This window comes from Bicyclus anynana, chromosome 19 (genome assembly GCF_947172395.1).
Source record: "Bicyclus anynana chromosome 19, ilBicAnyn1.1, whole genome shotgun sequence".
Lineage (NCBI taxonomy): Eukaryota > Metazoa > Arthropoda > Insecta > Lepidoptera > Nymphalidae > Bicyclus > Bicyclus anynana.
The window spans coordinates 3,636-147,814 of NC_069101.1; the positions used below are offsets into that span (position 1 = coordinate 3,636).

Here is a 144,179-nt window from a genome sequence, read left to right on the forward strand (position 1 = left end):
TCGCTGACGATGACCAGGAGAGATCTGTCAGGGTAGTTAGACGGACAAAGGGCCGCACCAACGAAACCTGCAATGTCGTTATTGAAGTACCACCAGGGCTCCACAGATCGCTCAGAGATAATAAATTAAGGATAGGATACCAGGTAATCCCAGCTGCGGACCACTCACCAGTGGTACAATGTTTACAGTGCATGGGCTTTGGGCATTTTGCTAAAGAGTGCCACGGCACACAGACATGTGGCCATTGTGCTGGAACCCACGACTCTCGAGAATGCACAAAAAAGTCAGAGCCACCACAGTGTGTCAACTGCACAGACAAAGAGGCTAAGAAACACCCAGCATATAGCTCAGCATGCCCGGAGTGGCAGAAATGGGACCGAATAGCCAGAAGCTCGGTGCTATATTGCTAAAATGGACGAAAGAGATGACGTTGGAGTTCTCACAATTAGCACTGGGGAGATTAAGCAGCAAAATCTGAAATTAGTTCAGGTAAATCTGGGTAAGGGCTATGCAGCAATGCAAGAGTGCGTGACTGAGGCCATAAAACAAAAGGTCTCAATTCTTCTTTTGCAAGAGCCTTATGTGGGGAATAAGGCTCATGTATCGAGCCCACATAGGGTGATCCAAAAGATGACCAGAAATAAGGATTCTCCTGTTAAATCGGCAGTACTTGTCCTTGATCGTGACCTAGTCGTAATTGAAGATTTAGATTTAATTGATGAAAATATTGTGGCGGTAATAATTAAGACTAATAATAATATGAACTTAGGTATAATCAATGTATATTTAGAGGAAGAGAAGGATATGTCTGAGGATTTATTAAAAGTGGCGGAAAGGCTGAGGAAAATGGAGACAGATACTGTTATTGTAGCTGGCGATTTCAACGCCAAGAGCCCTTGGTGGGGCTGCAAGGCCGAGGAGGAACGGGGATCGAAAGTAGTGGAATCCATCGGTGGAATGGGCCTTAACGTCTGCAACGAAGGTTCAACACCAACCTTCTATACCATTAGGAATGGAAAACCGTACACTAGCATACCAGATATCACCTTTTGCACCGACAATCTTCTCCACAAAATTAAAAAGTGGCGGGTTGACTTGAACTTTGTTACTCTGTCGGACCATAGAGCTATTAGATTCGATCTCTCTAATCAAACCAAAGCAACTGAAGCCACAACGAGATGCGGAACAAGGAAGTACAACACCACTAAAGCAAAGTGGTCAGAGTTTGATCAATGCTTAGCTGAGAACTTAAGGCTAAAGAATATAGAAGTTTCTCACATCCGAAACTTGAGTACTACAGAGGAGCTAGAGAATTTGGTGACGGACTACATTAACAGCATTGGTAGCGCTTGCGATGATAGCATTCCTAAGATATCTCCTAATGTATACCCAAGGAAAACAGAGTGGTGGACGCAAGAACTGCGCTTGAAGAAAAAAGAAGTGATCCGAAGGCGCAACCGTATCAGGAACGCAAATCCCATTAGAAAGCCATTTGTTATTGAACAATACATTGAAGAACTAAAAAATTACAAGGAGCTGCTTACCCAAACAATAACCACAAGCTGGAAGTCTTTTTGCCAAAAGCAAGAGAAGGAATCAGTCTGGGATGGCATTTATAGAGTTCTCAGGAAAACTTCACGCAGCATTGGCGACAGGCTCTTACGATCCCCAGAGAGCCAAGTTATCCTAACGGCATCAGAGTCAACCTCACTTCTGGCAAGTACTTTTTACCCTCTGGATGACGACTCCTCCGACACACAAAAACAGAAAGAGATCAGAGAAACAGTGAATACAACTGTACAAACTCTATCTGTGGATGGGGTCCGACAATTCACTATTGAAGAGGTAAAGGTGGTGCTGGAAGGTATGAGTCCAAAGAAGGCACCAGGAGAAGATGGATTAACCGCGGATATTTGTATTCGAGCTTTCCAAGCAAACGCAGCAGTTCTATTAGAAATATTTAACAAATGCCTAGAGTTATCCTACTTCCCAAATATATGGAAGTCTGCGGTAATAAAGATCATCCCAAAGCCGCAAAAGGAGGACTACTCTCTGCCTAAATCTTACAGACCAATTGGGCTCCTACCTATCCTAGGAAAAGCGTTAGAAAAAGTCATAACGAACAGGTTGTTATTCCAATTGGGCAAAGAAGGAAAACTCAGCAACAGGCAGTATGGGTTCATGCCGCAGCGGGGTACCGAGGATGCATTGTACGATGCTGTACAAATAATAGAAAAAGCTCGTACCACTAAGAAAATTGCTGCAGCTATCTCGCTCGACATCGAAGGCGCATTCGATAATGCCTGGTGGCCGGCTATTTTAAACCAACTCTTGAGGAAGGAAGTAGAGCCCGCACTGATAAAATTGGTCGCCAGTTATTTATCGTCACGCGTAGTAAAAGTGAGATACTTAGGCGAGGAAGCTTTGAGGGACACGAATAAAGGATGCATCCAGGGATCCACATGCGGCCCCCTCCTATGGAATATACTGTTAGACAGTCTATTGGAAAAGGAAAAGGAGATCGGGATCTATACACAAGCTTTTGCTGACGACATTCTGCTAATAGGAGTTCACTCTGATGGCCATATACTGGAAAGAAAACTTACTACCGCGCTAGAGGTAGTGACCCAGTGGGGTAAAGAAGTGAAACTTAGGTTCGCTCCCCAAAAGACTCAGATGGTTCTCTACACGAAAAAGTTAATATACCATGTACCGGTTGTTAGAATGATGGATCAAACTCTTGTGCCAGGGGAACAGCTAAAAGTTCTAGGCTTAAACCTGGATTGCAACCTCAACTATGTCCAACACCTAAAGGAGACCACGAGCAAGGCTATCCGTATCTACAAAGGCCTCACAAGAGCGGCTAGAGCCCAATGGGGCCTGAACACAGAAATCCTGAGAATTATATATATATATCTGTTATAGAGCCAATTATGCTCTACGCTGCCAATGTTTGGGCCTCTAAAGCTCAAACTGTCCAGATCCGCAACAAATTAGACAGAGTCACCAGGATGTTTGGATTAGTGATCTCAAAGTCTCACCGAACGGTATCCCTAGTATCCTGCTCTATTCTGGCCGGAATTATACCCCTAGATCTCCGAGCCCTTGAGGCTAGAGAATTATACGAGGTGAAGAAAGGTCGTGAATTAAAGTACCTACCAGGAAGAGAAATAGAGACGCCCATGAGTTGGACTAGCCTCCCTCATCCAGCCGACAGAGTAACAAGGGATTTTGGTATAGTTGAAAGTGAGGAAGATCTAGATCAGATAAAACATGGAAGGACGACTATCTACACCGACGGGAGCAAACTAGAAGGGAAAGTTGGTGCAGCATTATCTGTCTGGAAAGAAGACGTTGAGGTTAGACACCGCCTACTTCCCTTGGCAAGCTACTGCTCAGTTTACCAAGCTGAGCTCCTAGCGATTAGAGGTGCCGTTTTATTCATGATAGCGGACAAAAATCACAAACAAGCTCTAATCCTTAGCGACTCTATGGCAGCTCTAGAAAGTCTGCGAAACCCTAACAACCTCCACCCTATTGTAGCAGAAGGGCGAACCCACATAAAGACGTTGGAAGACTCTGGGGGAACGATAGATTTTTACTGGGTGAAAGCACACATAGGAATAGCTGGAAATGAGAGGGCAGATGAACTGGCTAAACGAGCAGCCCTAAGAGTTAAAACTGCCCCTGCCTACGATCGATTCCCCTCATCCCTGGCCAAGCACCTTATCAGGCTCTCTACCATAGACAAGTGGCAAAGAAGATACACCGCGGCGGAGACTGGTGCTACGACCAAGATGTTTTTCCCAAAAGTAGACGAAGCTTATAAAACCCTCAGGAAAATAGGAAAGATAGACAATATTAGGTCACAGATTCTCACAGGGCATGGAGGTTTCAGGAAATACCTGTTTAGATTTAAGCTGGCTCCTAACCCCTACTGTGCTTGCGATAATGTCTCGGAAGAAAGCATTGAACATATTCTAACTGAGTGTCCAAGGTTCGCAACACTCCGATACAACTGTGAGCACAGTATGGGTCGGGACATAAATGTAACAAATCTGGCCGAACTGATCAAGGACAAGAACTGTCGAGATTACTTTCTCAATTTTGCTATCAATGTAACAAGGCTGGCATCCAAAGCAAATGGCTCCAAATTGTAAATATTTATGTAAAGCTGATAAATAATTAGATTAAGATTAAAGGTAAATGTAATGCAAGTAGCTATTAATTTGTACAGTTAAGAGTTAGTGTAAATATTTATGTAAAGCTGATATATAATTAGATTAAGATTTAATGTAAATGTACCTATTAAATTATAATTGTTGTGCAAGTAGCTATTAATTTGTACAGTTAAGAGTTAGTGTAAATATTTGTGTGAAGCTGCAAAATAATTAGATTAAGATTAAATGTAAGTAGATTTTAATGAATACAGTTGTACAGTTAAGAGTCAAGGAAACGGCTCGGAAGTGTAAATATTTATGTAAAGATGACAAATAATTTGATTAAGATTAGAAATCGCAGTAGTTATAATTACCACAGTTAAGATGATAAGAAAAAAAAAAAAGAAAAAAAAAAAAAAAAAAAACACAAAAAAGCACATAAAAATATATGGGTCATACACCAATGATCACGACCGGAAAAAAAAAAAAAAAAAAAAAAAAAAAAAACATCTTAACTTAAGGGGTAACTTAAGTGGGTAGTCCGGAATCCCAACGGTGAGTCCCACATACCCTTGCGGAAACATTCCAGTATCCCTGGAAGGTTTCCGCAAGGGATGCGTAAATGCATTTCCAACCTGCGAGTTCTAAATTAAAAAAAAAAAAAAAACCTAACCTAACCTAACCTAACCTAACCTAACCTAGCCTAGCCTAGCCTAGCCTAGCCTAGCCTAGCCTAGCCTAGCCTAGCCTAGCCTAGCCTAGCCTAGCCTAGCCTAGCCTAGCCTAGCCTAGCCTAGCCTAGCCTAGCCTAGCCTAGCCTAGCCTAGCCTAGCCTAGCCTAGCCTAGCCTAGCCTAGCCTAGCCTAGCCTAGCCTAGCCTAGCCTAGCCTAGCCTAGCCTAGCCTAGCCTAGCCTAGCCTAGCCTAGCCTAGCCTAGCCTAGCCTAGCCTAGCCTAGCCTAGCCTAACCTAACCTAACCTAACCTAACCTAACCTAACCTAACCCAACCTAACCCGAATGAATCTAACCCCTGAATCGTTCCAAGATATAGACGCTCTGCAAGAAATCCACATGAGTGCCATCTGATAGCTCAGGTCTCACCGAAGGTGTGGCAAAGATTAACGAGTCTGGGTAAATTGCACATTGATCTACAACGTTGCTTGGTGTTCGACCAGTCTCCCTTGGTACAATGCACGCGGTGTTTGGGATTTGGCCACGGGCGGAAAATATGCACGGAGACTGAGGATAGATGTAGCCACTGCTCCGGAACACACCTTCGTGCAGTATGCCCTTCGTTATCTTCGAGAGATGCACCATGCTGCAGGAACTGTTCTTCATCAAAACAAGAGAAGACAGACCACAACGCTTTTGATGTCGAGTGCCCCATTCGTAAGAAATGGGATAAGATAGCCCGTTCTAGCGTTTCATATTGCTAAGCCAAGGTCCTCAGCCAGATAACTGTTATACAGGCGAACCTCCAAAAAATGAAACTAGCAACAGTTGAGCTAATCAAGGAAGCTACAGACAAAAAAGTGGATGTTTCTCTGATACAGGAACCGTATGTGGGTGCAAAAGAAACTGTCGGTCAATACACTGGAATCAAGACTATACAAAAAGAAAAAAATCACTGCAAAAGGGTTAAGTCGGCAATTCTAGTACATAACAAGAAACTAGAGATACTTGAAGATCCTACACTAAACACGGAAAATATAGTATACCTAGGAATCAAGACCAAGGACCGAATTCTCAACTTTATTTCAGTTTACTTTGAGGAGAACGAACCTTTGGAACCTTGCTTAAACCAAGTAAAGCGAATAATCAGTAAAATTGGTACGCGTAATATAATATTTGGTGGAGACGTTAACTCCTGGAGTACATGGTGGGGCAGTTCCGAAGAAGACCACAGAGGTGCAGAACTGGCTTCTTTCTTGGAGGAACAAGAATTACAAATATTAAACGTGGGAACCGTACCAACTTTTCAAGTAATCAGAAATAACAAAGTATGCAGTAGTAGAGTCGATATAACGACATGCAGCCTTGACCTTTTGGGAAAAGTGGATGACTGGCAGGTCGATCAGACAATGACAAGTGCCGACCATAATGCTATAAAGTTCACGGTACGACTCGAACCAAATAATGCGGAGAATGTACTACATACAACACGAAAGTACTTCGTCAAAAAAGCTAACTGGACTAAATTTAAAACCGAACTGGAAAGACAATTAAGTGATACTAACATAAACGAGAAAACTGTAACAGAAATAAAAACGGAAAGTGAATTAGAGGAAATGATAGTACAGTACTCAGAAAAAATCACAAACTCCTGCGACATAGCAATACCAAAAATAAAGACACAACACAAGTTCAAGCTGCCCTGGTGGACTAAGGAACTAGACTTAGTAAAAAGGGATATGACCACAAAAAAGCGCAGAATCAGGAACGCAGCAAATTGCCGCCGAGAATACGTTGTGCAGAACTACTTACGAGCGAAAACGGCATATGAAGATGAAGTAAAAAAGGCACAAACGTCAAGCTGGAAGAAATTCTGTACACAGCAAGACAGAGAAAGCGTGTGGGACGGAGTCTACCGAGTCATAAGATCAACGCAAAAAAGAATCGAGGATAAACCGATGGTCAAGGATGGAAATACACTCAGTCCCACACAATCAGTTGAATATATAACATCTACCTTTTTTCCCGATGACCATCCATCGGAAGACATGCCCATACACGCAGCAGTAAGAAGATCAGTCTCATCAATCAGCGATCATGGAGAAGATGACCCTAGTTTCACTGTAACGGAACTGGATTCAGTAGCAAACAGCTTCAATCCACGAAGAGCTCCGGGAGAGGATGGTTTTACGGCGGACATTTGCATAGCCGCCATAGGCGTCAATCCACAACTCTTTTTAAGTATAGCAAACAAATGCCTGGAATTATCATTATTTCCATGTCTATGGAAGATAGCAATAATAGTTGTACTGAGGAAACCAGGGAAGGAGGACTATAACCACCCTAAGTCTTACAGGCCAATTGGATTGCTATCGGTGTTAGGTAAAATCTTGGAGAAGTTACTCGTGACCCGATTGAAATGGCATATCATGCCTAAATTAAATCCTCGTCAGTACGGGTTCGTCCCTCAGCGCAGTACCGAGGACGCCCTCTATGACCTGACGAACCACATAAAAGCTCAAATAAAAAATAAAAATATAGTGGTTTTAGTTTCGTTAGACATAGAGGGTGCTTTCGATAGCGCTTGGTGGCCAGCAATTAAACTTCAGCTGATTAAACTGCAGTGTCCCAAAAATCTCAGATGCTTAGTGAACAGTTACCTGGAAAATAGAAAGGTTAAAGTGGTGTATGCAGGGAAAACTTGCACTAAATATACAACAAAAGGCTGCGTCCAGGGCTCAATCGGAGGACCTATTTTTTGGAATTTGTTGCTGGACCCTCTCTTGAACGCTATGGATGAGAGAGGAGTGTACTGTCAGGCCTTTGCGGACGACGTTGTACTAGTGTTTTCTGGGAAGGCCTCACAGTGCATTCAAGACAAAGCCAACGAGACGCTCGAATACATAAGCAATTGGGGAAAAGCCAATAAACTAAAATTCGCCCCTCACAAGACGAATGCAATGGTCATGACTAAGAAATTAAAATATGATACACCAAAATTAATAATAAACGGTATGAACATAATACTAACAGAAGATATCTAAATATTAGGCCTGACCATTGACTCGAAAATGACCTACAATAAACACGTGGCGAATACTGCAATAAAAATTTTAAATATCTATAAACAGCTTGCTAAAACTGCCAAAATAACGTGGGGGCTCAACCCAGAAATAATTAGAACAATTTATGTAGCAGTGATAGAACCGATTGCTATGTACGCCGCGAGCGTCTGGGCTGAAGCATCAAATAAAATCTCCGTCCAAAAACAGTTAAATGCGGTCCAGAGAGAGTTCGCACAAAAAATATCTAAATCATACAGGACGGTGTCGCTTCATGCTGCCATGGTGTTGGCCGGCTTGTTGCCTTTGGATCTTCGAATAAAAGAACAAGCACAACTTTACGAAATAAAACGAGGAAGACCGGTAAACAACTTACCTGCAGACAGGAAAATAGAATCGAGGATCAGCTTCATGGAGTTTATACACCCTTCACTCAGTGCCGGGATTAGCTACTCCTGCCTTGATGATCTTTCTCCGGAAAATATAGAAAAAAATAAAATTGAAGGTAACGTGATCTACACTGACGGAAGTAAGATCGAAGGCAAGGTTGGAGCAGCGGTGTCCGTGTGGAAAAGTGGCGCAGAGATAAAATTCATGAAGCTGAAACTGGAACCGTATTGCTCTGTGTTCCAGGCAGAGATGTGTGCCCTAGAAAAAGCTACTGGGTGGATATTAAAACAAAAAGACGATAGGTATTGCATCCTAAGTGACTCTAGATCTTCTTTGGACCTGATCAAAAGTGGGAATGTATCCCACCCTCTAGCTTACAACATAAGAAGGAACATAAGGGCGGTACGGGACCAGGGCCGTAGTGTAGAGCTCTTTTGGATAAAAGCCCATGTAGGAATCGAAGGCAACGAGCGCGCTGACGCACTGGCAAAAGAAGCGGCTTTATTCAGTAAAAAAGCTCCTGATTATAGTGCATTCCCAACATCTTATGCCAAGAGAATTATAAGAAACGATACGCTGCAAAACTGGCAAAAAAGATATACCGATGGCTCTACAGCGAGCACCACAAAAATCTTTCTACCAGACGTTCACTCAGCCTATAAAACAATAAGAGACATCAAAATAAATCCCATAATGACGCAGGTAATAACGGGACACGGTGGTTTCTCCAAATACTTGCATGACTTCAAACTAAAAGACTGTGGATTGTGTAAATGTGACGCTGACAAAGAAGAAGAACCCATCCATCTTCTCACGGAATGCCCGCGTTTCATGAAATGCAGATATGAGCTGGAAATGCAAATAGATAAAAATTTAACAAGAGATGAAATACATAGTATATTAAAAGATAAGTTGACTAGAGAAAAATTTATAAACTACGCAACAAAAATAGCGAAAATCATAATAAAAGAAAATAAAACGAAGGACTGAATAAAATACCGTGTTGGTACTGACTCCAGTTCCGCAAAAAGTATGTAATGTAAAAAATAAAAAAAAAAAAATAAAAAAAAATAAAAAAAAAAAAAAAAAAGCCCAACCTAATCCAACCTAACCCACTTGCAAGTTCTTCGACCAAAAATACAAACAGATTAGCGTAACTGCACATTAACTCGAGTAACAATTGACGTTTGGGAGGCAATTTATACCTCCCAAATACTTATTTATCTGACTCTATTTAGAAAATTAAGAATTTGACCTTTGGGAGGCAATTTACACCTCCCAAAGTAAATTTACTATTTACGAAAAATTTTATTGACCCAGGAGGCATTTTACACCTCTAGAATAATTAGTTAAGAAATATTTTAAGATAACTTATTTATTGGGGTAATTTTATAATATAATTGACGTTGGGAGTTTTTACACCTCCTGACAAATTAGATTTAAGTTATCAATTTACTAAACCGACAATTTTAACTTGTCTAGAACTACATTGACTTTATTTCGACTTAGGAGGCATTATACACCTCCAAAGTATTAATATTTAGCTAGGTTAGTTTTTATTAAATTGTTATTACACTTGACAAGGGAAGCACTCTACACTTCCAACATGTTTGGTTGCGGCTACAGGACTCCAATAAAACAACACGAAACCGATGGAGTCACGCCACCATCCTCTGAGGGACGAGCGACAAGTGAGCCGACTCTCACGCAAACTCAGACAGAAGAGGAACAGCCTGACCTGAATTTAGAGCACGCACCCCCTCTACAAAAAGACCCACGGACTATCCTCAAGACTAAGACTAAGACCGCGTCTTCTCAAGGAGGTACTGTTCGTAGGAAAGGAGTACAATCTGAGACACCTATTTCCCCGCTTCAAGATATAGTCAAGCCCATGAGCAGGATGGCAGAAGCCAAATCGTGCTTAATTAAGGCAAAACTTCAGATTAACAATTCACGGAATTTGAAAACAGAAATTAAAGTGGAAGTCATTCAAGCTGTTGAAAGGCTGTACCAACTGGTGAAGGAGGCTGAGTCCGTAAAAATTCAAACCCCTTCTTCAGTGAGTACTGAGGAAGAAATAAAGAAAGGAAAGGTACTAGAGAAAAAAGAAAACAGTGTATTGCTTGACTTAACGAAAGAATTAGAAGATCACAGAAGACTTATTTTGGAGAATACGGAAGAAATGACAAAAGTTAGAGAGCACCTTAAAACAGCTTTTGCTGCGACGCCAGCCGCATCAACACTTAGAGAGGAGTTTATACGAGAACTTCATCAACAAAGACACCAGATAGAAAAAATAGTAGACAAATGTAAAGCATCTGAGGGTACAACATATGCGGCGGTCGCCGCGACATCTAAAGCAAAAGTAACTCATACATCTCAACCTGTTCACTCTATAGTTGTCTCGTCGATAGAAAACGATGATACTAGTGAAGACGTCATTGTTAAAATCCGCAATGCAGTGAATGCAAAGGCGTCTGGAATTAGGGTAGACAGGTTGCGAAAAGCAAAAGAGGGAAAAGTTGTGCTGGGTTGCCAGTCGAAGGATGAGTTGGCCAAATTAGCAGAAAAACTGAGGTCTGAGCAACCCACACTAAAACTAGAAAAGAAAACAAACAAAGACCCACTTATCATCATGAGAAACGTGTTGAATATCAATACAGATGAAGACATTACAGGTGCCCTTCGCAGACAAAACGCGCATATTCTGGGGGAAATACCAGAGGGGGATTACAGGGCAGAAGTGCGATACCGAAGGAAAGCAAGGAATCCGCACGAATGTCATGTGGTCCTCCAAGTGTCGCCACAGGTGTGGCAAAAACTAACGCATTCAGGTAAAGTCCATATAGACCTACAAAGAGTACAAGTTAGTGACCAGTCACCCCTAATCCAATGCTCAAGATGCCTTGTATACGGACATGGACGAAAATCGTGCAATGAAGCGGAAGACCTGTGCAGTCACTGCACGGGGCCGCACTTGCGCAAAAACTGTCCAGAATGGAAAGGGGGGAACAAACCTGTCTGTCGCAACTGTGTAGCTTCCAAACTAGAAAATGTAGATCATAATAGCTTCGACAGTGAATGCCCAGTAAGGAGAAAATGGGATAGGCTTGTTCGACAAAATGTAGCCTATCGCTAAAGTTGTTCCGGAAGTCCCTCAAGTATACAAATGTAAGGTAGTCCAAGCAAACCTGCGAAAAAGCAAGCTGGCCAGCCAAGAACTCCACATTGAAGCTGTTAAAAATGGATTTGGGTTTGCCCTTATTCAGGAACCGTATGTTGGAGCGAGAGGAGAAATAATGCAAAAAGAAGGATATAGAATTGTTCAACGCACGCAAAACCGAAAAAAACCAGTGAAGGCGGCAATTGTTGTATTTAATAATGATATACAGATTATTGAACAACCTACGGCCACTACAGAAAATATAGTCGTTGCAGTACTCAAAACTAGTGCATGGGAAATGGGAGTGATCTCCGCATACTTTGAGGATAGCCTCCCCGTGGACCCATATTTAACACAATTGAAAATTTTAGTTGAAAAGTTGCAAACAAAATATATTCTAATTGGGGAGGATTTTAATTCATGGAGTCCATGGTGGGGCAGTAATGAGGAAGATCACAGAGGGAAAGAAGTTCACGGGTTACTTACAGAACTAAACATGCACGTCTTAAACGAGGGTACTACTCCCACATTCTTTACAATAAGAAACGGCCGGGAATATAAAAGCAGGGTGGATGTTACAGCATGCAACCAAGAGCTACTGGGACTTATAGAGGATTGGAAAGTTGACGAAGAGATGACAAGTTCGGATCATAATTCGATAACTCTCACCATAAACCTCAAAAAGTCCTCAGTGAAAAGATTAAGGAAAACTACAAGAATATTTAACACAAGAAAAGCAGACTGGGAAAAATTTAAGCTAGAATTGATCAAAGAACTAAACATGCAAAACATAACAGAACAAGCAGTAATAAATATAAATGGAAAAGAAAGTCTGGATGGGTTAGTAAATAAATATATAGAAAGCGTTACAGTAGCATGCAATCAAGCAATACCAGAAATAAAAAATAAAAAAAAGGAATACTTACCTTGGTGGAACGGCGAACTGCAGAAGCTGAAAAGAGACATGATGACCAAGAAGTGTAGAATCCGCTGCGCTGCTCCCCGACGTAGACCACGGGTCGTAGAAGAATATCTAAAATCAAAAGAAACATATGAAAAAGAATCGATTAAAGCACAAATAAATAGTTGGAAAAAATTTTGTAGTACTCAAGATCGTGAAAGTCTATGGGATGGAATATACCGGGTGATCAGGACAACGTCGAATAGGTACGAAGATCAACCGCTGGTGAGAAATGGTGTCCCGTTAAGTCCTGAGAACTCGGTTAAACTCCTAGCAACTACATTCTTCCCGAAGGACCTGGAAACAGAAGATAACCCGGAACACACACAAATCAGGAACAAAGCTAAAATTACAGATTCACTTATGGAAAATGACAAACAAGATCCACCGTTTACCACAACAGAGCTCCTGAGTGTAACGAGCAGCTTTAATCCCAGGAAAGCACCAGGACCGGATAACCTTACTGCGGACATCTGCACCGAGGCCATACTGTCAAATACGGAGGTGTTTCTTGCAATAGTAAATAAGTGCCTAGAAATACATCATTTCCCAGCATTATGGAAGGAAGCAGTGATAGTAGTACTAAGGAAACCGGGAAAAGCCGATTATAACCAGGCCAAATCTTACCGCCCGATAGGTCTACTATCGATATTCGGAAAGATTCTGGAGAAACTGATGGTACGCAGAATTCGATGGCACTTATTACCTAAAGCGAACCCCAGACAGTATGGCTTCGTGCCCCAGCGTAGTACAGAGGACTCCCTCTATGATCTGGCGTCACACATACGCGGCAATTTGCTTAGCAAACTGATAAGCGTAGTTGTTTCGCTAGATATTGAGGGGGCCTTTGATAACGCGTGGTGGCCTGCCATAAAATGCAGACTGGCAGAGAAAAGATGCCCACAAAACATCCGGAAACTGGTTACTAGCTATCTAGAGGATAGACTGGTGAAAGTTCGTTATGCCGACCAGGAATATGTGACAGAAACATCGAAAGGTTGCGTACAAGGTTCCATAAGTGGACCCACGTTTTGGAATGTACTGTTGGATCCTCTGCTGGACGGAATAACAAAAAGGGGTATATATTGTCAGGCGTTCGCCGATGACGTTGTTTTGGTTTTTTCTGGACACTCGTCCACCATGATAGAAGACCAGGCTAATCGTGTTCTCAGCTATGTGTACGAGTGGGGTGTGCAAAATAAATTGAACTTCGCACCCCACAAGACAAATGCGATGGTGGTGACAAACAAAATTAAATACGACACCCAACGCGTACGCATGGCGGGGTCCACGATTGAGATGGTAGACGAAATAAAAATATTAGGACTAATTCTGGACAAGAAATTAACATTCAACAGTCATGCAAAACATGTGTGCACGAAAGTTCTAAATATTTACAAACCATTAGCCAGATCGGCCAAAATAAATTGGGGACTGAGGCCGGAAATAATTAAGACAATCTACGTCTCAGTAATCGAACCAATAGTTCTATATGGGGCAAGCATTTGGGCTCCCGCGGCTCAAAAGTTGACCATACAAAAACACCTCAACGCAATACAAAGAGGCTTTGCTTTAAAAATATTAAAAGCGTACAGAACTGTGTCACTCACTGCGGCTCTCGCACTAGCGGGACTTGTTCCTCTTGACTTGAGAGTTCAAGAAGCTGCAAGTTTATTTATAGCGAAACGCGGGAAGCCGCAGGGAGAGATAGCTGAACTTGCAGTCGAAAAGAAGAAACGCTTCTTTGATTTGCCTCATCCAGCGTGTGAGATAGAAATCAATTTTGACAAAGTCAACGACATGGACGACCTCGTGGCCAGAAGAAACACAACAGGAGAAATAGAAATGTATACAGATGGAAGCAAAATCGGTGGTAAGGTCGGCGCAGCCCTGACATACTGGAAAAACGACAAAGAAATAGGAAAGAAAAAGTTTCTCCTAGCCACGCAATGTACAGTATACCAGGCTGAACTCTATGCGCTGTACCAAGCCACTGAAATTGCTGCAAAACTAAAGGATACAGTAATAAATATATACAGTGATTCAAGATCCTCACTAGAAACAATAAGTAACATTCACACTTACCATCCACTAGCATTCGAAATTAGGAAAACCCTGACTAAATTAAAACTGAATAATAAAATTGTTAAACTCTTCTGGATCAAGGCACACGTTGGAGTTGAGGGCAATGAGCGAGCAGACCAACTAGCAAAAGAAGCTGCACTCACAAAAAAGACAGCCCCCGATTACGACGCGTGCCCTGTATCTTTTATCAAAAGAAGCATAAGAAAAAATTCTATTAGACTCTGGAAAGATAGATATACAAAAAGTGATAAAGCTGCAGTCACGAAGTTGTTCTTCCCATGCTTAGAAAGCGCACATGCTATTTTGCGAAAAATAACGTTAACCCCAACATTAGTCCAGATATTTACCGGCCATGGAGGATTCAGCCAATATTTACACCGCTTTAAGCTACGAGAAAGCCCTGCTTGTGAATGCGATCCGCAGAACATACAAACCGTGGTCCATATCTTGACAGAATGCCCGATATTCTGTAAACAAAGATTTGAATTAACACAAAACATAGATCAGACGCTAGAAATAAACACATTGCACACAATTATGGTAAATAATAAATCAAGAAACATATTTTTGGGATATTGTGAAAAAATAGTTAAGGTAATCATAAATAGAAACAAAGACTAACATTAGAAATACGAAAATATATAAATTGTTACTATGTCATACTTTGGTAATAGAGATTCACTGTATTTCATATATTATTAGAATATATAAATTTACATGGATATACATTACACGGGGTATCACAGAGTAGGAATAATATAAAATGCAAATGTAAAAGAACCATAAAAGTAATACCAAGGTCTCCAACATACGTCGGAGGAGTGCAGCTATCCCCACCCAAAACGGGGATATTAAAAAAAAAAAAAAAAAAAAAAAACCCAACCCAACCCAACCCAACCCAACCCAACCCAGCCAGGAGAGTGGAAACCGTCCACGACACTGTACGATACCCCCGAATAGCACGCACTGTGATGACTCTTTGATGTCTACGCAAAAGGGCCAAATTCTGCGCAGACAGCGCTTGCACCCATATGGGGGCACCATACAGTGCCATACTTCTGACGATACCCATAAATAGGCGCCTACAGGCCGAGGCAGGCCCTCCGACATTTGGCAAAAGCCTCCCTAGAGTGGCGGCTGCCCCGACGAGCCTAGGACCCAGCAGCTCGAAGTGCCTATGGAACGTCCATCTGCCGTCCAGGATGAGGCCCAGATATTTCATGTGGGCCTTCAACTCCACCCTTTCATCCTGAACTCTGATATAGGCACCTTGAGGAGGACCCCTACGTGGACCGTGAAATAGGAGAGCCTCGGTTTTGGATGCCGAGACTCTCAGCCCCAGCATTTGGATTCTCCTCACAACCAAAGAAGTTGCAACCGTAGCCAGCAGAGACGCCTCCCCGTAGTTGCTTCCACGAGCCGTAACAAGGGTGTCATCCGCATAGCAAAACACCCTCATCCTAGGAAGTATTTCAAATAGCTTCCCGACTTCGTTGAGTAAGACTATCGGTCGGTAGGCCGCCGGAGTTTCCAACGGTCGACCTTCCTTACGAATAAGGCAAAGCAGGCCTTCCTTCCAAGACTCAGGAAACTGTCCAGTTCGCAAGCATTGATTAAACAGCTCTCTGAGACGACCTTCGAGGAATTCTCGTGTTATGAAAATTACCCGACCCGGAATACCGTCCGGTCCAGGTGCCGTCTTTTTAGACTGAAGACGCTCCAGAGCAACGTCTATCTCTTCTTCGGTTACCAGCGGGACATAACCGTTGTCTTCGATAGTCACCGAGGAGGACATCGTCGGAGGTATGTGGCCCCGGGAATCCGGAAAAAGTTCATCGACCACCCGGCGCAGGAACTCCGGCTGGAGAGTCTGGGTAACGGGAGGTCCCTGATTTCGAAGCTTTCCTCTCGCGACGCGATAAGGGCGCCCCCAGGGATCTCTATTCAAACCCTCCAGCAGCTCCTCCCGGGCCTGTTCCTTACTGCTCCGAATCGCTATTTGTAAGGCTTTCTTAGCCTGACGGTAAACCTCCCGCAGCTGTTCTTCTAGGACCATATCCAGACCATTTCTCCTGCGGCACCGAACATATGCCCTTCGGGCTCGGTGACTGGCGGTACGGAGGTCCGCGATTTCTTCCGACCACCAATACACACACCTGCGGCGATGCCATCTGCGGGCCCTCGGCATGGAGGAATCGCATACCACGGTCAGGTCTTCGTGTAGACGATTCACAAGCGTATCCACGCTGGTATCCCCGTCGAAGGTGAGAGACGACCAACGCTGAACTATGGCGGCCTCTCTCGCCAGTTCATGATCCACCTGACTCAAACACCACCGTGGGAAGCAATTCGAACCCCGGGAGGGAACTATAGGAGTAACACCAGGAGCGGAGACCTTGAATCTGATGTAGTTATGGTCTGACAAGGTCTCCACCCAGTCCTAGACCTTCCAACCAGTGACTCTGTCAGCGACCAAAGGCGTGGCAAACGACAAGTCCACTATGGATCCCCCCTCTTCGCGAACACAGGTGTAGGTTGTCCCTCTGTTAAGTAGGTTGAGTCCTTGGTGCACAGCCCACACCTGTACAGCCCTGCCCCTGGCGTCAGTGGCCGGACTTCCCCAAGCTTGGCTTTTAGCATTGAAATCGCCAAGTACCAACGTGCGCCCTACGTTGTGTCTGCGAACAGCCTCACTGACGGAGTCGAGGAAAGCCTCAAATTCAGCCAGTGGACGATTAGGCGAAAAGTACACCCCGACGATAATGTACTCCCCCCATCTAGCTACCGCGTACCCGGGGCCCCTTTCGACAGCTGAAAGAGAGGGGCCAGCGCTGTTTGCAGACACTACTACCACCAAGTCATCGGTGTCACCAACCCAATTTGCCTGCGAGGGGACGAAGTATGGCTCGCATGCCACGGCCAAATCAATCTGCCACTGCGCGATAGACTGCAGTAGGAGGTCCTGAGCCCCTGCACAGTGGTTTATATTCGTCTGGAGGACGCTACTATTTTGTGTCTGATTCATGACGACTTATTAGCATCCTCCCGCGCTGGACTCTGTCTTTCACTAGCCTGTGACTGGATGCCGTTCACTCCTTTAACAGAAGGGGGGCAACAATTGTTGCTCCCCATTATGTGTCCTGAAGACAAGCCTGCATCAGCGCAGACGGCGCAACGCATGGTGCCCACGCACCCCGCTGCCTTGTGACCATCTCCACCGCACCGGAAGCAAAGTCTGCTCCGGTCCTTCTTTGAAGGGCATACGGGACCCGTGTGCCCCATGCTCATACACCTAAAGCAGCGCAAGGGGCGTTGCTCTAGTGCACGAACACCAGCAGAGCTCCAACCAACCAAAAGCCGCCCAGAATCACACACCTTTTTAGCAGCGTCCACCGGGCAGTAAACTATAGCCGAGCCCACTCCTCTAAGGCCCGGTTGCACTTCGCTCACTTTCACTGCTGTCTGAAGGCAGCCTCCAGCCTGAGCTACCGCCGTTGCAATCTTCTCAGACGTAGCGGAGTCATCTAAGCCTGTAACCTTAAGTGTCACAGTTTTTGTCGGACGATTGACTTCTGCAACCCCTTCTAACGCCGTTTGAAGTCGTACGGCTAGTGCTTCTGCCTGTTCCTGTGTCTGCCCCTGTGGTAGCTCAAGAAGCCTAGCCCCCGTGGCGGCTCGTCGGATTTTAAACCCCGCGCCAATGCCCAGGTCTTGCAGATTATTTTTTTGTTCAGCCAATTCTAGGACCTGAGCATAGGTCACCCCCTTTTTTAAAGCATCCGACGTCACCGTAATAATGACTGCAGCGTTTTTATGTGGAGCCAGACTCCGCTCGTCTTTTTTTGTGGCAGCCGCCGGGGAGGTTTTTGGTGCGGCCGCTGGAGTGGCAGCGGTGGATGTCGCCTGTCGGGAGGCCTTCTTTGCTTTTCTTCCTACGACAGTGGCCCAGCTATCAGCGACCGGTGTTGCCCCACTTGGGCCAGCAGTCGCCGGTGGAGCCCCAGGGGACGCCACCGACGCTTCAGCACCATGAGTTGATGCCGGCGTCTGTGAGGTGCCTGATCTCCGGCTATCCGAACTCAGAGGGGGGCGAATGACCTTCTGGGGAAGAAGACGCTCCTCAATGCCCGCAAAACGGGCATCCAGCATCACCCCAACCGACGCTACAATGGAAGCCTTCAACTCTTCAATTAAATCAGCACCAAGTGGTGGTGCCTCCATGTTTTTTGCCGCCGCACCTTTAGCAGCAGTTCGCATCTCTGAAAATTCGCGCCGGTGAGCCTTCAACTCGGCTTTGACACTTTCTAATTCGGTTCGTAACCGGGCATTGTCGGCACGTAACCCACGCGTCTCGTCGGCCTCAGTCCGAGACGCGAGTGCCTCCACAATCTCCTGCAGCTCACTTGCAGCCTCCTTAAAACGGCGAACAAAAGTACCCTTCAGGTTGTGGGATCGCGAAGCCATTTGCATAATAGCAGCAACGCTCCGGCCAGCCGAGGCTCGCAACTCCTCGGACGTGAGTCCCGCTGGGTCTTCACGGCATGAGGCCCCACTAGCCATCCCTTCATCAGGGTCTAAAACAGGCTCCGTAACCTCTTTGCGGACGATTCGATCTTTAAGGAGCTGATTAAACGCCTCCTCCCGGGCTTCCTTCCGAGCAGCCATTAATTCCGCTCTCGCGGTGGCTATCCCCGTGCCACGGGGCACAGGCGTCATGGAACGCGAAGAGTCCCGCGAACTGGGAGAGACAGACTCCTCACGCCGTGAAAACCGCGTAGCCGGGCCTAGGTTTCGGAAACCTGGGACCACGCGGCGAGATCTGCGCACAGGCGCAATCTCCATTTCCGACGACTAGCCGTCGGCCATAGTCGTGTTTATACCCGCCTGGCTAGCCAGACGGGTTGGCGCCTAGCAACCACCAGCACAAACAACAAGACACAACAAGGCCCTGTAAGGGGCTTTTTACCCTAATTACAGCAACAACACCTAATAAATAACTAACAATGACTTCCAACAACAACCACCCAATGGCCCTGAAAAGGGCCTTTGTAAAATATAATACTTCAATAAAGACAAATCGTAGCAATAATAAGAAACCTACTTACTAAGAAACTGATACAAACAATCAAAACTTAACTAAACCCAACTATTAAGTGAAGAAAATATAATACAATCGAGCTTGTATCGAGCTCAAGTATTTCTAAAAATAGAATCACCGCGCCTGTGGCGCGTCGAACTCGATACAAACACACAATTATTATTACCATAAAACTTTACAAAAGTTTTACAGTATTTACAATGACCCTAAGCACCCTAAGCACCTAAGCGACTTAGGGCTATTAGAACAACCTAAAACCGACAAACAAATAATAATATTAACTGCTGTTGTATACTTCGACACGAATTAAATCAAGTGCGGAGCAACACAGCACACGACCGCTCGCCACCGCGCTCCGGCGCAACTCCCAACCCAACCCAACCCAACCCAACCCAACCCAACCCAACGTCGGTACCAAGGCAAAAAATATATACAAACAGTTGTCAAGAGCCGCCCGAGTCAGCTGGGGTCTCCACCCACATGTGATAAAGACCATATGCCTAAGGCTGTTTATTGGGCTTTGCCCAAAAGATGACGAAATCATATAAAACCGTATCTCTTAACTCTGCCCTAATACTCGCTGGAATTCTCCCCTTGGACCTTAGAATTCAGGAGGCAGCTGCCCTACATGAAACCAAGAGAGGCGAGTTCCAGCGGGTGCTCGGAGACAGAGAAATAGAGATGAGAGCGCAATACACAACACTACCACATTTACTCCGACTCGAGGTCCTCTCTCGAATCGGTGGTGGCTGGCCAGAATTCCCTCCATCCACTAGAAGACCCTAAAGAAAAGACCAGATTATGACCTATGTCCGGTTTCATTCGTTAAGCGACAACTTCGTGAAGTGTCGCTTGACGAATGGAACCGGAGGTATACCTCAGAAAAAACGGCAGGGATCACCAAAGCTTTTCTGCCCGATGTGAGATTCGCAAAGAAAATAATAAACAAAATAGGTAACAACAAAGTGTTGTCTCGAATATTGACTGGTCACGGTGGATTTGGTCATTACCTGCATAGATTCCATCGCAAGGATAATCCCGGATGCATATGCGATGAAGCAGTCGATGAAACGATAATCCATCTACTGATAGACTGCCCACAACATGAAGTTCTGCGGGAAGACTTGCAACAACAATTGCAAGAAAATCTATGCAGGGAATCAATCCCAATCATTATGGCAAAGACCTCTAGCAGAGATTTGTTTATTAAATTCGCAATTATAGTAGCACAGGTGGCAATCGAAAGGAACAAAGCAGACAATGTAGATTCGTAGTATTTTTTATATTATTGAATATAATAACTTACTCGAATAAAAATTGTACTGCTTTGTTTGTTTTGGAAAGCGTAAATATGACGTAACACCGAGTTATCCTAAGTTATATACTTTATAACTTAGGTATAATCTCATCAAATAAATAAATATGTCACAATCAGAGCTGCTATAAAAATTTTAAAACTGAAAATAACGACTCCGACAACCATATCGGGGGTAGAACGCATTTCAAAAAAAAAAAAAAATCCAACCCAACCCAACCCAACCTGTAACATTAAAAACAAAAATTATTAATATTCATTTTTTTCTAAATTTTCTTAGTTTTCGTAAATTTCACAAAAGTTTTCCAAATTTCCAGCAATTTTGAGACGGCCTTGCTCCCTGTGCGACCGCGAGTGCGCGCGGGAACGGGATCCGTGCTCGAATTTGCATTCCTGGCCAAGACTCCAGCAATACCATAGGGAGAGCAAAAAAAAATTTATTGTCGTTTCGGGTTCTCCATCTTGTGAGGATCCGAAACGTACACTTTAAGGGGTGGGTGACACGAAAACTAGGCCATAAATCGAAGAGAAAGTTTTTAACTAATTAGAGCTTTTTACACTCTAGTCTAAAAGAAAATTGACTTGGGAGACATTATACACCTCCTTATTACTTATTATATTGACACTTAGTTTAAACTAAAACTGGACGATTAGGAGGCAATTTACACCTCCTTATATTACTAGGTAAGGTTAAGCATTCCTATTTCTAATTATTATTGTATTGTTGACTGTGGGGGCTTTTTACACCTCCCACATAGTTTAGTTATTAGTTATTATAGGTTTATTGTTATTTAATTATTACACTGATTTTTACCTGACTGGGAGAGATTATACACCTCCCATTCATTTTAGAATAGGTTAGGTTAATTTGACCTGTCGTCTTCCTGACATATTTAATTGGGAGAAGAAGTAAGATGTTGGGATAAATTGGCCTCACAAAAAGTGAAGCCAGCCTCAGTTGCGAATACTTCATGCACTACCGAAGTACTTAAAAAGTCGAAAATTATGAAATTCAAACTAGCGTATTCTGAGAGCGCGGTTATACGTATCTTTCAATGCCAAACCATATTCAAAGACTCTTTTTGCTCTAGGTGAGTTCGAAATTTTTTCGGTACAAAGTCAAAGTACTGGAAAAGTCGGAAATTATGAAATTCAAACTAGCTTATTCTGAGAGCGTGGTTATACGTATCTTTAAATGCCAAACCACATTCTAAGACTCTTTTTGCTCTAGGTGAGTTCGAAATTTTTTCGGTACAAAGTCAAAGTACTGGAAAAGTCGGAAATTATGAAATTCAAACTAGCTTATTCTGAGAGCGTGGTTATACGTATCTTTAAATGCCAAACCACATTCTAAGACTCTTTTTGCTCTAGGTGAGTTCGAAATTTTTTCGGTACAAAGTCAAAGTACTGGAAAAGTCGGAAATTATGAAATTCAAACTAGCTTATTCTGAGAGCGTGGTTATACGTATCTTTAAATGCCAAACCACATTTTAAGACTCTTTTTGCTCTAGGTGAGTTCGAAATTTTTTCGGTACAAAGTCAAAGTACTGGAAAAGTCGGAAATTATGAAATTCAAACTAGCTTATTCTGAGAGCGTGGTTATACGTATCTTTAAATGCCAAACCACATTCTAAGACTCTTTTTGCTCTAGGTGAGTTCGAAATTTTTTCGGTACAAAGTCAAAGTACTGGAAAAGTCGGAAATTATGAAATTCAAACTAGCTTATTCTGAGAGCGTGGTTATACGTATCTTTAAATGCCAAACCACATTCTAAGACTCTTTTTGCTCTAGGTGAGTTCGAAATTTTTTCGGTACAAAGTCAAAGTACTGGAAAAGTCGGAAATTATGAAATTCAAACTAGCTTATTCTGAGAGCGTGGTTATACGTATCTTTAAATGCCAAACCACATTCTAAGACTCTTTTTGCTCTAGGTGAGTTCGAAATTTTTTCGGTACAAAGTCAAAGTACTGGAAAAGTCGGAAATTATGAAATTCAAACTAGCTTATTCTGAGAGCGTGGTTATACGTATCTTTAAATGCCAAACCACATTCTAAGACTCTTTTTGCTCTAGGTGAGTTCGAAATTTTTTCGGTACAAAGTCAAAGTACTGGAAAAGTCGGAAATTATGAAATTCAAACTAGCTTATTCTGAGAGCGTGGTTATACGTATCTTTAAATGCCAAACCACATTCTAAGACTCTTTTTGCTCTAGGTGAGTTCGAAATTTTTTCGGTACAAAGTCAAAGTACTGGAAAAGTCGGAAATTATGAAATTCAAACTAGCTTATTCTGAGAGCGTGGTTATACGTATCTTTAAATGCCAAACCACATTCTAAGACTCTTTTTGCTCTAGGTGAGTTCGAAATTTTTTCGGTACAAAGTCAAAGTACTGGAAAAGTCGGAAATTATGAAATTCAAACTAGCTTATTCTGAGAGCGTGGTTATACGTATCTTTAAATGCCAAACCACATTCTAAGACTCTTTTTGCTCTAGGTGAGTTCGAAATTTTTTCGGTACAAAGTCAAAGTACTGGAAAAGTCGGAAATTATGAAATTCAAACTAGCTTATTCTGAGAGCGTGGTTATACGTATCTTTAAATGCCAAACCACATTCTAAGACTCTTTTTGCTCTAGGTGAGTTCGAAATTTTTTCGGTATAAAGTTGAAGTACTTGAAAAGTCGAAAATTTATGAAATTCAAACCAGCGTATTCTGAGCTGCTATTCTCGAGTCTTAGTGAGACTAACGAACAGCAATTCATTTTTATATTTAGACTAGCGGACGTCTGTAACTTCGTCCGCGTTTCCCGTCCATCCCGACCGCGGGAACCAAAGATTTTTCGGAATGAAAGTAAGCCCGGTTTACGGGTCCGCAATCCACGAATCCGCGGAACCACGGAACCACGGACTGGCGGCGCGGCATGTCATCTTGCAAAACTAACTGGGCCACCGCCGCCTCTTACTCAATCATCATTTTGCTGCGATATTATTTTAAAACTGCGACATCTCCTAAGATATACATTTTTATCAAATGATGTATAGAGCAATTTTATTTAATTTAAATACTTGATGTATAAAGCATTTATTGGGATAAGGATTAATATCATGTTTATAAAAACACCTTCGCAAATAATGCATTATTTTAGATTTTTAGTTAGCATCAAAAAAAGGTTATATGAGCTAAGCTAAAAGATAGACATATATACTGTCGCGGAGTTTTTTCAGAACTTTTAGATTTTTGCGAAACTTTAAAGGTTCACGCAGCGCACGCAGCGTCCGCTCTCAATTTAGGTAAACATCCCCCGATTTGAAACATTCTTCATTGGTTCTGCAGCTCCACTCCTATTAGTCTTAGAGTGATAATATACAGCCTATAGCCTTCATCGATAAATGGGCCATATAGCACTGAAAGAATTTTTAAATCGGACCTGTAGTTCCTGAGAGTAGCGCGTTCAATCAAAACAAAAAAACTCTTCATTTTTATAATATTAGTATAGATAAAGATGGTTTGAGGTCCGACGAAAAGGTCATCGAGCTGGAAGAAGTTATGAGCAAGTTGCACTGGGATATCATAGGATTGTCTGAAGTCCGAAGAGAGGGGGAGGGCTCGATAATCCTTGAATCCGGCAACATGCTCTACTACCGGGAGGGCGACCAACAGTCCCAGGGTGGTGTCGGATTTATCGTTCACAAGTCCCTCGTGAACAATGTTGTAAAAGTCGAGAGTGTGTCGAGCAGGGTAGCGTTCCTGGTCCTCCGAATTACCAAACGGTATTCGTTGAAGGTTATACAGGTTTACGCACCGACCTCGACACATCCCGACGAGGAGGTAGAGGTATTGTATGAGGATATTTCTAAAGCCATACATGCCTCCAAACTCTTATTACAATGTTGTGATGGGGGATTTTAACGCAAAGCTGGGCGAACGTAGCGGTTCAGAGTTGAAAGTAGGACGATTTGGATATGGGCAACGGAACGATAGGGGCCAAATGTTGGCTGACTTCATGGAGAAGGAGGGCCTCTTTATGATGAACTCCTTCTTCAAGAAGCCACCACACAGGAAATGGACCTGGATGAGCCCCGATGGTTCCACAAAAAACGAGATCGACTTCATCTTGTCTACCAGACGGCAAATATTCAACGATGTTTCTGTGATCCATAGGGTGAAAACCGGTAGCGATCACCGAATGGTTAGAGGCACGTTGAATATCAACATTCAGCTGGAACGGTATCGACTGGTGAAGTCTACGCTCCGACCTACTCGTGCCCATATTCAAAACCCCGAGTCCTTTCAACTAGAACTGCAGAACCGCTTTGATTGCCTAGCAAATTGCGAAACTGTGGACGATCTGAACAACAGGTTTATGGAAACTGTCCATTCCGTTGGGTCTAAGTTCTATAAGACCCACCGTGCGAAAAGAACCAAAAAGTTCTCGGACCAAACACTTAAACTCATGGAAGAGAGGCAAGAAATGAGATTACAGTTGAACGGGTTACGGCGCACTACCCGGGTCCAATGAAACACTAACTTTTAACTGAACTGAATATTTATTATTTATTAATTGCACACACATAAACTGAACAGAAAAAATCTATCTAACATGGTTTGTACTATATAAAGTCAAATAAACAAACGTTAGCGCGAGTTACATTATTTATACCGCCATCTGTCGAGAACTGCTGAAACTACGCGAACATTCCGCCCGCCAAGAACTCTGTTCTTCTCCGCCCGCCATAGCATATTAATTGTTTTCTTTTGGCAGCATTACAAGTTTGTTCAAAGGGCGCTTCAAAATAGTCGACTTACACTTTAACTCAGCCACTCTTACTTGGTTATCTGGCCCAACATGCAGTCCTGTAACTCGGCCCATTGACCATTTTGTAGGTGGTAAGTCGTTGTCTTTAATCAACACCACTTGTCCTACCTCTGGATAAGGAGAAGATTTGTGCCATTTTTGTCTTTGTTGCAGCAGATGAAGATATTCATTCGACCAACGTTGCCAAAAGTGTTGTGTCATTTTTTGGATTAATGTCCACCGATCAAGTGCATTTAGTTTAACATTTTCATAACTAGGTTCAGGTATTAACATGGTTGATTCTCCAATCAAAAAATGTGCTGGAGTTAAAGGCATCAAGTCATCTGGGTGATCATTGAGTTCACCAATAGGTCTGGAGTTTAAACAAGCTTCAATTTGTGCTAAAAGTGTTGACATTTCCTCGAATGTAAGAGTTGAGTTTCCCAAGACCTTGACTAAATGATTTTTTACTGACTTCACTGCTGACTCCCACAAACCGCCAAAATTAGGTGCTCTAGGCGGGATAAAATTCCAAGTTGTTCCATCATTAGCTAGCAACTCTGCAATTTCTTTTGGTAAGTTGGACTTGGCTTGATCAAACATTTCTTTCAGTTCTCTGGCTGCACCCACAAAATTGGTAGCATTGTCACTCCACAATTGACTACAGTGCCCTCTTCTGGCCACAAATTTTTTGAAACATGCGAGGAAACCTTGTGAGGTAAGATCACTTACAACTTCTAAGTGTACAGCCTTTGTTTTCATGCATACAAATAAACATATATATCCTTTAACAGATTTATATCCTCTACCCTTGTAAGGTCGCATTTGCACAGGTCCGGCAAAATCCAAACCGCTTACTTCGAACGGTCTACCAGGAGTTATTCGTATAGCTGGAAGTTCTCCCATTCTCGGTTGTACAGTTATACCCTTGTGTCTTAAACAAATAACACATTTTCCTAAAATTCCCTTTATCATAGGTTTTAATCCAATAACCCAATATTGATTTTGTATATAATTAGCTACCAAACGATTTCCTCCATGTAAGAGCTTTATGTGAGCATCTCTAATGATCAGCATAGTCAAGTGTGAACCTTTAGGTAAGATTATAGGATGCCTTACTTCAGTTGAGATTTTTGCTCCTTGCAAGCGACCACCAACTCTTAATATGTGCTGTTCATCTAGATACGGTGAAAGTGTTAACAACTTACTTCTTTTCTTTACACTTCCTTTCTCCTTTAAATCCTTTATTTCTTCCATAAATTCTTTTCTTTGTGCTATTGTAATACATATTTGTAATGTTTCTTTCATTTCTTTAGTGTTAAGATAAGTAGTTTTATTCATACTAATTTCCTTTTTATGTTTCAGATGCAGAAATCGTCGGCAGTAGGAAAGTACTCTTATCATTTTGTTTAACGATGAAAATCTTTCATAAATTGGTTTTTCTTCCATTTCACTGTGAAATGATTTAATATTTTGTTTTCTTTCCTCTAGATTTGTAGTGTAAGCTTTATTTATATTTCTTTTATTAACTCTTTCTTTCAGAAAATTTGGCCCTTGCCACCACAGTGAACAATTAGTAAGATCAGAAGGCTGGATCCCACGGGAGGCCAAATCAGCAGGGTTTTCCTTTGAAGTCACATGATTCCAAACATGGTTGTCCAATAAGGTTTGTATTTCCGAAACTCTGTTTGCTACAAAAGTTTGCCACTTATTCGGCTGTCCTTCTATCCATGCCAATACAACAGTTGAATCAGTGTAAGCATATATTTAAGATTTCGGTATTTTTAAGTTGTTGGCTGTTTGTGATAACAATTTAGCTAATAAATGTGCTGCGCACAACTCAAGTCGTGCAACCGAAATTTGTTTTAGAGGTGCAACCTTTGTTTTACTTTCCAACAATGTGACTATGACCTTTTCATCATCAGTGATAACCTTAGTATAGACAACTGCAGCATATGCTACCATGGAGGCATCAGCAAATCCATGAATTTCAACAGATTTTTGATTTGGGCAAATACTTAGCCAACGGTCTAACTCTATGTTTTGTAAATATTTCAATTGATTTCTGTATGTTTTCCATTCATCAAGTAACTGTGGAGGAAGCTGATCATCCCATCCAGAGTTAGAAAGCCACAATTTTTGTAAAAATACTTTTGCAAGTATGATAATAGGTGCCAGCCATCCAAATGGATCAAACAATCGTGCTACATCAGACAAAACCTTACGTTTGGTTACAATTTCTGCAATTTCAGGTAGGTTGACAGAGAATTTAAATTTGTCTTGATTTCTGTCCCAGCATAATCCTAATATTTTCACAATATTATCAAATTTAATTTCATATGTTTCTTCCAGATGCTGTTTGTCTTTACTTATCCTTGCCAACAATTCATTTGAGTTGCTGCACCATTTTCTCAATTCAAATCCACCGTGAGCCATTAATTCATTCATCTGATTGTAGATTTCTATTCCTTGGTCTACGCAATGACAACCGGTAAGTAAATCATCCATATAAAATGATGTTTTGGTTATTTCAGCAGCCAACGGATAATTTTTCTTATTGTCTTCAGCTGTTTGTAGAAGTGTTCGTACTGCTAGATAAGGTGCGGAGGCTGTTCCAAAGGTAACAGTAAGCAGTTTATATGATTTGTATTGTTCATCGGGATCGTCTCTCCAGATTATTCTTTGGTAATCTATATGTTCATCAGCTATTAGCACTTGACGATACATTTTTACTAAATCACTGACCAAGACAATTTTGTACTGTCTCCAATTCATAATTAAAGTGCGTAGATCTTTTTGTAATGTTGGTCCAACCAGTAAAGTATCATTTAATGATTTGAAGTTTGAGCCCTTTGCCGAAGCATCAAAAACGACTCTTGTTTTCGAAGTGATTTTATCATTTCTTATAACGGCATGATGCGGTAAGTAAACTGTATTTTTAATATCATTGTCGGCTATCTCCATATGCCCAAGGTCTAAGTAATCATGAATAACCTTGGTGTACTCTTCTTTAAACTCTGGATCACGTTTGAACCTCCTCTCTAGTTGAACAAATCGTGATATGGCTACTTCCCTTGTATTTCCACATATTTCTGCAGGTTTCTCACATCCGTCTTTAAAGGGTAAGCAAACTTTGTATCTATTGTCTTTAGTTTTAATTGTTGTATTTTTGTAAATCTCTTCACATCTCATCTCATCTTTGGTTTGTTTTCTTTCTGAGGTAAGTACATCATTTTCTATTTCCCAAAATTTTTTTAATAATGTACTTTCACACTCACAAATGTGCATATTAACTACAACATTTTGTTTTGTTTCAGTTGTTCCACCTGACAGAATCCAGCCCAGATGTGTTTTTTGGGCAACAACACCGCCTGGACTCTTCAACAATCCATCGTTGATTATTTGTGCATACACTTCGGCCCCTAGCAACAGATCCACTTTATTCGGCATATTAAAAGTAGGATCGGCTAGTGTAATTTGTTCTAAGTCTGGCCAGTTGGTGACGATACATTGCTGTGATGGTAAGTGGTTTGTAATTTTCTTCAGTACATAAGCATTTACAGACAGAGTGAAGTGTGGTTCAATCCTTGAGCGTATTCTAAATTCAACCATATACTTAACATGTACTGAGCTCCCTTCACTAAGTCCTGAGACCAATCCGTTGATTTTAATTCTTTTCAATCCTGCAGATTGAACAAGGTCTTCTGTCACGAATGTGGCCTGTGATCCTGGGTCAATAAGGGCACGGTAGGTGTGTGTTTTATTATTTTTCCAAGCCACATCAACCAGTGCTGTAGCAAGCAAAACTTGACCAGGTTGTTTTATAAAATGTGCAACTATGTTTTTATCTTCTTGATTGGTTGACTCCTGTGTTTCTTGGTTTGTGTATTTTTTCTCAGGATGTAACAACGAGTGGTGTTTTTTATTGCATCCACTGACTCTACAAAAGGTATTTCTCATACACCGCCGCGCGCACCGTCGCCACGCGCGCCTGCGCATAGCGCATCTCTATCGCCACTCCACCCGTCAGCCGACGTATCCATGCGTACCACGGGAGGCCAAAACGCCTCGCCCGGACGATCGCGACCCGACATCGGCTCGTCAACTCAATCGACGAGTTATGCCGGGTTTGCTTCGCCTGGACGCACGGCCGCCTCTCCCATGGAGACGTCACGGCCCATAACACCGCAGCCGTCGACCTCCTACGCTGCAGCCGCCGCATCTCCCGCTGCGCCACGAGCTGCGCGTGCCACACCACCTCCGAGCCAGCAGCCCCAGCCTGCCGCTCCTACCCAACCACGCTCAGCCTACCCGCCCTTGGTGGTCGAGTGCCTACCCAATTGGCCTAGGCACTTCGAGGAACTAAGGCGCAAGATCGGCCATGCACCGAACGCTAGGCCGCTCGGGAGAGGAGTCCGCTTCTTACCAAAATCCGAAGAGGAATATAGGGCAATCCAGCGCCACCTCGTACAGGCCTCCGCGCAGGACCAGAGCATTTCCTGGTTCTGCTACACCCCAGACGCGGAACGGCCTATGAAGGTGGCCGTGCGAGGACTGCCCTACGAGACCCCGAACGAAGACGTCGTCAGGGGCCTCCAATCTTTGGGCTTTCCCGCAGACGCCGCCCGTGCTTTACCACCACCAAGAGGAAAGCACGGGTGTACATACTTCGTCACCTTGGCACACATGCCGAACGAAGAGATGCAGCGGCTCTATCGGGTGACGGAGCTGCTCAACATGCCACAAATAACCATTGAGGGATGGAGGGGGGGAAAGAAACCCCCCCAATGCCACAGATGCCAAATTTTTGGACATTCATCGGCTAACTGCCACCGCCCCATTAAGTGTGTGCGGTGTGCAGGCCCTCACGCCGCCAGCGAATGTCCCCGGCCAAGGGACGAACTGCCCACCTGCGCGAACTGCGGGAAGGCTCATCGGGCAAGCGACATGGCTTGCAAGGTGTTGAAAAAGGAGGCAAGAAAGAGGGGTATTACTCTCCCCCCTCCTCGCCCAGGAGCACAGCAACACCAGCAGGCCAGACGCGACCCGCAGCCGGCACGAGTACCCCAACAAGCACCACCTACGACCCAGCGCGCTACCGACAGAAGACAGCAGCAGACAACTTCCAACCAGGCTGCAGCCAGTACTCTGATCCCGCCAGCAAACCCGCCTACGGAAAGGGGAAAGGCGCCGCGCAGCAGACGCGGACGCAGAGGCGGCCGTCGTCACCAAACAGAGCCTGCAGCGGCATCGACCCCCCACCCGCAAGCGGAAGCGGCGGAAGTACCTACAGTACCGGCCGAACCACCTTTTCGGCCAGTCCCAGAACAAACCGAGGGACCTGCTCAACCGGATCGTGAAGTGCCCACGACGGAAGCAGAAACCACACCACCAGCTCCATCAACCTCCAGACCACAGGGTGTTGGCGAAGCACAGGCGGCGCCGCCCCCAGCCCCCAAACCACAACGCCCTACTCACAGGAGAACAAGAATGGGGCCACAGCCAACAACCTCAACCGAGACTCCACCTCAAGCCCCACCATCAGCCCCCCCCACGAACCAGGGGGAAGCCACGCCCACCCTGGACCTATCAGCCATAATCCGGGTGGTAGTGGAAGCGCTGATGGCCGGGCTGACCGTATACCTCCAGGGCCAGGGACCGGTGGCGGCCATTCAGACAGGAATGGCAGCCTTACTCCGTCACATCACCAACTAAGAGTAATCTATTGGAACCCAGGCGGCATTAAGGGCCGTATCAGAGAGCTCATCACAATTACCCAGTTGCAGGACGCTCATGTCGTCCTCCTGGGAGAAACGAAGCTCCACAACAACTTCGAGCTTCGTGTCCCCAACTTCTTCGTGTACCGTCGCGACGAAGTCTCCCCCAGAGGAAATGCCTATAGAGGCACGGCGGCTCTGGTGAGGAGAGACTTAGTACACGAGGAACTGGACCACACTCCGTACCGATCCCTACGTACACAAGGAGTACGGATCCAGATTGGAGAAAAAGAGCTCCACCTGTATGCCGCCTACAAACCACCAAATGAAGAATACCACGGCATGGACGTCCAGGCACTGCTGGAACCACAACGCCCTACACTGGTCGTGGGTGACCTTAACGCGAAACACCCGGCTTGGGGATCGCGCGTCATCAATACGGCTGGAAGGGCGCTCCTGGAAGACAGCGAGAATCGCCAGTTTGGGGTGTTGGCTCCATCATCGCCGACCAACATCCCAACAGATCCCAACAGGCAGCCCGACATACTGGACATCGTGCTGCACCACAGGATTGACCACCCACTCAGTGTCGACGTCATATATAACGCCGACACGGAACACCAACCAATTATGGTCACGCTCAACCTCCAGCGCGACTGCACGATAAAGAGACCTCCCAGGACCTCAACTGACTGGGAGAGATATGCAGACGCGCTGTCGAAGCTAGAGCTCACAGGCCCTTTCACGACCCCGCTAGAGGTCGACCGAGCTACGGAAACCCTGACGGAGGCCATCAAAACCGCCAAGGACGAAGCCACGTCAACCCTCCGCCACCCCGGCCGTCGAGACCTGCTGCCGAGCTCGCTTCGGCGCATGTTCGAAGACAAACGCGCCCTACGAAAACTGTGGGCGCGAACTCGCTGCCCGAGAGTGAAGCGCAACCTCAACCACCTTGCGGAGAAGATAGTGATAGCTTTGGAGAACCACGCCGCCGATGACTGGGACAAACAAATCGACGCGGCGTCGGAGTCCGAAACTTCACTGCATCATCTCTGCAAGACGCTTACTAAAACGACCTCACCCGTCTACCCGCTGCTCGACAGCGAGGGAAGACGAAGATACTCCGCCAAAGATAGATCGGAAATTCTGGCGGAGTATATGGAACACCAGTTCAATCCGAACCCACCGGCCACAGATCCTACAACAACCGAGCACATTGCAGCGATCGAACACCAAATTGAAGAGTTCCTCACAACCCAACCTCTACCGCTCCGGGGCGACTATTTCATCTCCCCGTCTGAACTGAGGAAAGCCGTCTCCCAACTACCCAAAAGGAAGGCGGCGGGTTATGATGGAATTCCGATCGCCGCAATCCAACAGCTGCCAAGAAGAGGCCTTGTAGCTCTCACGAGACTCTTCAACGGAGTACTTCGCACCGGGCACTTTCCCGAAATATGGAAACGAGGAAAGGTTGTCACCATCCCGAAACCAGGAAAGGACCGTCGTCTCCCAGGAAGCTACCGTCCGATCACACTTCTGCCACACATCGCCAAGCTGTTCGAGCGTCTGCTGCTGCGAAGGCTGTCTCCCCACATTCAACTGCGAAATGAGCAGTTCGGCTTTCGCAGCAACCATTCTACGACGCTCCAGCTGGCTCGAGGACTTCACTTCATCGCCAGTGAGAAGAATAAAGGGCACTGCACCGTCGGAGTCTTCCTCGACATAGAGAAAGCCTTCGACCGTGTGTGGCATGCCGGCCTCCTGGCGAAGCTGTTGAAGAACACCACCGTGCCTCCAGCACTAGTGCGGCTAGTGGCTTCCTTCCTGGAGGGCAGAACATTCCACATTGCCGTAGAGGGCGCAGAGTCCCAGCCACGTCCGATACGCGCCGGAGTACCACAAGGCAGTTGTCTATCGCCGAGCCTGTACGCCCTATATACGGATGACATCCCTACCCTCGCCGGTCACCTGCGTGAGGGGGAGGAAGACGTACTGTTATCACTATTTGCTGATGACAGTGCGTACTTCGCGTCGTCCTACCACCAAATCATCGCCACCAACCGCATGCAGCGTCTGCTGGATTTGCTCCCGGAATGGCTGGACAAATGGAGAATGGCCGTCAACGTGGGGAAGACGGCCGCCATAGCGTTCGGCATCCGGATCCCGCTGCGGACACTCCAATTACGAGGGCAGGACATAGGTTGGCAGACCTCAGTCCGCTACCTGGGATGCACCATCGACGCCAGCCTGACCATGATACACATGGTGGACCACGCCGTGTGTCAGGCGGCGGCGGCCAAGTCGATGCTGTACCAGGTGCTAACCTCCCGACTACCACTGAGGGCCAAGTTGAAGATCCTCAACACCTATGTCCGCTCGCGTCTTACGTACGCGGCTCCGGCCTGGTACGCGCTGTGCTCCGCGCACCAGAAAAACCGGATGCAAATCCAGCAGAACAAGTGTCTGCGCCTTGCCACGGGAGCTCCGAGATACGTCAGAAATGATGTCATCCACCGTGACACGAAGACGCCCACCGTGGAGGAATTCGTCCGTGACCTAGCATGCCGCATGTTCGCGCGTGCAGACCACGGACCGAATATACACCTCCGCGACATCGCACCACACTGCGACAGGCCACAGAACGGGCGTCCCCTACCTCGGGAGCTCCTCCAAGCGGCCGACCCTGCAGGCGCAGGTACTTACGGTGACGACGAGGACGACGCAACCACCGGACACGACACCGTCCTTGCGCAGGATAGCGACGACATCGCAGTCCGCGCAGGGACCTCCATTGAACCCGGCGCTGCCCCGACGCAGGATAGCGAGGAATCGCAGTCCGCGCGGGGCCAACGGGTCCAAAGCCCAATCCCTTAGGCTGAAAAGCCTCAACCCCGGGAGGGGTTGGAAGAAATTACCGGGGGAGAAAGTTCCCCCGCGACATGCCCGGGTAAGGAGGCATTGCCTCGAGGCCCGTACCCCCGCCCCGTGTACCACGGGTCGGAGAAGACCCGACATGATCAGCAGATGCGTCAAAATACCGACAAATCAGTAGACAGATCTCTAAGTCGCAAACCAGCGACTTGCGAAATTTCAATACCGAGCGTATTAAAAATGCGATTGAAAATAATCGAGGCTCGAAAGTTTTCGCCAGAGATCTGTCTATTGGACAGAGGCAGCTGACGCGTTTGAAGACCGAACACGGTAATCTAATTTCTTCCAAGCCCGAGTTATTAAGTGAGGTCGAGAAGTTCTATGGACAGCTATACACGACTACTCAGCAGCCTGTTGCCAATTTGGCTAAAGACCCCAGAGCCAAGTTGACCCGACACTATACCGAAGATATCCCGGACGTCAGCCTATACGAGATTAGTGTGGCTCTCAAACACCTGAAGAACAATAAGGCGCCAGGTGAGGACGGAATCACAGCAGAACTCCTGAAAGCGGGTGGAAAACCGATACTTAAAGTCCTTCAGCGATTGTTCAATTCCGTCATTCACGAGGGCACGACGCCTGAGGCGTGGCATAGGAGCGTGGTGGTTCTTTTCTTCAAAAAAGGTGACAACACCTTGCTGAAGAATTACAGACCCATCTCGCTGCTAAGCCATGTTTACAAATTGTTCTCGAGAGTCATCACGAATCGTCTCGCTAATAGGTTTGACGACTTCCAGCCTCCCGAACAAGCCGGTTTCCGAAAAGGCTTTAGTACCATAGACCACATCCATACGCTGCGGCAGGTTATACAGAAGACTCACGAGTATAACCAGCCACTTTGCTTAGCGTTTGTGGACTATGAGAAAGCCTTCGATTCGGTGGAAACTTGGGCTGTGCTAAGGTCATTGCAGAGATGCCGAATTGATTACAGGTATATCCTAGCGTTGAAGTGCTTGTACGAAAACGCCACTATGTCAGTCCGTATTCAGGATCAGACTACGAGGCCAATCCAGTTACAGCGAGGAGTGCGTCAGGGAGATGTGATCTCTCCGAAGCTATTTACCGCCGCACTGGAAGACGTCTTTAAGCTTCTGGACTGGAGCGGACTTGGCATCAACATCAATGGCGAGTACATCACTCAACTGCGGTTCGCGGATGATGTAGTCATCATGGCACAGACTCTGGATGACCTTAGTACCATGCTCAATGACCTCAGCAGCGTTTCTCAACAGGTGGGCCTGAAAATGAACATGGGCAAAACAAAAATAATGTGTAATGCTCATGTATCGCTCCACCCAGTTATAGTTGAGAACGCTGCACTCGAAATTGTAGACGAATACATATACCTAGGACATATGATCCAGTTAGGTAGGTCCAATTTCGAGAAAGAGGTGAACCGTCGAATCCAACTCGGCTGGGCTGCATTCGGGAAGCTTCGCGACATCTTTTCGTCCGAAATTCCTCAGTGCCTGAAGACAAAAGTCTTCGAACAGTGCGTGTTGCCAGTGATGACCTATGGTTCCGAGACTTGGTCGCTAACTCTGGGCCTCATAAGAAGGCTTAGAGTCACACAGCGGGCGATGGAACGAGCTATGTTAGGAGTATCTCTGCGTGATCGAATCAGAAATGAGGAGATCCGCAGAAGAACCAAAGTCACCGACATAGCTCAACGAGTTGCGAAGCTGAAGTGGCAATGGGCGGGGCACATAGTTCGAAGAGCCGATGGACGTTGGGGTCCCAAAGTGCTGGAATGGCGACCCCGCACTAGTAAGCGCAGTGTTGGCCGACTCCCCACCAGGTGGACTGTCGACATCAAGCGAGTCGCAGGGATTCGCTGGATGCAGGCGGCTCAGTATCGTGATGTTTGGAAATCCCTACAAAAGGCCTATGTCCTGCAGTGGACGTCCATCGGCTGATATGATGATGATGATGATGAAAGATGGTTTGCCAAAAAATGGAAAAATGAATAAAAATAATAATAAAAATTCAACCGACTTCAAAAACATAAAACATACTGACTAAACTAAAAACTGCAAAATAACATCATACTAAGTTCTATATATCATAGTTTTAATGGATGATCAGGGACAACCCACCACCTCCCATGGCCCTTTCAACCTCTCGGTCAATTTGGGCCGAATCGAGGGAGGGCGAACCCGGTACTTGCTCTTTGCGTGTTCCCGGGACGCCTTCTTGGCCTTCTTCTTTTAATGGATGATCAGTTTGAAGGCGGTGCTCCACCGGTTTTGTGTTTAAACAAATTCGGGATCCGCACCAGAGAGAAAATAAAACAACCAAGGCACTCGGCGGCTCCAATGCGAATCTCATTTATAGTAAAAAACTTCACAATATATACCTTTTGTACGAACCACTCGATATCGCGATACAAAGTTACTTACACTGCCATCTATCGGCACATCGCGTCAAATGGTCGATTAGACAGTGTTCATATAGGACGTTTCTAAGAGAACTACTTGAACGAACACTGTCTGAAAAACCTAACTCTTTACGATATTTTTATATGACTTAATTTATATGTCATCGGGCTATACATAATATGATGTATAGTTCAGTTCATCCTTAGTTTATATAGATTAATTATAAATTAAATTATATATAGATTAATATTTTAGCCATAGCTTCATCTTTAGTACAGTACCGTATACACTGGTTCAATGTACTAACTCTCTCCTGACGCTGGGTGCGCTCCGCTACGACCAAAATGTGAGTGCTGTGCAGTTCGGCGAGCTGAGATTGTAACTGCGAGTTTTTAGCAATAACAGTAAATGTTACAGACTAAAAGAAAATGGATAACACATAAAAGAAAGGAACACACGCGCACAACGCAAAACACGTTACTTCTCTTCTTATAAAGTCGGGTAAAATCCGGCTGAACTTTCGTAAAATATAGATTATAATGATAGAAAAAGTGATAAGGAAGTAATAAACCAAAGGTGTACAGATACGGGCGCCGCGGCTCTGCGTGCCGATAACGCTCGTGCAGAAATAGCGCCGCCCGGCGCGCCGCCGCGCTCTCCGCTCCGCGCCTCCGCCATGCTCGCCAGCGTGCTGACCGCGGCGCTGCTGGGCGCGCTCGGCGCCGCCGCCGCCCGCACCGACGCGCATCACCCGCCGCTGCCGCCCGCCGGCGCGCGCGCCGCGCCGCCCGAGGAGCTGCTGGCCAGCCACTGGTACCGCGACGCGCGCGACGCCATCGAGGCGCGACGAGCCAAGCTGCGCTTCGGTGCGACGGCCGGCGCGCGCAACGTCGTCATGTTCCTCGGCGACGGCATGTCGCTGCCCACGCTGGCGGCGGCTCGTACGCTGCTGGGCCAGCGCGAGCGCCGCCCCGGCGAGGAGGCGCAGCTCTCCTTCGAGGCCTTCCCCACCCTCGGCCTCGCGAAGGTGAGCGCGGGCCTCGTGCGGCGCGGCTGTAGCTCAAATTGAAATGACTACTTCGAGTTACACTTCACGTCGAGTTGGTTTGGTTTAGCTTGTACATAATATTATGAGCTGACTGAGCAAAGACCAGCAAGAAACTTAGTTACTGTCCTTTTGAACTATTATTTCCCAACTGCGGCGAAGCCAAAAGGATGGGTAATGATTTTGGCAGTCTATGTATGTATGTTCCACCGTCTAAACTATTGAACAGATTTTAATGAATAAGGTGTCAAAAGATTCGCAATAATACAAATTGTCCTCAAAAAAATTACAATCCTCGAAAAAAATTAAACCGAAATAATCATCAAATCAAAAGAAAGGTCTTGTATTAAAATTATTAAAATTATTTGTAAATTAAAAATATCGCGCGATCCAGTCGTTTAAAATCAGAACGCGACGATGTAGGTGTCTGTACTCGTAAATATTGCAGCGCTAGAGTGTAGTGTAGGGTCAATCGGGAAACGGAAAAGTATTAAATAAAAAATAAAGTTTACAAACTATAACCCGACTACGTAAAAATTGTCTAGAAAAAGAAAACAAAAAAATATTTCAGATTGAAATAGAGAAATGCGTAGGAACCAAAATGGTCACGGTGGAGCCGTGGTCGCGCCGACTGTATCCGGTCTAATGTGATTATGTTACCAAGGCCATATTTTTTCCTATGCATTTCTCTATTTCAATCTGAAATATTTTCTTGTTTCGTTTTTTTCTTTATTGATGAATTATTGAATAAAGTTTGCATAATATTATGTATTCTTTATTATTATATAAAATGATTTATATTATAACTTTTCTTTCTTAGCGAAGATGAAAGCCAGATTTATCTATCACAACGAATACATTACGTTGTGATAGATAAATTGGTCAATTCTTTGGACTTCATAAATGTTTTACCAAATTTTTTAAACTTATCGAATCGGAGGTCGTCTTTCGTTCATCATGTTAAACAATAGGTATATTAAGCCCTACAAAAGTCTTAGGTCTCGGTCAGATCCTCTCGTGTGCCCGCAGACGTACTGCGTGGACGCGCAGACGGCGGACTCGGCGTGCTCGGCCACCGCGTACCTGTGCGGCGCGAAGGCCAACGGCGGCACGCTGGGGCTGTCGGCCGCCGTGCCGCGGCGCGACTGCGGCGCGTCGCAGGCGCCGGCCGCGCGGCTGCAGTCGGTGGCGGCGTGGGCGCTGGCCGCGGGGCGCGACGCGGGCGTTGTGACCACGACGCGCATCACGCACGCGTCGCCCGCGGGCACCTACGCGCACGCCGCCGAGCGCAACTGGGAGAGCGACGCCGACGTGCGCGCCTCCGGGGTCGACGTGGGCGCCTGCCCTGACATCGCGCACCAGCTCGTGCACCTCGCGCCCGGGAACCAGTTCAAGGTGATCATAACAAGATTCTGTGTCAGTAAATAAAAACATACCTCGATACACGAGGCGCAACGAGTGCTTTGTGAGTGTCTCTTCTTCTTCTTCTCTTCTCTTCACTAGACGACAGACATATTCTTTAAAGTTTTGAATGAATACCTCTTTTCTGATCTCGCCTTCAGATCGGTACGGTGACAGACTAACGAAATATTACCACTCGCAGGTGATCCTGGGCGGAGGACGCCGCATGTTCCTCAACGACACGCTCGTGGACGAGGAGGGCACGCCCGGCGAGCGCGCCGACGGCAGGAACCTCATCGAGGAGTGGCAGGCCGACAAGGCGCGCCGCAACGTGTCGTACCAGTACGCGTGGAACCGCGAGCAGCTGCTGCACGCCAACGCCACGCTGCCCGAGTATCTGCTGGGGCTGTTCGAGGGCAACCACCTGCGCTACAACCTGGAGACCGACCCCGCCACCGAGCCCACGCTGGCCGAGCTGACGGAGGTGGCCATCCGCATGCTGAGCCGCAACGAGAAGGGCTTCTTCCTGTTCGTGGAGGGCGGGCGCATCGACCACGCGCACCACGACAACCGCGCGCGCCTGGCGCTGGACGAGACCATCGAGCTGAGCGCCGCCGTGGCGCGCGCCGTGCGGCTGCTGGACGAGGCCGACTCGCTCGTGGTGGTGACGGCCGACCACACGCACGTCATGGCCTTCAACGGGTACAGCGCGCGCGGCGCCGACGTGCTGGGCCCGTCGCGCTCGCGCGACGCCGACGGCGTGCCCTACATGACGCTGTCGTACACCAACGGGCCCGGGCGCCGGCCGGACGTCGACGGGCGCCGGCCGGACGTCACCCGCGAACCCGACGTCGGCTCGCCGCGCTGGCGGACGCACGTGGACGTGCCGCTCGCGTCCGAGACGCACGGCTCGGACGACGTGCCGGTGTTCGCGTGGGGCGCGCACCACGAGATGTTCTCGGGCCTGTACGAGCAGAGCCACGTGCCGCACCGCATGGCGTACGCGGGCTGCTTCGGCGGCGGCCCGCAGGCGTGCGACGCCGCCGCCGCGCCGAGCGCGCTCGCGCTGCCGCTCGTGGCGACGCTGCTGGCGCTGCTTCGAGCGCTCGCTTGACGCGTCGCCCGTCCGCTCCCCGAAACGTGTAGTTTATGCAGTACTAGTGATATATATTGTAAGCGACTCATGAAGTAAGACTTCGTTCGCAACTCTAGACTAGAGTCAGCGCGTATTGTGAGGAGGCTCCTCACTCTAGAGGGCGGGGCGCAAGGAATCACGCTCGAGGTGGGAGCGAGCCGGGAACCAGCACTGCTGGACTACGACACGCCACGAGTGAGCCAGCTCCGAATCCGTTTAGTCTATTGACGGCGTAATTGTAAACTATTTATCTTGTGAAGTAAAACATGTCCGACACGAGAGATGGTTGACGATGGCGCTGCTAATTTTCAAGTTTCTCTTTCATGTATTATTTTATTTCTGAAGTAAAACTTCTTGACTTGGGAAGTAAGTTGGTGAATGCGTTACGAAAAATGTAATCGGGTGGCAAACGCATGCGACTTCGCGTGGTTTAAAACACACTCACTTTTTTGTACAATTTTGATAGTTTTTAACATTATATTTTATGTCTTAGAAGCGTTGTTAATAATTTAAAAATATCTAGTCTAAGGAAACATATTACAAAAATGAAAATTGTATATTATCTAGTAATACCCGTTTAATTATAAAGAGGCTGTATATAACATAAATAAACAAGTAAGATTTTAAAAATTAAGGAACCAATAAATTAAATCCTTTCTTTATAATCTGTCTTTATTCTTCTCACTTGAAAAAACCGGCCTTGTGCGTGTTGGGTTGGGTGCGTGCGCAGGGTAGGTTTCCGTAGATTATAGGAACACTTTAAACCCTTACAATGCAGAAATACCGATAGCGATCCACATTATCACTACCACGCACTATGGAATTGACGACAAAAATCTTTCTCTACATGCAAAGTAAGGTTGCATGTGGGGAAGGAACCCCAAAAATGTTCTTCTTTTTTAAATTTGTGTAGTCTTACTCGATATAGATCTAGGCAAGAAATATTTCGCCAAAGATACTTCGCTATGAGTCCTTTAAATATTGTAAAAACCTTTAATCTAATAGGGTTGTTTGACTTAGATTCAAAAAAAATATTGAGTAGGTCACACGAAGAAAGAGCATTGCTAGAGATAACGCGAATTGAATTTCCTCTTAAGTTGATCCATCAATGTCACTCGTACGAGTACGTAGTGGTCGTCTTATGTAAAACTATAATCTTAATTAGTCCAATCACAAGGTAGCTACTGTAAACCATTGAGGAGTTCTACTAACGAACCTTTATTTTCAATACCAGAACCCTAACGACAATCACATTTAGCTAGGTGAGTTCTCATCAATACAAATCAGTGAAATCCAACCACAAGGTTGCTACTATAAACCATTGAGGGATTCCATTAACTCCTTAACCTTTGTCTCCATTCATTAAACCTCTAGTGATAGTCAAAACCTATCTAGGTGGAAAGTTCTCAATAATCAAATTAATGAAGTCCAATAACAAGGTAGCTATTGTAAGCCGTTGAGGAGTTCCATTACCTGTCATTGTGAAATTCACAACACATCTAGGTGGAAAGTGAATATACCATTAGTGAAATCCAATCATAAGATAGCTAAACCGTTGAGGAAATCCATTTCCTAAGTGCTGTAACTAATTTATAATTATGTTTAAAAAATGTGATCCTTACGTTTGCAATGTGCTCGACTTACTCGTAGTTCTAAACAAGTTATACTATTCAATTCAACTTTTAAATGTTAGTGGACTTTAGGCATCATGTGACCTTTGTAGTAGTTTCGATGCTCTAGCTTTTACCAGACTGCACGAAGCGTTATGTTTTTCGCGAGTATCTTGTATGTCTGTATGTATGTATGTATGTAAATATGTAATATTTTTTATTACCTCGTATATTCCAAATCGCTAAACGGTTCTACTTAACAAACATATCGTTAGATTCGTCTTAATAACCCAATGTTTTTAGATAGGTGAAATAAAAATAAAAATGACACGACTGTGAGACGCCATAGACTGGAGGTGAAAATTTTTTTTTTCAGTCAATCATCATTATCAATCCAAATGCGGCTCACTGCTGGGCTCGAGTCTCCTTTCATAATGTGAGGGGTTAGGCGTTAGAACAATAGTCCGCTTCGCTGGCCCAATGCGGATTGGCAGACTTCACACACGTAGAAAAATAAGAATATTCTTCTCACGATGTTTTTCCTTCACCATATGAGACACGTAATATTTAATTTCTTAAAATGCACACAACTGAAAAATTGGAGATGCATGCCCCGCACCGGATTCAAATTTACGGATTACGGCCTCCGGAATTGGAGGCAGAAATCATATCCACTGGGCTATCACGGCTTATTTATACTATAGGTATCTAATTCAAGGACTTATCATGAGGATTTTAAAATGGTATATTATGGTCATGTTAAAAAACTACTATTAGAAAAACGTTATGTTAAGATACAAATTACACTGCGCTGTCGGTGCGGGCTCGCAGATCCACATGCCCTGTGACGGCCTGCGCCGCCTGTCTGTCTGATGGGCCCTGAGGGCGACCGACACTGCGCTGTCGGTGCGGGCTCGCAGATCCACATGCCCTGTGACGGCCTGCGCCGCCTGTCTGTCTGATGGGCCCTGAGGGCGACCGACACTGCGCTGTCGGTGCGGGCTCGCAGATCCACATGCTCTGTGACTCCGTGCGTCACACGGACGCATGTGCACTATGAAATTTTAAAGATTACGGGCGAGAGCGTCACCGCAGTCTCCGCACACTGCGTCACTCGCTGACGCCGCACGCGATTAGATTACGTCTCATATGGCGACATCTCGATATCGCACGAGAGCTGTCGAGATTACATGATCCAATGAACGAATCGCGGTGAGGCTCCAGCGCCAGTGCATCTCCAGCGGCCGGCAGCTTCAGTGTGCTGAAGCTCGTGCTGCTCGACCGCTCGTGCTGCCTGCGCCATGACGCGACTGCCCACAACGCTGCTGCTGTTTTGCGTGCTCGTCTTGCGCGCGACCGGTAAACTGCACACGTTTGTTAAAATATAATATAGCCCTCTTCGAACATCTATACCAATAATAAAACTGTACGTTTATCGCTTCGTTCCAGCGCACGACGAGTACCACCCCCCGACTCGCGCGCGCACGCTCGCAGTGCCCCCCGCGGACCCCCGCGAGGCCACGGCGCAGTACTGGGCGCGAGAGGCGCGGGCGGGCATCGCGTCGCGCGCGGCCCGGCTGGGCCCGGCGCCCGGCGCGCGCAACGTCGTCATGTTCCTGGGCGACGGCATGTCGCTGCCCACGCTGGCGGCGGCGCGCACGCTGTTGGGCCAGCGCGCCGGCCGCCCCGGCGAGGAGTCGCAGCTCTCCTTCGAGGCCTTCCCGACAGTAGGCCTCGCGAAGGTGAGCTTGTAAGAATTTATTGAAACCAGTAGTTTTATATAGTATAGCAGCATCAGAGTGCAGTATAATAACGGATACCGCATTCTGATGAAACTACCTAAATACTGTAGTGCATCGGGTATGTTTGCCGATGCCAAAGTACCTACAAGATTATTTCGCGATCATCAGATCGCGAATTGCGGCTTTTTTGTTCGGTCTCCGGAATTCTCGTAACGAAATCCTCAGTGTATGCTCCGAGTACTGAAAACCCTATTCTAAAGTATGGGCTTGCCGTGCATCGCGACAGTAATAGGAAATAAGAAATGTTTGCTCTTCTAGAGAAATGTTGTAACGTACCAAATTATTTAAATTAGGTACTTTACTGTAGATTTACTATATGACTAATTATTTACTTACTATTATTTATCTGTATATTTTAAATGGGTTTATAGCCTGAAATAAAGACTTATTTCAGGCTATAAACCCATATTATATATTTCCTTATACAATATCAGAATTATATACATCCTAGGAAACCCGAGGAGTTGGAAGCAATCTTAAATAGTCTTATTGAATGACTAGAAAATTTTCATTTTAGAAAAATAAATATAGATTTGAGATCCTTCTAACAAGCTCGTTTGAACGTGCGCGAGTGATATTATAAGGGTTCCGTTTCTGTGCGTAGGTACGTTTGGAACCCTAAAAATGTAACGGAAGTCAGCAATACGTTGTCTAAATATTCCAATCAACAATAGTTCTCTCGCGCAGACGTACTGCGTGGACTCCCAGATACCAGACTCGGCGTGCACGGCCACGGCGTACCTGTGCGGCGCCAAGGCCAACCTCGGCACCATCGGGCTGACGGCCGCCGCGCCGCGCGGGGACTGCGCCGCGTCGCAGCGCCGCGCCAACCGCGTGCACTCCGTCGCCGCCTGGGCGCTGGACGACGGCCGCGACGCCGGTCGGTACTGCACGCTCGCGTCGGCGCTCGCTCGGCGCGCTGACTCAGTGTTCGCTCCGTGTCCGCAGGCATCGTGACGACGACGCGCGTGACGCACGCGTCGCCGGCGGGCGCGTACGCGCACGTGGCCGACCGCGACTGGGAGAGCGACGCCGCCGTGCGCGCCGCCGGCGCCGACCCGCGCCAGTGCCCCGACATCGCGCACCAGCTCGTGCACTCGCACCCGGGGAACCGGTTCAAGGTACGCGAGCGGCGACGCGGCGGCCGCCCCGCGCCGGAATACAGTGAGACGATTGCGTGCAGGTGATCCTGGGCGGCGGGCGGCGCGAGTTCCTGCCGGAGCACGTCGAGGACGAGGAAGGCGCGCCCGGCTTGCGCGCGGACGGGCGGAACCTCATCGAGGAGTGGCAGGCCGACAAGGCGCGCCGCAACGCGACGTACCATTACGCGTGGAACCGCGAGCAGCTGTTGCAGGCCAACGCCACGCTGCCCGACTACCTACTGGGGCTGTTCGAGAGCAGCCACCTGCGCTACAACCTGGAGACCGACCCCGCCACCGAGCCCACGCTGGCCGAGCTGACGGAGGTGGCCATCCGCTCGCTGGCGCGCAACGAGCGCGGCTTCTTCCTGTTCGTGGAGGGCGGGCGCATCGACCACGCGCACCACGACAACCACGTGGAGCTGGCGCTTGACGAGACGCTGGAGCTGAGCGCGGCCGTGGCGCGCGCCGCCGAGCTGCTGGACGAGCGCGACTCGCTGCTCGTGGTCACGGCCGACCACGCGCACGTCATGGCGTTCAACGGGTACACGCACCGCGGCGGCGACATCCTCGGACCCTCGGACGACGCCGACTCGGACGGCGTGCCCTACATGACGCTGTCGTACGCGAACGGGCCCGGGCACCGGCGCGCCGAGGGCTCCAAACGTCCTGACGTCACACAGGATGCAGATTATCGTGAGTGCCCGCAGTTTGTTTGGTCCGAGTTCGACTGAGGTCCGCGCTCACCGGCGTGTCTCGGTCACTTCCGTGATCGCCTTTTTGAATTCCTGCTCCTGCGACGGGAGCCCGGGCGGGTGAGTGAGTGAGTCGTGGGCTCGTGTCGCAGGCGAACTGCGCTGGCGCTCACACGCGGACGCGCCGCTCGCCTCCGAGACGCACGGCGGCAAGGACGTGGCGGTGTTCGCGCGCGGGCCGGCGGCGGAGCTGTTCGCGGGCGTGCTGCAGCAGAGCCAGCTGCCGCACATCATGGCGTACGCGGCGTGCGTGGGCGACGGCGCGCGCCTGTGCGACGCGCACTCCGCGGCGCCCGAGCGCGACTGACGCAGCGGTGTCGTGCTGCAGCAGAGCCAGCTGCCGCACATCATGGCGTGCGCGGCGTGCGTGGGCGACGGCGCGCACCTGTGCGACGCGCACTCCGCGGCGCCCGAGCGCGACTGACGCAGCGGTGTCGTGCTGCAGCAGAGCCAGCTGCCGCACATCATAGCGTGCGCGGCGTGCGTGGGCGGCGGCGTGCGCCTGACGCAGCGGTATACAAATTCCACTTTTTGTGCCTATTCAACTACTGCGTTTGAAAATATAGATATGGATCTATCACACAATTACATTATGAACAGAATTAAACTAAAAAAAACATAAAAAAAAAAATCTAAAGTATAATCTAAAAATAAAAATAACATTTAAGAGGTATCTCTTTTGTACTGAGTTAAAAAATAGTTTTTTTTTTTAATACTTTTCTAGTTTATTTTTGAAAATAGACAAAGTGTCACCAGCTATATCAATATTTACTTCCTTAGAAATAGTGTTATATGTGGAAATCATTCTATTTAATGGAGCTGAAGTTTTGGAGTAACTAGTCCAAACGTGAAATTTTTGACCCGAAAATATGGTCTTGGTATTCTGACAGAAATTCTAGAAAGTAAAGTGGATGCATCTACCGGTCCATTAAGTAATTTATATAAGAAACATAAATCTAACATCTTTCTACGGTCCGAGTGAGCTAACAATTTGTAATGGTGTAGTCTAGAGTTATATCTCATCTAGGTACAACAAGAGTAAACAATTACTTCAACGCTGTCGAGTAAGCACAAATAGTCAAATACACACTTTATGCACGTCTGAATGTGGAGTCAAAATCATTATAAAGAGATCATATCATGTTATATTTTACATATTTTATTCTCTGTGTGGTATGGATGTGGAGGACCTTCCTTTGACAAATAAATAAACAATATGACATACTGTGGTTGTATTTTTGTTACTACTGTCACTGTACACACACTACGTATATCTAATGTCACTTGCGACAAGTCTGTCGCGCTGTCGTGCTGCACGTGGTACTGTCGCGACTGTCGCCGCTGATGGACATCGGGAAGGTGCACGTCAGCTTCAGTAGTGCGGACAACCGTCAAAAGGTTTTAAGGTTTTAAGAGCTTATTTTCATTAAGTCAATGAGGATGGTTTGAATTTATTGATTTTTTTTTGTGATACATTCGAGTAAATAAGGTTAACTAATCTATACTAATATTATAAAGCTGAAGAGTTTGTTTGTTTGTTAGTTTGATTGATTGAAAGCGCTAATCTCAGGAACTTATTTAGGAAATTATGTGTTCTGCAAAGTTGTAGTACTTTTTTTTTATTCTACCATCAATAGTTTTGCAGCGCACGCCATGTGAACAAAACTTTTGTACACCTTGGGTTGCATTATTGGAGTTTCAAAAAGGATCCTTTTTTGAAAATATAATATAGCCTATAGCCTTCCTCGATAAATGGGCTATCTATCACTGAAAGTATTTTTCAAATCGGTTCAGTAGATCCAAAGATTACCCCCTACACCCACACAAACTTTACCTCTTTATAATATTAGCATAGAAGTCGCTTGGGAAATATTCCTTTGGTCATCGCACCACGCCCAAAGGGCTAGACCGATTTTGCTGAGGGTAGGGGTAGGGTAGGGTAGGGTAGAGTAGGGGTAAGGAAGGGGTAGGGTAGGGTTAGGGTAGGGGTAGGGTAAGGGTAGGATAGGGGTAGGGTAGGATGGGGTAGCGAAAGGGTACGGGTAGGGTTAGGGTAGGGGTAAGGTGGAGGTAGGGCAGGGTTAGCGTTAGCGGTAGGGTAGGAGTAAGGTAAGGGTAGGTTAGGGTTGGGTAGGTTTACGAGCAGGGTAAGGTAGAGGTAGGGAAATTTACATCAATTTTTACGCGGACCAAGTCGCGGGCGTCGGCTAGTTTATACATTAAAACAAAGATTGTCATTGATTGAAATTTCATACAGTTTTAGCTTCCTTAAATTAAATATATAATATCAATTATCATTGAAGCTACATAGATTATTATGACGGAGTGGTTTATGCAACAACAGAGTATTGTAGAAGTTCCCCGAAGACAGCCTGACGCGGCGGGTCGCGCGGCGCGCTCGGGCCCGCCGGAGCCGCGCGCGCTCATTAAAAGCGCAATTAGCGGAGTGCACACTGCACACTCGCTGCACTCTGCACGCCGCTCGGCGCTACTCCTCACAACTTCCCCGAAAGGCCCGCTCCCGGTGCCCTCCTCCCCGCACCCCGCCCCGCGCGCGCTCGCCCGCCGGCCGCCAGTATCCGCCCGCCCGCCCGCAGCACCGCCCGCCCGTCGCTCCGTCGGCGGTAACTCGCGCGGAAAACTTTGCCGACTACGTGCGAGTTTTCGTTTAAGTATACTTGTCGCGTTGTTGGTCTGGTGGAAGCCTGCAGTGACGCAGGCAATCGGTGCAGTGTGTTGTGTGTGTGCGTGTGTGTGTGTGTGTGTGTGTGTGCGTGCGAGCCGGAGACCAGCTCTCGTGCTCACCGGAGGCTGATTGTGATACTAAAGTTTTAGTGACATCGTAAGTATTCGTGCTTTCTAGTTAAACTGTTTAATACCCCAATGTATGAGTTTCAAAAGTAAGTATTTGTCTACCTATACTATAACCTGCCCAGGAGTATGAAGAATAATTGTACCAAGTTTTATTAAATTCAGTCGAGTAGTTTATGGTTCTATAACGATCATACAGACAGACAGACAAAATTTTTTATTATATAATAATTTATTTATTTTGCTATCATCCGCGAAAAGCCGACGAACCCATGCAACCCAGGTCCGACAAAATACTCTCTACGTACGTTTCACCCCGAAACCGGAGCATCCTTAGGAGATGTCGACTACAACGTGCAATTGCAAAGTCCTGACCTCCTTTGACCTCTCTACAGATTTATTATAAATATAGATATAAATTTTTATAAGTACTTTAGTAAATTAAAAAAAAAGCTCTTTATCTTCATTTTAAATGGCTGAAAGTTTTTATAGAGCAAATAGGAGCTATACTAATATTATAAAATAAAGTAAACGATAAATGGGCTGTCTAACACTGAAAGAATTTTTCAAATCGGAGCAGTTGTTCCTGGGATTAGTGCGCTTAACCAAACAAACAATCAAACTAGTCTGCAACAATATTATAAATAATATTAGTATAGATTAATATTTTTCTAGCGTATGTATGTATTACCTGCAAAAAGTCAATATCCTTATGAAAAATGTTAGGCCAATAGTCCACCACGCTGGCTCAATGCGGATTGGCAGCTTTCACACACGCAGAGAATTAAGAAAATTCTCCTTTGTAAAGTAATTGCCTTTGCAATTGCACGTTGTAGTCAACATCTCCTGAGGATGCTCCAGTTTCGGGCTGAAACGTACGTAGAGAGTATTTTGTCGGACCTGGGTAACGTCGTCGCATGGGTTCGTCGACTTTTCGCGGATGATAGCAAAATAAATAAATAATTATATAAACAAGCTTTTTACTACGTCTCATAGATGATGGTAGGTGTCTAATATACATCATATTGTTTGAGTCAAAATACAATTGTAAATTGCGGTATTAGGTACAGATCGTACTCTCCAGTCGTTTCATTTCACTATATCAGAATGCGACGATGTAGATATTGCACGGCTAGTGTGACTCATCGGGAAACGGAAAAGTATTAAATAAAAATAAAGTTTAAAAACTATAACCCGACTACGTAAAAAGTGGTCTCAAAAGGACGAAATAAGAAAATATTTCTGATACAAATGAGAAATGCATAGGTACTAAAATGATCAAGGTAAAGCCGTGGTCACACCTGCTATATATCTAACTACTGCGATTATGCAGGGAACACCTCTAACGAACATAGGTATACGGTAGGTATATGATAGGGTGAAGCGAGATTTGGTTTTGTAAGTTAGCATTTTCGAAGACCTCCTGAAAGTTACATCTTTTTGCGGTTACGAGAAAAATGATAAAAAAATATTGCAACCCTTTCTTAGCCCTCTACTGATTTTTAAATCTATACTAATATTATAAAGAGGTAAAGTTTGTAAGTTTGTAAGTTTGTAAGTTTGTAAATTGTAAGTTTGTAACATTCTTTAAATGGGGTAATCTTCGGAACTCCTGGTTCGATTTCAAAAATTCTTTCACCAGTAGAATGCTACATTATCTGGGAGTGCTAGAGGCTATATTTTATATTGGTATCATATATATTAGTCGAGTTAACACAGTTTTTGTCATACAGGTCGGACCGAAAATCTTCTTAAGCAGACTTATTCGCATGCGCTGCCTTAACCATTGTGTAAAATTGAAATTAATATATGGAAGCTTTATGTATCTTTAAAAGTTCTACAAAAAAGTCCGCGACGCCATATATCTATCTTCTATATATTACCAGATATAGTACCTTTTGTGTTTTAAAAATTGTTAATTTTATATACTTAAGTTTGCGTCATTATTTATGCTACTTAACTTAAATCCTTATCAAAATAAATTATTTAATAATCACAAGAATATTATGGAGATAAGATTTGCCGTTTATAGTATGTTAATTAGTTTAATAGTTTCGGAGATAATACAAAATTTCTAAAAGACGCAGAAATTCCGCTACATGACGCCCCGCGCTTTCAATTACGTAGTTCCCGTTCCCGAGTGAATATGGGGATTAAACATAGCCTATGACACTCGCAAATAACGTAGCTTTCTACTGGTAAAAGAATTTTCTAAATCGGTCCAGTAGATCTAGAGATTACCCCTCTTTAGTTTCTTGGGAAATAGTCCTTTGGTCATCGCACCACGCTCAAAGGGCAGGACCGATTTTGCTAAAGGTAGGGAAGGGTAGGGGTAAGGTAGGGAAGGTGTAGGGTACGAGTAGGTTACGGTAGGGTAGGGGTAGTGTAGGGGTAGGGTAGAGGTAGGGGTTCGATAGGGAAGGGTAGGATAGAGGTAGGGTAGGGAAGGGGTAGGGTACGAGTAGGGTAGGGTAGAGGTAAGGCAGGGGTAGGGTAGGGTTAGGGTTAGCGGTAGGGTAAGGGAAAAGTAGGGGCACAGTAGGGTTGGGTAGGTTTAGGTAGGGAGTAGGGTAAGGTAGGGGTAGGGAAGATGTGTACATAAGTAAAAGCGAAAGTGAAAGCATGACCGCTATCATACTAATATTTTAAAGACGAAAGTTTGTGTGTGTACGTATGTTTGTTCCTCCTTTACGCTGCGGCTGCTAAAGCGATTTGGATGAAATTTGGAATGGAAATATTCTGGATTAACACATAGGCTACTTATCATCCCGGAAAAATCCATGGTTTCCGAGGGATTTCTAAAAAAACTAATTTTCCGCGGACTAAGTCGCGGGCGTCCGCTAGTATTTCATAAAAGTGAACAAATGCAACTAATATACAAAAATCATAAACAGTTTTTATATATAAAACAACATACTTTAGTTACTCTAATTGTCCTGAACTTAAACATTACATTATCAAAATTGTCGATAACAAATAAAACGCTTTGAGAGTAAAACTAAACGCAACTGTTTGCACCAGAATAAGTCGAGCTACCGATACTTTGTCATGCTCTCGTGTAGTTGACTACTTGACTGATATTACTCAAGATGATAAGCTCGTAGTTGCGTGATCTAGTTAGTGTTAGTAAAAAATTAAAATAATGTAAGTAAATAGGGACTCGAAGTGTAATAGATTGTGCTATATTTGGATCTCCTTGTTTATTTAGTAATTCAGAGTTACCAACATAGCCTGATGTATTGAAACATGCGTTGTTTATCAGAAACAAATTGAAAATTGAGGAAAATGGTAAACGACCCTCAATTTCTTTATAATACAGAAAAAACATAAAAGTTCATTTTCTAATATTTTCGAATTTTTGTATTTATTCCAAACAGCGATATTTCATATAAAACATTGTATTTATGAAATTATTATTTATGTACACCGTTTTTTACACTTACACACACTTTAGGGGTTGAAATTTTTATCTCTATTGCATTTCACATTCTATCGATAGTCAATGTAATCTATTGCCGTGAACAAAATTTGAGAAATGACGGACTTTTATAAAAAAAGTTCAACCCTATTTTAACCCTTTAGGGGTGAAATTTTTAAGGTTCCTTTTTAATGTTAGACAAAGCGTATGAGGACCATTTTTACAAATATAACTTGTTAAATGCCTGATTATTATTTTTTTTACAAATTTTAACCCCTTTTAGCCTTCAAGGGTTGAATTTAAAAATTTCTTGTATTACATTACATTTTACATATTTTTCATGATTTATGGACAAAGGACATTGAGCAAGTGACTGAAGATTTGTATCGGTATCAACTTTATTGTGTCACAATCAAATAAAGCTTAATTGAATGTTTAATTTGAAGACTTTTAAACATAATTTACCATTTATTTACTAATGATAATTCATCGCATTTCGCGGTAATCAGCAAGTGTCGAGTTACGCATCTTACCTACACAAAACGTAATGTTTAACAGGAGAATGTTTAAACTAAAACCCTGGTTAAAAAGTAAAAGATATTTTGGAATATAATTGCGACGTCCTGTTTCATTTAAGTTTAGTTCCGAATGAATAGGTCATGCAATGTGTGGGAATTAGGAAAAAGGAAAAACATTTTAATAAGTTGACTTTACTTTATTTATTTATTTATTAAGGAAAATCAACCGCTAATACATTAAATTCATGCTTACATTTAATTACATTGATAAATTAGGTTAATGCTTAGCTATTAAAAAATTTTCACAACTTTTACAATTTTTAGATATTATGTACACTTCTTAGTTATAGATATCCATTAATTTATAGGTACAACAAACTCTAAGATATCAAGTATATACTATACATAGAGAAAACAATTATAATCTAAGTAATAAGTAATTTAATTAATAGGTACAATATATTACAAGTTTGGCACGAGAAGTCCAAATACTATTTTAAGTAAAATTATCATTAAAATTAAGAATAATTAAATTTAAAAATGTCAGTTATATAATATGATAAAAATGTCAAATGGTACAATTAAGGTTGCAAATAAAACAAAAAAATACAATTGGTACGAATGAAAGAAATTAAGAATTAAATAATAAAAATGTTAAAAAAATACGATCAATAGTTAAAAATTAAAAATATATCAATTTATACATTATATAATGGAAGAGATTATTACAATTAAAAAAAAGGTAAAGAGTAAAAATGTCAGAGATTAAAAGTGTCAATTATTTTTCGTCTAAAGTCAGAATATCTATTGAAGAATAAGTCAATTTCATTTTGAATTTCTACGAAACTATTATAAATGTCAGACATTCTTGGTATGGGAGAGTGTTTACCTAACTTTGTCCTACATGGCTTGTGAAATAATAAACTTACCTTACTTACTGAAATAAACAACTTACTTACCGATGCCCATGATGTATTTAAAACTTAAACAATAATCCATAATGTTCTTATGGAGTCTTATATTATTATGGAGTCTTATTTCTCTCACGATAAGAATAAACGTGGACTTTATATAAATAACTAGCGGACGCCCGCGACTTCGTCCGCGTAAATTTCGATGTCAACTTTACTAGTACCCCTACCCTACCCTACCCTACCCCTACCCCCACCCTACCCCTACCCTACCCCTACCCTACCCCTACCCTACCCCTACCTTACCTACACCCTACCCTACCTTACCTACACCCTACCCCCATCCTACCCATACCCTCCCCGTACCCTATCCCTTTCCTACACCTATCCCACCCGTACCCCTATCTCACGCCTATCCTCCCCTACCCTACCACTTCCCTATCCTACCCGTACCTCTACCCTACCACTACCCTAAACCCGGCCATAAACCTACCCTACCCCTACACTACCCCTACGCTTCCCTACCTGTACCCTACCCTACCCTGTAACTTCTCTATCTTACTCCTACCCTTAGCAAAATCGGTCCAGTCCTTCGAGAGTGGTGGTATGAACAAGAGAAATAGAGACTTCTATGCTAATAATATAAAGAGGTAAAGTTCGTGTGGTTGTAGGAGGTAATCTCTGGATCTACTGGACCGATTTGGAAATTTGTTTTACCAATAGAAAGCTACGTTATTTTCGAGTGTCATAGGCTATGTTTGATCCCCATATTCACACGGGAACGGGAACCACGTATATGAAAGCGCCGGGCGTCATATAGCAGAATTTCTGCGTCTTTTAGAAATTTTGTATTATCTCCGAAACTATTTAAGTAATTAACATACTGTAAAGGGCAAATCTTATCTCCATAATATCCTTGTGATTATTAAATAATTTATTTTAATAAGGATTAAAGTTTAGTTGTATAAATAATGACGTAAACCTAAGTATATAAAATTAATAATTTTTAAAACACAAAAGGTACTATATCTGCTAATATATAGAAGATAGATACATGGTGTCGCGGACTTTTTTGTAGAACTTTTAAAGATACATAAAGTCTCCATACATTAATTTCAATTTTACACAATAGTTAAGGCAGCGTATGCGAATAAGTCTGTTAAAGAGGATTTTTAGTCCGACCTGTATGACAAAAACTGTGATAACTCGGCTAATATATATGATACCATATATAAAATATAGCCTATAGCACTCCCCGACAATGTAGCATTCTACTGGTGAAAGAATTTTTAAAATCGGACCAGTAGTTCCGAAGATTACCCCATTTAAAAAATGTGACAAACTTACAAACTTACAAACTTTACCTCTTTATAATATTAGTATAGATATAGATTAGTATAGATAAACGGTTTTAAATCGTCGATTGTCAAATGTGAGCTTACTTGAAATAAATGTTTTTTGATTTGATTTGAATCGAAATGATATAATAATAAATTATAATCATGAAAAACTTGAGACACAACATCGATTTACTCAGTTCACCGGTACAGCTTTTGCTCATTGTCCTTTTTATAACTGTAACTCTAAAATGGAGGACTTTCCATACAAACTTTCAACTTCCATTTCACCCCCTTTTGAATTTATTTTCGCTATAAAAATATCCTATAACCTGCTCCGTATTGTTGTATTGGTCTTAAACCGCGCTAAGTTTCGTTGTACTCCATCTAGTAGTTTCTGCGTGACGCCCTCCGCTCAACCAAAAATACGGACGAAAAGACAAGAAATCGAAAAAAAATATTTTTGGCTCCAGTATCAATCGTATAATGCCGTCCAATAAAAATTTTCAAAATTTCTCAATGTACAGAATTTGATTTTTATTATAAGTATAGATATAGATGGACAGATATAACCAACATACATGTGTCACTTTATTATTATGGGTCTGATCAAAACAAATATTTCAAGGTCGGAATGTTCAACGCTGGCTCATTAGGGACACGACATGACGAATGTCTTGCCACACTCAGTAATCTAAGTATCGATTGTTTGTTTGATTGAGCGCGCTAATCTCAGGAATTACTGGACCAATTTAAAAAATTCTTTCATAGCCCATTTATCGAGGAAGGCTATAGGCTATATATTATTCCCGTATTCCTACAGGAACGGGAACCACGCGGGTGAAACCGCGCGGAGCCAGCTAGTTAGCAATAAGCGAAATATGGCTACAGCAGGGGCAAGACGATCGTGCTCCTGTCGTGCCTGGGGATAGACTGAGACACACACAGAGGCCGGGGCGGTGGAGTGGGGTTTATATACGGATGGGTATAAGTGTGACAAATCAGTAGACAGATCTCTAAGTCGCAAACCAGCGACTTGCGAAATTTCAATACCGAGCGTATTAAAAATGCGATTGAAAATAATCGAGGCTCGAAAGTTTTCGCCAGAGATCTGTCTATTGGACAGAGGCAGCTGAAGCGTTTGAAGACCGAACACGGTAATCTAATTTCTTCCAAGCCCGAGTTATTAAGTGAGGTCGAGAAGTTCTATGGACAGCTATACACGACTACTCAGCAGCCTGTTGCCAATTTGGCTAAAGACCCCAGAGCCAAGTTGACCCGACACTATACCGAAGATATCCCGGACGTCAGCCTATACGAGATTAGTGTGGCTCTCAAACACCTGAAGAACAATAAGGCGCCAGGTGAGGACGGAATCACAGCAGAACTCCTGAAAGCGGGTGGAAAACCGATACTTAAAGTCCTTCAGCGATTGTTCAATTCCGTCATTCACGAGGGCACGACGCCTGAGGCGTGGCATAGGAGCGTGGTGGTTCTGTTCTTCAAAAAAGGTGACAACACCTTGCTGAAGAATTACAGACCCATCTCGCTGCTAAGCCATGTTTACAAATTGTTCTCGAGAGTCATCACGAATCGTCTCGCTAATAGGTTTGACGACTTCCAGCCTCCCGAACAAGCCGGTTTCCGAAAAGGCTTTAGTACCATAGACCACATCCATACGCTGCGGCAGGTTATACAGAAGACTCACGAGTATAACCAGCCACTTTGCTTAGCGTTTGTGGACTATGAGAAAGCCTTCGATTCGGTGGAAACTTGGGCTGTGCTAAGGTCATTGCAGAGATGCCGAATTGATTACAGGTATATCCAAGCGTTGAAGTGCTTGTACGAAAACGCCACTATGTCAGTCCGTGTTCAGGATCAGACTACGAGGCCAATCCAGTTGCAGCGAGGAGTGCGTCAGGGAGATGTGATCTCTCCGAAGCTATTTACCGCCGCACTGGTAGACGTCTTTAAGCTTCTAGACTGGAGCGGACTTGGCATCAACATCAATGGCGAGTACATCACTCAACTGCGGTTCGCGGATGATGTAGTCATCATGGCACAGACTCTGGATGACTTTAGTACCATGCTCAATGACCTCAGCAGCGTTTCTCAACAGGTGGGCCTGAAAATGAACATGGGCAAAACAAAAATAATGTGTAATGCTCATGTATCGCTCCACCCAGTTATAGTTGAGAACGCTGCACTCGAAATTGTAGACGAATACATATACCTAGGACATATGATCCAGTTAGGTAGGTCCAATTTCGAGAAAGAGGTGAACCGTCGAATCCAACTCGGCTGGGCTGCATTCGGGAAGCTTCGCGACATCTTTTCGTCCGAAATTCCTCAGTGCCTGAAGACAAAAGTCTTCGAACAGTGCGTGTTGCCAGTGATGACCTATGGTTCCGAGACTTGGTCGCTAACTATGGGCCTCATAAGAAGGCTTAGAGTCACACAGCGGGCGATGGAACGAGCTATGTTAGGAGTATCTCTGCGTGATCGAATCAGAAATGAGGAGATCCGCAGAAGAACCAAAGTCACCGACATAGCTCAACGAGTTGCGAAGCTGAAGTGGCAATGGGCGGGGCACATAGTTCGAAGAGCCGATGGACGTTGGGGTCCCAAAGTGCTGGAATGGCGACCCCGCACTAGTAAGCGCAGTGTTGGCCGACCCCCCACCAGGTGGACTGTCGACATCAAGCGAGTCGCAGGGATTCGCTGGATGCAGGCGGCTCAGTATCGTGATGTTTGGAAGTCCCTACAAAAGGCCTATGTCCTGCAGTGGACGTCCATCGGCTGATATGATGATGATGATGATGATGATAAGTGTGCGGACATATAAACATCCTGAAGCCAATGTGGTGAGGTATGACCGTCAACAAACGTCGCCTAGTTATTGGTACCGCATTCAGGCCACCGTGGCCCCATTTGAATGACTTTTTTGAGGCAATTTTGCAATCTGTCACTTCATTTGCTTATGCCGATCATATAGTTTAACTAGGTGATTTTAATATAAACCTTTTGCAAAACGATAATAAAACCAAACACTAACGATTTCTTACACAAAAAAACAAGCGATGTTTTAATTCAAGCTGTTTAAATTACATAATTTCTGTGGTTCTCTCAGAAAACGGCTTTAATTAAAACACGACACTGGATTGGCACCGCCTACAAACTGATCAGAAAGTAGCACATAGGTAAGATGTTATTTTTTCCTTTTTAGTTTGGAGTTGGACGTCGGTTGAATTTTTAAAAAAAAAAATTGTTTTTTCAGCTTCAGCTGAAATGTTTTTTTCAATAAATACCTAAGTCCTACAATCCCAATTTTGAAAATACTACCTTAACTCATATACAAAACTTCACTCCTCCTTTATCCACACGTAATATGAATACCTACATAAAAAACGTGAAAGGTATCGTAGCCAATGAGGAGATTTCTTAAATGTCTTCCGTCTTCGTCACCAGACCCTTTATCCAGTTACAACATATATGGGTGGAAAGTTCTCATCAATATAAAATTAATCAAGTCCAAACACAAGGTAGCTACTGTGAACCGTCGAGGAGTTCCCTTAACTGACCTTCGTCTTCATCATCAGACCCCTAATACAATCACAACCAGTTATGAGCGCAGCCGGAAGCCGCTCATCTTTATTACGGCGGTACGTTTTATACTTGGATACGACTGCTTAAGTCATTGCTTGAAGCCAGATCGCAAATTCGTAAAATATCCGGCCGAAGCTCGTGCAGAAGCAGTCAGAGCCGGAGGACAGTCACGCGCACGGCCGGAGGCCTCGCTTATTTTGTCCTTAAGTAAGCTTCCAATAGGGATCCGTTTGTAAAATATGAAGCTTTTACGAGCTAATTTTTGTTAGAGTCAAGTATCCCCACACTCTACTGGCTAAACGGTTGTTTATGGATATGTGAAATCACGAAAGTAGATAATGAAATTACAAGAAAAACTATAACAGTTATAACAGTTATACTGTAACAGTTAAGAAACCCAAGTTACAACAGTTAGACCAAGTTAAAAAACTTAATTGGTTAATCGAAAATTGCATACTAATTCCGTTGTTATTTAAAAAGATAATTCATACACATCGCGTGGCCCGACACGCGATGTGTATTAAGATTTGCTAATGACATCTTAATGCTATCAGAAAATAGCAACGAACTAAATTTAATGTTGTAAAGTTTAAATGTAGTAAGTAGAGAAGTTGACTTAAAAATTAGCATTTGTAAAAAAAAAAGTCATGCCAAACTTAGTTGTACACCCTATATATCTCGATAACATGTCTATAGAATATGTGAACAGTTACATGTACTTAGGCAAGCAAAATTCCTTTAACAGCTAAAGTAATGATCTAGCGGTACAAAGAAGGATTAAGGGTGGATAGAAACAGTTTTGGACTATTAAGGAAATTCTAAAAAGCAACAGCGAAGTAGCACGAATATGATCTTTTTTATCGCTTTTTAGTTTAGGCGGTACGTTTTATTTTTTTTAAGTCGATTTAATTTTTTTTATTAAATATTTTTGGTAACTGTAATGTATGTTTATTTCAAGCCCCAGGCATAAGGTATAGTCTAACCACATAGCTAGTAGACGACCGTCGCAACAAAATTGTCATTTTGACGTGAATATGTCTTTAAAATTGCTTCCATAGAGGGGTGTCATTCCAAAAAACGAATGTACGAAAATCGGGGGATACAGATGGCTATTGCAGTTACGTAACATATCTATCCAAAGTGTAATCACACCGTTGGATAGCCGAAGAATCTAGGAATTTTATACGCTAAGTTGAAACTATGCTAAGTCATATGCAGTGAAGAGGGCTGATAGCGCTGATAAATTGAGGTAATTTTTGCGGTTTTCGAAATTTCCATTTAGTTATAATTTTTGACTCAGAGAAGTTACAATTTTCATTAAGTGTTCAATCGGTAGTTCGTTTTAGAACCTGTCTATTGTGAGTAAACATTGCGTAAAATTAAAAAATTAACATCAAAAATCTAAGATCGACTAAAATGCGTCAAAATGCCAAGTCCAGATAAATAGGCTATTTACGTTTGAAAAGTGCACCTCAAGGGCTATCGAATGATACCAATAGAACACTAAATAAAACACACTCTATATTAAACAGTATTTCGGTTGTCCTAGACGGAGCGATGTGACCGAGCGGCGCCCCCCGCGAGCAGCATGGGCGCCCGGCGCTCGCGGCGCAGTCGCACGCGCGCGCGCCGCCCGCGCCCCTAGCGCCGCCCGCGCCGCACCGACGGAGCGCCGACATGGCCGACGATAACACCATCATCGAAGGCACGGTCAAGTTCCGCGATGGGAAAAAGGTAATGATCAATCACAGACCGTGTCGTGTCGCTCACCGGCAGAGTCGACGAGCGCAAACACCCACAACCTGACCACACTCTCTTAGGGAGGTCGAGTTGATATTTCACTTAAATTGATTCGATCACGCGTCATAATTTACACGCGGGTCACAGAATTAAATAATTTTCGGAATACTCGTAAATACCAGTAGTAAGTAGTAAGTACTAAACATAAACAGTAAACTTTCATCATCGGGTGGGTGCCTTTCTCATATTAAAGTTTGTCGGCCAGATGAAGGAACCCTTTCGTCCTGTGAAATGCTCCTTGACATCGTTCATCCATTTTCTCTGCTGTTTGCGAGGTGCACGTTTTCTGGTTATCTTGTCTTCTAGAATCAAACCAGAAAAATCATTCACAATCTAACATATTTTGCTTCAAGATATTTTGGTAAAATGATTCATTTCCGTTCACGATGGTGTTACGAACCCTATGTTTCGGAGAACGTCATATCCTATCTCGGATAATGATTGAGACCTGGTCCTGTAGGCTTAACTAAAACTAAGCCGATAATAATGATGGTGCCAAGAGCTGGTCCCAGCTGTGCACATGTGCAGTGCTGTGCTGTGTGCTGACGCGTACGATTGTTGCAGTGGAAGTCGCGCTGGTGCGTCATGCGGAAACTGTCGCCCGTGGCAGGTGAGACCCCACACACACACACACACACACACACACTAAAATATTGTTTACGTGACGTGCGCTGCAAAAACTATCGATGTTAGAATAAAATAATGTACTATAACTTTGAAGAACACATATTTTTTCACAAAAAGTGTTACAACTATTGTAGTCATAACGCAATAGGTGTTCTTTTATTGAAATAAAATAATGGAAATTTCGCTGTTACAAATGGCTCCTTATTTGTATCTTGGTATTATTTCTTATCAAAATAAACTACTTCAGATTCAAGACTGCTTCAACACCTTTTTTTAACTTTTTAAATTATTCAATTCAAATATTCCAAAAGACATCAAAAGTTTAAAAATGTACCTATTAGAACAAAGTTGCATAGTCGCCGCTCAGCTCAGACCGATTACAATATTGCCAACACTTAGCAAGGTTTTTGAGAATTTAAATAACTTGTTTCATACTGGACAGTATGGTTTTACAAAAGACAACAATAGACAACTGAAACAGGTGCTAAACTTATAAAACATATCTATGAAGCATAGGAAAGGTCTAAGAATGCTATCAGTGTGTGCTGTGATTTGGCCAAGGCATTCGATTGTGCTGACATAACACTCTTTTACTTAAGTTTAAGCCAAGCATAAAGAGTGTTGCACTTGATTTCATTGCCTCTTATCTCAGTGATAGATCACAAAAAGTATGCTTAATTAATGACATAAAGTAGAAAATCGATGTCGAACCGAAGAAACTACGCGGTAAATGACTACATGCATGATAAAGAAAAATAAAAAAAACGATTTCCCTATCACTCGACAACTAAAGCTACGCCCAAACTGGGCTCCATAGCTTGCATTATATAATAAAAGTGTAACTGGTATAATTTTTATATTATATAATGTAAAATATTTATTGCTTGAATGATAATAAATGAATAAATGAGAAATTGAAAAAGAAATACGGCTTGCAGCTGTCAGTCCTATGAAGGCTTTTTATTGCTCAAATGCATCTTTTCTGGGCTCTGAATACTTTATCTCTGTCTACAGAGTTCTCCCAGAATATTGTGTCTTAGCTATGTACTGATTCTACGTATCCAAAATATGCTATACGCAGTGTTTTCGTACTAACTGTTTAATTCAGTTTATAAAGAGCATATGAAAAATAACCAAAATGTTCTCAGACCAAACACGCTCATGAAAGAGAGGCAAGAAACGAGTTTATAGTCTTCCGCAGATGCGTTAAAATACCAAAGAATTATTAGACAGATCTCTAAGTCGCAAACCAGCGACTTGCGAAACTTCAATACTGAGCGCATTAAAAATGAGATTGAAAATAATCGAGGCTCAATAGTTTTCGCAAGAGATCTGTCTATTTGACGGAGGCAGCTGACGCAAAGTCCTTCAGCGATTGTTCAATTCCGTTATTCACGAGGGCACGACGCCCGAGGCGTGGCACAAGAGCGTGGTGGTTCTGTTCTTCATAAAAATACAACCGACTTCAAAATGTTTATTCGCATACATCTTTCCCCGTTCGTTGTTTGTGTTGACCCATCTAGATGTAAAGTTCTCATCAATATTATTAATTAATCAAGTTCAATTACAAGATAGCTACTGTAAACCGTTGAGGAGCTCCTTAGCTGTCCTTCGTCTCCATCACCAGAGCCCTAATGACAGTCACAACACATCTACATGTAAAGTTCTCATCAATACAAATTGATCAAGCCCAAACACAAGGTAGCTACTGTGAACTTTTGAGGATTTCCCTTAATTGTCCCTCGTATCCATCACCAGACCCCTAATTGTTTAGCGTTTGTGGACTATGAGAAAACCTTCGACTCGGTGGAAACCTGGGCTCTACTAAGGTCATTGCCGAGATGCCGAATTGACTACAGGTACATCACATATGTCAGTCCGTATATAGGATCAGACTACGAAGCCAATCCGGTTGCAGCGTACGTCAGGGAAATGAAATCTCTCCAAAACTATTTACCGCCGCATTGGAGGACGTCTTTAAGATTGTGGACTGGGATAGACTAGGCATCAACATGAATGGCGAGTACATCACTCAACTGCGGTTCGCGGATGATGTAGTCATCATGGCAGAGGCTCAATGACCTCAGCAGAGTTTCTCAACAGGTGGCCCTGACAATGAACATGGTCAAAACGAAAATAACGTATAATGCTCATGTATCGCTCCACCCAGTTATAGCTGAGAACGTTGCACTCGAAATTGTAGACGAATACATATACCTAGAACATTTATGATCCAGTTAGGTAGGTCCAATGTCGAGAAAGAGGTGTACCGCCGAATCAAACTCGGCAGGGCTGCATTCGGGAAAGTTCGCGACATCTTTTCGTTCGAAATTCCTCAGTGCCTAAAGACAAAAGTCTTCGAACAATGCGTGTTGCCAGTGATGACCTATGATTCCGAGACTTGGTCACTAACTATGGGCCTCATAAGAAGGCTCAGAGTCGCACAGCGGGCGATGGAACGAGCTATGTTAGGAGTATCTCTGCGTGATCGAATCAGAAATCAGGAGATCCGTAGAAGAACCAAAGTCACCGACATAGCTCAATGAGTCGCGAAGCTGAAGTGGCAATGGGCGGGGCACATAGTTCGAAGAGCCAATGGACTTTGGGGTCCCAAAGTGCTAGAATGGCGGCAGCCACTCAATTACTACATCTATTGATCCATTACTCTCATCTTCATAAGATGACACGTCATTCACCTTCATATATGTATAATATTGTACAGTTATCTGCAAAGAGCACCATAGTTTGCGAAATCACTGAAGGGAGATCCTTAATGACTACTACCGACCACCGACCGACTCTCTGCGCAGACTGCGTGCAGCTGCAGGTGTACCGCGACGCGCGCGCGCGCTGCGCCGGCGCCAGCAGCAAGGCGGCGCTGTCGCTGCAGCACTTCCTGGGCTGCGAGACGGGCTTCACGCTGGACAAGCACTCGCACACGCTGGCGCTGCTGTGCCAGGACTTCACCGCCGTGCTGGCCTTCGAGACGCGCGAGCGGCTCATGCAGTGGCAGGTGAAGCTGGGCGCGGCGCTGGGCTCGGCGCGCCCCTACCTGGTGCTGGTGGGCGCGGGCGGCGGCGGCGCGCGGCGGCTGGCGGCGGGCCCGGCGCGCCTGCACCTGCGCGAGCGCCGCTGCGCGCTCTCGGCCGGCGTGCCGCCGCGGCTGCTCGGCGTGTGGGACATCGCGCACCTGCGGTGAGCGCGCCCGGGGACTGCGTCACGTCCTTGCGTCAACAATTTTTGCGAAAAAAGTGGCCTATTAATTCAGTAGTAACCTATTGAGTGATTACATTTACCTCTGTACCAAAATTCATCAAAATCGATTCGTCGTAACGTGTCGTCGATCGTCGAGTCGACGGAGTGTGGACAGTACGCATGTGGCGACGTGTGTGTTGCGTGTGCGCAGGCGCTACGGGGTGGTGGAGGGGCGCTTCTGCTTCGAGGGCGGCTCGCTGTGCGGCGCGGGCGAGGGCCTGCACGTGCTGCTGAGCGACCAGGCGGCCGACATCGAGCGCGCCTTCCGCCGGGCCGCGCGCGCCCAGCTGTCGCCGTGCCGCCGCCCGCAGCCCGGCGCGGAGCGCTCGCTGCCGCCCAGCGACCTGCGGCTGTACGAGGACCCGGCGGAGGCCGGCGCCGGCTCGCCGTGCTGGCCCTCCGCGGAGCGCGCGCGCTACCCGGACCTGGGCTTCGGCGACGCGGCGTCCGTGCACGAGGCCGCGGACGAGGGCGCGGCGCCGTGGGGCGGCGGCGTCTCGCTGGAGCGCTGCACGAGCTGCATGTCCAAGCTGGGCGCGCTGTCCCGCTCGTCCACGGCCGCGCTGACGCCGGGCGCCACGCACTTCAGCCCCGCGTGGACGATGGAGAGTCCGGCCGAGCCCGCGCCGCCCGAGCGCCCGCCCGCGCCGCCGCGGCCGGACGCCGGCGCGCGCCGCCCGCCGCCGCCGCCGCCCGCGCGCTCCTTCAGTCACTCGCACCTGGCGTCCATCGGCGAGAACGACCCCACCGGCGTCGGCCCCTACGAGAACTACGACGTGCCGAAAATACCCTCCGCCGAGGTAGGCGCAGCGAGCGGGTACTTGTATAAACTATTATACGCACGACTTTCGAATATTCTTTTTTTCTTGGGCGAGATTATTTAATTTAATTGCTAAAGCTATTTTTAATAGCTCTTTTTGAAACTAGTAATAAAACTGATACAAATAATTATTTTAGTCTATACCATTGACACAAAAAGCTACCCCTTTTGTGTCAATGGTATAGATGTAAAACAAAAGAAAGGACCTCCTGACAACTGGCAGAATCGTAATCTGCAAACTTTTCTGAGTTTAAAACTCTCTCAATACCTTACAGCACCTGGTCTGTATCACATTTTTAGTGAAGGAACTTTCGTGTGCAATTAAAATTACATTGCTTATTCCCAAAAAAAAAAAAAACTATTAAAGCCGATGCTTAACTTGATAAACATTAGGAGTCATCCATTAGGAATCATTGAGGAACCAAAACTCAACCGCCATTGTTTCCCCAAACACAACCGCTACTTATTAGAACAAAACTAATGCGATCGCAAGTTCTAGCCTTTTTGACCCTATGACATTTTTCTATAGATATACTTCGCAGAAAAAATGTAACTTTTGACAAGCACACGTTTTAATTTAATTTATTTGGTTGTGCGTACAGCGGATATTGATTTTAGGCAAATAATTGCGATACGAAGACAATAAGTGCGTGAATTTCAAATCTTGCATTTCCATTTAGATCATTGCTTCTTGTGCATACTTCACAGCAGTAAAGCCTTTTGCAGCAATTTTCATCTTTTATTTTGTTACTTCCACATTATCTGCAACACGACTCTATACCTACCGGGACCTCAGCCGCGGAATGTTGTTGTAGCAGGAACACGTGTAGGTGCGTGTCCGGGGAGTCACATCGGTCTCGGTCTCATCCGCAGGTCGAAGGGGAGTACTACGATACGCCGAAAAGATTAAAGGAATGCTTGAACGGCGAGCTGTTCAAGATAACGAAGAGCTCCACCTCCAGCTCGCTCGTGCTGAAGAAACCGTGCGGCTGCCTGCTGCGGCTGGGCCGCACGCCGCGCCCGCTCGTGGTGGAGGACGAGCCCGCGCCCGTCGCCGCCTGCCCCTGCCGCCGCGTCACCGCCTGGGCGCACAGCTGGCTGCGCCTGCCCGCCTGCCGCGCGCCCGGCGACGAGCCCGCGCCCGACGCGCTCTACGCCAGCGTCGACTTCTCGCGCAAGACCCGCCGGCGCGCGCCCGCCGCGCCCGTCGACCCGCCGCCCGAGGTGGACGACGGGCCGCTCGCCAACTACGAGAACCTCAGCTTCGCGCTGTCGCTGGAGCACTACGAGAACGCCAAGGAGCTGCTGCGGCGCGCCGGCGTCACGAGCCGCGAGCTGCACGCGCTCGGCGCCGCGCTGCGGCCGCCGTGCGGCGCGTGCGGCGCGTGCGGCCAGCCGCGCCCGCGCCCGCGCACGCTCAGCGACGAGTACCTGCTCATGGCGCCCGGCGCGCCGGACGGCGGGCGGGACGAGCGCGCGCCGCCCGCCGGCTACGCGCCCATGTCGCCCATCGGCGGCTTCGGCTTCCGCACGCTGCGGCGCCCGGCGCGCAGCCCCGTCGGCGGCGCGCTCGACGAGAAGTCGGCCAGCAACCCCGCGCTGGGCGAGAGCGCGCCGCCGCCGCGCGCCGGCCGCCCGCGCGCCGCGCGCCGCGAGCGCTCCAGCTCGGCCGACTCGTCGCGCTTCCTCGACGACGTGCAGGAGTTCGACGGCGCGCGCGGCTCGGCGTCGTCGCTGGAGACGCTGCGCGACGCGGGCGCGGACGGCGCGCCGGCGCGCTGCGGCTGCAAGCACTCGGACGCCGACAGCTCGGAGGCGTCCAAGGCGGCGGGCGGCGCGGCGGCGGCGGGCGCGCGCGACTCGTCCTCGTCCAACGACTCGGGCGTGTCGAGCTGGTCGCTGGCGGCGCGCGAGGCGCGCGAGCTTCCGGCCACGAGCGCGGCGGCGCGGCGGCGCTACCGGTCCGCGCGGCGCGCCGCCGACTCGCCGCGCGCGGCGCGCCGCTCGCGCTCGTCGGGCGGGCCGCCGGACGCGCACAGCACGTCGAGCGGCACGTCCGACATGTCGGACTACGTGGAGACGCTGTCCATCTGCTCGTCGCAGTCGTCGTCGGACGCGCCGGAGACGCTGCGCGTGCGGCAGGCGGCGTGCACGCTGCGCCCGCGCTCCGGCAAGGAGTACCAGCCGCTGGCGCCGCACCTGGCCGCGCGCCGCTAGACGCGCCTTGAGCGCCGGCGCCGCAGGTCGGACGCTCCGCAGCCGGTCGCGTAGGGAGCGTGTTGTGCTTCATTATGAAAACTATTCGATTGTTAGTTTCATTTCAGTTTTGATACTCGTTTTTGTAAAAAATAATTCATAATATCAGATGATTACTTATTATCTATTCCACATTTTTCCTCCATATTTTGGATTCACACTGTGCCATGTTTTGTTGCTTCTGTCCCCGGTCCGATCCGTCCAAGGCTGTGTCCCAGAGTGCCAATTTTCATAATTTCACTTCTGTCCTTACGAGCCTTAACTTTCTTACTCATTAGATTCTTCTAACAATAAAGTTTATCTCATTGCTGTCATCGAAAATAAAATTAGAGCCTAAAACATACTACAAAGTAGGGGGAGGCGGAGGGGGAGGAGGGAGGAGGAGGGGAGGAGCCAGGCGCGTACAACGAACGACATGTAAAAAGATGATCATTGACCCGATTGTTGTTAAAAACTATACGAATTATATATCAGGTTACACCGATGTGGATCGCCCCGGCAGCGCCGCGCCGGGCGCGGTGTTCTAGTCACTTTCTGTTACCTGCATTATATTATGTAAAGTTGCATACGATGTAAATAATATAACTATTTAGAGACGTAAATATAAATTGTAAATGAGTTTATTCTCCTGCGCCGGCGGCCTCGTGTTGTGACATTCCGAGATCATCTCAGTGTTTGAGTCTCGCTCGCTGGCTCGCTCTACACGTCGACAGATGTCGCCGGCGCGCTTTTTAACGTCGTGTACATGCGAGTTGCGTCTGTCGCGACGCTGTGCGACTGTCGCCGTGTGGGCAGCAGCACTGGTGTAGCTGGGCGCCGCCGCCGGCCGTTTAGACTTACGCTAGAATGAATTTATAACTAAACTAATGTTAACGACTCGAATTTCTGAATAAAATCGAAATGAATCTGAAGCTGTGTTTCATTTATATATTTCCAGGGCTTGCGACGATCTCAGCTGCGACTCGTGTGTAGCGCGGACTTCTGTCACACTGGAATGTTTTCGTTCAGATAAATTATCATCGCTCGCAGATAACCTTGTCATTGAAACTACAATAAGATTAATGCGATTAGATGAAATGTCGATAACATGAGACACACTACCTACTTGAAATGTTTGTACTTGCGGTGATAATAATGTTTAATTCGTTACCGATCACTAGCAGCTGTTAGACAATGGCTGGGGCCGACGGCTTCACGAGCTCTGCGAAGCACGGGGCACGGGGCACGGGGCACGGAGCTGTAACACCCACAACTTTCCAACTCCGAACTGAGAAAAACTGAAAATTTCTTAGAAGAAATACAATATCAGTAGGTATCTCATATAGCCCGACCCAGGAGTCGAACCCAAGACCTAATGATCCGAAGCCACAGCCACACGCCACTGAACCAACAGCAGTTACAGTTCTCTCCAACTTACAAACTCTAAATTGGCGACCGGCGCTACGACTGGCTCCCGACTAGTATCACGAGGTCCTGAGTTCGAATCCTGGCTCGCGTTATGAGATATTGAGTTATCTCTTGAGAGTGCTTTAACATTTCAAAAGTGCTTGTAAGCTACTTGAAATAAATGAATTTTGAATTTCAATCTTTCTTCTAATCGGTTAAAATTGTCAGCCCGGAGTTGGTAAGTTGCTGGTGTTACCCCCCCGTGCCTCGCACAGCGCGTTAATCTGTCGCGTCGCTTTCAGTCATTATTATTAATATCTTATAGTGGTCGTTACTTAATTTAACATTATCCCTGTAAGCCACAAGGTCGAGTCGAAGCAGCGTAACGGGTGTAAGTTCCGTACTACCTATAAGATAAGGAGGAAGGCCATGGCCCTGCAGTGAGTCGTGTAAACGTACTGATAACGAAGTGTGTGGTGTATGCGTGATCTTTTTAGCGCACGAGTATACAATATACATCAGTCTGTGTCGGTGCCTCTTTTTAAGAACTTGGAAGTTATGTTGCTGTACCTGAACAACAAACATTCACCCACACGTCCACGTCAGCCGTGTCACACAGTGATCACGCACCACGTGTCAGGTCTCGTACCCACGAGTAGCCCACGCCGCGTGCCGGCGCCGGACACGCCACTGTGCCGATGGGCGCGACAGATCTGACGACTTAGATAATGGTTAATCGTTACTCTATTAGCTACTTAATATTTATTGTACCTACTAGCTGATTGCTGACCGATTCGACGAAATCGATACAAAATCATATTATTTTTGTTAGGTACTTAAAGATAACGTTGTTAGCAGAGAAAGTTGTATCGCGGCGGTACCACGTTAGAGTTGATTATAAATAAACAATAGTCGATCGATCGACATCGGTAGATCAAATATATTGTGTATGTGCAAGCGATGTTACCAAACGAAGTGACAGCACTTTCATTTTAAGTCGGTCATTGCCGATCAAGTAATCTCACAAGTAAACTCCGCTTCAAACAACTACAGTCGCCGCAGAGACGCAGAGAATCGCTGCAGTCGCAGAAAGTCGCCGGATGCAGGCGGCTCAGGATCGTGGTGTTTGAAAGTCCCAACAAATTAAGACCTATGTCCTGCAGTGGATGTCCATCGGCTAATTACGAATTAAAATTAAAATTAAAATGATGTCAAATATTGTTTGAGGTCGTACCTTAGTACTTATCAATCTTAGCGCTAAGTTTTATGCCATCTGGTAATTTATTACATAGTTTTACAGCAATACAATGCACTGTTCAAATAAGCTACCATAACTTCCTAAAATATTCTTTCTATAAAGTCGAGATAATATATCGGGATCAGTGAATATTTGCGGCCACAACACAGCGAGAATGCGGCTGAGGAATGTTCAGTCAAACAATCGTACTGTTTCGCTCTACGCCTGCCTGCCTGGCTACATCATTTTATAATAACTGAAAGTTGGCCCGCGATTGCGGTCCCACCTGATGCTAAGTGACGATGACGATGGAAGCGAGCTTGCTCGAGTGAGGTAGAAATGAATTCTACCCGATGGTTTCTACGCGGCATTGTATAATAACGCCAAATCGCTCGGCTGTACGTCGGTAGAACGGTAACTAGCAAAGGCCGAAACCTACCACCAGGATCTGAGTCTATGAGAAAATATAATATGCCCCGAGCTGGGAATCGAAACAAGTCGTAAGAGAGGTTGCAGCACGCAATCTGTACGGGTGCACCTTGGAGTAAAAATATACTCGTATCATTGGTACTGTACTAAGGTTTACACGCTCATTTTCATGCGGCTTTCGGGCGGCTCGCGTCGGGTCGGCTCGCGGCGGGCGGGCGGCTCGGGCGGGCGGGCGGCACTTCACCGCAGTGTATCGGCACCTCGCTATTTCGCACGACTTACTACTCGCTTGGATTGTTTACAAATTATTTAACTTGTTACGTTGTTATGTTTATGCTTACGGTATGAAATATTCCTTTTGTATTTGTTTTGTTGTTGTGCTCAGTTCTTGGATTATTAAATTACTTAGATTGTTTCAAAGGAGACCGACCTTTTTGGGGCCAGCAAGTTACAAAAAAAATCATCATCATCATATCAGCCGATGAACGTCCACTGCAGGATACAGGCCTTTCTATATATTAAGGACTTGCAAATATCACGATACTGAGTCGCCTGAATCCAGCGAATCCCCGCGACTCGCTTGATGTCGTCAGTCCACCTGGTGAGGGTCGGTTCGGTCGTGGCTGGCTGGTTGCTATCGGCAAAGACGTACCGCCAAGCAATTTAGCGTTCCAGTACTGACTGAGACTTTAAAGTTAGCCCGCCTTAGAGTTTGTAGTCAAGGGCTAACTTGTAACGATAAGCTAAGAACTACCGCAAAGAAACTAGCTTTCATCGGGGGTTAAATACCGATATTCATCATCATCATCATTATCAACACATATTCGGCTCACTGCTGAGCTCGAGTCTCCTCTCAGAATGAAAGGGGTTAGGCCAATAGTCCGCCACGCTGGCCCAATACGGATTGGCAGACTTCACACACGCAGAGTATTAAGAAAATTCTCTGGTATGCAGGTTTCCTTACGATGTTCGCTTTCACCGTTTGAGACACTTGATATTTAATTTCTTAAAACCGTATATTATTATTTAATAAATGACTTATTTTTAGATTAACGAATGCGTAAAATATGTCTTTTTTTGTTGTCTATGATTTTTCCAAGAGAAATAATTTACAAAGGTATAAAAATGAATGCTACTTTTCGTTGTAATTTTAGAACTCAAGAACGGAGCCCGTTCCTATCCTATCCAAACCAAATGTTTAGATAGATAGATAGATATACTTTATTTGTACACCACAAAGACAAAAACAAGTGAAATAAAAACAAATTAGGAAGAGATCAGCATACAAAAAGACGGCCTTATCGCCAAGTAGCGATTTCCTCCAGGCAACCTTCGGTTTTCTTTTCTTAAGATACTCTGAGTAATCTTATTGGCAACTTTATCTTTTTAATAAACAACGGAATTACGAGTATACTATGTAATTTTCGATTTTCAATTAGGTTTTTTAAGTTGGTCGACTCTTTAAATAGCAATTGCTACTTAGCTGTTATAGTTTTCCTTGTAATTTCATTACCTATATTATATCCTATTCTCGAGATTTTTTTCACATTCCATATACAACATATTCCATCAATATTCTATTTAGCTGGTAGAGGGTAGGAAAACTTGACTCTAACAAAAATTAGCTCCTAAGAGCATCTTACAAAAGGATGCCTACATCGAAAAGTATCGGTAGAAGACACCTTATATCTTTTGAATACCTATTCAACGACACCCCAAACTATGAAATAAACGAGTAAAAAAAATCATCCTCACTTTACATGTAGACATACCTACAATGTCACCTTATCGCTCATCTGCTGGAGGGTCCCTTATCTGCACACCTTCGCTTCAACCGCAGAGTTCGGCTTCAATCTTCAAAGAGATCGAGGTGTTAGGCGACCTTATCCTGTTTTCTAAAGAAGTCTTTGAAGCATATTTAATTAACTCGCTTAGATAGATAAAAACACATTTTCTATCGTGTTTTCCCATTTCTCCCATCGTTCTAGTTAAAATTTGCTCAAGCCAAAAATAAATTCACGATCCAACGCAAATATAAACAACGAAGCGATACATTTTAGATAAAGGTCCAATATATCATTATAATCTCATATTTTTATATACAGAATACGTAAAGTACCTAATCCTTTAAGTCCTAATGCGCCTCTCTAGTCTGCCATATCCTCTATTGGTATTTATTACACTTTATTCCGCATTTAGATTTTGTGTACCTAATTCGAATATAATATTTTTTTCAGTCATAGACTTCTTCTTCGCCAAACTCTCTCTGTCGAGGAGAGCTGAGCGTATGTCAGCGCACACTCCTGCCACACACACGTGCGGTAGCCGGCTATGGAGCCAACAGTGGTCTGCGGTGGCTTTGGAACGTAGCAGATACTCGTATCTAAGTTCCAGATTTTCAATTGTCAACAAGTATAAACAAAAATGTCATGTTCGGTCAGTCATCGCAAGTTATTATTCCGATCCGTCGACACGACGTAGCCGGCACGTAACTGTACAAAGGGCACGTAAACATGTGACACGTTGTGAGGCTCGCTGCAGGCTGTACACCGTACAGTGCGGCGTAACGACTTCCGCTTCCGGACGGACCCCCCGCGACCCGCGTTGTATCGCGGCCTGCTGGCACTATGTTTTTGTCATTTTTTGCTGGAATAAATCATCACGAGCCAATCAAAAATTTATAAATGCAAAAACTGCACTGTTTATCCTGGGAGATAACTCATTATTAGTTATTGAAGAAGTACTTAAGTACTTCCCCACTCACATAGAGCTTTTAAGTAAACATTCTCATTCCTTTACAAGTTAGCCCTTGGCTACAATCTCACCTGATGAAGTGATAATACAGTCTACGATGGAAGCGGGCTAACTTGTTAGGAGGAGGATGAAAATCCACATCCCCTTTTCGGTTTCTACCGGTACCGGAACGCTAAATCGCTTGGCGGTACGTCTTTTTGCCGGTAGGGTGGTAACTAGCCACGGCCGAAGCCTCCCACCAGCCAGACCTGGACCAATTAAGAAAATCTCAAACGGCCCAGCCGGGAATCGAACTCAGGACCTCCGTCTTGTAAATCCACCGCGCACACCACTGCGCCACGGAGGCCGTCAAAGCGACTTAACATTTCTTCATAACATGATTAGACTAATGTAAAAGAAACATCTTATCAGTGTTTTGAATAATGTTAATTCTGTCTTATGTAAAGAAAGTTTTCAAAGAATTGGCTGTTGATAATAATGATGTTTGATTAAAGGTAAACCATGCCAACAACAATAATTGTATATGGGTAATAATAATAATAATAATAATAATCATTTATTTGCAAGAATTATTGTTCTTTACAATATTCAACTAAATTAATAGTTTGCAAATATTATACATACAGTGAAAAAATACAAACAGTTACAATTACTAAAATAAATGAAATAAAATTAAGAAAAAAATAATAATTACAATCAGTCAATTACAAATTTAAAAAGTCACAGTACTAAATTAAAAGATATAAAATTACAAAAAAAAAGAAATAAATAACACAAACAGTCATAATTACCAAATTAAACGGGAAAATTATAAAATTATATAATAGGGGTAGCTACTATTCTTAATTTTTATTCACTTTACAAATTTTTATTCACTTTACAAATTTTTATTCACTTTAAAAATTTTTATTCACTTTACAAATTGACACAAGTAATAATATTATTGATCATATCAGACGACTTTATCGATTTTATCGAAGACATCTTTATAATGTACTCCAAATATCCCGAGTAGATAACAACAAGGAAACTGTTATCTAGTTGTCAATATTTTATATTCGTATCAACACCATCAAGATCGCTGAGCTCATTTAATCTCTGAAATATTTTACTCTTATCTAAACATTATTATCTGATAGAGCTGATACTTGATAGCCAATATCTATAATCTATTTAAGTACAAGTGAAGGTATCATCCTCGTCATCATTAGCAACCCATTTTCGGCTAACTGTAGAGCACGTAGCCTCCTGTTTGGATGAGTGGGGTCAGTCAGCAGTCCACCACGCTGGTAAATTACTACGGTTAGGTAAGGCATCTCAGAAACAGATGTTTATGACCTTTCCAAGCAAAAACTTATACATTGTTTTGAGGGTGGGTTGAAAAGGAGACGGTAGTCTACCAAAATATGTAAAAATTTAAAATTTATTATACGTTTTTAATTGTTACAACATTAGTTTATTTGAGTTTTATCATGTTTGCAAGTCTGTCGGTCACGTCGTGTACGCTTGGGCGCAGTTCGGCGGAACTCCACATCTATTACCATGAATAATTCATGTGTCAGTCATACCGGGAGCGTTTTAATTGTACCGCCACGTGGGCCGGGGATGCGGGGCGGGGTGCGGGGCGCGGGGCAAGTGTGTAGCGACATCGACGGGCAGTAATGAACAGCAGATGAAAGTAATCACTTTAGCAGCAGTAGAACTGTTTGTGTACTGTACTGTGTCTCGTGCAGCCGCAGTGCCGGTGTACCAAGAATGTGCGCTTTGTATACTCGTCGGTAAACCTGACTCGCCCTGCGAAGTGTTGCTATGTAGAAGGCGGTGGTTTTCCAATTACTCTTCCGTCCTACTCTTTCTTTCTTTCTTTGAACTTGCTATTTAAAAAAAAAAAGGATATTTGCCTATATCTAAAAATCTACTGGTCCGATTTGATAAAGATTTTCATTAACAGAAAACTACATTATCAGGGAGTAATATAATTTATATTATAATTCGAATTAGGAACTCAAAATGTTACGTGCTCGAGTCTTAAGGTTCAAGCCGCGCTAATGATTGCCTATATTCTACTCTTCTTCTTGTGTATTTATTTATTACAATACCGACTATTTTGTAATAAATAACAAATACGGTAAACGTCCATCATAAAATCAAAAAACTTTGATGTGTATTGTGTAGTGATGCAAAAAAAACTGTAAAGAAATACATGACAAGAGCGCGAGCGGTGAGTCCGCGCGCGCGTTGCTTCGCCCGATGTTCGGAACTCGGTAATACAGTTCAATGTCGGCGAACAATGCGCGTCACTCTCGTCGTGTTGTAGTTGTTTTTTTTCTTCTTCTAAAGTTTAGATTGAGTCCAGTTGTCGGCTCACCTGCGGGCGGGGAGCGGTGCGGGGCGCGGCGCGAGGGGGGAGGGCTTTGTAGCGATAATTACTCGATGTTTGACTTTCTTTGCCGGACTTTGAGCAAAAGAACAAAAGATCAGAGACTCGTCTTTCTTTTCAACAGTTTGGATTGTTTATAGCAAGCTATTAGCTAACAAATGTCGTCGGACAGTGCCACGTTCATGTAGAACAGAGCAAAGTTTGGTATATTTAAGAAATAATTATACATTCTATAGCCAAATGACACGTCAATACTCTTTCTACAACTGCTAACGCTTCCAAAACTAGAAAAATGTATGGGAATGACATATGCGTTCGACAACTTGATCACGTGACCTTTTTTTTTATGTTCATCTCCTTCCAGCCTTCCTGGTACCGCAGTATAATTGATCACGTGACCTGTCGATAGCAAACGTCAGTCCTATACATTTTTGAATTTTCGTTTTTTTCGAAGAGAATCGACGTTTCACTTGGCTACAGGTCCTGCGCCGACGAGCGAACTTGTAGGTGATAGCAAACAGAAGGCTTTTAACTATTGATCAACTTTAGGCTACATGTTCTATAGAAAACTGGAGCTGGTCACCAATGCTCCTGGGTCGTCACTACTTCCTTAAGTTCTGAAAAGACATTTGTGTAAGTTCTAATAAATAAATTTATAACAAATATGCACCTAGCTGGCATGTAAGCAACTCCGCGCGATACTAAACAAAATGTTAAGAAAATTGTGAAAATACGAAGCGATGTTCCGTTAACAAGCGTAGGAATTTTTCATAAGAAACTTTAATTCAATTTCGTAGTTTACAAATCTCGTAAACACAACAATGCGAGAGACGCGCAACTTAACAACAAATTAAACGCATTGTTATTTAAGTATTGAACGTAGCTCAGGATTCACCAACGTCTCTTCAATTTGCCTCGTCGGTCCAAATCCAAGCAGGGATGTGATCACGAGGTCCTGGGTTTGGGCTCATCGTCTTGGGCTTTTAAATATTGAGCCCTTCTTTCTTAGAACTGGGGGTATTACACACAAGGTCTTTATGATTAATATTCATCATATTCAGCTCACTGTTGAGCATGGGTCAGCGCACCACGCTGGCCCAATGCGGATTGGCAGACTTCACACACGTAGAGAATCAAGAAAATTCTTTGGTGTGCAGGTTTCCTTACAATATTATGTTTTTTCTTAACCGTTTGAGACATGTAATGTTTAATTTCTTAAAAAAAACATAACTGATAAGTTGGAAATGCGCACCATCACGCACTGTTATTTTTTTTCTCTCTCATTTATTTATTACTTCTTTTTTTTTAAATTTTTAACAATATAAGTATAAAATACAAAACATTATTAAAAATTTATAAAAAAAATTCACCCTCCCGCTGCGGGACATTTGAGTGCCCAAGCAACCGGTGGTCAGGGCTCCAGAGTGAGGAACCTCCTCACAATACGCGCCGTCTCAAGAATCACTGCCTTTTGTATCCGACTCTTGATCCAACAGTTAAGCGAAAGCTTCTTAAGGTGTTGGTCGAAGCTTTTCGCTAAAAGACCATTGACTGAAACAACTATCGGAACAATAATAGTTGACTCAACATTCCACATGGCGGTAATCTCGTGAGCAAGGTCCAAGTATTTTGATACTTTTTCCTTTTCGGCTTTAACCAGATTATCGTCATGTGGAACAGTAATATCAACAATTATTGCACGACGCACTGACCGATCGACTAGCACTATATCAGGTCTATTGGCTACAATATACCTGTCAGTGATAATTTGGTGGATTATCTTGGCTACTTGATTATGTCTGTGCAAGTATTCGCCGTTAGCAAGGTGAGAACACCCGGACACAATATGCCTGAGGGACTCCCCAGGACGATGACACGCTCGACAGATGTCTAGAGTTATTATTATTATGCACATATGCACATTATTGTGCACATAGACGCTGATGCTGACACGCTGACGAGCAGCACGAGCTGTCTGCGGCTGCGGCGGAACTTTCACCTTATCTACGAGAGAGCCATAAAGAGTTCTGCGCTACTGATAATTCTCCGGGCGGCGGAGAAATTGATAAAGTTTGGCATCCATTTTAGAATAAACTGCTTTAATATTGTGTGCAGATTAGATCGCTCGACAAAGGAAACTTTAAAAGGAAAAATAATGAAATAGAAAACCAAACATTCTATTGATAAATTTTGAATACATAATTACCCGACTGCGTCAAAAGGACGGTAATGTTTTTTTAATTTATTAGTTTTAGTCAACTGTACATTTGAAAGTTGTGACAAGGAAAGTTACTGTCCCGGTTTCACCAACTACCTTATTCTCTGAATTCTCTTGATAACTACCAACTAGTCCTGACGTTTGCTCCTGGCATAACGAGCTAATTTGATTGGCGCATTTGTTTCACTTGATAGTAATTGTAGCCTACAAAAATACTCTAATAAAATATACGAGTACGTAGGTACTCCAAATTTGGTCTCTTTTGCGGACTTACTACACTATGAACCCTGCTGTAGAGGTCATAGCAATAAAGTAAACAAACGAAGAACAGCTTTAATGAGGCACTTACACTTCATTTATCAAATGACGAAGCAACACTTCAAGAATCGCTTTTCAATTGATCGGCCGCTGATTGCTTCTTCGATGAGTTTACTTTCTAAAATATAAATATTTATTTCTGTATTAGCGCTTAAATTAACAATTATTTCGGAATTAATGAACTTTGTATTAATTTTCAAGTTTTAATTTTTAATCCTTCTGGTTAATGGCCAACAAAACGTAGTAGTTTTTCTGAAAGAATTGTCTAATAGAATTAAATTTTTCAAATAACGTAAGCAGCGTTATTCAACACAGCCCTACTTTCATACTAATATTAAAAAAGAGGAAAGATTTGATTGTTTGTTTGCATTAAATAGGCTCTGAAACTAATGAGCCGATTTGAAAAAATATTCTTTTGTTGGGATGTTACACTTATCCCCGAGTGCTATAGGCTATATTTTACCCCGTGTTCCTACTGGTACGGGAACCATGCGGGTGAAACCGCGCGGCGGCTAGTTTATAAAATTTTAAAAGTTAATTTTACAAACTTTAGTGTTTTTGAGGTATCGAAACTGAATTTTATTACTGTTACCAACGAGCAACTACCGCAGTAAGATAAAACGTATAGAAATATTCGAGCGATGGGCGCGAGTGCGGGCGCGAGGAGCGCTTTGCTTTATTTGGACTCGTCACCTCTACGTGAAGTCATTTCAATAAAAATTTCAAAAACGTTCGCTTCCGCCGCCGCCGCCGCCGACTCTAGCGCACAGACACAGGCGCTTGTCGGCGGCTGCATTCAAATGTACTTACAAAAGAATATTCGGCGACAATCGGAGGCGCGCGTACATTTCAATAATCACAGATTCACCCCCCTCCCTCCCGCAACACACGCCGCTCCTGCACCCCTCCGCGTAACGAACGAAACTTATATCTGCGACATGTCACCGATGTGTCTCTAACTCAGTTGAGTTTTAATCGAGATGTAATAAGCTTACCTATGCGCCGCGCTTGTTGATTTGTGGTAAGATAATGATGCTTCGTACGAGTACTGTAATTTGTAAAGTTGTAAGCACAGTTGCAGTAACAATTGTGTGTGTGCTTATTGAACACACGATACAAATATTGTTTTTATGAAACTTCTATCCAAAACTACTCGACGTCCCGTGGGGACGGAACCCGCGTAGCTTCTGTTTTCGTAACCTTAATAAAAATATTGCCTATGACACAAACACGTAATAATTACGTTGTTTTCTATTGATGAATTTTCAAAATTGGTTCAGTAGATTCAGATATTACCCCCAAAGACACCATAAACGTTACCTCTACTATACACAGTTATACATTTATACGCAAATTTTGCCGTACAATCGAAAATAATTTTAAGTAACAAAACCATCTGAGTTCTGTTCTGCTAGATACTTACGAACTCTATCTCATTATTTACTGATGAACGCGGGTGGTGTGGTCGGTGTGACGTCAGCAGTTTGCGGACTCTATAGTCGAAGGATTCCAGTTCACTTTGACTCCACTTTAGAATGCCAAAAGTATGCGTAAGTGATTACCAACTGATAAAAGATTTAGGACTCTCATTCTGGCAGCCAAAGAAGCGTTTCTCACTAGATAGGCTGATTTCATATTTCCTGCATCGGTCTATCCTTCACGAATTAATCAAAGAATGATACTTTCTGAAACAACGTCTATATTCTCGGAGCTCTGAACGCTCCGGCACATCGATAATCGCACACTCGTCTGTGCCAAATTTCAATTATTATTACTAAATCACAACAGCGTGTTTTTTCACACTTAGTGCCGATGCGCGCGTTGCGTTGGGGTCGTCACGCTAAGCGAGTTAGTGCAGTATTATTTAGAAGTGCCGCCTTCCTCCCCCGATAGTTCCGGTGCCTGGTTCACGCTCCGCCGCGCGCCGCCCGCGACAGTCGCGCCGTCCCCGGGGTGCCGGTGTACGCATCGCTTGCTATTTCATTACGTGATGGGTTATTTATGAGTTTTGGCTGCCTGTCGCTGCGACACTGTGAGACAACACACACTTCATTTGACAAATTCAAACAAATTTTACAAAATTTAATGTACAAGTCGTAAAAAAAACATACACGACACGACAGGTTAAAAACCTTGAACATGTAGGCTTTGATCGTCATCTATAGGTAGGTATATATTATTAATAGACTATGTGATAACCACCTAACATTGAGATTGACTTGAAAATATGATCGAAGTAACAAATCACGTGGATCTGTGAAAGCTACTTAGATAAGACCTGTTTTTCAAACGAGCTGGTCATTCAAACGTCTGAATTGAACTTCATAAGTCATAGCTAAGAACTATCTCGATTACGTCAGTTTTTAAGTAAAAGAAAACGCATTATAATCGGTCCGTTAATTTTGAAAATGATGCTGCAAACAGTCACACATACGAGTACATCGAGAAACAGAAATAAAAACAAACACTTTTTAAAGTGGGTCGGGGGGTAAAATGATGATTCAATCAAAAGCAAGGGTAGTATCGTGTCCCGCTATCGTTTGCTCGGCTACAGATTAGTCGGCTCTCCCGCCGCTCCGTGGCTCGTGCGATGTAGCAACACTACTAATGTCATTCTCATGATTTACGGCACCACTGGCGCGAGGGTACACTTCATGCGACATTTTTGGACCCCTCAGAGCTATAGTTTTAAACCAAAGACGAGCTATTTAGATGGTGGAATTTATACGCGTTTGTTATATTGTGTGTCGACTTCTAATATTGAGCTTCACTTCTCTGGAAAAATTTTCAGCCACAAAGTCAGAATTTAGTAATTTTATCCTCCATGGCTCTAAAGGTAGGTATGTTAAACCATTGGTTATTTTATCATTAACATCTCTTAAAGTATTCGCCACGAAATCAAACATTATCACCCATGAACCGGCAAATTCGCTTGGCTTGATACTATAGTTACTTGTTAAAATAACCTAATAATGATGACTATTTATACTAATACTGACAAATGACCCGCGAGCCGGCGCGCGGAGGTCGCGCGAGAGTCCACCAATCCCAATGTAGAGTAGTCAATCGCTCGTGCGTCAGCGGCTCAACTGCTAATCACGACGAGTGCGTCGCCGGTGTCGGCACTACCGATACACACGGTTGTGCCGCAGCAGCACTGCCCTTGTGACTGCCGCTGCACGCTTCCTGCATGCAATAGTGCTGTGGTTTTCGTGTGGCGTTCGATTCCCAGCAAGGCTCAGTTAAGGATTTAGTAATTTTTAAATTGGCTCAGATCAGATGGTAGGCAGCGGCCGCAGCTAGTTACCACATACCTACCGTCAAGCGATTTAGCGTTCCGGTACGATGCAGCGTAGAGACCGACGACGAGCATTCTGATGCGCGGGGACATAACTACCAGCTTACCTGTTACACCGATTCTAGGACTTCATGATACGTCACAAAACCAACAATATTTGTTACTCTGGCGTACAAGCTTTAATATTGCAAAGTTTCATCGTTTAGTAGTTTTAGAGGGAAATACTAACTAATAACTATCGCCACACATCCTCCGAAACTATTAAATTTAAAACATTAGTATGATAGTATTGCGGTATAGCTCGCTGCGCTAATGTATTGTGACAGGCAGACATTAGCTCATTGATGTAAGTGTTGTAGTGGAGCAGATGAGTGGAGCGAACAGTCCAGTCTTTGTGTGAGAGTATTAGCCTCTGCAAGCTGCGACACACTCGTCGCGGAGTAACGACGTCAGTGCGGCGGACGCGCCGGCGATGATGAGCTGTTAGCGCCGCAGCTGATGTGCTACACAGAGGACCAATTGAAGCTGTTCGTACATACTCGCAGTACGCGTAGACGACTGCCTCGATGGTCCAATAGTTAGTGTATTTTGAATCAAATCTTCTCTGTAAGGAGGGACACTTGGTTTACTCTCTAGTTACAACTACATCCGTAGCAAAACCGTCCTCAAAATGGAGAACTAAAATACCTATAGGACATACGGAATGTATAAATTGTCTTTGTCTGTCTTCTCTACGATAGGATTCCCAAAAGCCCCGCCGAGCGCCGTGCGGGCGTCCTGTCGGTCACTCGTGTTAATTACGTACTTCATATTGGTACTTGGTACCTACGTCGATAGGTAGGTCTTAGATATAAATATATGATAAAGCTTTTTGACGATAACAAAAGCGTTATCGTTACGTTGGTCCTAACTTTGACGAAATTATTAAATCTTTTGTGTTTTTATTATAAAACAATAATTTTATAAGCAGTTAGGGAGATAAAAATTGTGCAGGGAGTACGCCCACTGCATTCAAGGTATCGCAGGTTCTAGGAACTCTGGAAAATATTAATCTTTCTGGAAAGTCTTTGGATCAAATTCAATGAAGTCAAGAAATATAAAATTATAAGTACTCATTCAAAATAAGTAACGTACGTCGTCAGACACGGCGCGGCGCATTCAAATCGTTCGTTTTAAAAGAGTTGAAAAGATTGTCGTTACAAGATTTAATTTGACCTTCTCACGCCGAGCACAGTGCGCCTTGCGCCCCGGGGATAGAGCTCACAGTCGCGCGGCGAGTGCGCTTTATTGAAATGTGCTTACAACAAGTGCGAGACGGCGCGGCGCCCGCCCACGGCGCGCGGCTCGGGGTGTCGGCACGCGAGCACTTTAGGGCGTGCTGTACAACTTCCCTTGTTTATTGGTACGATTAATTAAAATAGCCGATTGCTAGTTTTAGTAATGAGAAGTGAAAAAACTTATTGATTTATGTATATAATCATAACAACAACGAACTAATCATCATAATGTTCCATAGTCTAATATTTAAAAAAAGTAGAAAATCAAGTCATGGGTAATTTAACTTTTAAGCCGAAAAGGTGTATATCATCAAAAACGAAATTCTATAATTAAATTAAATAATTGCAAACTAACTATACGAGTACCTAATAATTTTATCAGACGAAGCTTATGAGAAAATAACATATTTTCTATTATTTTATCGTAAAATTAAGATTGCAAAAAGTCAATCAGCCCCTTTGTTCCACAATTACTCAATGAGGTGTATTATGTAAAGTATAGTGCTCGCCATGGATCTTTGTTTGTGAAGTTAGCAACAAATGACTGCGCAATGAATCGAAAACGGTACAAACGGCCGGCGGGGAGTGTTCGCGTCTGTACGAATGCATACTCATTCCGCAGCTAACTTCACAAACACAATATCTCATGGCGAGCACGGGCACTGTAGTTTCCCGTCCGCCCGCTCGTGTGTGCGCGCCCCGTGGACAGCCTGCAGGTGTGACGTCAGATCACTGCACCGCCGCGAGAGGGTGCGATGGGCACACATTACAATATGAACTCACGATGCGTTTAGTTTTGCAGTTTTATATCACTCGTGAGTCAGCGATGTTTAGTGGCGACTGGTTGCGATGCTCTCTTTTCTCATGTTGCATCATTATTATTATCGTGTGAAAATAATTTTTCAATAAGGGTAATAAAGCTCATCAAAAAAACAAATTAACAGTATGAACCCAAAACACTGTTACTTAAGCTAGTGTTTTGGTCGGCACTACTACTTCGTATCACGTATAGGATCACTCACGCCTTAATGTCCCAAGAGATCTTCATTATTTGTATCTAGGATTGACATGATGTTATAAAATATTTTTTGTTATACATAAATGTCTCTTCACTATCATTGTTTGATATCGTCAAAGTTTAGTCAGGGACCCGTAGAACATTCTGTACAACTGATTACTATCAAGTTAATTTTTCGTGAGTAGCTCAATCTCGATGAGACGATCGCCTTTTATATTTACGAAAATTCTTGATTGTGGTAGCTAACTGAGTTACCAGGAAATGAAAAATTCTGAGCATCCGAACGAGATAATGTACCACGCAATTTGTAGGACATTGTAGCTGATAAGATGTTTATCTATTAATTAATCAACAGTAAAAAAACTGATTAGTAATAACTTTTATAAACTACCCTCCTCCCAACTTGTATTAATAACGAGGTTATTAAAAGTTGTTTATAACCAGCTGTTTTTTACTGTTGCTTCATTAATAGTTATACAAATAGATGAAGCTACTCACGAAAAATGAACATGATAGTAGGTGATCAGTCGTAAGAAATGTTCTACGGATCCTGGACTACATCTTTGAGCACTAAAATGGCATTGACTTATACTTTCATAACAATAAGTATGTACGTAAGTTTTATAGATATTATAAGAAGACACGTAAACTCAGTAGCAATCGAGTACCTGAAGTGCTCGCGACTTTTAGTTCAAGAAGCTGTGAAGCTTTAGACGGGGAGTGTGTGAGTCGTTCAGAGCTCGTTAGCGACGAGCTGCTGCAGGGAGGCTGCTGAGTCAGCAGTCTGTTGAATGAGATGTCCTCGTTAGTATTCCGGCAGTGCCCCGCGCCGGCCCGCGCCGGGCTCGTGCCGGTGCCGGCACTGCGAGACTGCGCCAAACGCTATTGTTACTGAAGACGGACAATTTCGGCTTTTGAGCACAAAAATCCCGCCATCTCCAAGTCCAGCATCGCTTAGTACCTTTGGCTTCAGAATCCGTTAATTTCTTCAGATACATAAAGACCTTTTATTTGTTCTGATTCAATAAAACGAATTAACTTTCAAAAAAACAAAATACGTTTTCTGTTTGTTTGTATAATTCCATGAATTAATCATGGAATTATACAAAATGTTTCACACCAAAACCCATCATGCATTTTGCTGTAACTTTTGACGTCCATTGATTGGATTTGTCAATAGGATGAAATTTTAAAGTGAACAATTCGTCGGACACCGCAGACAAAGCCGCAGCGCACCGCTACGTTACAGCGAATTAACCGACACACAATCTGTTAACGTTTATTAATAATTACATATTATTAATTAATAAGTGGACTTAAAGCGCAGTCAACAGCCATTGTCAACTGCCGGCGCTTCAGCACGTTAAATTGTACTTTTATTTAATTGACTAGGTATTAAGCGCTCGTTTTTTTGTCCGTCCGTCGTTCGCTCACACTCCTCGCAGCAGAGAGTTTGCATCACCATGCTATTCTATTGTTTGTAATTGACTAAATTATGGATTAAGGTTACCGACTTAAAATTATTACTATTGAAAATACCGAAAAAAAGCAAAAGCTTAATTTTTTGCACCAAGTTTGCCAAAATTATATCAATAAAAATAATCATACAAATTATTACACTTCTCAAAAACCAAATAATTTAAAACATTTGATTGCATTTAATATTGTATTATGAATAGTGATTATTCATGACCCCAGTAGGCAGCTTAAAAGAGTCTTTTCTTATACCACTTAATGAACAGAATGGGGAAATGTAAAACGTGGTATAATTAAAATCGCAATTACTGCGATTACAGCCGCAGCCTGCGATCGGGCTTGCTGACGCTCGCGACGCACATGACGTCTAATTGCGGCGCGCGTGCGGTAGATTATGCGGCACAGTGTGCGGTAGAATGTGCGGTAGAGTGTGCGGTAGACTGTGCGTTAGAGTGTGCGGCGAAGGGTGCGCATTACCGTCAAAGCACCCGGTAAAATGATTAAGAACAATCGTCTCCCTTCGATGTGGACGAAAGTTATAGTGATAGTACTGAGTCAGCCTGTCGCAAGTTAGTCCGGAAAGTCTTCGTAGAATAAAGTGTATCTGTGGTTCTATACCAGGACTTGAACCTACTTGTTAAGAAATGATTTAAAATACGTTCATTTTACAATAAACGATTCATAAGTTTCTTTATTTGAAATATATGCTTGGTGGGAATTGGATGGGTACAGGAAGTTATATTAAAGAATAAGGATAGAAATAATACATTTTGAATAATAATAATAATAAATTTCTATTATCATTTGTCATCAAATAATGTTTTTTTCTCAATCTGCTGCTGAGTTTCTTGTTAGCTTCAGTAAAGTCTCCTCCATTAGCAGAGATTAAGCTTGTATCGTATCTCGTAATCGTAAATTAAACCTGTTTGAAAAAAAGGAATTTAATTACATGATTTGAAATGTGGCAGCAGTCAGCGCCGCACACGTCGTTCCGTTGCGTTTTATGTCGATACCACCCAACGCTGCACCTAGTGGGTGGTCACTCACTGCGAGATGAACCGACGAGTGACGACTGACAGCTGATTGCCGGGGGGAGGGGACGTCAAGTATTGCAGCTGGTATTACCTGCAGGATGTAAGCGTGAGCTTCTCTTTTGTAGTACTCGGAGGAGCTTATAAATATTTATAAAAAAGTTTGGACTTTAAAATTCTTAACAGAGAATTGGCTACTATTTTTATATTCTCGTGCAGAGCGCTAAAGTAGTCGTGTAACAAGTAAAACACACATCGTACAAGATGGCTGTATTTAACTCGCGCCGGGCTGTCGGGCGGTGAGTGAATACATATTTAATGCGAGCCCTCAGCGCCTGCCGCCGCCCGCCCGCCCGCCCGGGCCTCCACTTGAGGCTCAGCTATGTCGAGATGTAAAGTAATCCAAGATAATCAGCGCCTTGTTCAGTTTCCTGAGATGTTTATTTCTTAATTAAACATGTTCGCATTACTTCATATTTTTTGGTTGTGTTCGTTACATCCTAGTATCATTTTCTTCATAAGTATAACAAGTATAATTTAAAATTCGAACATCTATTTTGGTTTTGGAGACATATCCAAAAAAAAGAAGTATATTTATTTCTAATATTAAAAATATTCTTCGCTGAGTGACTGTTTAAAACATTTGGTTACAGGCAAGATAGGCTTTACAGGCTTATTCAACTTGTAAATGTTTAACCAAGATAATTATTAATAGCAAACTGTCAGCTCGCTGTGGACGGTCGCCCCCCGCCCAGACAAGGTACACAAAATATTTTTTCCTGCGTCGAGCGAGCTTTCGAGACTCATTAGAAGTATTCAGCGGCTGAATGTCGGCGCGCGGGACAAGGCGCTTAAAGCTGCCTACACGTAATGCCTACACTCAATTATGTACTAGCTGGGCTGCTACGAGGGTTCGGCTGAGGTTAGTAACTATGACTTTGAAAAAAAGAGACCCAAATTGGATGGGACAAGACAAGAAACACCACCGGAGATAGCACTTTGACTTACTTACTAAAAAAGTAAATCTTGATAAAAGAATTCACTTACAGACGAACAAATTAATTATTTTTTATAATAGCGTTTTGTACGAGTCCTAGGGACATCTACAACAGGGATGAAAACCCACTCGATGTCTTGCGATGGTAAAAAGGCGACGGTGGTATGACGTCGAATAGCCTGCTCCTGAGCACACTCTCCAAAATATATCCTACAAAACACTGATAAACTGGCAACTTTCCGCCGATGCTCAAGGGTTTGGAGTTTTGTCAAAAGCGGTAAATCTGTGCCAATGAGTCTTCTGGCTCGGTGATCCACAGCATCCAAAGCAGTCAGTTGGTATTTGGCTGAGCCGTCAAAAATCTATCGTTTTTTATGTCAAACACATTAAATTACATAAGTCGCAACTCGCAAATGTGTAAAGGAAGCAGGTAGGGAAGCTGGCGCGGTCGCAAATAAACGTGTCACCTGGGCGCTAGTGGAGGGGAGAGGGCAGAGGGGAGGGGTACTACGTGAGGAAAACGCTTCCGCTCACGTAGCAGCTTCCGGCGGCAGTGTGCGGCTGCTGGCCGCTGGAGCGGGGCGGGGGTAGGACGCTTAGTGCTGCTTGAGGTGCAAGGTTTGATTGCTATTTCCACTCGATTTAGAAATATCATATTATATTTTTTTATCGCTTGAAGTTTGACTTGACAGCTTTGGTTTGATAGCTTTAGCGTCACCAACGAATTGTTCGCGTTTAACACAGCAGTTAAAAATATTGAATTTTTCTCCTTTATAAGCTCACATCACTCTCCTCCAGTGCCAGTTAGCGTGCTTATAATAATAATGTAAAACTATTTAATGCCCTCTTATCAAATGCTAATGACAATCACGGGGATGATCCAGGATACCCCATCGGCTAACCGTTGGGCCATAAGCCATGAGGCAGCAATAACGTGGTGATATCGAATCACTTCGACAGAGCGGTGAATCTCATGCCACAATACCTGCCTCCGCTACAACCGGCTGCACTACACCAGCTAGTGACACGTGCTAATTACCTGCCCCCCCCCCCTGCGGGATCAAACAAAGCTCAGGCGTAATTGATTCGGAATGTGCTAACAAGTTATTTATTATTCTCGTTGATTAGGATATAATGATTACCGGCGCGGGCAGGGTTGGCACTACAGCTTGCACACACTTTAATATGCAACTTTGTGATAAATATTAATAAATATTTATCAGTCATTCCTGGATCCTGAAAGAGAAAAGACTATTATTTTTATGTGTAATGAATTACACAAAATACAAATTATTATGTGTAATATAACGATGTTCTATTAAGGTGATAGACAATTACTGTTTCCTAGTAATTTATTACATGTATAAGCTAGCAGACGTGTCGTGGTTTCACCCGCGTGGTTCCCGTTCCCGTAGGAATACGAAAATAAATTATAGCTTATAGCACTCGGGAATAGTGTAGCCTCCCAGCAGTGAAAGAATTTTTCAAATCAGGTCAGTAGTTTTGGAGCCTATTCAAAACATACAAACAAATCGTGTGTACGCATTTTTTTTTTTAAATTTTGATACCCTTTTGGACCATGCACAATTTAATAACAGCTTATTCAAATATATTAAATTGCCTCTATTAACAAGAGTAGATACATACATTATAAGTAAAGGAACATCTTGAAATAACATTCTTTAAAGTATGGTGTCAACCCTAACAGGCGGGTGTATAGACGCTGCTGAATTATTCCCTTTGTGTGTGGTGTCGCCCGTCGCCTCGTGCTCGTGTCCGTCGATACACACAAGCGATTATGTCTCTTATCACATTCAACTGTGAGGCTGTTCTCCTGTATCAGTGTGCGTCTATTAATATTACCGTACGCTAGTTAAGTAGAAGTGACACAGCGGAGGTGGATTTGGCGAAGTCCGGATAAGTTTTGTCAAGATTAGTTCGCCATTAAAACAGATCAAAGGGAATAGTCGTGTATTACTAAACATAATTACTAATGTAGAGCAGTAGGTACTGACTGGGCTGGTGGAGCGACGGCTACTTCAGTCTGTCGCCGTAGCACACCGACTTAGCTCTGAAGTCTTAGATAGTCTAGTCATTGGTGGTAGAAACTTGATAATCAGTTTCATCTGTTACTAACTATCAAACATTCTTATTCGCTGATGACAGTACAGTTGTTTTTGTAGGTGACTCTAAAGATTCATTTGAAAATGACATAAATAATACAATTATAAATATTATTCATTGGTTGACAGTAAATAATCTAATTATAAATCTTGCCAAGACTAAAATAATGACATTTGGAAATAAATATAATAAATTGACATTGAATATAAATTACTTGGGGGAAAATATAGCAGAGACTACAAGCACAAAGTTTTTAGGTCTTTATATAGATGACTGCTTGAATTGGAGAACCCATATTGAAGACTTGTGTACAAAATTAAATAGATTTTCCTTTGCTCTGTATATGCTCTCAAAAGTAGTGAATCAGTCAGCTGTGTTAATTGCTTTTAATGCATATGTTACAGCAAATATACGCTACGGTATCATATTTTGGGGAAATTCATTTGACCGTGATAAAGTTTTCAAGGCACAAAAGAAGTGTATTAGATCCATTTGTCATTTAAGTCCTACAGTGTCATGTAAACCATATTTTGAAAAATTTAAAATTATGACTTGCCCATGCCTATATATTTAGGAGGTATTAGTTTTTATGAAAACGAATAGTCAATTGTTTCAATATTCAGATAGTGAACGTAGGAAAAATAAAATCTGTTATACATGGCATAAAACATCATTATATAATAATAGCATATTTCACATGGCACCTAAATTGTACAATAAACTGCCTCCAGAGTTAGCTGACTGAAACTTGAGTGCTGCCGGATTTAAGAATAAAATCAAAGAATTATTGCTCAAGAAATGTTACTATTCTATAAAAGATTATTTAATTGACATTTTTTAATAACTTTGACATAATTCATTGACACTTTAGAGAATAAGACATCTGGAATTATATAAATACTGCGCATAAGATATTGTTAAAAACTAATTTAAATTTTATTATACTTATATTGACTGTAGTGTTTTTATTTTGTGTGTAGTGTTTTAAGAAATTTGCATGCCAGTATATGGCGAATTGTATAATGCATCTACTTCAACATTTATTGTATACCAGCTAATGTACCTAACTATACAATTGCAAAAAAATAAATTAAATTGAATTGAATTGAATTGAATTGATGTTCTTAATTTACAATGTTAATACTTATTGTGTCAGAGTTCATCGAGAGATACGACTGCCGCCTAGCAGCATGGCTGTGCTCCGATGTGAAAAGTTAATAGTTAATAGCCTTCGCGACTCGTTTAGCTATGTCGGTGACTTTGTTTCCTCTGCGGATCTCCTCATTTTTGATTCGATCACGCAAGATGCTGGAACGACGACCGCACTGGAAAGCGCAGCGTTGGTCGTCCCTCCACCAGTTGGACTGACGACATCAAGTGAGTCGCAGGTCGCAGGTCCGATGCAGGCTGCTCAGGATCGTGATGTTTGGAAGTCCCTACAAAAGGCTTATGTCCTGCAGTGGACGTCCATCGGCTGACATGATGATAATGACCCCATTGGCCAGTACAGTTACGCAAGCAACCAATAAACTGCAAGCTATTGGTACATAAAAACATACAAAAACTTTATTCGCTTATATATATGTAGAAAATCGTAGTCATTAATAAAAATATGGACAGAACCGCTGACCTAACCTTGGTCATCGGCTCTGTCAGTTACAATAGGTATGCTATGCTTAACCTCACTTAACATTGTAATCGCTTACACAATAAACTACTCTTAATTTTACTATTGTACCCTGGTAGTTGTGGTAGAGGAAGTACATCGAGCAAGTCCCTGGCCTTGTGACCAAGGTTGTGGTTTAAAGGCGCCTTTTAATACTAGTAAACACTCGCCAACCCTGCCCGACATGCTCTCCATGCCCACAGTAAACAATTTAAGATCAATAATTACTTCATCATGAAACATTATCGAACAAAATCACTAACGCTACAAGCAGCATGACGCCTCAAGCTGCTCAACAAAGAATTGAACCAATTAATAGCCCAAGTCACTAATCACTTTCCTTTTTTTAATAACACTACTTAACACTTCACTATTTCACTATACTTAACAAGTAGAAGACGATTATTCCATCTTAAAAACGCGATTAGAACTGAATTACTAAATCAGCAGACTACAGAGACAGACGGAGGCAGGATGCCTCACTAGAGTGAATACACAGTGACGGTACACTTGACTCTAGTCCACGCGCCATTTGGGACGCGATGCCATTGGATGAGAGTTACGTAATCATTTCCTATTGGTCGATCGCCGCCACGTTCGTTATGGTGGTAACGTTTTACAATCTTAATTACTTCAAAAGTAAATAATCAAAACCTAATTACATGAAAACTTGATTCTAAATTTATTAAATTAATTAACGTAGATTTTGCTGACCATTACGACAGCAAAATCTCAACACAGAACCTAAAGAGTTTCTTTTCTACTGCTGTCAACTGTCATCATTACTTGAGAGACTAATTATTAATTAAATCAAAACGGAACAGTATTTTGATTCCAAAATTACTAAGATTACTAGATAATAAGTCGATTACTAAAGAGTAAACATGATAATTATTAGGTTTGAGTTTATAGATTTTTCAGTGAGCCATGCTTCCACGGCGACATATAAGATGTTTTATCCAGCTGGTCGGAGCTATTTAATGTTAGGTAGCTCCCGACAGCAGCGCAGCACGGTTGACGCTAAGTAAAGGAAATATTAAATTCCGGCGCGACCACTCGCCGGCAGGTGAGCGCGAGCGACGCGACACTAATGTCTTCAGACTGAGAACGCTCCGCGCTACACACGGTCCTGACGCCGCGCCGGCTCGCGAACCAATCAGTCATAGAAGCTAGTACTGTCAACCTGTCGCAATTTAAAATTAAAAAAGGAATACTTACTGAAATACAATAAAAACACAAAGACATTTCACACATTGTTTTGTAATATTTTTGTTTAATTCATGGAATGTAAACAACATGGAAAAAAACTCATTTTGCGTTATTGAACCACTCAATACAAAAAACATAATATGATGGTCTGTAACCAATCGATAAGATTTGACTTCGTCCGCCCTTAAACCTCCTTAATCTGGCCGTCTCGTAAAATTCGTTCACATCGGACTTCTACTACACTTCCTGTCTGCCAAATTTGAACTTTGAAAGTCAAGCGGTTTATGAGACTTTGTGATATCGTGAAAATATAATGTTTTCATTTTAAGATCTTCTTGAATTACAATAAAGGGTTATACCGTTTTAACAGCGACACAGCAGTACTTGTCCGTGTGTAGCGCATGCCCGCCGTATTTGTCCGTGTGTAGCGCATGCCCGCCGTACTTGTCCGTGTGTAGCGCATGCCCGCCGTACTTGTCCGTGTGTAGCGCATGCCCGCCGGGACGGGCTCAGCGCGCGCCGCGCTCGGCTCAATGTGGCCTCGGATCATGAGGTCGTTGGTTCGTAGTCCCAGGTCGCGCTGTCGAACATTTACTTTCTTACACTTAATATAAGTATATCATTGCGATAATCGCCGCAATGCTATGGATGCAAGCGTGTGTAAGTGCGCCTATTGTCTGCACGCGGCAGTGTCACGGCGCGGCAGTGTCACGTCACGCCACACAAAGGTGTCACGCTGGCCCACATCGCAAGTGGAGCGACTAGCGCGCGACAAGGGCACGGGGCTAAGTGTCGCACTCTCACGCCTCAGCGACGCTGTGACGGGGGCGCGGAGTGGGGGAGGGGGATTAGTGCTCACTATCCTACTCTGTAATTAATACTATATGTTATAATAATTTACAAATACTATCGCAAAGACTGGAAATTTCAATTGAATATCAAATTACAACTTAAGATAAGAGATAAATAAAAAAAAAATCCACGTTAGTATTTCACACATTATTTTTCCATTGTACTCGTATATATTTTACGTCTATCTAAATAGTTGATCTAGTTGATACATCATTGTGAGTCTGGAGATTTCTTGAAACAGTATTAAATTTACGATTATTTATGGCCGGCGTCCAAAGATACGCATTGTACATATCGGACGATTTTTCAATGATCAAACGGATTTTTGACAATGTCAAAGGATCCTTTCTGGTGTATTTAATAAAAGGATTGTAGAATTAATTTCCAAGTCCCCCAGCCACCTCTGCTGATACAGGATCAAGTGTGAGCCTCCATGGCGTCGGCACCAGGAGGCACAGTTTAGCATGTGATTGCCCCCGGCGCCGCTCGTCGAGCTTTGAGATGCAAATGCGCCCCGAACGCCTCGTTCTGTGTATTTTTCCTTTTTCCGCGTTCGGTCTCGCCTTCCTGTTTATCGTAAGCTTTCATAGCTTTTTAAAATACATCGAGTGTCGCGAGCCACGTACGCGTCGCCCCGCGCCGCCCCGTGTTGCCCTGCGCCGCTCCGTGTTGCCCCGCGCCGCCCCGCGCTGCCCCGCGCCGCCTCGTACCGGTGCGCTGCCATTTTATTGAAATTTCGATGTGCTTCAATAAACAAGTTGCAGCGCCGTTTTGTTTAATATTTGATTTAGATGTGAGGCGCAGTTTTCAACTCGATGCGTATTGGTTTATCACGTAACAACACTACTTAGGTCTACGTATTGTTTTATTTTCTATACTTTGAGTCTATCACCATCGACCACCATCACAAGTTCACGTGTACTGTGTATCTGTGAGTGAAACAACTTAGCGCTGTGTACGTAAAGATAAGATAATCCAACTCGTATATACGAGTATCAGCAGTGCTCCGTTACTATGAAAAAGATTTCTTATCCAAAAGTTTGGTTCTAGTTTTTTAATTTTGAAATGAGTTTTCCAGACCTTATTACATGTTTTTACTACTAATACGTGTCACCAGTGTCGGCCTCAGGTTGAGTATGCCTTTGTCGTAGCCGTAGCACTGCGAGCTACTATACCGTAGCACTGCCAGCTACTATACCGTAGCACTGCAAGCTACTATACCGTAGCACTGCGAGCTACTATACCGTAGCACTGCCAGCTACTATACCGTAGCACTGCCAGCTACTATACCGTAGCACTGCCAGCTACTATACCGTAGCACTGCCAGCTACTATACCGTAGCACTGCCAGCTACTATACCGTAGCACTGCCAGCTACTATACCGTAGCACTGCGAGCTACAGTACCGTAGCACTTATCGTCTACAACATTTTATCAACAATTACTAAGTAATATCGTAGTGATGTTATGTTACGATTTTTTTATAACTCGATAATGTAAGACTAAAGATGGAGATATACACAAGAATTCGAAGCTCACACTAACGAGATTTAAAAACATCGATAAAAAACAGCACTACTGACCACATGACTACGACTCACATCGACGGCTGAGCGTGTTCTGCGAGACGGTGGTATTCATCGTTATCAATAAGCCTGCGAGTTTTCATTAGAGCAACGAGACAGGTCACACCTTCAGCATAAAAAAATCACAATTTGACCGGACAGTTACAACGTTAGTTTGTTAATTCAAGGAAATCATAATAAGTGACAGCGCCGCGTGCAGTGTTACTGCAAATGAATATGTTACGTATACACAACCTAGTAGCATTACATTAAAACATACGTATTATCATTTGGAAACAGCAGTACTAGAGATTTAAATTATTGTACTGAGCTTTCACTGTAAGGGGAAAAATGGAATTTCTCAATTTATCATCCATCTCAAGACCAACGACGGAGTCGAGTGCATTTGCTATTATTATTGGAAGCTGGGATATTGTTATGGTAATTATAATTATATTATATCAGTTCAATGGCCGCATTCCGAGCACATAGCTAAGCGACGGCGCGCTGTTGTGATGTCATTGAACGATACACAGCGCGTCAGAGGAGCATGGCCACAACTTCGCAGCGCGTCACCGGAGCGTGGCCACGGCTTCACAGCGCTTCAACGGAGCGTGGCCACAACTTCGCAGCGCGTCACCGGAGCGTGGCCACGGCTTCACAGCGCGTCAACGGAGCGTGGCCACAACTTCGCAGTGCGTCACAGGAGCGTGGCCACAGCTTCACAGCGCGTCACACGAGCGTGGCCACAGCTTCACAGCACGCTCTGGGAATACTGATCATTATTATATTAGGTTTAGTCTATGAATTCAGGAATTAGTGTCGATTACAGGAACTAGTCGCGACATTGTAAACGTGAAAACAAGAACCTGCAAAGAAGAATAGGGTCGCTAATACATAAAACTACTACGTGAGTGTGACACTGATACTTGAGCCAGATTGTATGGGAATTCAGGCTGAAAATAACATTATGCTAGTCAAAAGAAGTTGTGTCAATTGCGAAAGTCGCTTCACGATTGGTTAAGCGCTAACAATGTTCTGGCATCAGGTGACAACCTTAAATTAATTATCGACCACTACAAGATGCTCATGATAATAATCGAGACCAATGGCTTAACGCGCTCTCCGAGGCACAGGATGTAACACCACCAACTCCGGGCTGAGAATTTCTTACGAGAAGAAAGGAAATTCAGTATCTCCCAGGAATTTGTGATCCGAAACCACACACTTTAACCACTGCGCCAACGCGGCAGTTCGGTTAACCTCACCGCCTCAAACTGCCCCACAACGCCAACCGCCCAGCACTTAGTGCAGCGAACACTCGCAGATAAATAAACAGCGACCGAGAACATAAATCTGCCGCTGGAATGAAGACGCAATAAAAGCATTCCCGAGCATTCCGCCCGCCCTGTGCCGCCCTGTGCCGCCCTACACTGCCCCGTGCCGCCCTGAGCCGCCCGCGCATTTAGTACCGTCAGATTTTGTAGCCTATGGTCACAAGTTCATGGTCAATCTACTTGAGATGTCTATTGCAAGATACCCGCGTATTGCTTTCTTTTGCTGCTCTGTTACTAACACTGTTACATTACCTATATTAGGTAGATTTCGTATTCGGTGCATAAAACCTATATTAGGTCGTCGTCATCAAACCATATTCGGCTCACTGCTGAGCTCGAGTCTCCTCTCAGAATGAGAGGGATAAGGCCAATAGCCCACTACGCTGGCCCAATGCGGATTGGCAGACTTTACACACGCAGAGAATTAAGATAATTCTCTGGTATGCAGGTTTCCTCACGATGTTTTCCTTCACCGATTGAGACACGTGATATTTAATTTCTTAAAATGCACACAACTGAAAAGTTGGAGGTGCATGCCCCGGACCGGATTCGAACCCACACCCTCCGGAATCGGAGGCAGAGGTCATATTCACTGGGCTATCACGGCTCACATTAGGTAGATTTGATAATATTAAGTTAGGTATATAAACTACCTATTAGTATTATGAATAATATAAACTTAGAATTAAGAATTTACTACCTAATTTTGTTCGTTACACTAGTTAGATCATTACTTACTTTTGTTGTACAACTGTGGGAGAAAGTGATCACTACAATCCAGGAAATTCTAATGTGAAGATCATAGGTATATGTCAAATATTGATATAGTAGTTGCTTGTAAATCAAGAGATAATTTACATTTATTTATTTCAGGGTCATATCCTCAACCGTTCAGAAGTTAAAAAGGTCTAATAATAATGATGACTTGTACGACCCACAGTCCTGTAGACGCCTCTACAGGTACAACACATCCGCCGCCCGCCCGCCCGCGCCCGCCCGCAGCCCGAGCTCGCTCTCGCAGTAAATCTCTCGCGCGAATTAAGACGCAATAAAAACATGTTCGCGCGCATTAATAACCTCCCCCTCCCCCGCCGCAGTTCGCAGGATTACTTTATTAACATCGTTTCCTTCTTAACAAGTTCTTTATATTTTCTGGTATACGCGCTATTAGCTGTCAGGGCTGAGATTAATGCTACGACTTCTTGCCTACGACCTATACATTGACTATTCCCATATTAGAATCTTTATCATCCTGCTGCATCCGTCCATTATTCTGTGACAAATATAACCTGGCCGCTGCCACTTCAGCTTACTTACAAGTCTTTGCGCATATCATTTACTTTAGTTCTCCTACGTATTACCTCCTTCCTTTTACCAAGATTATTTTTAAGATCTAACTGTAACTTCTGTTCTTTTATGCTTTTTATGCGTTTGACTTAAACGCTAAGTAATGATTATAAAAGTAATTAATAAATAATAACTTATTACTTATAAGACTGGATCACCACAGGAGACTACATCCTCAGAAGATGTTGACTCTACAACGTGCAATTCTAAAGTAACGTCTGCTTCTATCCAATATATAAAAGTTTTTTTTTATAACTTTTGTGACGGTGAGTGTACCAATAAAGTGTGTTGATATTGCATCCAACAATAATTTTAATTATATTGAAAAGTATACTCATGTGACATCATTAGAATAAACTCGAATACTTTCAAATCACTCGCTGTACGAGTTTCTTAAGGCAAACAAAGAACACAGCGTCGAATTAATTTATCGAAATGTTCAGAAGCACTTAAACCGATGCCGGAGCGTCTCGGCTTACAATGCGATGAAAGGAAAAAACAAAACTGACAATTTTGTAACAATAAAGGAAAAATAAATAATCCGTAAAGCCGCAATAGATGATGAACCGAAACGCGAGAGGTCTCGGAGCCCTTTGTTCCCGCCGGGTGATTTAAATTGAGAAAGAAGTGAAATGTTTGTGCTAGCTTCGCTCCGCTCTGCGCCGCCACACCGACAAAGCGCGCGATAAAACTCAAATTTCATATTCCAGCTGCGTCCCGAGCTTTCTGCGTGCTTCGTGCCGTAGCCACATCTACGCGAATTATAAACGCGCAATTTTATTTATTTAATATTGCTGTAGTATATCACTCACCGAAAGATTACCTTATGCTTATTTTATATCGTGAGCAGAAGAAGGTCAAATCAAATCAATCAATTATTTGTTTGCATGAGACAGGGGGGTCATCTAACAAACAATACGTACAAAACATACATATATACCACATACCTTTATTTATACCTTTATTTTATACCTTTATTTGATTTCCTTTCGTTTATATTTTCATGACAAGAAAAGATGAATTGAAAGGAAATGAAATGAAGGTTAAAAAGGACAATGCCAGACAATGTATAGAAGTTTAACCCACTAAAAAAAATTAATTTGCAACAATATATTATATATCATTTTAAAGTATTTTTTGTACCATTAAACAAATATTATCTTTTAACCCTTTATAACTAGGGGTATAAAAATAAATCTAAGTTGAAGTTTAATTTTAAGGTTAAGTAAGCAGTTTATCAAAAATAAAATAGATAAATATAAAGCGTCGTGATTGGCCTTTTGTAAATACACAGGCCCTTGGTACGCGTAAATACACACGTATTTGTTTTAATGTATCGCATTACATTACAACAAGCGTGATTTTATTATTTTCAAATTACTCCGAGGTCTCTATTACATGTTTTGACAGTGTTATGACAGTTATTTTTACATTTTGATCAGATTTCGCAGCTCTGGATTCTAGCCATTTTGAACCTAAAGTGATTAAAATGGAATAAAAACGCTTTAAAGGGCTCGAACCCAAAGTCGAAATAAGGTTTTTAAAAAATAATTAAACAATGTCTGTTACGAGGAAATACCGTAATGGATTGAATTACTTTTTTTGGCAGATTTTTATTCCGGAGTTTAACAGTAAAAATGGTTTAATAAAAAAGAATTATTTAAAAATTGGATATTTTTAGTACATTTACATTTTCCGCAAAATTCCGAGTTAGGACTGGGTCAGAATCTGGCATTCTCCTTTTGTATGAAAGTCGTAAATTTTTCAAGTTATATGAAAATTTACGCATACATTATGACGTGTGTACTGTGCACATTATATAATGCATTGTGGTTAAAAAGAGGATACAATAATTACCAACTTTTATGCAAACTAAGTCACGAGCATATCTTAGTAGTAATAAATATGACGGGGGAGAAGACTAAATTCCACTTCTGATAACGGAGAAGCCGTAGCCTCAGAGCAGGTTCCAAGTTTTACGTGTCAAAGATGACAGATACACAAAGTAACACTATCAATCATTACCAGAACGACCGCATAACTTATCCTCGCTTAACTTAACAAATCTACCGCGAGCTCTCTCAGAGATCATCAACTGACAGAATATGTCCACAGACAAACAATTGACAGATAAACGACACGTACTCCTTGACGTTTCTAACAGCATATCGCCACCTAATTAGTTACTCTAATTAATGTAAGACGACGCTACTATCTAATCAACAAATATATAAAGTTGCATTTCACCCAGTCTGACTGCACCTTAGCCTCGGTGTAGCAATCGAGGCCCCTCACTGCAGAGATCAGTCGCTTTAAAACCAGAAAAACAATATTGTCCTCGTTACCGCCTCCGCCGCGCACACACACAGTCGCACACAGTCACACACAGACACAGGAACTTGTGTCGATGTTTTTGTAAACCACTCGTACTCGTGCGTTGTGCTAGCGAGCAACTACTGTATGTTGGAACACGCTGTGAAACTTTTGGCGCAGTTGGTGATGCTGGGATTTCCAATATAGTTTCTGGGTTAGATTTCCAGCGCGGGTCAATTTAGAATTTTATATTTCCTAGATTGGCTTCGGACTGCTTTGGGGGTGGCAACAGCTGCACCCTGCCGGGTAAGTATTTAAGCACCTTAGCGAAACATAATCAAAGCAAATCACCTACGACTGATGCTGCGCGGAAACCACTCGTATAAACTCGTACCTACCTCTTGCAAGTTGGGCGCTACATCTGACTGCGTCCCGTCGTCCCTTACTTACATCACATGAGATCCCAATTAAATGTATATAGATTATTTAAGTCTTCTGATTCATCTTGTGCATACAAAATATTGTTAACATTTTTATACAGATAATTTGTAGGTATACTAGATTTTTTTAATACTTTCTTTAAATTCCTACTTTTATTGACAACCAAGCCCTCTAAACTGGAACACAGCATAAACAATCATGGTGATAGTGCTTCCCCGGAAGAGCTCGGCAACAAACACGACTGTAAAGTTGCCAGCAATAAAACTTGCACACATAAATAAACAAAGTAACAACAGCACTACCGCAAGTCGCGTCACAAGGCGCGCGGCCGGCGGCGGCGCGCGGCCGGCGGCGGCGCGCGACGGCTGCCAAACGCAATAAAGCTTAACGGCCGCAGACGCACTTTTCAACTCAATCTATTTTCCTGTAAAAAGTATCATATAAGTATCTGTTCTCGAATCCACATAACTATTGGCGCGCGAGCCAAGACCGCGGGCGGTTTAAGTCGCTTCATACTGACGTAAGAAAAACAAAATATTCAGATAATTAAACGGTTTAAACTACTCTTAATATTTATTGTACTTTTTAAAATACACTAACTCCATAATAATGTTATGCCACACATTGCAGAATATTGTCCTGATGATTATAAGAACAAATTGTATTGTGTGGCATAAAGCTAAAGATTTTTTCTTTCTCTTTCTTTCCATAAAATATACGAGAACTCTCTTTTATAAAAGCTCAGATCTTAAAATTTATACTGAATGAAAATCTTACAATACGTACCAGTAACCTCCACTAATTATTAAAAAAAATACACTTATATCACATTTTTGCTTCTTAAATCACGACCTCACTGTTGAGACTCGGACAGATGGAACTCGAATCTATCACAATGTAATCAATGGCGTGTTTCCGTCAGCCGTGTGAAGCGCCACAACGACGATAATCGCACGGAATGAGTGTCGCAGTAAACAGAGCGCGCGTGTCGTGTGGAGAGGCATTAATATCTCTTCATTGCCTTCCGATATTGCTCCACGAGCGAGCGGTATTGCACTCTCTGAATACGGCTTAATAAGCTGCTAATACGACACTCTGACGATAAACCCCTCATGTAGACTCGAGCAATAGAAATGGCATGTCATGTGACTCGTTCTTTAATAATTACAATTATACAACCAGAAACTGATGTCTTTAGTTTTGTCTAGAGTGTCGAGTGTAAGACACATCGAGATACTCGGCAGCGCATCAGCCAAATTGAACGACAGCCAATATAAATAAATTATATGTTTTCAAAACACTTAAGGGTCGTTTTCAAATCTAAATAACTTAAAATTTATTTAACTTAAACACATGAAATTTAGATTATTCATACATCGTACAACATAAACACTATTGAATGCACGAAGATGTAGTTCTTATTAAGTTTCTTTGAAAATATTTCCTGCGCGGTCAAAAATTTGAATATACACGCCATTTCTACTGCCAAGCTATTTTCATATAAGTTTATGGTATGTATATATAAGATTTGTATGGTATCAAAGGTACAGTTTAAGTATCACATCGCGCAAGCAATAACCGACATCAGTAATATCGGGCTCGTCTCACCACAAGATCTTCATCATATCATTTATCAGCTTCGCCACAGTCTCGCCCACAGACGAGCGTTAGTAGATTAGTTCGTGATACAAAGAGCTAGCGGGAGGAGCCAGTAGCACATCTTCTAAGTCTGATCTATCGCCGCCTATACTGAATGATATTTATCAACAATATTTCTTTTAAAAAAAACTTTTTGTCGTTGTTGTTAATGTTCACTTAAGTACCAAGGTAATAATACAACGTCGAAGGTAGAAAATTGTTGATCGTAATGTACTCGTATGTGTACGTAGGAGACGAGAGTCTTCTCGAGCACAGAGCCATGTGTCAGGCTCAAGTGTGGCCGCAAGTGATCGCGGCCGGCCCGCACTCGCCGCCGACGGCCGGCGACGGCCCGCCGACGGCCCGGCGGGGAATCAATTGCCCCGTCGTCGGGGAGAGCTTCATGCGACTCTGGGTGAGCTAAGAGGTGTACAACACACAAGTTCGTGCAAAATATTTTAATATTTTGCTATTGTGCTATTAAACTAGTAGTCTTTACAATGTTCTTTAAATTCTTTAAATTAGAGTATTCATTGATGAGGAATATTATAAAGCCATGAGAGCAGTGAGCCGCAGGATGCTGATAGCTCGAGATTGATTGGATGTCCATGCAAGAGGCCTCTACCAGCAGTGGACGTCCATTGGCTGATGATGATGATGATTTTAAAGGCTAACGAAAATTATAAATGGGTTTTTGATAAAGTGCACGAAATATAGAGGCATCGTGTTCAGTTGGTGCATGTAGTCAATAGGATAGTTACCATTGTAATGAAGTCAAATAAAAAACTAACAATTTTTCTCATCAAGTAGAAAATACATTCCAGTCGTTTAGGTCAGACACGTATATACTTTAGATTATTATGTGTTACAATGATTGAGTTGTTAGTTATTATTGTTTGTATGTAAATAAACAAGCCCGGGTCGTACGCGGAGTCTAATGGCCTCTTACGGCAACAGCGCCGTTTCCGTCGACTGCCTCTTATTTACATGTAGCGCAGAGAGGCCTGACCGAGGGCCCTCCGCAGACATCCCTCGCGCGCGTCTGCTGAGCTAATGTGACCTCTGCGACAAACAGATAAGGCGCACAGTCGCTCGTAAGGGCTGGGGCATGTCACGTGTCAAACTGCTCGCTAATCCGGTTAAGAAGCTCAAGATCCGGTTGCCATTTCTTTGAGCAGTTACACGGAGATTCTGAGTGTAGTTTAAAAGGAGATTCACTGAGGAAAATGTATGTAACATTGTGCGTATTTTTATGTATAATTTTATTAAGTGCCTAATTTTGTCAATTGGCTGTTACCTATATTGTAATAAAAAATATTTAACACGCGATGATTATCTCATCCCAAATAAATAACAAATAAGGGTATAACACATTCCGTATGCCGGATCCCCTACTAGTAGATGCAAACCAAAAAAAGCTGAATGAATCAAGTGGTGGGAGACTCTCCGCGCGGTGTTGCGCCGAGCGCGTCTCCAAACATTTTGTGAACCATTAATCTTAATCTCTGACATCTCGTTTGATCTCTATGTGTATCACTGTAAGGTCTAATTTCAATCGAGTGGAGGCTGAAGGGCTCGCCTCCTTGGAACAAGTTTGAATATTTCTGACGAATGAATAATAATGGCTGAAAGTGTCGTTGTTATCGCAGCGCGCAGACGGACATAGGTACATATTGATTATTATGTAATAGTACTTGTTAATGTCATTCTAGCTGCAACACTAAACATCCTACTGACATGATGTATATTTTTGACCTGGTATAATCAATTCAATATAATGTAAGGGTTAAAATTTTAATCCACATCATTTAAACTTAAAATAGACAAAATCGTTGGGTACCCTAGTTATAAAAAATATAGGTACCTACGTAGGAGTTTGATTGCAAATTAAAAAAGTTTTTGATCGATGAAAATCGATCGATTTGAGTCGGTGAAAATAGCAGGTTTGTATATTAAAGCTAAAACTTCAAATAAAATGAATACTTGATGATAATAAAATAAATTAACAAAATATGAACGCAACTATAACTAAATACTTGTTAACACTGCAATATTATGAAAGCATTATAAATATAATGAAGCAAGTATTTGGGCCCACACGGCCTCCCTCGCGGCGCTCGTTATAACTTACGTACTACTCGCGGCGAGACCACTTCAAACTTTTTAATGTTCTAGAACATGTCTGAAGATCTCAGCAACCATTATGACTTAATGTTTCACCTTGTTCACTTTTGCTGACAGATTATACTAAATAAAGAGCACTGGATAATGAAGTGTTCGTAGAATAAGCGCCTGTGGTACAGACTTTCGTTCTTTCGCGGAATCGGAAAAGCGGAATCTTTGCTGATTATGTTACTTTATGCAACTACGTAGTTCAAGCTGTTATAGTGGCTATAAGAGGTAGCAGGTACCAAAGAAGTAAGTACTTTTGTCCAACTCCCATAAAATTTTATCTTTAACGGCCTTCTTTTGCTTGAGACCCCCAAAGTTATCATGATCCAAACTCCATAGTTGCCTCCCGTACATACAAGGGTAGCTATCGTGTTCAAACCTTCCTGTCGCGGTCAATGGATGGTACACTCTGGGCAACACAATATACGGTTCCAATTCTGTTATCAGTAAAATTGAACAGCTTATGAATATCTGGAAGAAATAATAAAGCTCTTACGAACGCCATCAAATATTTTACATTCGGTGCGGAGCGGACACTTTTACTGCTGCAAGTCATTGAACGAGATCGAACACTAAATGCAATAAAGTTTTATGTGCAAGGAAATAACATAGCTTAGTATCTAACTGTAAACAATCATAAAAAGGGGTCTGTTCATTCGTATTGCTTCATTTATTTCGCGTCAAATCAGTCGCGGCAGTTCTTAAAATACATATGAACTTTGATCTTATGAAATTATTCGACTATGCCTATGTTGCTATATTGTCATACAGAAGTTTCTGGGAAACTCTTGAATTCTTGAAAATAAATTCTTATTAGAATCTTCGCCTTCGCATATCTTGACAGCTGATATTCATTCAGCATAGCTTAAAAGTTTGCCTGATGTCATATTGTAAAAATTGAAAAATTGTAAAATTGAATACACACTCTACGAGGCGCCCCAACACATTTATTACCTACTGTTATATCTGTACCGCCATATCAAAACTAAATTAAAATAAAAAATATTAAGCTCAGCAGTCTTATTAGAGCAAATACAATAGACACTACGGTACTCGTATTGATTGAAAAATAAGAATCTATTTGGAAGTTTGTTTTCATCGTTAACTAATTTATTGTTGTAAAAATATCTATCCCTCCCCCTCCCCCCCATCCCCCAACAGATCGCTAATGGATGAGTGAAGGAGCGCTATTTGTGTAGTTCGCACCAAATTAATGTGATGAAACTTTGCGTTACGAACTTTAATTAATTAACATTATCCGCTGCTTTCTGTTATCTTTCATTATAACTTCTCTTTCAATTAACTTACGAGTTATTGGGATGTAAAATTATAAACAAGTTTCAAACAAAATTCTAACTCACCAGAAAATATCTGATTCGATATCTAAGGGCTCACACACACTGCGCGGTGAACAGCGGACTATATAAGTGTTCTGCGTCGAACTTTTCGTAATACTTATATAATAATAGGTAGTGTAAATTAAAATAACTAATAACAATCGAATAATTACACTACTATTACATTAATCGGATTACAACATAAAAATAATTAATTTTATTCAAGGAATATATAACTAAATCCAAATGAATACTAACGCCTTCCCTGAAATAATTACGAACTTACAGACATGCACACACATAGATATTCATACCTTTATAAGAATCAAATATATTACCTTTTTTTAAATACTATTAAAATTAACATACAAAGTGTATGTCTGTAAGTTCAAACTAAATGTGCATGGCAGGGCTAAGTCATCTCCCAATAGTAACGTCTTCATTTTAAAACCCAAGATATTTCTAAATAGTGTTCATATTATCCATAGTCATTAACAAGAAAAATTAAAAAAAAACACAGATGGATTGATTATTACATCAAACAAGGAATATATTAATTAAAGCTAATACTGATCGGATGTAACTAAACCAAGAAGTACTTAACCAAGGCTCCGGCTGTAGGCTACAGTGTCAGGCGCCGACCCCGCATGACGCTAACGAGACAACTTGCTCCTGCTCCGAGCACGAACTTCGCGCGCGTCGCACTGGACTGCGAAGGGCGTCCGTTGTTATTGGCTCAGTTATGGTAGATGAGTACTTGTTACTACACGGAACTTATAGAAATAGGTCAAGATGCCTCAGTCTCGAAAACATTAAACGATATAACGGTTTTCTGAAATAAAGGACCCTCGAACCTCAAACGTTTCCCACAGGATTGCATCGGTGACAATAACCACATTACGCTGCTACAAAAGAATCTATCCACTTAAAGAAAAGGTGAATAAACAAAAGATCGACTCCTCGCCCCGTTTATGAAAGCTGCGCCAGTAAGAACCACTCCCGATAATGGGATGTACTGTTCAGAAAGCCAACGAGTAATCTGTTTCGGCTCGAGAGCGGTCGAGCCGTAGTCGCCGGCGTGGGTCCGCCGCGCCGCTAGCCGCTCGGCTAATTTATCGTCGCCACGAGCCGGCTAATGGCGGCTCCCGAACAATGTGAAAATTAGTTACCATTTAGTTACTGATAGCCGATTTATTCCGATTCCGATAAAGTGGAGTAAGTGGCTGAACTCCCCGAGCGGCGGGCAGTGCGCCGACACGCTGCCTCCTCCTGCCGTATGTTAATTACTGCGTAATTTGTACGTCGGCCCTTCGCGCCTACTGCATCCACACGAACTCAGAATGTTGTAGTCCTTTGGTTTATTTATCGAACTAATGTCACAGTGTAAACAAAAAAAAATGTAACTTGAGCGTGAGCTAATTTTACATTGTTTACACTGAGCAAATCATGTTCAGCATGCAGCACCTTTTCCCAGTGCTGCTGGAGGCGGGTGACGCTGTAAATCATTAGCGGCTTGTTAGCAGCTTAGCTCGCAATGTTGGCAGTTAGCGCAGCGATGTGTCGCCAGATTACGAGCTGTTGCAAGCTGTTGGCGGCGCGCGAATTGTTTCATTGTGAGCTAATCTTGCACAAAGTAAGCTTTGTTCCCCACGCGTCAGTAAAGTTTTGCTAATTTTTAAATTGGGCCTTTATTCAAAACTTTTTGGCCATATTTTTCTCAGCCTTCCAAATCGGTAGTAGAGTTTCCACAAATATTCAAACTTATCATTTCCAAATAGCTTGTAAACTTCACTTTGTGAATTTTGTGAATTTAATATTCTAAATAAATACTTGGATTTTTTTTTATTGTTTAATATTTTGATTATTTTAAAGGCATATAAGGGACTCTATATACCTACATACTGAGTCGAAAGTGTAAAATGGAAAAGTTCATTTTCATGAAAGCGTACCTACATTGTAAAATGGTTGAATCTGTACTAAGGTTTTTAGTCTCATAGAAGATATGTATGTAGTCGGTGAGATTGTCTTATATTTACACTTACGAAACAAAGCACAGTGCAAATATTTAAAGTCTAAGCCAAAATTGAACACAAGCATCAAGCAAGCTCCGAGCGAGGCTCGCGTACAAAGGAAACTGAAAAAAGAGGACGCGAGTAACACACAGGATTTCATTTAAGACACTCGACAACAGTGAATCTCCTAAAGCGGATCCTCCCCCTGCACCCCCCTGCCCGTGTTTTGTTTTACATATTTCCTTAAGCAAAGCCTCCCCTAATAAGGCCGTGGAGTAAATATCCGCCGTACTTTGGCAGCCAAGCATCGCGACGACGTAACGGAGTCTAATTATTCAAATTTTTAAACTCAAGACAGAATTCTTGTTATACCCTCCTGTGTTTGGATTTTTAACAATGTTATAAAATCTACAAAGTTAAATGAAACGAAGTTAAATCTACACGCGTTTGTTTAGACAAAGCTAGTTTGTTCTAATACATTTCAGCTGTGATAGCTCAGTGGATATGACCTCTGCTTTCGGTTCCGAGGACGTAGGTTCGAGTCCGGTCTAGGGCATGCACTTCCAACGTTTCAGTTAAAATTATGTATTTTAAGAAATTAAATATAACATGTGTGAAGAAAGAACATCGTGAGGAAACCTGCATAGCTGAGAATTTTCTCAATTCTCTACGTGTGTGAAGTCTGCCAATCCGCATTGGACCAGCGTGCTGGACTATTGGCCTAACCTCTCTCATTCTATGAGGAGACTCGTGCTTAAAAGTGAGCCGAATATGGATTGTTAATTATGATGATGATGAATTTTATTTAAGTTATATGAGCAAAATTCAAATCGTAATAATGATAAGTAACGACCCGCAATCTGTCGCTAAACTGATGAATACGTTCCGAAACTTTAGTATTGAAGCTCACAACTAAAAATATAAATGAACGTCCATTTTTATAACTTAAAAATATATACGGTGTTTAAATATAAAGTAATGGTTGTATGTATAAAACCTTCGCTTGTTGAGACTCGTGTTTAATAATTATGATTTGAACTTCTTAGTTTCAAAGTGATACGTTTGTCTCTTTAGTAGTCAAAGTAAAATTGACAAATTAGAAATTATTTAATTTCCACAAAAATATCTTGTAGTGAATAATATTGAGAACGTATAATAAACAAACGATTTATAAAATGTTTACGGTATGAGTCTGCCGAGGTAATGCAGCTATGGCTGTGCGGAGGTCCGGTCAGTGTACGCGGACGCTCAATGTGTGCCTGGACGCTACAACGGACACAAACAGTCCCCGCAACGGACGCTGCGGTGGATGCTGCGCCGGACGCTATGCCGGACGTTGCGCCGGACGCAAGATATTAATGTGATGACAACTTGCGCTGTGAACGGTATATGAGGCGTAAAGGTTGGCGCTAAGACGGTTTCGTAGCATTATCAAAACCAAGTATTTTGGTTGAGTGTTTTGTAAGTAAACCACTATACAAAATGGTAGTAACACCAACAATAATGATTGTTATGAGTTTTTCTAAATGTTGTGCACGAATTTTTATTCATCTTACCATATCGTAAGTAGTTTAAATTGTAATATAATTATCATTTGTATGCATGTCCAAATTAAAAATGGTTTATGACAGATAGCGTTATATATAAAAATCTATGTTAATGGTATTATTGATGTGGCATTTATAAAAAAAAACCCAAAGATGATGAGCAAGAAATATCAATGATTATTTAACAAAAATATAAAGAATTATAGAACATCTTTGGTGATGATTTCGCCATCGGGGTTATGGGCTGGACGCCTTCCTGATTTACATTTAGACTTTAACGATAGATTCTTTTCATCGCCCAATTCGCGTACGCCTATTTGAAACATCGTTTCTGCAGGAGTAACTAAATTAACTTGGAAAAAACCGAATTGAGAATCCCCGTGTTGACTGGGAGTCGGTTAAGAAGTCCTGCAGTAAACGCAGCTCGCTGAAACAATACTCGATAGTTCCTTCGCCCCGAGTGGCGCGAGTGTGTGGAGCGAGGTGCTCGTTAGTTCCGTTTGATCCGCTCCTAATTGCTGTCACTGCCCTCACTGCGCCGGATTCTTTGCCACTCTTTGCCGCTCTTTGTCACTCTTTGTCATTGTTAACGTCAGGAACACTAGCGCTATTGTTAGCTGCTTCCTTTTGAGCCGATTATTTGTACGTCTTTAGATTTTGTATTGTTGTCTTGTTTAATGATTGTATTTATTTACTAATTGTGCCTGTCTCGTTGGCTCAGCGGAGCACGAGATCCCGGGTTCGAGTCTTGGATCAGGTTATAAAAATTACAAGTTTTTTTATTTCAATCCAGTAAGCTAAGAGCTCAGAAGCTGACGATTTTAGAAATTTGTGCCGGAGAGCATGTACAGTATAGGAAGATGTGATATCAAAACCAGTTTTCCATAAAATTGCTGCCTAGCAATCACTTACAAACTTATATACATGTTGCCTAGTTTTACTTCGCTTCGGCCTGTTTGTGTGTCAAACTGAAAAACATCTAAATATAGATTAAGAATCCAAATATAGAAACACAAACCTTTGTGAATCCATAGAAAAACATTCAAAATTATTTTGAATAAACATTGAAGTCTGAAAAGAATTTATCAGTGGTCGCTAGCTCAACAGTCTCGTCTAGTCCGGTGTCAGTAACTAAACGGTAACTAATTTTCACATTGTTCGCAACAATCGGGCGGCGTTACCGGCAGGGCGCGGGCGGGGGCGGGGCGCGGGCGGGGGCGGGCGGCTAATCCTTGCGGTGACGATAAATTAGCCGCCCGCCGTAAGCTGCCGGGTGAGTCGCCAGCTGTTGATTGCGCCGTTAGCACAGCTGATGGACCCTCGGCAGACTCTTGGTACCGCCTAGACATTACTCAAGATCACGTAGCTACATGCGTCCAGTGTTGAGTTAATCATCATATAAATAGACATCACAGACATCTTCAAGTTGCTTGAGCTTCAAATTTGATACTGAGGAATGCCTATTAATACGGTCCATAAAGAGATATATCTAGATTATTACCCAAAGAGGGATGGTGTAAGTTTGACTTATACTTTTGGTATATATGTTTGTCGGCCTCCGTGGTGCAGTGGTATGAGCAGTGGATTTACAAGAAGGAGTTCTTGGGTTCGATTGGGCCTATTGAGGTTTTCTTAATTGGTCCAATGGTCTGGCTGGTGGGAGACTTCAACCATGGCTAGTTATCACCCTACCAACAAAGATGTACCGCCAAGCGATTAACCGTTCCGGTACGATGTCGTGAAGAAACCGAAAGGGGTGTGGATTTTCATCTAACTCCTAACAAGTTAGCCCGCTTCCATCTTGGTTTGCATCGTTACTTACCCTCAGGAGAGATAGTAGTTTGTAGGGCTAAGTAGTAAAGAATATAAAATAAAAAAAGTCTATCTGTGTCTGTCAGTAGTACCGTAGTTCTTATAGAATAGACTAATTACAACTATTTTTTTTAGTTTGGTTTTTTGTTATACATATGATGAAGACAAGCCAATCCGAAAATATTATCTATCTATCTATCTATCTATATAGCGGTTTTAATCAAATAAACTGAAGAGTAAGTTTCGTTTATCTCTGGAAAGACATTAAATTCGGACTAGATTTTTAGTATTTTACAGATCATTATTGCAAGAATAATAATGTAGAACCAAGAATGAGGCAGTTTTAGATACTTTTAGACGATAGTTTAGCTATTTGGGAATTGAATGAGCCGTACTTACAGTAATTTCCCGTGAATATCGGCTCGGTGCAGTCGCCGCCGACACAGAATTTAAAACGCACGTTCAAAGCTCGTTATCGAGCATTACTTTTTAATTACTCCCCACGTCAACACGAGTCGTATGCGCTAGGACATAAAGACTAGGATCCCTTGCGCGGCTGGTGCGGCTCACCAAAAGGTGAGTGTCGCTCTCGCTGAGGCATGATGGCGAATAATTTTAGTAAATTAATTTTAAAATGTTGTGTTGCGTAGCTCCTGTTGCAACTGGTAATGTTTGTGCAATAATCAACTATTACAACATGTTTTTGTTGCTAAATAAATAAAATACTTAACTATTAGATCAGATCTCGTTACGAGTAAATCTGTTTTACGAGATTATTTTTTTTTTTAAATATTGAATTTTTATTTAAGTTTGTATGATGATTATATAGTTCTATCCATTGTTATTTTTAAATTTCAATATTACCAAGGTTGAATGAAGTAAAAGTTATCCAAAAATGTAAATGTCTCTACTATGACCGGTCCGGCGACACTGGGCGGGCGCGCTATCGCAGCAGTGTGCGATAATGAAGCGGCTGCATCTCGCGATAACATTTTTTCACATTCCACATCGAACCCTTATTATTCCTTTAAAATATTCATACTAGTCTCAGGGGCGACCTGCTTACGGCTCGCCCATAAATAAAATATTGCCATCGCGTATGTGTTTTAAAATTGTGCTCTAACGTTTTAGATATTGAATTGAAATTGGCCTGCGGCCGGCGGAAAGATGACGAGAATTAAAAAGATGTACGAGCGTAGAGCTGGCAAATGCTCCGATACGATTGAAATGTGAAGTTTTTTAGAGCCCCGAGTGGCATCGGCGAAATTGAAAAATCACAATGAGTCGTGCGGGGTGCGGGGTGCGGGGTGCGGGGCGCGGGGCGGGGCGCGGGGACACCCCAGATATTGCTCTTTCTGATTACGACAAGTTCGCAATATCACCTGTGATCCGGCGCTTTTGTGTGAGACACTCCTCGCGGAAAAATTATCCGCGAGATTTTGTTATGCGCGGAAATATTTTACGGCACTCATTGCTGTACGACGTTATTGTCAAACTGTGTCTCGCTGTCGCAGTATGAACATTGATTTGCTGTACAGTGTGGTTACGTTATTACTTATTGTTGCTTATATCTCAGTCCAGGGTTCAAGTCCTAGGTCAGACTATGATTTATTCAGTTTTTTCTTTCTTGTGAGAAATTCCAATTTAAAACAGCTATTACGAGGAAAACTTGTAAAAATAAAAACGGTTTATCAAAAGTGAATTATGTATAACATTTGCTGCCAACGAAACAATTTGCGTGCTGGCGCAGGGCGCGCGTAAATGACGACCATCTGAAACACAAACAGTCACTCAGTCAGTCAACTACCAAAAATGTAATATTTTTGTGAAAATGTTTTTTGATATTTAAGTTAGTTTATAGTAGTAGCACAATGTTGGTGGCATGGCGACCTTGCACCGGAAATCGCAGTGTTGGTTCATCCAACTAGATGGACCGTATGACATTAAGCGGGTAACGGGGAGTCGCTGGATGCCTGCGGCTCGGGACCGGTGTCTAAAGATTGTTACCAGAGGCCTGCGTCCCGCTGTGGCTGTGATGTGTGTGATGTGATAATGATAATAGTACAACTGTTATCTAATACTATCTTATGAGGTTGGTTAGCTTGTGAGGGCCGATCTATGTATATATATCTTTTTTGTCTTGTAATATCAAAGTATGGATTTGGGTCTAAGTTTCTTCATATTAATTGACCTTGAAGTGATACATTTAAATAAACTTATAATGAAAAAATAGACTTATAATTTTCAACACGATGCTACTAACTGGGAGCGAGCACTAAACACAGCACCAATAAAAGCAACAAGTGGACACGCTGGACACACGCCGGCTGTGCCGGACACGGACCAGCAGTGCCGGACACGCACCGGCAGTGCCGGACACGCACCGGCAGTGCCGGACACGCACCGGCAGTGCCGGACACGCACCGGCAGTGCTGGACACACCGACAGTCGCCGCAGTCTCGCCGCAGCGCGACTTCGCGCCGTCGATCATTATCGAAATGCCGAGTAAACTCTGCGCTCGTAATTATACGCGGTGATTGTAGAATTAAATTAATTCTCTCATCGCGGCGGCGCCTCGTGTCAGGTTCAGATGTCCGGCTCGAATCGCTGACCGCTGACAGTATTTGCTTGTTTCATTCTGATTTGGATAAATCCATTTCCATATATCACCCTGGTGTCACTTCGAGTAGAGGTTAGGGAATGTTCTTATACATAAAGTGAAATACAGGGCTTTTACTTAGTGATATTATGAATCAGTAAAGAGAGTAGGAAGTTAAGCAACAGAGCAGGGCAAGAAAACTTTTTCATTATGAAGGTATCATCTCTCTTTTGGTAAAAAAAATGTGATTCTAATGAAATAATGACCCTGCAACCGCATGCCAGTGTGTTGTCGTAACTATGTTCATAGCGACTATGCCCTGTGAGGTTGAGGAAAAGTTTGTTTATCCTTGAATTTTTTTTTCTTTTTCCATATATGAGTGTCGTCCCATTTGGACATTTGGCTTACATTTTCGACATTGAGACAAAAACTTCTACGTGGCTACCCAATAAAAGAGAAACGCTGAGGTGCAAGCTCGGCTAGATGGTCGCTTGTTGATGAAGACATTCAGCGAGAGAGCCTCCGCTGTGGCGCTAGTCGAGTACAATCCGGCGCCAGTCCCGGCGGCGTGTACAGCACCGCTGCAGCAGCGCCGGCCCGCCTCTTCCGTGTCCCTGCGCCGAAGCCGGCTGCGTGCAATCAATAATTGTAATTTAATTCTACGACTCCACTCGATGGTCATTACTCTCCGCGGCAGGTGCGGTGTGCGGGGGAGGTACTCTAGTAAGTAGCTGGTTAGTTTAAATTAGTTAATTTGTCATAATAAAGGAAATGATGTAGCGAAATGTAAGTACCACTTGTCGTGTTCAACGTAAATGTGGCATGTTTAGCTGAAAGCTATCACCGATACACTATACCTTTGCAAGCCACAATCTTTGGACAGCCAGGTCGATCTTTTGTGTGCAAAATCCTTCTGTAATCCGTGGGCAACAAGCCGCTGTAAACTTTAATTATGGATTGATTTATTGAGATTTACTAGCGGCCTCTGGTTTTATTATTTTTAAAATACTTGTGTACGTCCGTATAATTTTACACATTAACTATTTTAAAGTTTTGAAATCTTATAATTGACGGACGAATCACAATGACTTATGGATGATCTACTTGATAGTACATTAGTGAAAACCACCACCTTTAGATGTAGGTGGCATAATGCACAAGACGGCACTCGTACGTGTTACCCTCATGTTCCGGCAGTTACAGTATGAACTGCTTATTTTTGATTTGAAAAATATTTTATATTTGACTCAATACAGTCCATCTGCCCATCACACGCGAGACGGGAACTATGCCAGTAAATTACAAAGTTACTTTCAATATTTAAATATTAATACGAAATTACTCGGAAACTTTAATAAAATCCCTTCAAGAACATTAAAAAGAATGTAAAGCATATTATAGGTATTATAATCTGAATTCCGGTTCAAGAAATTGTCTCGAAAAATTGCAATTTCTCTAACAACGTGATTATTTTCAATATTCAGTACGAGTGTATCAAACAGAAGACAAGCGCTGTTGACATTTTCAACTGCAGCGTTGCTTTGCTTCCATTATCACAAAACAACAAACGCTCAGCGAGCAGACGACAGCGATGCTTCAAGTGTCGATGATGATTCATTAAAACGATACGTCGACGAAATTTCAACGAATTTTAAAATTCAAATTGATAGAATATCTCGTTATGGTTTCATTTTTATTTCGTGCGACGGCACACTCGTCATTTTGTAAATGTAAAACCGTTTTTAGGATTCCGTGATTCAAAGAAATTATGGGAACCTTTACTATATCACATTTGTTTATTCGACCTTCTTTCTAATTCACAGAATCTAGTTGATATGTCCTTGAATGCATAGATTAACATTCGTAAATAAATCAAAGCTTGTGTACCTACTTCCCATTGACCTGCTGGCCTATTCACTAATTTGATATTTATTAACAACTTATTAAAATAAACATCAAATCGACTGAGAAAATATCTCATTTACCTACTGTATGATATCTATGAAGGGTTGTTAGTAGGCATGCTATTACACAGAATCTTAATTTTGTCAAGTAACATACGTCAGAGCTAGTTAATTATTGGCCTGCTGGACTCACGATCAGTGGCAAGAAGCGACGTATCCAATAGCATAGTAAAAGCGACAATTATACGGAACGTACGGAACACTCAGTACCTACTGTGTAGTTCTACTATTCTGTTTTTTGGGAACAAAATTCAAACGACTCACCGATCGTGTACCTTATCCCATAGCTACGTAGAGGCGTTCAACTGAGATCCTACTTTGTGGCAAAGCGATGTAAACTCGCATCTCATACTGTGTGCAGTACAGACTGTGTATCGACTGTACGGTACAGTATCAGTACAGAATCTATACATTTAGTTAACAAATATCTATCAAACAAACTAATAAAATAGGTAAATGCTGCATTTTATTGGAGAAATATTTCGTTGTGTTAATATATTTTTTTCTCTTCCGTTTTCGTCGTCTCATTCCTGTTGCAATGTTTCCACACAGCTCTATATCTGTTGCGTGGTGTAGGGACGGAGGGACGGAGGGACGGAGGGACGGATACGCATATCCTCCAGGGACGGCGAGGCATTAGCAGAGCCTCCGGTCCTGTGAATTACCATAGACAGCAGTAATCACTTGACATCAAGCGACCCGCATATTCATTGAACACGCATTTCATGAGATATAAAAAATCCAAGCCTTATTATTCGTTTACCTAACAATACCTATTATATCATATAATATCGTGTGAACTAAGAATGAGACGTAATGGAGAGTAATTACAAATGCATAGGTCATTAGTTCTTTAGTACGACGTAAGTGTTCAGAAACTCACCGAATATTTAGTGTTTTTCTTATTCTATGACAAGTTAGCCCTTGGCTGCGATATCTGCATTCTGAGATAGAAGAGCTTACTCGAAAGAATTGCAAATTGACCCATACTTCTGACGGTTTCTACGTAGCTTCGTACCGGAGCTGAAGTATTATGTTCAAGTGAATAATATGAATAATACGAGAGAAAACTAAACTCCTTGATGCACTCCAGTGGCTATTCTATCGCTAGTAGTAGAGCGAGCGGAGCCACGTAATGTTGTTGTTTACTCTTGGTGAACTACTTTTCGTGTAAGCAGCATAATTCGGCCGTGAGCGAGCTCTAACGCGCCTGCTCGTTAGAGCCGGCGCGGCCTTCCGGGCCCGGCCTCAAACGACTCGTAAAGCCTGCGGCCTGAGGACTTACAGGAAAACATTTTTGTTTAATGACAATCGCTTTATATTTCAGACTATGCCTGAATAAAACATAAACCTACTTCAATCATTGAAATGGGAAACTATTAAGATGATAAAGGATGACTTATTTCTTACTTAGTCAGAGGAGTAGTTCACTACTCAATGAACACCTGCATTCGACCCCTTTACAGTTTCATGAGGTCGAAGTGTTCATTGAGTAGTTTTAAAGAGGTCCTATTTCATTGTTGAAATTTGCTATAGGCACCTAGGGTTTTCAATGGGAATGCGTGCAAACGGGAGGTTGAGACGGATGGGGTTTGTGTGACCCGCAGACACTGTGAGCATAATTCTAATCTATGTTCGGATGAAATTGAACATCAATGGGAATTACCCATTTATTGCATTAGCATTTTAAAGATATGCAATATTTTGCTTATTTGAATAAGAAAGAGAAAATCATTCTTATACAAAAAGTATAACTGATGTTTTCTTGAGGTAATTATTAAAACATTCAGTATTAGGATAAAACACCCTAAGATCGAGCTCTGAGGGTGGCATTAATATGTAGGATGTAGTGCGGCGGTGCACGATACCTGCGCCACATCAATTTGTCTGTCGCGAGTGTTCCCGTCGCCCGTCGCCCGTCGCCCGTCGCCCGTCGCCAGTCGCGCTGTCTGTCGCGCGCGACTGCACGCAGTCTGCCGCCAAAAATATTGTCTACTCCGTATAACATTACAAGTTCTTTTAGATGGATAAAAGTAGATAAAAATGTGGTTTTAGTTTTTTATATGTATGTTGACAGGACGAGCTGATGTTGTGTGGGAAACTATTGCTTTTAATAACATTTAAGCCTCCATTATTACTGTCCTGTGCCAGTTAACCTACGACATAGGTGCCTCTCAATACACTTTGGACCATACCTTTTAGATTGAAACACAGTCATAACGCTTTGTGGCACAAATGAGCATGACAATAGTACTCACATGGACAAACCCTAATACAAAGAATTCTGCTATTTTAAAAATATACATAACTAGCGGACGCCCGCAACTTCATTTCTACTGCCTCAAACCTCCTCGTATTTTTCAACATGTGCAAATGTAAAAATAAATACTATTTTATAGAATTCAGCTGAGCAGTGAACCAAGAACCTCCTCTACGAGTATATAAAAAAGCTGGCACAACTGCACACAAGAGTTCGACTAATTAAAATGAACAAATACAAAATGTACTAATTAAAGTGAACAAATTAAAAAGCATGTAGACACAAAGATACAGACAAACAAGAGAGAATAATTTCTAATTACTCTTTAATTTCGTGAAACAATGCGATTTAATTGAACTGATGCAGGAAATGGAAGTAAAATGCGGCGTCGGGAGAGCGCGGAAAATTGAGAAAAACGACAAGTCTGTGTCGGCCGCCGCGCTGAGGATTTCATTACAAACAATACAGCCTACAACATATCACTGCGCGCACAGCACGCTCGGGCTGACTGCACTTTGTCTGGTGAGAGGCTTCGGTCGCGGCTTATTTATTTATACCACCGTTAAGTAAACAATTGCCTATTTAATATTTTAATGTAATATTCAAAACATATTTAATAATAAAAAACAAATTTAAAAATGGCTGTATCATTTCTATTTTTAACTAGTCAACGTAAACGACTTTCTGCGTCCAAACGATTCAGTGATAAGTAGGTACAGGTATGTTTAAACACATCAATTATACTCGGATATAGATTTTACCCAAAGGTGCATCAGTCGGAACCCTTAGATCTATCACAACATTCTTCAAATGTGGGGACTGTATCTCTTAAGAAACGTTATATCCCGTAAGGTGTTTCTGTCCCTCACATCTCCGATGACATTGCGGGAGTGGCTACCGTCAAGAGATCTACAAATGTACAATAAAAAGTAATTATGTTGTGTAATCAAGTACACTAACATTACACTCAATTATAATTTTTTGCTTTTTCGGAGATCTGGCTGATGGCACGGTGTAAAGACTCGTCGTAGGGCGCAGCTCATTAGCAACTCGTTAGCTGCTCGCTGCTCGGCCCTTCATCGTTAATTACATTTTTTGTGCGTTTATCTGAAGACGCTCGCTCGTGTTGAGGGCGCACTCCGTCGATGCGACGGCTGCGTACAGCCAACGCCTGCCACCGATCAGCATTCGGTTCCATAGCTTGGCGTGCATCAGAAATACTATTGTTGATATAATTTATGCAGTTCATACGCGAGAACGGTATTTATTTGCCTGCAGGACAATACATACAGCCTACATTATACAAAAGCTATTCTCTCGGCCGAAATCTACCACCAGATCATACTAGATCAATACGGTATATGCTCGTAGCTTATGATGCGAGCTGCTTATCGAACCTTGTGCACCTGATTATGAATTTATAGGCCACAAAAAAATCATCACGAAAGGAGACCCACCATTATTTATACGTTGCTGCGGACCCAAATTATTCATTTCCGTTCCATTCATTCCATTGGTATAATTTATTAAATTTCATATTTAGACTGGTTTAATTTCAGATTCGTTGACAATTGCATTATCAAGATAATATGGGCGAGTACTGATCCCGAAATGATTAGGCCCCTTTTTTGTTAGATGCTAGATAGTTCTAAGTGCATGACATGGCGCGTTGAGGACCTTTTGAGACGTGGGCGCGTGGCATTTTGACCTCTGCCGCCCTGTAGTTGACTCCCTTGACTGAACCAGCGGTTATGACTGCATTAAGGTTAGCTATTTAATTAGATATCATAAGTAAAACGTGGTTCTGATATTTCACGCGGAATGTGGTGATTATTTTAAGGTTTCACTTTTCGATTTCGTATTATAGCTTAGCTGGAGCACCGCCCTAGCCGCAGCAGAAAATGAAGTGGCTTTTATGCCGCATTGACGCGTAAGAAGCTCTCGTGGGTACGCACCGCGCAGTCGAGAGGAACATTACGCGAAGACTCTTGCACATTCATTGCGTTGTATTCACTCGCTTCGCTCAAGAGTTTATTCATGTGGATCACAAGTGTTGTACTGATAAATAGTCTTCATTGTTAATTTAACATTTTTTATTTGTAAGTTAATCTTCTTAATTAATTGGAGTGTTTAAATACCATTACATCAAATCAACTTTTAATATTATGTTATGCTAATTAATATTATTGTACATCGAATGTAAGTTTCATGATTATCAGCGCATTTAAACAGCCTACAACAAGTCTCTATAAGAGAAAATATAATATGAAGCTTTGCCATTTGCTACAAAGTTTGTTGGCGGTCTTTGGGTTGTTTATATTATTTAACGACCATTGACAGACGTTAATGAAAACTATCCGGACCTACGGTTCTCTGCAGTATAGCACCAGCCCCTACAGCTGTCGAACCCAGGACCTCGTGATCCGAAGCCACAGGCGAACCATCGTACAGACGAGACAGATGAAACGTTTGTTTGTGTAATTCTACGTACCACATACAACTTGGAATTTATGGATACACCAAACATTTCAGACAAATTCTGTATACGAAATCACACAAAAAAAATTGCTTAAATAATAGATACAACAGACAAAGAACAAGGAAAAAGGTGGAAAAGTAAAAAAAGGTAACAGTAAGCACCCTAATGATGTGTCGGCAATCCTTCGGCCATTTCAAATCACACATGAGGAAAACGATCGTCTATTGGGTGCGTCCCTCATTGACAAATGACCCGTGGCTCACGTGGCCCCGCGTGACGCACGTAGACTGGCGTGGCTCACGTAGACTGGCTTACGTTGTCCAACGTGGCGGAACTCAAAAGTTGCCAAGTGGAACAATCATCGGTTCGCTATTGTGGCAGAGTATCGTAACGAGCGGCCGCGGCCCGCGCGTAATGAGCTCACTCTTACAATATGCTGTTCGTGGCTTGCTACACAACCTTCAACTGTACCACTCTGTGACAGCTTGTGGCTTTTGTGTCGTACAAAGCGTCTCATACAAAGAGTGCAGAATGCATGTGCAAGATTTTGTTTTGACATTCCCTCCAGAACTCATGTTACTCCTTTTCTAAACTATCACCGGTTGTTAAAAATGAGGTCTAGGAGAAAATTGCATCTTGCAGGTCTTCTCTTTGGCGTTATCAAACTGGGCAAGCCACCTTATTTATTTAATAAGTTGAATTGGTCTAGTGACAATGAAAGGGGTCTACGAACTTGTCGTAATGTGCTTCGAGTCCCTTTTCATCGTACTGCAGCTTTTAGGGGCTCATTCACGTACTCCGCCACTAAATGCTGGAATAATATCCCTCCGCCTATAAAGAACCTTAAGAGTAAGTTTACATTTAAGAAGAAATTAAAAAGATATTTGCTTAGCAAACAGGAGGAATTACAGGATTATGTGGCGGAGTTTTCACTTCTTTAGTGAATGAAATTTCCTAGTAATCTTCATAGATTTCGTTATTTAGGTACATACTACAGTAGTTTTGTAAACTAGTTAATGCAAAAAAAATATTTTCTTTTTTCTTTTTGTTTTTATTTTTATTTTATTTTCTCATTTCATGTTTCAATTATTATACTCGTAGATTGTGAGATATAAGGCTTATCATTATTGTGTATGTGTGTGTGTGTTTTATTTATACCTTTTAATTTTATATTGTTGCTTAATTTGTTGAAACACTTTTATTTGTTTAGCGTAGTCCTATTATTTAGCATATTAATTCAAGGTTGTTTGTTTTTAATTTAAAGGTAATTGATGTATTGCGTGTGTCCGCAGACCGCAGAGAAGAGTGAAGGTAATAAGTTTGGAGTGACGTCACTGCCGGCGCGTCGTTAACTGTCTCTCGAAGATTGATTGACGATTTACAGCGACGAGGCTCGAGTGGGAGGTCCCGGGTTCGACACTTGTCACCTTTTTATCGCACACTGCAGTCAGGATGCTGCGGAAAAATGAATCACGACTTTCAATTTGTAAGTCATTAACCGACTTCAAAAAGGAGGAGATTCTCAAAATTGTATTGCTTACCTAAGAAAATCGTGAAACTCTAGGCTTAGTTAAGCAAACAATATTGATATCCTTCAAAAGTTCTTTTAAAATAAGCTTTATTCTGCACCTTTGTAATTTTAAAAGCTGTGAAATGTGAATGGTATACAATAACCGTTTGTTAGCTTCAGAGCTAGTTAATCTCGTTCAGTAATATAGTATATAGGCGGTTGAGTCAGGTGTCGCCTGGCTCAAGGGTAGTTTGAGTCACAGCTTACAGCCCTCGACCGAGAAGTAATGCAGGCTCTATAGACATCACTCTACACTTTGTGCTCTGTTAGTGTTTTATTGACGATTTGATGAATCAAAGCTAAAATTGGAACCTTTTTTGAGGTTTCTTCAGTAGAGAGACAATTTATATTAATGACTTAATCGTACGTATACTGAGTAAAAAATTTTGAGCCGCCGTACTGAAAATACGTACCAAATCAGACACTGTTACGCTTGGAGCCGGCTCCATGTTGTATACAAGCTCTTATATCATGGTATTGCTTTTAAACGGCACAATAAGCTGCATTACTAAGTGTTAGATACGAGTAATATAAGTTAAGTGCATTTAAAATCACCGCAAAAAGTGATCCGAACTTAGCTACTTCATTGAGCGCACACATACACGATTTTGTGTTTACTTGCAGTATATATTTATGTTTATATTGTTTTTACACTACTTACGTTTTGGGGCAGCAGGGTTGAGAATGCAAACGCGACTGATTATTTAATATTTATTTTAAATAAAATATTACAAAAAAACTTATAATAACTAGAAGACTCTAATTTCGGCGATTGAAATGTAGAGAGCCTAATCCTAACTAGATGTCCCACTCGATTGAAGATTGATCAAAGAGCGCCTTCCATCGCGTATCCTCCTCTTTTATATTGATACTCATTTGCGTAATTAACTACGTAAATCGCTACGTGAATCCATCGCAACGAAGTATGTAGGGCGCTGAACAAGCACATTCTGCCGTCCAAGGTTAGATGAGAGCAGGGCACTGGAACATGCAACCGTTGCAACCTACTGGACTACAGCGGTCGTAACACCTCCCTCCGCAGAACAGCGACTATTGCAGGACCTGTCCGAGATGGTCGCTGGCAGTGACCTGTGATCGATTTTTACTCGGCTAGGGTCGTTATTGCTGGATGCCGTGTGGATATCGTGTGGTACTTCAAAGTTCAAACGAGCTGATTTTTCGATCCATTTTCTTCATAATTATGATCGTGTGATATTACACCAGTTCTGCTGGTCATCCAGACAATTGGTCAAGATTGGGTTAATATTACATTGTCCAAGGTGTCAGCTTCGGATAGCTGTTGGATTGCGACTCGACGAACAGGAAATCTGAAGGTACAGTGCTTCGACATCTAGCGACGGGGTTACTGTTGTCAATTAGCAGGTTGACTGAAATCTTGAGGCTTGTTCTGGATCTGTAGGCTGGATCTTGAATGATACACATGCTGAATTTATCTTCGGACATTCTGTCTCTATGTACCTAGAACCTTTGCTAGAGAGTGCTACAGAAGGTAAGGTTGGAATTAGGAACATGGGATATGTTAAAGAAGTCGTTGGTTTTTGAAATGGGATGCTAGAACTTTAATACTACTACCTACTATCTGCTTATCTATAAAAAAATACCTATTTTAATTATTTCACTAAAAGACCTAAATTCTATGCCAAGTAATTTATGCATAGAACATTAAATCTTTATTTCCTAATAATATAAGATAACATAAAATGTTATATTGGATGGTGCTCGGTGCACGAATAAATCGTAGATATTTTTGCAATTCTTTAGCTGTTAAGTGAAAATCAGGTGTTATATTAATTTCTTTTCAAAATAGCGTTACTACCTATTATTAAAATGAATACGTTATTATTAATTTCGATTGATTCATGACTTTCGTGGGTATTGAGTATTTGAGAGTACTGCGACATAAAACTGCTTACTTAGACTGACCTGGTTAACTATAAATATAATTGATGTTAGTTATTACGCAAGATATTAAAATCTTGACCATTATTATTTTAATGCGTTATTATTGTAATCTAGATTATGAGAAAAACTTTACCTTCGATAAGAGCTCTAATTACTACTTATGGAGTTTAGTATGATGAAAATACATGAATTGATATATTAATTTTAAGTAAGATTCCAAAGTGATAACGTTTTAAAAGGACATAATTTTCGCTATTCGTAATTTGAAGGAAACTAATCCTGGTCCATTGTCAAATGAGTCAATCGTTACATCTTGTTCTTCGGTCGCTTGTAGTATTGTCAGCTATAGTATTTTCCTGTGGGAAGATAGGTTTCTTAGGAACTTTCTTAAGGCGAGATTTGGCTACTGAGCGCCATTTTTTCTTGGTATATATGTGAATTGGAAGATTTACAGGTAAATTATCCTGCATATAACGCGGTGTTAACTTTTGTTGGGATGTCATAGGGGTTTGTTCAAAGTCTTGCTGATCAGAGTTATAATCCTTTTCGGGATCCTTAACCTCACTTTGATTTACAGTCAGTTGGGTCTGGTCATCTAAAAATGTCTCATTGTTAAGTTCAATACGGGACAAAGCATTTACATTAGTCTTCGATTTGCCTTGCTTGTAGACGATAGTAAAGTTATATTCACTCAACTTGAGCCTCCAACGGATTAGTCTAGAGTCAGGCTCTTTAAGGCTCATGACCCATTGCAAAGGTCTGTGATCCGTCACGATTTTAAACTTTCTTCCAAATAAGTATGGACGGAAGTATTTAGTAGCCCAAACGATAGCTAATAATTCTTTTTCGATCGTACTATAATTAATCTCGTTCGAGTTTAATGTCCTAGACGCGTAGGCTATTGGTTTATCGTTACCTACAGGTCCTTGGGAAAGGATAGCGCTTATTGCGAAGTTGGATGCGTCCGTTGTTAGTATGAAGTCTTTGTGAAAGTCGGGATATTGTAAGATAGGGTCGTTACTCAGTAGTACTTTACATTTCTCAAAACAGTCAATGTAGTTAGGGTCATTATAGGTAATTTTGAACCCTTTTTTTAAGCATTGTGTCATGGGTTTTGTTATACGTGCAAAGTCTGGAATAAACTTTCTATAATATCCGACTAAACCAAGAAAACGTTTGATCTCGGTAGCAGTTTTAGGAATGGGGAAACTCTGGATAACTGTAATTTTGTCGGGATTAGGTTTGATACCATCTTTACTTATAACATGACCTAAGTAAGTGGTCTCTAACTTAAGAAATTCTGACTTATCCATTTGAATCTTGAAGTTAGATTCCCTAAGTCTTTTGAAGACTTTCTCTAAATTCACCATGTGTTCCTGTAAGGAGACACTGAAAATTATTATGTCATCTAAATATACTAGGCATATGACGTTTTGGAGGTTTTTAAGGACGTTATCCATTACACGTTGGAAAGTGGAACGCGAATTCTTAAGACCTTTTGGCATTCGCAAAAACTCAAAGCTCTTATGTTCTACGTTGAAACTAGACTTGTGAATATCAGCAGGGTCCAGTTCAACTTGATAAAATCCACTGGCAAGATTTAACGTAGTGAAATAATGACATTTACCGAGCTTATCTAGAACATCATTAATATTAGGGATGGGGTATTCTTCATCTACTGTCTTTTCGTTAACTTTTCTAAAGTCAACGACCATACGCCATTTTACTTTATCGGACGCGTCAGTTCTCTTTGGGACTACCCATATTGGGGAGCTCCAAGCTGATTGTGAGGGACGAATTATTCCTTAAGCAAGCATTTTCGAAATTTGTTCCTGCACTTCCTGACGATGGATGGAAGGGTATCTACAGGTCTTAGTATAGACAGGTAATTCATCTGTGGTGCAAATTCTATGTTTCACTGTATTAGTGAAAGTTGAAGGTTCACCGTCGAGATAAAATATGTCAGAGTATTGCGCACAGAGATACTTTAACTTTGCTCGTTCTTCTGGATTAAGGTGGTCAGTACGAAGACGCGAGAGTACTTCGGATGCTCGATCTGTAGGTTTTTGAGTACCCGTGCACTGTAAGTTAAAAAGTTTCGCACTAACTGGTCTATCCATAGAGAATACGACATCATGTCTACTGGGATTAGTGACCTCTATAATACCGTGGTTATTCTTAATTTTAGTAATACAGTCTCGAATAGTGCAGTTAGATATTATCTGTTCAGTTACTAGTGCGTCACCGTCATGGAAATTAATAGGGACTCGAATTAATCTGGATGTATTAGCCGGTATAATATCTTCATAGAGATTACAATTTCGCGAGTTATACATACGCAAAGAGTTGGTAGAGTTACGTGTTACTAAAACTTTATTTTTTAAGTCTATACTCGATTCTAACTTTTCTAACAGATCTAAACCAATCAACCCGTCGAAATAATTGTGAAATTTATATATAAATAGAGTAATGTTACAATTTTCATTAAATTCAGAAAAACATGGTAAAGTAATAGAGTAATAGTTTCGAGTTGTCGCGTGGATATTAGTGACCTCAAAAGGTTGATAATTACATGGAATGTGCGAGTAAAATCTTTCTACTGCTTCGGGGTTAATAAATGATTGAGTAGCGCCTGTGTCGACTAATAATTTTAAGGGCGGATCTTCTATCTGTAAAAATGGAAGTTGTCTTTGCGTCTGTAAGTTAATTTCTATTTTTGCTTGTCGGATTTCCGGGCATATCTGAAAATCCTGGTTTCCAGAAGGGAACTCTTCTTTATACTCTTCTATATAGGCGGGATCATAATCATATGTGGGTTCGTATATAGGATCTAGGTATGCTTGGTCGTAATAGTCATAGTTATAGTCAGGGTAACTGTAATAGTCATAGGGGTCCACTTCATTAACGTTCATTTCCCGTCGAGCTTTAAAATAATTCGATGGGGGTGGATTTCCGTGCTTAGTCCAATCATGTCCTGTCATGAGTCTAGACAATGGTTCAGGGGTGAAATGACTTACGCCACTCATTGGCATAGGGCTGTGGTTAGAAGGCATGGAACTATGTCTTGGTTGGGACACTCGGAACGCGTTGCTTTGGGGTCTCCAAACTGGAATTGGCCTCGGTGGCTGAAAGGTAGGCTGTAAATGATCTGGCATATCGTTGAATGGAGGAAAGAAACTGAAAGGTCGTGGTGGTGGCAACTGCTCCGTCTGTTCTTGGAGTTGGTCGTTTCGTTGTTGAAGATATAAGGTATTAGTTTCTTCGTGAACGTATTCTAATGCCTTTTCTATGGTATCCGGTCGCATGCACCTAATACGTGAACCTAAGGGCTCTTTAAGACCACGGACAAACGCTTTAAGTGTTAATTTTTTATAAAGAGTACGTTTAGCTTCAATAGTAGTAGCTAAAGTTTCATGCAACGTTATATACGTCATAATGGTGCTAAATAGACCTTGACACTTTTCGTAAAATTCTTGAGGAGTTAAATTTCTTTGAGTTAACAGAGCTAAATCATTATATAAAGCAGTCTCATCTCTTTGGTCTGCAAAATTGTTAATTAGGGCTTTTCTTATACCCTGCCAGGTTTCTGGGATGCCATTTGAATTTATTGTACAGGCGGCATTTCCGCTAATTTTATTTAAAATACCGTTTATTAAAGCTAAGTTACTTAGCTCAAATCCTGCCTCTGCTTTTATAAATTGGGTAACTAATTGGTCACTTAAATGTATAAAACGCGTGAGTACATTTGGGTTGCCATCAAATTCGGGCAACAGGCGTAAGGCCTTGTAAATTTGTTCGACTAAATTTTCACTCATTTTTCTACTGGAAAAAAACAGCGGTCGTAACACACTTAATGAACACACAACTCGACATTGTAACAAATATTTAGGAACTATTTGTTTAAATAACTTTCGTTGTTTACAATATAATGCGACTAATAGTGTAAAATTTACTATAATGGTATAAAACCTTTGAAGTATACGGAATCTATTTAACATTTTAATGCTCCACCTGTTTGTAGTAAGTAGTCATTTGCAAGCTCCTTCCTTAGTATCTAGGTCTAGTTACTCCATAGTAGTAGCATTAAGTAGCTAATTTTTCAAATGACATCAAAGCAATTACGAGCACTTAGCAAGTCACTGCTTGTGTAAAATGACATGTGACGCTGACGCGGCGCGGGCGCGGGGTGCGGGGCGCGGGGTGCGGGGTGAAGTTGTGACGCAGGTAATTAGCACCCTCGATGAAGTCGTCATGAGTCATGAGTCAGCTGTGAGGGATGATCGCCGCTGTCACGCTCCGATGACTATAGCCGACGGGGCGCAAAAAATAATACCCCATAGTATGGATATTGTCATTGTGTATATTACACCGACAATACTTTTATTATAACAAACACACATCACTTTTGAACGGCTGGACCGATGTTGGCATGTTTGTTATATGGTTTAGATTCATTGAATTCCGTAGGTGACGCAGATAGGTACAATATTTTTTTTCGGTTTAAAGATATTTATTTCTCCAAAAAAAGAACGTACTGTTCACTTAACTCAGAGTTAACATATCGTCATGCAGACAGCATGCATTATTGTAACAAAATTTTAATTACATTGTTTTTTCAATATTTTGTCCAAGTTTGTGAGGATGTAGGATTTAATCGATTTCTTGAATGCTTTTATGTTATTTAACTCCTTAATGGAGTTTGGCAGATTGTTATATAACTGAGCACCCTCACATAATATGTTTTTATTTCCATAGGTTTTTGTTCGTGGTCGCCATATATTGATTTTATATTTATTCCTGAGATTGAGTTTGTTAGTCCTATGCTTAAATGTTATAGTAGAATGTAGTGTGTTGGTCATGATTTTTTTAATTATGAGACAGGTATTGTATGTGTATAGTTGCGTGATATTGAATAGTTTTGTTTTAGTGTAAAGATCTTTTGTTGGTGTGTAAAAATTGTAATGAAATAGTGTCTTGATTAATTTGTTTTGTGTGCGTTGTAATTTGTTAAGATGTGTCTGTGCAGCAGTTCCCCATATTTCTATTAAGTATTCCAAATGTGGCTTTGCTAGAGCGTTGTAGATAGTGTTTCTTACTTTGTACGGAATGCAATTCGATATTCTTCGTAAGACACCTGTTAGTGATGTTAATTTTGAAATTTGTTGATCAATATGAGAGTCCCAAATCAACTTGTCATCTATTATTAGGCCTAAATATTTTTCTGCGTGAGATCTTTGAATTTTAATGTTGTTGATTGTAAGTGGGTTAAAATCTAGAATTTTTTTATTTTTAGCTTTGAATATCATGTAAGATGTTTTAGTAGTGTTGATTGTTAAAAGATTATACAAGAAAAATTGACTTAATTTGTCTAAATCACTTTGAGCTTGTGCAATTGCTTCATGAATAGAGTGTGCAAAGTAAAATAGGCACGTATCATCTGCATAGAGGGTTAGCTGTCCTGATAGGTTAAGATTTATTATGTTATTAACATATATAAGGAAAAGTAATGGTCCTAAAATCGAGCCCTGAGGAACACCGCAAGTAACTAATTGAGAATTGCTTTTATTTTTAGATATTTGTACTATTTGTTTACGATTATTGAAATAATTTTTTTATTGTACATACATATTTTAAACATTGTGTATTTGGTATTGAAGGCGCTTGTACAGGTAAATTACCATCAAAGCACACGATAATTTAAAAAGAAAAAATAACGATTTCCTTCGCGCACTCATCCGATTAACTTAAAGAATATCTTTTGATCTTCTGCAACTGAAATGATCTCATACAAAAGGGCGACTTATATTTCCCTAAATGCTTCTTAGATTAATGAAAAAATGTATTATATCAAAATCCATTATTTAATCAATTGATCGTTGAAATATTAAAAATACTGATATTTTTAATGATATTGTCACTGATTTCATGCGGAATTATAAGTGTCACATTGCATTTCAATTTCAATAATCATTTGCATTTCAATAACCATTTTAGGCGGCAGGCGGCACAGCTTTAGGTGCTGATAGACTTGAGCGTACACTTGTAACAGAACATCGAGCATTCGCAGTTTTTATATCTGTCGAATCTAACAACGAGTCGAGCCAAGCAGAGAGCCAAATATTTCTACAAACATCAAAGGACGTCGCAGAGTGACGGGGTGAATGTTCGCCAGAACGCTCGATAGAATGCTCGTTAAAATGTTTTCATATTTTTTGTAATGTAACATTCGCATGAATGCTCATCACAAGTGAATGCTCAAATCTATCAGCACCTCATCACTGCTATTCACCAGTCACGTAGCCCTGTACAAGATAAAAAATCGTGTTAAAAAAAAATTAAAACAAGATTTTTTTTAAATATAAACTAAATGTTCGTTGTTTTAAACTAAAATGCTATTCTATTGTAAAATCATTTGAAGAAGTTTATTATGACTATTCAGCAATCACCTTTTCCATGTAAAAAGCCATCGGACTTCTCTACCCCACTACCACACTACCCCACTTTACATCGGCACCCTAAAACAAGAGCTGACGGGTTTCAAACTTTTACACGTAAATAAACCAAAGAAGTAGGTAACACTTGTATAAAACTTAATAAATAAATTACATACTGAAATGTTTAACTAAATGAATGGGAAATAATTATAATTAAAAATAAATTATCTATAGTTAAACCGAAATTAATGAAATATTGTACAAGTCAAGTCAATTTTACGCACTGATAGAAGCGATGCGTAGACGGACAAAATGGCGGCTGTCGCAATTTCGCCACCGGACTGTAAATTAAAATTAGTGCGAACACATCGATATACCGCGCCCGAGATACACAGCCGCGGGGAAATTAATAAATAATAATATTGGAATAGGAAAAATTTAGTAACTGAAGCAGTCTCGGCTTTCTACTGTTTATATTTTATGAATTATTAATAGCTTCTTTAGTCCATTTAAATGGCCGACAGCGGGATATGGTGTTCTGTATATAGACTTTTTAAACTTAGATCCACTAGACCGCTCAAACGCAGCTTAGCAAGCTTCGAGCGCTAACTCTGTTACTTGATCGGGTCCGACGATTGAACATCTTCTCCAAAGGAATACTTTATACTCATCATAATATTGAGCTGTATTTCTACTAAGTTTTCAGTACTAACCAAAAGTTAGGAAGTTGATGGTGTTATATTCCCGTGCCTTGAAGAGCACGCTGATCCGTTCCTTACCATTAACATCTGTTAGTGATCGCTTCAGAGTTAAATGTAAGACCTAATAACAATAAAACCGCCTATCCACATCAAAGCAGCGTGGTGGGTTAAGCTCTGAATCCCCTTGTCTATATGGAGTTTATCCCTGTATTGTATAATTTTAATTGTCTGATATGGATAAGTAACTAGGTCTAAAATAAGGTGCAGTGTATCTTCGCGTTTGATATGCATGTTGCGGGCGCGTAATCTGTCAGTTATTAGTCACGCGCGGAGCGGCGGCGGCGGCGGAGGCGGAGGCGGAGGCAGCTGATTGGAGCGAACATTGTTCTCCGATTCCAAATAACAATTTATAAAAACTTCCCGTTGCGGCTACTGAATTAAATGTCTAAACTAGATCTACGAGTATGTCGGACTTTAGAATTTTCATTCTAAGTAGGTAATCCTACTAATAATACAACTTATTAGATTATAACAATCCTACCAAACACCATTATGGAGTTGAACAACATAAAAGCATTTATGAAATCGATTAAATCCTACATCCTCACAAACTTGAACAAAATATTGAAAAAAATAAAAATTTTGTTACAATAATGCATGTCTGCAAAATTGACGATATGTTAACTCTAAGTTAAGTGAACAGTACGACCTTTTTTGGAGAAATAAACATCTTTAAACCAATATTATAAACGCGAAAGTATATAGGATGTTTGTTTGAATATTTGTGTGGATGTTTTTTAAACGCGAGGGGCGACTTACTATTGATAACGTTAGACATCTGAGACCTCACGTCATCTAAATATGCAAGTTACTATTTCAAGTCTTATTATTCAACAAAACTTCACGAAGTCTTTCAAATGTTGAATTAAGGTCACAGTATATTCAGAAACTTACTTTTCCCGAAAATTAATCAAAATTAAATTAGCTTTAAAAATAAAGAAATATTTTAAAATAAAATTAAATAACTGAAAAAATTTAAAAAGGATCTAAACTCAGCGCCTTACCGCGAATAACCAAATAACTGGCGCAAAGTCGCAATTAATCTCAAGTCAAATTATTCTTTATTAATAAATCAGGCGCAGAAGAGTTTCAATTAAAATGTAAATCTGCGTCTGTTGGCGTCCAACGCCCCGAGGCATACGCTGACGGATGCGGACAGACGCGCGGTGGACGCACGATAGACGCACGGTGGACGCGCGCTGGATACGGACTTTATAATACCAACTCATTAGGCCGCATTGATAGCTTTCTATTTGCAACTGCTTCTGTCGCTTTGTAAAAGTTTTCGCTGTTTTAGGCAATTATTGTTTATTGTCCTCGTCTTAGGAGGGAGGAAAACGCAACAAATTATGAATGCTGTAAATGAGTTTCTTATATTGTTTTATGATATACTAGATGTACCATGTCACACAATAGGAACTAAAAAGATACAAAACTGACGTAGAAAAAAAAAGTGAACTGTATGTTGTGCCCAAGAATACATATTGGTTGTGATACAGTTTGAGCATATTCGGTTGCGCATGGTGAACAAAGAATTCATGTTAAACCTAATTAATGCAGTAAAGTGCGATTTCTATTTTTTTTTCTGATTAAGTAAGTAGATTCCTTAATGGGACCTCAGCGGCGTCACTGGGGTAAAGTATTGGTAATTTCGTATATAAGTTATTTGTGTAAGCCCTTGACTAAGATGGCAGCGGGCTAATTTGGTACGAGTTGGATGTAAATCCACACTCCTTTCGGTTTCTACATCTGTGAGTAAATAATACCTATCGCTGCTATCTCCCTCCAGTGTCCGCTCGGCTGAATGCCCCAGTTCCGCAAGAGTCGCGCCGAGCCGCAGCGCAAACAGCTCTACACGATTAGGTTATTTGCTCGCGTGTGTTTACTCGCGCCCTCTGATCCCTCGCCACGCACTATCCTGCGTATGCAAGGGTCTATGGCCACGAACTTTGTGGCTATTCGATGCGTATAGGAAGGGAAACAAACTCAAACTCAATACAACAAATGGTGCTAATGTGCGCTGCTTATATCTGGTATGCTCTTCCAGATCTTGTTTTATATCATTTGTGTATTTTCACTTCAAGTCAAGAGTGATAAGCGCATTCAACTAGTGTAATATCGCTTACTACTGGCTTCACTGCAGTCATATGCTTAGCTGATAATCCTACTAATATTATAAACGCGAAAGTTTGTATGGATGTATGTTTGGATTTTTATTTGGATGTTTGTTACCTACTCTTTAACGCCGCAACTACTGAACCGATTTGGCTGAAATTTAAAATTTAAAATGAAGTATAGCAGTAAAATTTTCATTGTCACAAACACCTTTAATCTCACCTGATGTTAACTATTCATGCAGTTTAAATAGTAGCGCGTTAACTTAGTGAAGGTCTGATTAGCGATGCATACAGTTTACCCATAAGTACCTTCATTACGGCGTCAGAACGGTAAACTTAACCTTTACAACGGCCACCGGCTGCAGTAGAATTGTACCAACAAACTAGATCTAAGTCCATTCAAAAAATATAAACTTATAAATTGATTTTCTAATGTCTTTTAAGTCTAATTTTCTCCTTCCTTGGAAGATTGAAGTATAAGAAACAGTTTACAGCGCAGTACTGACAGTAAGTCACAACCAAGTACTTCACTTGTAACTACCCTCCGAAATGTTGCAGACGTCTGAGCGTCTTGCATCTCTCCGCTAATGTACGGCCGCCATTAAACTCTCCGCACTTTCTTTCACAGCAGCATCACTTCCACTAAAAATCCTCTCATGTTTTGCGCACATTATATAGAATATGCAATTTGAGTAAGTTACTTAACAACAGATTTAAATACAATTTATTATATTAATATAACAAGCCCTTAGCTAGGTAATAAGCAGTAATAAATAGGTTATCAACATCATCCTCATCTATAACGATCACTATGGCGCTGAACTTACCACGATGTTAATATTTGACTCTTTTCAAAACTTAACTCCAGATCCAATTCTATGTGCCCTGACCACTGACCACTGACAAAACGAGGCAGATTAGCTTTTAGCCGTGGGCTATCTCACATTGAACGAGTTTTTTAATTATAAATTATATAATAAAGAAGAAAATGAAATGGTTTGAAACAGTGAAAGAATTTTGCAATATAAGCAGAGGTTCCGAATTATTACAATTCGCAAAATTAGGAGCTTTCTCTTTGTTGTATTAGTACAAATGAATTCGTTGTACTCGCAGAAAGTGAGTGAATGTGTAGCGCTAAGCATATTGTGTATTCTCATAAATATTCCGTGTGTGGGCAGTAATTAGGTTAACTGCTGGCGAGCGCCCCCGCGCGTTTACGGCGCTGCCGATAGTTTTACGACACTTGCTAAATAATAGGAAGCGCCTCTCAGTCTGCCGCAGACGGACACGGACGGAAGTGATACGGTTTATTTATATATACCGCCTCGGTCAGTTAATGGTGAGTGTGAGTGGTTTCGTATTAGTAGATGATGGGCCGGATCATGAATTATTGAGATTTTATTTCCCGTAGGACATTTACAGTAGAAGTTCTCAGACCGGAGTTAGAAACTTGGTGGGTTGAAACAGCTCCGAGCTGGAATCCCGTTACTCGAAGATCACGTTAAGAAGTCGATCACGCTTATTATTATTAATATACTAACAATAGAGTATCTTAGGAGTGAATTGTTTATAAATGAATATAACGTACCTACTTAGTTCTAAATAATATCGTTTCGTAAAGAAAAGTATCGTTAGTGGTTGTTATGAACTCTTGAAGAGGTGACAATCCCAAAAACAGCTTTAATTTAGATTTATTTTGTAGATAGTTTATAACTTTGTAAAAAGATTATATAGCATTTGTATTGCTCACTGTAAAGCCGTGGGCGGCGCTTTGTGTCGAGTGTGTAGTGTAACTTGTAGTAAGTTGTAGTACGTCGTTTGTGACGTCATGTATTCAAGAGTCGGCAGGAGTGGCGCCCGCAGCGACGTCGCCGGACGCCAGTACTAACTAGCCACGGTTTTACCTTGAGACGTTCTTTCCGCACGTTTAAATTGGTTTTACTTCTAGAAAGGAAGCTAGTTACATTTGTTTATAACACATTGTTCTCTGTACTATAAAAACGATTAACCATAGTGACATACATCATCAATATCATCATCATGTCAGCCAATGAACGTCCACTGCAGGACTTAGGCATTTTGTAGGGACTTCCGAACATCACGATACTGAGCTGTCTGCATCCAGCGAATGTCTGCGACTCGCTTGATGTCGTCCACCTGGTGGGGGGTCGACCAACACTGCGCTTTCTAGTGCGGGGTCGCCATTCCAGCACCTTGATATCCCGGCCATCGGCTCTTCGAACTATGTGCCCCGCCCATTGCAACTTCAGCTTCGCGGCGTTGAGCTATGTCAGTGATTTTGGTTCTTCTGCGGATCTCCTCATTTCTGATTTGATCATGCAAAAATACTCCGAGCATAGCTCGTTCCATCGCCTGTGTGACTCTGAGCTTTTCTGAATCCCATAGTTAACAGCCATGTCTCGGAACATTACTGGCACCTCATCGCACTGTTCGCTAACATTTGTCTTCAGGCACTGAGGAATTTCAGACAGAAAAAGATATCGCGAAGTTTCCCAAATGCGACTCGGCCGAGTTGGATTCGGCGGTTCATCTCCTTCTCGAAATTGGACCTACCTAACTAACATACATAAATTATTTAGTTATTTTAAACATTACTTGTGTTGAGATCTATCCAATACGCTCAATGGTACGCCAAAATGGTAATCTCGTAGTCCGAACGGCATCTTCAACAACGTTTTAAATACTGTGTAAATTGTGATGCTCATTAATTATTTAAGACAAACAATTGCCAAAGATATATCCAATAATTATTAATGGTTAAAGATGAAATGTAACCGGTACACAGTGGAGCTAGGGTTTAGCTTACAACTCTTCCATTCAAGTTTACCCCAAAAGTAACAGAAGGCCATTAAAAAGAAATTATGTAGGCTGGCAAACTAAATGATTGTAGTTTAAGATAGTCCTCAGCTTCCAGGTTTCATTTACCTTCACTTAACATTTACCCACACACCTCATGACATTACTTTGACATTTTAAATTTCTAGGTTTTAAGTTGTCCTTATAAAGAATCAAACAAGAAAAATCTCAATATTGTGAATTATTTGTAGCGACGTATTCGTTTTGAAATCGCATTACGCTAAGCGTTTGAGCGCGCGCCAACGTTCCTAGTTTTAATAAAACAGCCGACGCGGCACTCGCCGGTGCCGGCAGCGGAATAAGAAAAATTAAAAAATCAGCGACAATTACTTGTGAAGCTTCCACTAATTGGCTCGTAGGCTCCGCAACAATTCGCGCAAAACTGTTACCCGAGCGCAGCGCAATTACTCTTTTGTGGCTTTGCGTCGTGTCGGTCGCACGTTAGAACGTTGCTTTATATGAGTTTTTATTATACTTGCAATTTATTACTTCAACATTTAAGATCTACTTTAACGCATTACAAACTTACAACTATTATAAATAAAATCAGCCGCTGTGATTTTCAGCTTCCTGTAAATGTAGATTCAGTGCAAGCTTGAATTATTGCCGTTTGTATTTTAACGAGCTTTCAATATGAAATGAACGCCGACGAATACGTATCGAATATTCTCAAATCAAATATTTGATACGTAAAACCGTGTAAATCTACAATTTCATCCGACTGAATAAAGGAAGAGGTACCTAATTTAGAAAATAACAAAAAAGACAGTAGGTATTCTTATTTTTCAATGACATATATAAATAACTTGCCAATATAAAAGATATTTCATAAACGAACACTCTAAACTAAAAAAATATTATTAGAAGAATACAGATAAAACCTTATCATTACTATTACCTCTCTGTATATCAGTAGTCAAGGTATTGGCCTCAACCCTTAACGCATCTGTAGCTCTATCGAAGTGAAACTGTAAAAGGACGATTGCGACTGTGATTGTGACTGTGATTGTGATAGATGAGGCGACGCGACGCTCGTGATGGATGGCTGCAGAGCCTTGCACTGCCTCCCTGGACGCACGGCGCCTGATACAATGATTTAAACCGGTTTATTCATTTTTCATTACTTCTGTATTTCACATTGTTATGGTTGAAGGAAGAAAAACAGATTCAATAGATACCTAGATCTCTTATAAACCATCGACCAACCTTAACTAATAACTTCATTCTCCTCCTGTATCATATTATAGTTTAGTGTAAAGTACTAGACAAATAGTCTTATAATAATCGATAGAACCCAACCCAACCTCTCAAATCCGAGCCTTAAACATGTACGAGTAACCCATGTTTTACTTACTCTGCTTTTTTGATTAATTAATTAACATTATTAATCTTTAAGTTGATCATGGTGTTGGGATGACGACCCTGCTGAGGAAACCGTAGTGTTGGATAATTTCCACAAGTGGACTGACGACATCTAGTTAGTCGCAGGGTTTGAAAGGGCTTACAAATGATCTATGTCTTGCATTTCTTTTAGACTTTTTTAACATCTGTCTAATTATATTAATTACAGAGGTGAATTTAACAGTCAGGTTTAAAGTTCCAAGTATTTATCGTTTACAAAGCACCTGTACAACACAGTGCTCGCGTCCGGAATGTAATTAGAGCTGCTGCTAGCTGTTAGCTGTTAGCGGCAGCTCGCACAGCGCGGCTTGCCTTTGTTAGCATTGAATGGTCCCGCGACACGCGTGCGAGAAGCGACTCATGTCTGTGATACTCGTAGTGGTAGAGTACGAACCGACACTGGAGACGAGTGATTACGTTAAGTGTGTAAACTTTATTTTATTGGAAACGAGTAATGAAAAATTGTAGAACAGAATTCCTTTAATAGGTAATCCGCGCGAGGGCAACATGGATGCGATGATGGTGGAGATACTAACTACGAGGTATTTGTTACATGTAAGTAGCAGATAGTTGCAACTACTTGGTAATACGTAGCGCCTTCTATAGTCTACCTTGTAAGTATCCTACTAATATTATAAACGCGAAAGTATGGATGTTTGTTACTCTTAAACGCCGCAACTACTGTCTAAATCTTGTTATTTGTCGGCGTCTTTGTTATTGCGATTGCATTAAGCAGGTGTAAGTAGAATACCACAAAGTATTTCCTAGTGATGCAACATGCGGCTATCCGTAGGTAGTGGGAGGGAGGCGAGTCCCCACACTTTGCTACCAAAAATGTATTTGAGTGCAATCTCCGGCCGGGGCGGGCGGGGCGCGCGGGGCGGGCGGAAACGACGCGCTTTGTTCCCGGTATCGGCAAGAGTGTCGGACTATGAATTTTCATGTCGCAGCAATTGTCGTCAAATTGAACGCAAGAGGCGATAGCGCTGTGCATGCCGCACTGAGCCGGTGGCAGGTTTAGTAGTTCATGTTGTCCGCTCTGGTTGTTTTGAGGTTTGAATTTTAATTACTGAATGCAACTGCAGAGTTGAAGTACTGAGCTTTCCTTTTTTCTAAGATTTTTTTTTGATATAGCTGTCAGCACGGAGTTGAGAAGTCATAATAATTTATTATGGCGAGCGACCGCTCGCGCCGCCGTGTAAATTAATATGAATAACATTCACTATCGTTTAAATTGTAAAAAAAGAGCTGAGAAATCAGTGGTGTTAAGCCCACGTGCCGGGGATCCGCGAGGTCCCGGTGATTATTGTTAGTCCTTGCCATTGTTGAAGAGTTAAACTGTTGCATCCTAAGCCCGCCAACCCACATTTTAAGCAGTGTAGTTGGTTTAAGCTCCATATCCCTTCTCCACTCCATATATGAGATAGAATGTGTAGCTTCGACACACCATGCTTCAATGTGGGTTGTGAGTTTTGGGTGATAATGTTTTAATCTTTAAAGATCATAATCAGATGTTTTTTTGTACACTTTACAATTACAAAAGCCAAACCTCCTTCGAAGAGGTTGGTGTGGTGGAGCCGACAGCGGTCAGCAACGTATTAACATTCCAGGCGCCCGACCAGCGGCTACGATCCGACGCCGCGGGCGCTACATTCGTTTGTTATAGATGGAGTTTAGAACGTTTCGCCTGCGTTAGGAAGTTCTTCGTTATGATTGTTAATAATATTATACGCTTCTATATTAAGCCTTGTAGGTCATCCCACTGTCCTATATGGTACAAGCAACAAGTGTTTATTGGCAAAATAAATTATTTCGATTATTATAAATTACCACAAAGCGACAGCTTAGTGGAAGCGTTTTCTATGTTCTGAGGAAATTAAATGATTGTTAATTATTTTCCTCTATTGTAACTCTAAATATTTTTTGATTAATGATTGACCTTGTATTTGAATATTGTTGTTGTGTGAGTGGGTTGTCCCAGTGGACACCGCAGGCTGGTCACCCACGCCGCAGTGCATCTGCGAGTTATCTCACTCGCGAGTGTTGTGAGTGGGAACAAAGTTCGGTGTATAATTTAGCTAATAAGCACTTTACCGTTATTGTTGGTGTATTTACAGTTAGCTTATTATTACTATTAGCTAGCTTTATAGTTACTCGTTCCTGTATTCGCACTGCGAAGATACTTATTGCCTCTCCAGCTTCCGGGTTTCTTATTACTATTGAGCACTTAAAGAAAACATATTCACTTAGTCTAACTTCAGTTAAGATTTGTATATTATATCTAGTAAGGCTCAGCGCAGACCCCGCAGTCGGCGCCGGAAGTGGCGCGCACCGGAAGTACTCTAAGCCGCTCTCAAATGCTGTTAGCGAGATAAGAGTGACATCTGAGCCTGTCACAGCAGATTGCTCCACGTAGCGGTTCAGTTTTCTACTTTAAAAGAAATAATAAATATAAAGTTCAAATAATAGAAGTTCTGTTCTTTCGTTGACAAGAAGTATAGCGAGTGCTAAGTTTCCTAGAAGCAATCTATCAAAGTCGATATTGATATTATAATTTTTTAACGATCAATAGGCGTTTAATTACAGTCACGCCTGATGGAAAGCAATGATGAGGTCTAGGATGAGACGCGTTTGCCTAGAAAGTGTCTATTCACTCTTGCCTTGAAGGCATTTAGATTGTAGGTGGCAGGAAACACAGACACCGGAAGGTTTATCAGATTGGTGCGAGTGTTTATGCATTATTCCATTAATTACGAGTAGTACGTTTTGTAATGACCGCATTATCTGCAGCGCTATTATTTTACGACGTTTTTATAACTCGTCAATGTCTCAAGTTTCGTCTCTATTTTCTCACGATAGAAATATATTCGAAGCTCACATTATCGAATAATAAAAACGTCGCTTAAGAATGCTACTGGTTAATTTGGGAATAGCTGATGATCACAGATATTACCAATTATCTTTTATCAAGTATTTTATTGCACCATTTTCTCCTCTCCAAACATTCGCCAATACTGCACTAGTGCTGTGTATCGGTACAGTCGTGTGCAGTAGTAGCTAAAGCCTGCAGTGCCGCCATGTGACATGTCCCCGCGCGGACTAGCGTCACGGAGGGACGACTTGTTTCAGATCTAATGGGGGATTTCTTCGCGTTACTGAGTGCTTTCTGAGGCAATTGGTGGAAATATTTTTTTCTACCAAAAATGTAGAATTGTTTTTTATTTTGTTAATCTTCATGAAATGCTAATTTGCGATCTTGGCGACATCCGGTAAGCAGAGACGCCAAACGGTTACGCTCAGTGTTTTCCTTTCTAAGATTTATTTTTAAACCAGACTCTTTTCTGCTCTAAAATATTTTTAAATATTTTTTCTTTGTATCAGTTCTAAACTTTAAAAATTAAAACAAAAGTTAAATAGCTTAGCTTGCATCTTAATAATATTCGAAAAATTCCAAATAGATAAATGATTTTTTATTTGTGAAGTCTCTGTGTCCCGCTACTCTACTCTGCGCGTGTACAGTCGCAGTAAGTAGCGGGTGGTATTCCAGTCGCGCGTGCAGTTTTTCAATCACAAAGGTCCGCCCCATCGTTTGCGCTGGCCGGCGCCGGGCGATGCGCCGCGCATGCCGATCGCTCCGGGCGAAGGGCGAGCCCTTTGTGTGGCGGAGTCGGGCCTCCACCTACGGGTGTGTGGTAGTCAACATGCGGGTATTCGACCTATTGTTTTTTAGGACTAACCCTTTGTTTACTCATTTGCAATCAGTCAGCATGTGCCTCTCATAGACTTCAACGTTTTTGTTAAAAGTAATCGGACATGTTCTAGTAATAGTATTCTAATTTACACAGTATTGCAACTTTATGTAGTAATACCGTCTAAAGAATTTGTCAAGATTCATACTGTTATGCTCACGCACCTTGGCTCAAAAGTGGCAATATTTTATGTTAGAATCTACGCGACACTGTACCAAAACACTTACACCCCGTCTACAATTATTCAGAGTTATCTCACTGTCGGCGGCCTAACACCAGTTCAGGATGTATGATACTTCAGAGAATATGATATTCTAAGTCATAACGAACTAGAACTTCGAACTTCGGAACGCAGCGAAACTGCTCCAACGAAAAAAATATAAGATAAAATCGATTTAATGTTCTTCTATAAATATTTTTCAACTAAGACCATCTGTTTGTATATGACAACTAATAATTTTAAACTGACAACACTCACAGTAAAGTGCCACCCATCGAACAAGTGCAACATATTTGTAAAACAAAGAGCGCATGACCAATTTGCAGTGAACTGTTATTTGTGTCTGTGTTAGTGTTAGTTTTTTTGCGTACAAATGAAGTGTCGTTCAGTATAAGTACTCGTGTTCAGTGCTCGCTGCCCAAACAGAGGCGTGTGAGGCGCCGGATATTGCTGCGCTCCGACTACAGCTCACGGTGCTCCTCCGAGAGTTGCAGATGAGATAGAGCAGGAAGGAATATCTGTACTATACTCCGGGGAAACTAATCGGCATCGATTATATTAAGACTCGAAGCTACAAATAGTATTCTAAACTTAATTACTTATACGTATTATTTATTGGTTGTGAAAGTGATTTTGTTATTGTTTGTTTCTGACCTGTTTGCAGCTTATTCTGTAATCTTCTTACAGATCTTAGCTAAATTTTGCACAGATATAGACGGCGTGCTGTAGACGAATACAGAATATTATATTACTAAAGAAAAAGCTTTCCCGAGTTCCGCGGCATACGACCGCAACTGTCTCGTTGAGTGTGGGTAACCTATAAGCTACGGAGGAAGTCCTGGATTGGGTTATAAAATTTTGGATATTATATTTTACTAGCAGACGCCTGCGACTTCGTTTGCGTGAAATTCAGTTTTTCTCAAATCCCACGGGAACTATGGATTATCTGGGATGAAAAGTAGCATATTATGTGTTAACTCAGAGTGAAATCTATTTCCGTTACAAACAGCCAAATTGCTTTAGTAGCCGCAGCGTAAAGGAGGAACAAACATACACACACACAAACACACAAACTTTCACCTTTATCTTATTATTCGTGTGATAATGGAGTTCGTAATTCTGCTCTTTGACTCTCCGTTGCATAGTAAATATCCATGCTGAGGAAAATAAATTAAATTATTATCTGCCCTAGACATTATTGCACCAACTGCTGATCCTAACAGAATGAAATATTGTAAGCTACGTAAGTTCGTTCTATATTCACATCCACTATAATGGGAGAAGAAAAATCTGTGTTACCTGTAGTGAGCCTTTAAAAATAAGCTCAAAATAATGATAGGAGTAAAAGTTACTTTAAAGATATTGCTTTATGAGGAATTCGTACAAAAATAGCGAAATAAATCTATTAGATTTTTAATTTTATGCGAAAGTTTCCAAATCTTAGACACTACTTTATTTTTTTTAACCTTGTACTCTCAAAGCCAAGCAAGAGCTTTTTACAAGTAAAAGCTTCACATACGAGTAAAGCAAACATTCAAGTAAACTTTTTATGAAATAGTCCAACATTGGCCCCGGCCGCGCGACGGACTGTCAATTTAAAACAATATTGTCATTGTGCGAACACAATTGTATTATGCCTTTGTAAATCGCAGCCGCAATCACTGATCGGTCGCGGCGGCGACTCCGAGTCAATATGTCCCTTATATTTTTATTATAAAAACTCAATTTCGCACGGACACTAGCTAGGCGCAGGGTTACCACTATAGCTATAGAGCAGTAAGAATGATTAACCCATTAACGTTTGCTTGTAATCACATTTATTTTAGTAGCTAATAAAAATTAAAAAAAAGCCCATAAATAATTTGTAAAGCTAATATTTCACATCAAATTCTAAGAAACTTTGTTTTTTCATCTCGGCATTACAAAATAAATTTTCATATTTGAAAAATGAAGTTTATTATGGTAATTATTTTTTCACATGAGTACGACAAAACGAAAGCACGTCTGACTGTCTCCTTTCTACGGCTAAACTACTGCACTGACTTTGATGAATTTCAGTATAGAAATAAATTGGAGCAACATGTACTTTTTATGCTAGGAAATTCCATGGTAACCGCGAGATCTATGAAAAACACGCATGAAAATATGAGCGTGGAGTTGGCGGCGTCCGCTAGTAGGAACTTTGTACTGAAGTAAGTGTGGCAACCCTAGCGCGGCGGCGGGTTGCTCTGCGGCGCTGTTTGTGATCGAGCGTCGGTTTTAAAGAGCAAACTCGATTTACGGCCGCGATACGGTCGAGTGACAGCAACAATATGTACACAATACAAATGTGTCGCGTCGCTGGCGGACAGCGAGCCGCAACGGATAATTACATTATATCCAGTTTGCCAATAAACCTGATCACGAAAGGAAAATTATTTGGAGACGTGTAAAGACTGTTAATTATGAAGTTCTTCCGAACAAGTTTTGTTGTATAATAACTAGCTATCTACGCTGGAGCACTGCTGCACTCTTTCAGGACTGATTCTTACAGATTGAATGATAACTACTAGTCCGATGACCAAACATGCTCGTTCCCAGGCAACACTATCACAAGCTACACAGCGTCTTCGCCGGCGAAGACGAGGTCCCCGATATCTGACGTCATCCAGACGTGGGCTTTTTAACTCAATATCTCGGGGGCGCCCGGACTGATACACTCAGGCCAAAACACTCTTCCCGAACGGCCCGCAGTCCGAGTCTCAGAGGAGACGCACTTAGAGAGTCGTTCCGCGAATCGACTCTGCTTCTGCATTCCCACCGGGTCCCATCAAGCGATGCTTGTGCGCTCGCCCAAACTCCCCGGTGACGCCGCTTAAGTCCCATAAGGAGCCTACGGCACTTACACAATCAGAAAAAAAATAAACATGCTCTCCGGGATGTAGAACTAACACCATACCATTTTTATAACCGCTACAACAGACAATTACATAAGAAAAAGCAATAAACTGCAACTTCACAAGCTCTCATAGTGTTAAGTTATTGCTGTAAAAACTGGACAGAATGTAGTGTAATATGGTGTAGAGTCACTGAGATGCCAAGTCATTTGTTTAGTTGGGCACAACATGTTGAGATGAGTATGTAACGAGAATGTTAAGCTATCCATTATACTATTAGTGAGTGTATAATTCACGCTACCCTTGTTGGTGTTTGCTGTGCAATACTGAGCCTTGTGCCGCTGGTGACAAGGCGCGGCGCTCGCACAGTCTCGGGAGAGTCGTCCGGACGTCCTTTGTGGAGTCCGCAAGGCGCGGGCGATCCGCTGTTTGTCCCCTGTGAGGAAGCGGGTGGATTGTTGGTAATAAATATAAGCACTAGTGTTTAACTTTTACAGTATGTAAATTATTTGTAATATTTTGCACGATCACAACAGATTTGTCATAGACAATAAAGATTAGTGTTATATAAAACAAATATTTACAGATAAAGGAAATTAACTTGTCTATGTAAACATAAGTCTAAGGCCGCATTATCAATTCGACACATTTTGGCGTTAACACAGTATGTTTTTTTGTACTGCGAAAATCTGTGATTGCCCAATCTGTGTCATTACAGGGGTTGCCAGTCTACGCTCTTACCATACGTTAGTATGGTAAGTAATTGTAGAATTTGAATCGTGGTAACTTA

At 42.3% G+C, this 144,179-nt stretch overlaps 7 protein-coding genes across 7 annotated transcripts; 4 read left to right on the forward strand and 3 right to left on the reverse strand.

Moving 5' to 3' along the window:
* The first annotated feature begins 7,903 nt into the window (after positions 1–7,903).
* On the forward strand, positions 7,904–9,274 carry LOC112057581 (uncharacterized). Its single transcript, XM_024098030.2, has one exon. It carries the CDS (start codon positions 7,904–7,906, stop codon positions 9,272–9,274), a length of 1,371 nt encoding a protein of 456 aa, XP_023953798.2.
* A 5,722-nt stretch (positions 9,275–14,996) lies between these two features.
* Positions 14,997–16,549, reverse strand: LOC128199182 (uncharacterized). The gene is made up of 2 exons (XM_052887567.1): positions 15,540–16,549; positions 14,997–15,003 (listed from the first exon to the last, which is right to left on the reverse strand). The coding sequence occupies exons 1-2, from the start codon at positions 16,547–16,549 to the stop codon at positions 14,997–14,999; spliced, it is 1,017 nt and encodes a 338-aa protein (XP_052743527.1).
* A 384-nt stretch (positions 16,550–16,933) lies between these two features.
* On the reverse strand, positions 16,934–17,518 carry LOC112045165 (uncharacterized). The gene has a single exon (XM_024081256.2). The coding sequence runs from the start codon at positions 17,516–17,518 to the stop codon at positions 16,934–16,936; it is 585 nt and encodes a 194-aa protein (XP_023937024.2).
* Positions 17,515–19,158, reverse strand: LOC128199183 (uncharacterized). Its single transcript, XM_052887568.1, has one exon. The coding sequence runs from the start codon at positions 19,156–19,158 to the stop codon at positions 17,515–17,517; it is 1,644 nt and encodes a 547-aa protein (XP_052743528.1).
* A 17,628-nt stretch (positions 19,159–36,786) lies between these two features.
* LOC112055781 (membrane-bound alkaline phosphatase-like) lies at positions 36,787–40,951 on the forward strand. Its single transcript, XM_024095984.2, has 3 exons — positions 36,787–37,750; positions 38,798–39,163; positions 39,372–40,951. The coding sequence occupies exons 1-3, from the start codon at positions 37,400–37,402 to the stop codon at positions 40,281–40,283; spliced, it is 1,629 nt and encodes a 542-aa protein (XP_023951752.2). The 5' UTR covers positions 36,787–37,399; the 3' UTR covers positions 40,284–40,951.
* A 2,558-nt stretch (positions 40,952–43,509) lies between these two features.
* LOC112055780 (membrane-bound alkaline phosphatase-like) lies at positions 43,510–46,987 on the forward strand. Its single transcript, XM_052887423.1, has 5 exons — positions 43,510–43,656; positions 44,404–44,596; positions 44,665–44,837; positions 44,900–45,551; positions 45,703–46,987. The coding sequence occupies exons 1-5, from the start codon at positions 43,525–43,527 to the stop codon at positions 45,915–45,917; spliced, it is 1,365 nt and encodes a 454-aa protein (XP_052743383.1). The 5' UTR covers positions 43,510–43,524; the 3' UTR covers positions 45,918–46,987.
* Positions 46,988–48,198: 1,211 nt separating this feature from the next.
* On the forward strand, positions 48,199–67,880 carry LOC128199166 (splicing factor, arginine/serine-rich 19-like). The gene is made up of 6 exons (XM_052887424.1): positions 48,199–48,452; positions 59,761–59,945; positions 60,576–60,621; positions 63,449–63,833; positions 64,045–64,693; positions 65,587–67,880. Exons 2-6 carry the CDS (start codon positions 59,889–59,891, stop codon positions 66,928–66,930), a joined length of 2,481 nt encoding a protein of 826 aa, XP_052743384.1. The 5' UTR covers positions 48,199–48,452; positions 59,761–59,888; the 3' UTR covers positions 66,931–67,880.
* Positions 67,881–144,179: the final 76,299 nt, after the last annotated feature.

What these genes read in the sequence shown, in the direction of transcription:
- LOC112057581 (XM_024098030.2), top strand. Translation starts at nt 7,904, where the DNA reads ATGACCTACAATAAACACGTGGCGAATACTGCAATAAAAATTTTAAAT.
- LOC128199182 (XM_052887567.1), bottom strand. Translation starts at nt 16,549, where the DNA reads ATGGTCCTAGAAGAACAGCTGCGGGAGGTTTACCGTCAGGCTAAGAAA.
- LOC112045165 (XM_024081256.2), bottom strand. Translation starts at nt 17,518, where the DNA reads ATGAATCAGACACAAAATAGTAGCGTCCTCCAGACGAATATAAACCAC.
- LOC128199183 (XM_052887568.1), bottom strand. Translation starts at nt 19,158, where the DNA reads ATGGCTGCTCGGAAGGAAGCCCGGGAGGAGGCGTTTAATCAGCTCCTT.
- LOC112055781 (XM_024095984.2), top strand. Translation starts at nt 37,400, where the DNA reads ATGCTCGCCAGCGTGCTGACCGCGGCGCTGCTGGGCGCGCTCGGCGCC. An exon ending in CCACCCTCGGCCTCGCGAAG is followed by an intron (nt 37,751 to 38,797) that starts GTGAGCGCGGGC and finishes GTGTGCCCGCAG; the next exon opens with ACGTACTGCGTGGACGCGCA. An exon ending in CGCCCGGGAACCAGTTCAAG is followed by an intron (nt 39,164 to 39,371) that starts GTGATCATAACA and finishes TACCACTCGCAG; the next exon opens with GTGATCCTGGGCGGAGGACG.
- LOC112055780 (XM_052887423.1), top strand. Translation starts at nt 43,525, where the DNA reads ATGTTCCTGGGCGACGGCATGTCGCTGCCCACGCTGGCGGCGGCGCGC. An exon ending in CGACAGTAGGCCTCGCGAAG is followed by an intron (nt 43,657 to 44,403) that starts GTGAGCTTGTAA and finishes TCTCTCGCGCAG; the next exon opens with ACGTACTGCGTGGACTCCCA. An exon ending in GGACGACGGCCGCGACGCCG is followed by an intron (nt 44,597 to 44,664) that starts GTCGGTACTGCA and finishes CCGTGTCCGCAG; the next exon opens with GCATCGTGACGACGACGCGC.
- LOC128199166 (XM_052887424.1), top strand. Translation starts at nt 59,889, where the DNA reads ATGGCCGACGATAACACCATCATCGAAGGCACGGTCAAGTTCCGCGAT. An exon ending in TGGGACATCGCGCACCTGCG is followed by an intron (nt 63,834 to 64,044) that starts GTGAGCGCGCCC and finishes GCGTGTGCGCAG; the next exon opens with GCGCTACGGGGTGGTGGAGG. An exon ending in CGAAAATACCCTCCGCCGAG is followed by an intron (nt 64,694 to 65,586) that starts GTAGGCGCAGCG and finishes TCTCATCCGCAG; the next exon opens with GTCGAAGGGGAGTACTACGA.